The 144,179-nt window shown below is 35.3% G+C and overlaps 1 long non-coding RNA gene across 1 annotated transcript; it reads left to right on the plus strand.

Annotated features, from left to right (window-relative positions):
• Positions 1–44,426: 44,426 nt before the first annotated feature.
• On the plus strand, positions 44,427–118,132 carry LOC141563356 (uncharacterized). The gene is made up of 2 exons (XR_012488401.1): positions 44,427–44,685; positions 117,037–118,132. It is a non-coding gene; the product is annotated as an uncharacterized LOC141563356 (long non-coding RNA).
• Positions 118,133–144,179: the final 26,047 nt, after the last annotated feature.

Raw genomic sequence — 144,179 nt, forward strand, 5'->3', positions numbered from 1 at the left:
TATTTTCAAATAACTTGCATCCCATTATAAAAGGCCAGGTAAGGGTGGGATGTTGGCAATACCTATATCTATCTGTCAGGTGGCTCAGTGCATAGAGTGCTGGGCCTGGAAGCAGGAAGACAGATCCTCATAAATTCAAATACCAACTCAGCCCCTTATTAGTTGGGCAAGTCACTTAACCCTGTTTACCTCAGTTTCATCATCTGTAAAGTTAGCTGGAGAAGGAAATGGCAAACCACACTAGCATCTCAGCCAAGAAAATGCTAAATGGGGTCTTGCAGAATGGGGCATGAATGAAATGAGTGAACAGCAGTAAAGCACGCATATATGGATGTATGTGTAAGTATGCATATGCATATACCTATATCTGTGAATGTGTGTATGGATGCAAATTCATTGGTTTGAGAAAGTGGAAGAATAACAGTTATAGTTGTTCAAACATTAAAGGGTGGGTTCACATCAGCTGATACATTCTTGTTCCTAGCCTCTAACTATCTACAAGAGAGCCATCCTGATCTTAGTGACCTTCTCTGTCCTCTTGTCTTTGTTTTAATGGAACAGGTGATTACAAAGAAAAATATCATTGTGATCCATAGTTGCTTTTTTCACATGATTTGACCAAAGAAGTTCTTTTGTACAAAGGAACATTAGAATATGATTCCTTGTTTTCTAGTTGAAAGGGTTGGCTTATTATAGTTCAAGTCTGCCCATTTGAATTTGAGCCCAGGTATTTCTTGTGTGTTCTAGAGATAATTTCTTGAAAGGTAAAAGATTTGTTTCTATCTGTGGCCAATAAGAAATCTGACTTGAACTGAATGATTAGAAGTCACCACTAATGGGAGTGAAGGGAAGACCCTCACTATATCTTACATTTTGTTTGGTGCTTTATACTTCATTCACTGAAACCTTTAGATGTCAAGGTCTGACTAGTTCTTCTTACTGAATGTGTTCCATATCTGACACAGAATCTGACACTAGTGATTTCTACACTAGTGGATCAAAAAGTATTTAGCTTGCCATTGATTTCATGATACAGATTTAGCACTAGTAAAATCTTCGGTATTCTTTGTGCCCAAGATTTCAGGCAAAGCCATTTAGGAGCACTAAATTCCCAAAGCTATGTTTCTGCTTTTAAAAAAATGTCTCACTCTGACTTATATGTCTCCTTCTCAAGAAATAGCTTTTCAATAGCCAGTAAAATGAGACACCAGTGAGAAGTTTGGTTTCTCTCTACTTTCATCTGTTTACTATAGGGAACATTAGAGTAAGAAAGAGGCTGGTCCAATCCTTGGTGATACTGTTATAGCTACTCCTTACTACTCCCACAATACAGCTACCATGAAGTCTAATTTCCACTTAACTTCTAAGTATCTTATGTAATCTGCCACAAACTTGTCCACTCTCATCTCTTATAACCCCTCAGTTGAGTTAATAAAAGACGGATTGTAGCAATCTCCTTAGAATCTCACATTTGGAGTTGAATACACATCCAAAGAAAAATACACTCTGAAATATTCTCAACAAAGGGCCATCCATACTTTTCTTTGGTGAAATGGAACCCATAAATTCCTATGGTAGCACATTCCACTTTTCAACAGCCCTAATATTTAGGAAGATTTTTCTTGCCAACTGCCACTTATTATTCCTCATTCTGCCCCTATTGGGAAAAAAAAAAAAAAAAAAGCATTCTATTACCTCTCCACTTGACTATAGCACTCTGCTTGAGAACAGCTATCATGTGTTCCTCTAAGTCTTTTCTGGGCTATACATTCTCAAAGCCTTAAATTAAACTTACATATATATTTGAAATGCCTCATCTATGCCTTTCACAAAGTACAGCACTTTATCAGAACACAATATGCCACATGTAGTCTGACCTGAGAAGGGAAGAGTGGAACTAAATTGATAAGATCTTTCATTCTTGGTAACTTGCTAGGTGGACATTGACAGAGAAGATCTGAATTTCTGTAAACTATCTGGAAGTGAAGTTACTCCAGGCAGCAAGCAGGGAGGAGCATTGATATGATTATCTCTTTAAGTGGACCTTTTGATTTTGATCAGATCTTTTGTTATCCCAAATAGGCCTTTATTATATAGTAAGCTCTGGTTGAATTCCTTGTTCAATTCCTTGCATTGACAAACCCTGCAGTTTACTGTATCCAATCAGAAGTTATGATGTCAATCCCTGAGGTTTTATTCTCCTATAAAAGAACCTATCTGTATCTCAACTCCCTGGTAAACTCACTTTTTAGGAATTTAGTCTGCCTTATGGCACTGTGGATTCATTAGGACTTTGTCTGCAGAATGATGCCTTCCTCCTGATTAATGGCTAATTCCACTAGAAATTTATTCTGAATCTTTCTCCTTGTTAATGGCTAACACTCCCCCCCCCCCCCCTTTGAAACTTCTAACAGTGTAATAATAGAATCTTTGCCTCTTGATTTGGAAAATGTCCAAACCTACAAATTCTTTTGAGACATCTTGCAATATTGGCTCAAGATCCTAGTATACTTTTGGAGGTCAAACTTCCTCTCCTGAATACTATGCTGCTTTCACCACATATCTTATATTTAATTAGATAACTTCCAGTGTTGGCCCATAAATATATAAATTCAAAAATCATTTCTTAAGTGCCACTAGAGAGTGAATTCAAGATCCTTTGAAGGCAGGGACAGGTCTTCTGATTCTTTTGTTCCACAAGCTCCCTAACATCTAAAGGCTGAGTAATAATGATTTTTGAGGGGGAAAAAAAAAAAAAAAAGGTCTTGATTGCTCAATTGGCTTTAGAATGCCAGTAAAAAGAAAGCTATTTTCCTAATACTAATAAAGCTTCTCATGATTTTCTATAAGCATCCACTTCTTATTTAAGGCTGTGAGTCTTGGGGGATCTTGCCAGAGGCTTTTCCAAGGAGATACACCCTTACAGGGCAGCCCATTCCTGAGTTCCCTTTTGTTTGTCTTTATTTTTCATTTTCAAGTTTAATCCTTGTGCTCTTGGCAGCAGAGGACTCCTTAGGATGACTAACACATTATAGGCTCATCAGTATTCTAGGATTACGGGTAATGTTACTGGCAGCCCACACTGGGGAAAAGGTAACCTCTGGAATTCTTAGTTACCAGTTTGTTGTGTCAACATTCTTGGCTGGAGTTGGCACATATATAAGTCTGGATGGCCTCCTCCTTCTCTACTCTACCCCCACTTGCTGCCTGACATAGGACTTTTAAAATTTTTAGGTTATTTATTTTTAGGGAAGCCTAAGAGAGTAAATGAATAAAGGAGGAAGGAGAAAGTGAAATATTTTGCAGGATGACTACAGATGGCAAATTCTGCTCATTTCTCACTTTAATCAATCCACGGGGGGTAGCTCCCAATCAGACTTCCTGGTGTGCTGTTGGCAAGCAGGCATTGTATGTAGGCATGAACATGGTCCTTTTCCTCCTATAACAGTTTTTGTCATTCTTTATGAAGAACTGGGAATTAAAAAAAAAACAAAAAACTATTCTACCCAATCAAAAAAACAAAATCCTCTTTAAAGAAATACCCACTGCAATTGTCTTCATGTTTAAAAGGGCCACTTCTTGTAGGAGAACCAAAAGTCCATTACAACTCATAGATAATTGGTATCATTAGTATTTATACATAAGCAGAATCATATTTCTTATACTGCAATTTATAGTAAGTGCTTGAAATGATCCTGAGGAGCATACTTCTTCAAGTCTGATTTATCAAGCTACAACATTTCAATTACCATTTTAAGCAAGAAATGTATAGGAATTTCTGATGCCCTCTGCATATATACTCATGATCCTGAAATCAGTAAGAAAAAAATAATTAAAATCAGGCAAGCAAAATGAAGACTCCAGCAGTGGCATTTGTAGTTCAGTCAAACTAGCCTTCTTGCTATTCCTCACATTCACAAAAAATCCAACTAAAGTACTTAAATGCAAATAGGAAATTAAGATAGGATTTCATCTATTAAGCAGAATGACATAAAGAAAAAAATTGCTTCAGTAGAATCACATAAAATTCACCATCTTGGCTAGACTAATAGATCAAATTATCTAAATAATTATCGAACAATTGTTATTTACAGATCTGCCCTGTACCCAGAAAACACACACACACACACACACACACACACACACACACACACACACACATAGATGTTAAAAATGATGAAATATATTTAATCACATTGCTTGTATTAAGAAAAAAAACTAATAGTGAAAACAAAATATTTTGTACTGTTAATAAATAAAATTAAACATTTAAATAGAGGTTATTTCATTTTTACTGCATCCTTTTAAATTTCTTTTTGTGTAGGTTTTATAATATATAATTTATTAATACAGTAATTCACATATGCAATTTGTAGATAAAAATAAATATACGTATACTTAGAGTGAATAATAATTTTTTTTTTCCTATTAGAGATATGAGCAAAAATGTCTGGAAACGAATGCTCTAATCAATTGGAACTCCTCTTTCTACTGGGTTATAAAAAACAAAGTAATTCAGGGAGCTTGTATTCCAGGGAGCAAATAGTATTAGAATTTTGCCCTAATGAAAATGATTTAATGGTATGAAGGAAACTTCTGCTCCCCAGAAAAGATTTGTATCCTGGAAGATATTTCTTCTATGATAAGTATTATAGTCTGCCTTCAGAAAGTGAATTTCAAGAATCCAATTCAAATAAATTCAATTCAAAAATCTTTCTTAAGGTCAATAAGAACCAAGATTAAGAAAGAGAAAATTTTACCTAGAGCTTAACATGCAGAGGACTATATATATCTGGATGCATATAGATATATGCATGTATATGTATATGCATGTGTATTATATATAATTTGTATATACTCATATGTGTGTCTATGGATATTTTTAATACAACTTTTTTTTCCTGAGGCAGTTGCCCAGGGTCACACAGCTAGGAAGTGTTAAGTATCTAAGGTCAGATTTGAACTGAGATCCTCCTGAATTCAGGGCTAATGCTCTGTCCACTACACCACTTAGCTGCCCCTTTAATACAACTTTTTAAGGCATATATTTTAATGCCAGAAAATTCTTCTCTTCATGGCGTATAAAGTCTCCCACATTCGAGTCTTCCTGTTGTGGGCAATATATATTTTTAAAATAGGATGAAGATGGGACAGTAAATTTTAGGCATTATCTAGGATTCATAAATGACAAACTTGGCATCAAAATTCTAGTCTGGGTAAATCGTGGTGCAGAATGCTAGAAGCCTTATTTGAATAGAAATGGATATCTTTCTAGTGAGGCAGATTATTACTCATTTCTGGCTCTCTATCCTGTACAACTCTCCTTTGTACCCTCCCCTAAGTTAAACACTGAAGGTCCTACCTAACAGCTCAAGTGCCTTTTTTACCTTCTCTTGATAATGGGAATACAACTGTCCCTTCCACATCACAACTTTTTCCTTTATGGTTTCAATATCTCACAGGTTGGCATAAAATATTAAATGGGAATCTTTGGAGAATTTTATGGAAGCTGCAGATGACACCTGAAAGCCAGGAGACAACACAGAGCTTATGACTTAAATCCAAATTTTACAGTAAAGTACTATAAACATCCCGCAACAGAAAAAAAAAAATTAGATTTATTTTCAATACATTTTATGTGGGTTTTCTGGATCATGGGAGCATAATTCCCCTAACCATGATATGTAGAAGAAATAATTGTATATCACTCGAGAACATAGGATATCTATAAATGATCCCTCACTTGATATGCAATCAGCCCATCTTCTTTTTTACTCAAACATTTCTTTGGTTACATCCTTTATTCCATGTCTTGTTTATAATCTGTAATGCTTCCCACGCTCCCTTATAACAACTTTATATTCATTTTTATTGATTTTTTTCATATTTATGCTCTAGAGATTTGTGTGTGTGTGTGTGTTTATTGTCATTCTTATTAGAATGTAAGTAAGAAAGTAAGTTGAAGTAAGAAAAAAACCTTTCATTTTTTGTATGTCTACTCCAGAACCTAGCACAGTTTCTGGCATATAGTAGGTGTTCAAAAAAATACTTGTTGATTGGTTAATTAAAAAGTATCATGGTTTACTGATAGCTACCATGCATCTTTTGATTGTCTTCTGAGTAATACTAATTTCCAATTTTTGATGACTATAAAGATCCATGGTTTACATAATAAGACTTATGACAGGATTTTGGTTTTAAGGAGGAACTTGTAGTCATAAAAAAAAAAAAAAAATTACCAAATGCAACTTGCTTTCTTCCTCCTAGTCAAATCTGGGTCAATTAATTGTCCATTTAAGTGTCTGTTCAAGAATTGTCTATTATCTATGTATCTATCCTATATGAATATGTATATATACATATATTTTACAAAGTCTATAAGATAAGTACATATATATGCATATATAGACACACACATACACATATATATGCATATATATATGTATATATATATATATATATCTTGGATAGACACTCAAGAGTTACATGCATGAATAAATATCCATACATGTATTAATAGATGATTTCTACAGGTTACAGGTTGTATATCCAACTATATGTCATAATATAGACAAGGATTTTTCACCTACTTGGTTCTTTGAGTGGTTAGGAAATTTTTTTTAAATGGTAATAGATCTTATCCAGAATACTCTGCAATTGTATAAGGCTAAAGTATATGATTGTCTTCAAAAAGATCCAGTACAGATCACAAATTCCAAGATGAACAGGATGTCCTGATAAGTGGTAAGATCCTCTAGATGGCTCTTGATGATATATTTCATTGTACTATTTGCTAAGGATTATATGAAATAATAAGAAATAAGACATAGATCCTGCCCTCATGAAGCTTACAATCTAAGAGAGGAATATGACATGTGCTCTAATAAATAATATAAGACAGAATAGAACTAATGTTTAAGAAAAGTAGGTACAAGATCTTTTACAATACACTTTTTTTTCCTTTAAAAATTTTTTTTATTTCTTATTTTATTTTTTTATTATAGCTTTTTATTTATAAGATATATGCATAGATAATTTTTCAGCATGGACAATTGCAAAACCTTTTGTCCCAACTTTTCCCCTCCTTCCCCCCACCCCCTCTCCAAGATGGCAGGTTGACCAATACACATTAAATATGTTAAAGTATAAGTTAAATACAATATATGTATACCTGTCCAAACAGTTATTTTGCTGTACAAAAAGAATTGGATTTTGAAATAGTGTACAATTAGCCTGTGAAGGAAATAAAAAATGCAGACAGACAAAAATAGAGGGATTGGGAATTCTATGTAGTGGTTTATAATCATCTCCTAGAGTTCTTTCGCTGGGTGTAGCTGGTTCAGTTCATTAGTGCTCTGTTGGAACTGACTTGGTTGAAGAGAGACATGTCCATCAGAATTGATTATTATATAGTACTGTGGTTGAAGTATATAATGATCTCTCAGTCCTCCTCATTTCACTCAGCATCAGTTCATGTAAGTCTCTCCAGGCCTTTCTGAAATCATCTTGCTGGTCATTTCTTACAGAACAATAATATTCCATAATATTCATATACCACAATTTATTCAGCCATTCTCCAATTGATGGGCATCCACTCAGTGTCCAGTTTCTTCTACTACAAAAAGGGTTGCCACAAACATTTTTTGTATATATGGGTCTCTTTCCCTTCATTAATTTCTCTTTGGGATATAAGCCCAGTGGAAACACTTCTGGATCAAAGGGTATGTACAGTTTGATAACTTTTTGAGCATAGTTCCAAATTGCTCTCCAGAATGGCTAGATTGGTTCACAACTCCACCAACATTGCATCAGTGTCCCAGTTTTCCTGCATCCCCTCCAACATTCAGCATTATCTTTCCCTGTCATTCTAGCCAATCTCAGAGGTGTGTAGTGGTATCTCAGAGTTGTCTTAATTAGCATTTCTCTGATTAATAATGACTTGGAGCATCTTTTCATATTGTTAGAAATAGTTTCAGTTTCTTTGTCTGAAAATTGTTCATATCCTTTGACCATTTATCAATTGGAGAATGGATTGATTTCTTATAAATAAGAGTCAATTCTCTGTATATTTTGGAAATGAGGCCTTTATCAGAACCTTTGACTATAAAAATGTTTTCCCAGTTTATTGCTTTCCTTCTAATCTTGTCTGCATTAGTTTTGTTTGTACAAAAACTTTTCAATTTGATATAATCAAAATTTTCTATTTTGTGATTAATAATGATCTCTAGTTCTTCTTTGGTTAAACATTCCTTCCTCCTCCACAGGTCTGAGAGGTAAACGATCCTATGTTCTTCTAATTTATTTATAATCTCATTCTTTATGCTTAGGTCATGAACCCATTTTGACCTTATCTTGATGTACGGTGTTAAGTGTGGGTCAATGCCTAGTTTCTGTCATACTAATTTCCAATTTTCCCAGCAATTTTTGTCAAACAGTGAGTTCTTATCCCAGAAGCTGGGGTCTCTGGATTTGTCAAACACTAGATTATTAAAGTTATACAGTACACTTTTAGTGAGGAAAAATGTTTTCTAATTTGAGTATCAAATGTTTGCTGGAGGAGGTGGCCTTTACGAAAAATCTTGAATGATTCATTCATTCATTGATTCAAGAAATATTTATTAAGCCTCTAGAGAATTGCATGCAAAATACCTTAATACATACAGGTGGAAAACCCACACTAGATTGTGAGTCCCTTGAGGGCAGGGACTTCCTTTGACTTTCTTTGTATCTCCAGACTTGGCCCAATACCTTCATAAAAATTTATTAACTGACAGAGAAGCAAAAGTTAGATAAGAGGTCCTTGCTCTCCTAAAGTATATGGATAATATTATGCTGGTTAATTAAGGGTTTAATTAATTAAACAATGGGATGAGAGAGGCTTGATGATAGGCTGGCTGGGTCAGATAGCATGGGTGCTGATAATGAGAAGCTTTGTGACATCATGGATATCATGTTGAATATGGCATCAGAAGAGATGAGTTTAAATCTTTCTTTAGAAGGTAACTTAACTGTTTTCTCATCTGAGGAATGTACTGAAATCTGTAGTACTTTCCTTCCAGGATAGTGAGAAGATGCAATGAGCAGATACATGGCAAATTTTCATTCATATATGAATATTGGATTTTATTATTAATGATTCTGTTTAAAGAATATATAACTGAAAAATATGTCATATTAAGAGGCAAGAGGAAACAGGACAGACAGGAGGAATGGCGTTCTTGAATTCCTCAGAGTTAGATTCCAATAGGAGAAATATATTCACAAGAAGTCTGCACCAATACAGAAACAGTGGATTCTTGGTCAAGGTAGCCAGAGGATAACTTGACTCACCAATTTTTGTGAAGCAGCTAGGTAGTATAGTGGATAGCAGGTAGCTCCTGAAATCAAGGTAACCTGAATTCAAATACAACTTCAGACACTTATTGACTATGTGAATCAAGAAAATTCATTTCATGTCTCTTTGCCTTATTTTCTTTATCTGTAAAATGGGAATAATAACAGCACCTAAATTACAGAATTATCATGGGGATCCAATGAGATCATATTTGTAAAGTGCTTAGTATAATACCTGATGCATAGTTGGCACTTATTGATGCTTATTCTCTTCACTGATACCCCAGTGTAGCATGATTGTTACCAGAATAATTGAGGAACACTCTCCCCTCATACTCCCACCCTAGTTGATGAGGGTACTAAGAATTATGCAGAATTATGCTAAGGCATGTCAGTGATATCATTCTCCAATGATTTCCTAATTTACATGATCTCCTCCCCATTGAATTCTTCCTTCTAGACAAATAAAAATAGGTTAGCAAACCAATCAGAAAAATGGCTTCATCTTTTATCATATGCAATGTTCTCCATTCACATTCTTCCATTTAGCTATTGAGAAAAGGAAAGTTTCATCATCTATTCTCTGGAGCCAAGATTAGCCATTATTATTAAAATGAGTAGAGTTTCCTTTTCATGTGATTCTTATTTACCTGACAGTTACATTACAGTAAAAAACAGTTAACATTACTATTCACATATACAGTATATTTGTATATAATGTTATCCTGGGAGTTTCCTTCATCATCCTGCATCAGTTCATACAATTCTTCCTATGTTTCTCTGAATTCCTCTTATTCATTTGAATTATAATAATATTTAACTATGTTCATAAATCACAAGTAGTTTTACCATTCCCTAATTTATAATCATCCATTCTGCTTATAATTTTTTAAAACTTGCATCCTGCATGAGAAGTTATAAGGATGTCAGAGTAGTTAAATTTGTAAAGTTCCAGAATAAATACAAGTGATATCATTAACTTAGGGAATAAATGTTTTATAGATGTTGTCTTAAGAGAAGAGAAGAATTATAGACTACAAAAAATTCATTTAAAAGACAGATAGTATAGTGATACAGAAAGACAAGTAAATACTAATACCCTATAGGTGTAGCATGAATTTGTCTACCCATTCTGGAAAGCAATGTGAAATTAAGCATTTAAAAAAAAGTAGTTAAAATGTCCATACTCTTTGATCTTGAGATACCTTTGCTGGAGATATACTCTGAGCATAAATGAAGTCCCATGTACTCTAAATCCATCATTGCAGAAATTTATTGGAATACTGATTCCCTATGAAATAAATATGAAAAATTAAGAAATGCATGGAAAGGTTTATATGAACAATTATAGATTAAATTAAGCAGTGTTAGGGGAACAATATACATGTATGCAGTGGACAAAGAAAGAGAGAGAGAAAAAAAAAAAGAAGAGAAAGAGGCTGGAAGAGTTGGAAAAGAGTTTGTCCTCTCTGGAGAACACTTAAGAAAATGTCCTTTTTTTCTTTCTTTTCAGAGATGGGGGACATTGAATATGCGACATAATACAGTAGTTATATTGATTGGCTTTGTTGTCTTTCTGTGTCTTTCTCTGTCTCTGTCTCTGTGTCTGTGTCTGTGTCTGTCTCTGTCTGTCTGTCTGTTTCCCCACCCTTTCTCTTAAATTGTAACTTATTTAAGTCAGCTATATGTCTCAGGAAATAGAGTCCAAAATCTATAAAGAAATAGGGGGGGAAGAATATTTTATATATATATATATATATACATATATGTATATATATATATACACACATATGTATATATATATATATATATGTACACAAAAACACTACAGAGATTGGAAGTAGAATTCATTAGAGAAAAATCAAAGAGCTAGTCATCATTGATCTCAAAGTCAAAGGTAAAGATTCAATTGAGAGGGAAATCTATATTATATATCAGCCATTTTAATATTGTTTTAGATGCATGTCTACATATATATGTATCTGTATGCACACAGGTATATGTACATGTATCTATATATGTATGCATGTGTGGGGATGTAAATATATACATACATATTGTGTATACACACACACACACACACACACACCTGTGCTTAACTGTATACTGTTTGGCGGAGAAGGGGAGGGATGATAGGGAAAAAAAAAAGAACAAAATAAAAAATTCACAGCAAAGTACCAAAGAATAACTTCCAAGGAAGCAAAGTTGGACAGTCATGAATATATAATCTCTTCTATTATTATATATGCTTTCTTGAAATGAAATTTTATTGCTACATATTTTAAGTTGGGCACATGATAGTGTTTTTATTTTTATTTTCCTTTTATTTATTTTTCTATTTTGTTTTTTCTTATTTTATATTTCATTTTAAATAAATAAATAAAAAGAAAGGAACAAAAAGGAAATTCCTATCTTCCCTGATGTGTGTATATGTATATAGATGTATGTATATGCACAAATATAAAGTTCCTAGATCCTTTTCTTATCCTAACTATTCCTTAGCTACACCTCCTCCATACTTTATCGAGTACTTGGTTTAAAAAAAAAAAAACAACAACAACCTCATTTTCTTTACATTTATATCAATTATAGGTAATCTAGATGTACTCCACTGTTCTATCCTACAGTGGACTTTTGTATGCTGATTTTGTCATCTAATATATTAATTTTCCTTCTAGTTTTGCATGATCTACAAACCTCATCCAAGTCATTGATAAAATTTTGAACAAGTCATGGCCAAGAACAGAACCTTACTTCATTCACCCTGTTAGAGGGCTCTCTTCAGATTCACATCTCTTCATTAATCATTGTCCTTTTGGCATTGCTATTTAGCCACTTCCCAACTATTTAAATTTCATAGCTCATAGTCCCCTCCTTCTAGTCCAAAAGGATTTAGTGCAGTTTTGACACATGTCTTTATGAAATCAATGTAAACAATGTCTATGGCATTCCCTTCATTTGATATTTAATTACCCAGTCTGGAAAAGGAAATAAATTTAGTCTGCTATAATCTGTTTGGGCTGATCCCTTTTTGATTCAGTAATCCATTAACAGAGGTAGAGATTCCAGGAATAATGGAATTGAATATGACCCTTAGACACTCACTAGCTGTGTGACTCTGGACAAGCCACTTAGTGTCTCAGTTTCCTTATCTATAAAATGGGGATAATAATAAACTCTATTTCATAGGATTGTTGTGAGGATCAAATGAAATAGTATATATAAAGTGCTCCGCAAATCTTAAAGACTAATGATATGTTGGTTTATGTCCTGTTCTATCCAGACTCTATCTGGAATATTATTATGCTCAGTTCTAGACCCACCATTTTAGGAATGATATTTATATTATTCAATGTCCAGAGAAGTGTAAGCAGAATGGTAACAAGCATCAAGACTACACCATATGAAGATCTTTTCAATGAACTGGGGATATTTAATCTGAAGAATAGAAGATTCAAATATATCTTCAATGTCTATCTTCAAAAGCCTGAAAGATTGTTATATAGAAGAAAGCGTTAGATTTGTTGTCTTTAACCTTAAAAGGAAGAAGTTACAAAAGTTTTTAATAGGCAATTTTCTTAATAGATAGGGCTATCAAAAGGTAGAATGGAGTGCTCCAGGAGGAAATGATTTCCTTCTCAGTGGATATCTTTGAGCAAAGCCTAAATGGATCACTTGGGGATGTAAAAAGGGATTCCCATATGGATCAGACCATGAAGCTGCTGAGTCCTTTTCCATCTCTGCTATTTATATTAGGCCATCCAACCTTCAAATGCTCAGGTTCCAGACAAAAGTGATCAAGAATGTTAATAATTCAAAGATCTATGATATTTTTAACCACATGGGAAGTCCTATCATTGATGCAGATTGGAACTTCTCTATAGTTTATAGTAGCAGGTACTATAGATTATTGGCTGAGACATATAAATGAAATTTAGTGATTTTAGAATTGAATGAAAATACATTTAAAACATTTTGCTGGGAATCACAATCAATGAGCTCATTGGTCCATAGTTTAAAAAATACATCTTCTTCACTTTTGGACAATCTAGACAAGATATGCTCTTCTCTCCTACAGCATTTCTCTTGTTTCCTACAAGTAAGGGAGGAGGTTCATCTATATCCCATTTAATCACAGCTGGACCTGATGTCTTTATTGAAACAATAATTTTAAAAAGTTAACTAGGTGTTTATTATACTATGTTATATAAGTGCTTGTTTTATTTTGTTCTATAAATTAAAAAATAAGATAAATAAAAAAGTAAACTTGGCATGAAAAAACCATACTCAATTTGAAAGAATCATAAGGGAATTAGATCATTGCATACAATAGATGATGACATACAGGATATCTCATCATTAGTAGAAGAAAAAAAGTCACATCCTATGGATCTAGAGATACTACTTCAAAGTACTCTGGGAGTTTGACTATTTTAATCGTGGTCAATTGAACAGTGTTTGAATCTAGTGGCAAGAGACTTGAGAGAGAATTGCCTTTGAGGAAGAGGTCAGAGTTTTCTTTCAGTTTCCTTTTTCCCTTCCTGAAACCTGAGAAGATTGTTAAGTTCTAGAGATCCATCAGAACTGAGTTCTCCATCAGCTAGATGAATTTAGTGGCAGCAAAAGTTTTAGTGGCTATAGAGTGATAAAGTGCCTGTTGATAATTATAGAAAGACAGTCACTCAAAGATGGTGACAGTTTCTGAAAGTAAGATCTTTGAAAGTAGTGTAGCCTATGAACTCTAGAAAGTCACCAATTCTTGGAACCTAGAAAAGAACTACACTTCAAGAGAATTTTATGGGGACTCAACATGGAAAAAATGTATTCTCTACATTTGTGCCTACTACCTTTGTACTTTAAGGATGAGCCATTCCCCTCAGTGATCTTGTATGAGCAAGTGAAAAGTATGCCCTTGAATTAGGAACATTATTTTTCTCACAATTAAATTTACTATACCTTCTTAGGAAATATCCTTTCCTAAAAGTTAATTGGGACTACTGGCTGAAAATCTAAATTTTGTAGGTGGTGGCTTATGTGTGACAGCATTAGAAACTACAATCCCTCAGAGTTATCCTGAGACCTTTGAGAGAAGATGCTCTCTGGAGACCATGTCCAGCCATGGAAATGGGAACTGAGGTATTTTCCTAGAGAGGAAGACATATATTATTTTTCAAAGAACATTGTCAATCTCAGCAATTGCATACAACATTTTTTAAAAGTACACTGACATAATCTGGTGACTTAAATGCATTGTGAACAGCTAGGCTCACTCTTAGTAATAACTCAGTTTTCTTTAGTTTCATTCCCTATTAGTCATTTTTGTTTTGTCCTTTTCGATCTCAGGACTATTTTCCTTGGTAGCAAAAATAAAAATAAAATAGGAGTTGGGTAATTCTGTATTTTCCCAGTCAACTTTTATTGTTATTCCATCCTCCCTGAAGGTCGGTCTCATAGTTTCCTTGATCATTTCATAGATATATTTTAAAATTAAGATTTGTTTCGTTTATTTTTAACATTTATTATAAGCAGCTCAGGTAATTCTGGGTTTTCTGATTCCTGGCATTATTAATAGATGATCATAATACTTTTCATATTCTTCAATTTTATCTGTCTTTTCTTATATCTTTTATACATAGACAAGGGACCATCACTAGTTGTCTTGAACTTTGTCTTGCCAGTGGACTTTGATCATTCTGAAGGGGAGATTGTAGCTGATGACTTTGCACAGCTCTACCTCACTTAAATCCAATTCACATGTAAGTCAAGATATTGCCCTCCTGATGCCATTGGTCGTCTTTAAGAATGAAAGATGAACAATAGTAACACAGACACACACTCCCCCCCCACACACCTCATATATCTATATCTATATCTATTTATCTATCTGTCTATCTGTTGTGCATCTGTGTATATGCACAAAAAGACAACAGCATACATTTATGTATATGTAAGAACCAATGAGAGGGAGAAATAGAAACAGCATTATTATAGAACATATTATAGACATTCAAGAGCAGTCAGATACCACAGTGGATAGAGTGCTGGCCCTGGAATCCGAATGAACTGAGTCTAAATCCAGCCTCACATACTTACTAGCTATATGACGTGGGCAAGGCACTTAACTTGTTTGCCTTAGTTTCCTCATCTATAAAATGAGTTGGAAATGCATGAAGAATTCTAGAAGTTGTTCCTCATTATGGTGGTGTAAAGACCAGATTTAGCACTGATAAACAACCAATCATTTGCAAGGGTTTCTCTCTGATTAAGCCAGAACAATCTAGAATTTTTTGGCTTTCCCCCAAAGGAATAATGTGTATTCTTTCATCACATTTCAGGCTCTGGATTTTTTCTTTGTATTTCAAGCATCTAGCTCAGTGTTTGATACATAGTAGACAACTTCATGAATACCTGATGCCATTTTCTGATGAAGAAATCAAAACAATAGTCATATTAAAAATATCTGAATCATCACTGATGATTATGGTAAGGATTCTCATTCAGATGTAGATAGAACCAGAGGAGATAGTTTCCAACTCTAAAATTTGATTTAATGATTCTTTTCTATTATATACTGTCTATTAAACACATTCTATCCATTATGTGATGAATATTTGTCTAGAATCATCTGTTATTAGTCTTCTTTCTCTTTTTTATCTTGAGTATCATTTGATATCTCCACTGTTATATTTCTTGTGCAATAGTAATAATAATAATAGTAATTGTTATGTTGTTTCAGGTACAGCTGACTCTTTTTGACCCCTTTTGGGGGTTTTTCTTAGAAACACTCATCTTTCTGACTTTTGATTCTGCACTCTATCTACTGTGCTACCTAGCTACCTTTAATAATAACAATAACTATAATAATAATATTTAAAGTTTGTAAAGTGCTTTATATACATTTCTATATTTGATTCTTACCACAAGCCTCAGAAAGTTATTATAATCTCCATTTAACAGGTGAAGTGATTGAGGGGGTCATGTAGCTTGCAAAGGTAATATAGTTAGAAAATGTCTGAGGCAAGATTTGAATTCATGTCTTCCTGATTGCTGTGTAATTATCTAATAATTTTCCCACTTAGGTGTCCTTTTATTATAGTATGTGTTCTTTGGCTTAGCATTTGTATGGAGGGAATTTCTCTTTCCCCTCCTCATCTCCATTCGAATTAAAGCTCTTTTTATAAGACTCAAAAGTCTCCAGACAAACATTCTTTCTTGATTAAGTACTCAAGGCAGCATCAGTTCTGTACCCAAAGTCCTGGTTTCAGAAGTACAGATCCCTGTTATATCATCTTTTGAGCTATCCCAGAGGGTATCAGTTGCTATTATGTTAAGATATGACTGTTGCTTCAGGTAGCCATAAAGGGGCATAAATAAAAATTATCTACAACTTCATGTGTGGCAACTTTAAGTCTACTTATACAAATAGTTGAGATTGTTCCTTCCTCCTACTGCTACTGGAATATATGGTGTCTACATTTTCACATTTCAACTAGGATAAAGTGTTAAGTGTATTGTGGAAATTAAAAATGAGTTTAAATTTGACACCTGACTTTCTATCCTGGCTAATGGTCCCAGGATGGGATCCCTGAAGAATACTAAATAATTGCATCTTCATTGCCACTTATATAGCATGTCTGGGTCCACTTATGAAGACTTTACATTCATCTCCCTTTCAGAACTTCAACAGCTATTTCCTTTATATGATTTCTTTTTTATCTGAGTTCTTCTAGAATGTCTACCCCCCTTTTTTTTCTTTTAAATATTTCAAATTCTGTAGGTCTTTTAAAAGTCCTACTCAAGTCCCTTATGGAGTTTTCTCTGATTATACCCTAGTTCTGAAGATTGAAATTTATTGAATCCTGAAAGAGACCTTGTATGATAGACTCATTACTAGAGAAAATTTAGAAGTCATTTTGTCATCTCCTGTCATTTTATTTGTGAGGAAACTGAAAAGAAGGGGGGGACAAGTTATTGTCCAAAGTCACAGAACCAATTAATAGCACAACTGGAACTATAACTCTGAACTCCCAAATTCAAGTCTTGCTATTGATAAATCAATGAGCATTTATTAACTACTGATTGACTATATACTAGATATCAGACATACAAAGATAAAATGGAGTCCAATATTTATGAAGTTTATATTCTGCCAGAGAAAAAGTTTCATCTGGACTTCATTGCCTGATTGATTCTTTCATTTTCTGAAATCTTCCAGCATTTTTAGTTTGTGTGACACAAACCAGCATTTGGTCATTCGTTGTTTTGTGTTGTCTTCTAATTGTTCCATGTAGAACTTGTCACTAACTGTTTTGCAATCTTTAGGAACAATTCATTGGAGACCATGATGTTGATGGCTTGTCTTGAGGGTTTTTCCATTCCTTCTTTTTGGATTATGTCTTCTTTTCAACCTCACTCAGAAGCAGATGGTTCAAATTCACCTAACTGAATCAGAGTTCAAATTCAACATCAGATACTAGTTTTGTTGTGCTTTTTTTTTTTTTTTTTTTTTTTACTATTAAAAAGCATTTATTTAGTAGTGTTAAGAGAAAGCTTTTAGAGTCTCCTCCAATAGGATTTTTGAGACTATGGGTGAGTTGCTTAATGCGTATTGCCTCAGTTCCTTAATCTATAAAATTGGGATGATACTAGCAATTTACCCTGCAAGGATGTTAAGATCAAATAAGATTGAATTTGTAAAAAGTGCTTTGAAAACATTAAAGTAATGCATAAATGCTATTATCATTGTCCTTACTTTCCCATAAGTATTCCAGTACCTTATATCTGCTTCTTATTATTAGATCTTACCTTGACACCTTGGATCTTTCCTTTTTCTTTCACTTAATTAAAATGCTTTTGCCTTATGTTCCATTCTCTTAAAGTCTTCTGGGTGATTGGCTATCTTGCCTAATTAATTTAGAGTATTTGTAGAATCCTAGAATCTATATTAGAAGGGGTCTGAATATCCATTTAATTCAGTCCCCTGCCACATGATATATCCTTAATAAGAATACGGTCAATAAGCCTCTCCTTAAAAACAGTGTGTACAGAAACAATCCTCCTTCTGAAGGCAACTGGTTTATTTCAGTGTTACAGAGCACTATGCATTAGTTAAAATCTGTCTACTTTTAATTTCCAACCATAGATGCTAGTTTCTATTTAGCTGCACACAGAATAAGTGTAATCTCTTCCAGGTGACATATTTTAACTAAAAAAGGGTGAATAAAAAAGTAATTTGGAGAGGGTCCAACAGGGCCAATAGTGAAGATTTTTAATCATAACATATAAAATTCTAAAGTTGCAGGATACAAAATAAATCCACATAAATCCCCAGCATTTTTATACATCACTAACAAAATCTAACAGCAAGAGACACAAAGAGAAAATCCATTTAAAATAATTGTAGATAGTATAAAATATTTGGGAATCTATCTGCCAAGGGAAGTTCAGGAACTATATGAGCAAAATTACAAAACACTTTCCACACAAATAAAGTCAGATCTAAAAAACTGGAAAAATATTAAGTGCTCTTGGATAGGTTGAGCAAATATAATAAAGATGACATACTACCTAAACTAACCTATTTATTTAGTGATATACTAATCAGACTCCCAAGAAACTATTTTAATGACCTAGAAAAAATAAGAACAAAATTCATCTGGAAGTACAAAAGGTCAAAAATTTCAAGGGAACTAATGGGAAAAAATCAAATGAAGGTGGTCTAGCTGTACCAGATCTAAAACCATATTATAAATCAGCAGTCACCAAAAGCATTTGGTATTGGCTAAGAAGTAGTTAATCACTGGAATAGGTTAGGTTCACAGGACAAAATAGTCAATAACTACAGAAATCTAGTATTTGACAAACCCAAAGACCCCAAGCTTTTGGGATAAGAATTCACTATTTGACAAAAACTGCTGGGAAAATTGAAAATTAATATGGCAGAAACTAGGCAATGATCCACACTTAATACCATACACCAAGATGAGATCCAAATAAGTTCATGATTTAGGCCTCAAGAATGAGATTATAAATTAGAAAGGTATAGGATAGTTTACCTCTCAGACCTGGAGGAGCAAGGAATTCGCGACCAAAGGAGAACTAGAGATCAGCATTGATCACAAAATAGACAGTTTTGATTATATCAAGTTAAAAAGCTTTTTACAAACAAAACTAATGCAGACAAGTTTAGAAGGGAAGCAATAAACTGGGAAAACATTTTTACAGTTAAAGGTTCTGATAAAGGTCTAATTTCTAAAATATATAATTGACTCTAATCTATAAGAAATCAAGCCATTTTCCAATTGATAAATGGTCAAAGGATATGAACAGATAATTTTTGGATGATGAAATTGAAACTATTTCTACTCATATGAAAAGGTGCTCCAAATTATTATTGATCAGGGAAATTCAAATTAAGACAACGCTGAGATACCACTACACACCTGTTAGATTGTCTAAGATGAGAGGAAAAGATGATGAATGTTGGAGGGGATGTGGGAAAACTGGGACACTGATGCATTCTTGGTGGAGTTGTGAACTGATCCAACCATTCTGGAGAGCAATTTGGAACTATACTCAAAAATTTATCAAAATATCTTTTGATCCAGCAGTGCTACTAATAGGCTTTTATCCCAAAGAGATCTTAAAGGAGGGAAAGGGACCTGTATATACAAAAATGTTTGTGGCAGCCCTTTTATAGAGGCTAGAAACTGGAAATTGAGTGGCTGCCCATCAATTGGAGAATGGATGAGTAAATTGTGGTATATGAATGTTATGGAATATTATTGTTCTGTAAGAAATGACCAACAGGAGGAATACAGAGAGGTTTGGAGAGACTTACATGAACTGATGCTGAGTGAAATGAGCAGAACCAGGAGATCATGATACACTTCAACAACAATACTATATGATGATCAATTCTGATGGACATGGCTCTCTTCAACAATGAGAGGATCCAAATCAGTTCCAATAGAGCAATAATGAACTGAACCAGCTACACCCAGTGAAAGAACACTGGAAAATGAGTGTGGACCACAACATAGCATTTCCACTCTTTTTATTATTGTTTGCTTTCATTTTTGTTTTTCTCCTCAGGTTATTTTTACCTTCTTTCTAAATCTGATTTTTCTTATGCAACAAGATAACTATATAAATATGTATACATATATTGTATTTAACATATACCTTAACATATTTAACATGTATGGGCCTACCTGCCATCCAGGGGATGGGGTGGAGGGAAGGAAGGAAAAGTATAAAAATGTGTAAAAAAGCTATAGTAATAAAAAAAACCATATAAAATGCTAGTTTAACATTTTGTCTCCTCAGTTAAAAGCTATACTCCTTCAGGCAAATAATAATATCTAGAACCTCTTTGCCTCTGCCATCCTCCCATAGTGCCCCTATTATATCTTTCTCCTCCTCAGATCATGATAAGAAGTTGGAAGCAAACATAACAATTCTGTAAATGCTCCATAATAATTGCTAGAGGGGCTTCAAAAACAACCTTAGAGCATACATGATCTCTTGGAATTTCTGACTCCTGGCTACCTTTGAGAAAGAAGGGCCCAGCAATCCTGCCCTGCTTGTGCCTCCAAACAAATAGGTACAGCACACACCCCTTGGCTATTTCTTTTATGTTCCCATCTCTTGTGCCAGGGATTAACATTTTTCTATAAGATTACACTTTCTATTCTGGGATCCATCTAATGAAAAACCTCCACGTGCTGACATCTTTTCTATCTAAGTGCCAGAAATACCAGAAATCTTGCACACACTCAAAGGAAGCCCCAGAAAATCACACAAACAGCTTCAATATCCTTCTTTTGGAATGCTTGTAAAAAATGAATGGATTTTCTTTTTGCCTTTGCAGTAATCAGAAGAGACATTAGCCCAAGGCCAATATACAGTTACTCAAGACATTATCAAGCCCATCCCCTTGGAGCTGAGCACTGAGTTGCATAAGCTTTACAAGCCAGCATTCCAGTTCAAAAATGGTTCATGCTTTTTCTTTGCCCAAATTCAGACATGGGCAGAGACAGAGTTGCATCAGTTCAAAGAGTCACACTTTGTCTTTCTGGTATGGGCCATGAAGATGAGAGATGATAGGGTTTTCTGGGTAAATATTTATAATGCTGCATTCAGACAGCAATTTAGCACTTACTTCTGACCTCTGCCACTCCCACCCCTCTCCTTTACAGAAATAGTAACGACCTCAAAAAGTGCTGGGCTGATTCCATGAAGAACATATGTTTACTGATTAGGGAAAACAGAAGAGGCCTTCTAATGTGAAAATATGGGGTCCCTCATGGGCTTGGGGTTTAAAAACAAATTACTGGGTTCTATGCATATGTGGTTTTTATCCATGAAGTCAATCATTGTCTTTCTAGTCCAGTATCTCCCCAGGGAAGGATTGGTGAGGGCATCCACCCCTTCAAATATTACTTATTGTCTAATAGTAAAACCACAGATAGATCTCATATGGTGTTTATATGTTGGGCAAGGTTAAATCTGAAACAGACACTGAGGCACGCTGGAGTGATGAGGCAAGCTGATGACAGGCCAGGAATGTGGAGATTAAGACTGGACCGCCATTTGTGAAGGCAGAAAGAATGTTAACTCTCAATGTCCTGAACTTGTTCTGCTAGTAGTGGTATGTACTATGGGCTCTCTGTGTAATCCATGAGTATTCTGATGTGTATGTGCATGTGTATACACACACACACACACACACACACACACACACACACACACACACACTCACCAATAGGCTTTGAGGAGTGATTATAATCTATTCTTGAGCCATGTGGTTGGAATCCACAAACCCAAAGTAACAGAGGTGTGAAAAATGTATGGCCTCATCCCCAGAAAGTTTTAAAATGACTGTTTTAGGGTTTAACATGATGAAGGCTCTGATATGACTTCCCCATTTCTGAATTTAGGATATTTCTGAGTCATTGAATTTAAAGTTATGACACAAATGAACAAACCTCCAAACCATTCTCAGTTATTTTAGAAAATATTTTTTGCTTTATTCAGCCAGTCTAATTTAAAGTCCCTTTACCTATCCTACCTTTCCATTTCCATGTTACGCAGATGACATACAAACTCCTTGGGATTCAATTTAATTAAATTTATTTGTATTTAATAAGCATTTATTAAGTGCCTACTATATACTGGCCACTAGGAAATTGGGTTGCAAATTAAAAACCAAGCAATCCTAGACTTCAAGGAGCCTACATTCTATGAGGAGGGAGGAGGGGCAAAAGGGAGAGGAAAAGGGGGAACAATATATATGCAGATAAATAAAGACAAATCATACACTAAATATATATATGGACAAAGACTAGGATTTGCTTAGAGAAGGCAGAGGGAAATGTGGGAAGCCAATAGATTATGGTTAGATAAGGTGATTTCAGAATTCTTGAATATGCAGCCAATTTGGCTCCTGCTACTGTTGGACCTGGAGCCTGACATATACAAAGGCATGGAGATGGGAGATTGAATTCCCTATATGAAAAATAGCAAATAGGGCAGATTAGAATTATCAGCCTGGAAAGATAAATTGAAGCCAAATTATAAAGGGAGTTAAATGCCAAACTGAGGTGTTTGTGTCTTATCCAAGAGGCAATAGGGAAAGTGGCAGGATCAGATCTGTGCTTTAGCAATAAGGATTTGGCAGCTCTGTGGATGATGGATTGGAGAGGAGAGAAATAAAAGGCAGGAAAACTAATTAGGAGGTGATAAGGACATGAATGAGGTTGGTGGCAATGTGGGTGTAAGAAAGGGATGGAAGGAAGAGATGTGGAGAAAGTAGAATTAACAAAACTTGGAAACTGACTGGATGGGAGCAATTAGGGGGAGAAAGTGATCAACTGAGGATGAGGACTCAGATTGTGAATCTATGCTCAACAGTTTCAGGAAATTAGGAAGAATAGTTTATTGGGTACCAAGATAACAGACGGTTTAATTTTCAAATATCTATGGGACTTCCTAATGAAATTTTTAAAGGAGATAGTGATAAGGGCTTAGGGATTAGAAAGACAAGGGCAGACATGGACTTATGATTTCACTCTACCAGTACAAGCGAGCCCTTTTTCTGCAACTTCTAGGCTTAAAGAGATAGCTAGAGCATTGAGCATGTGACTTGCCTAGAATTACATAAGCCAGTATATGTCAGAGATGAGAACTGAATCTTGTCAGTCTTGGCTCCAAGGCTGGATCTTTTTCCACCACAATATGCTGACTCTCCATAGAGATAATAATAATATATTGATAATAATAAAAATAATTATGAAAGAATAATGAAAGAATGAGGGATGTGATATCCTCTCAATTTATACAGTCATAGAATGTCATTGTTTGTTAAGATGTTTTCATATTTTTTATGCTCTAACACCCTGTGATCTCTTTAGGATATGGGAGCACTCTTCTCTGACTTAATTAAGGGGAATAAACTCATTAGAGTAGCAGAGTTTAAAATAATTAAGCTTCAGGAACAGAATTCAGTTTGAGAGAGTATAGGCTTCAGAGAACTTTTTCAAAAGCCACTAGTGGTGGCTTTTAAAGGCAGTTGGGACAGGCAATAGCAGCTTTCAGAGATTTCAGTCCAGTTCAGATAGCTTGTCACAAAGTGGTACAAACAACAACAGAAAAAAACTTAACCATGAAAAGCCACTACTGTGTCAGGGAAGACCCAAGAAATAAATTCAGAAGAAACAATAACAAGAAAACAATTATAAGTAGTCTCAAAGGGATGAAAATGCTAATTGGATACAAGCTCATCAGGAATTCCTGGGAAAAAATAAAGAGATAAGAATAGTAGAGGAAAAATAGAGAAAAGCTATGAGAATGGTGCAAGAAAATTATGAAAATTAGCTGTAATGTTTGGGCTAGCTTTCTGGATGTCCTCTGGAAGGGCCTTGATCTCTGCAGGATAGACACAGAAAAATGGACAAGAATAGAGTCCAAAGTCTTTATTGTCTCCTTCACAGTCTGTATCTGTCATAGTCTGAGCCAGTCTCAGTCTGAGCCAGTCTCCTCCAGCAGTCTGACAGTCTACCAGTCTCAACCAGTTTCAGTCTGAGTCTGACTTTGTCCCCACTTTAAATACCCTATTACAATTACATCTTTATAGTATACTGAGTATAAGCCAATCTAGCGTGATTATATCATTATATCAAACTAAAGTGATTATATCATTACTAGATATATGTGAACTAGAGAACCATTATCTCATCAATTCCACTGAATTAACACCTTGTTTCAAGTATACGTCTCCAGAGTTTGTGCCCTCTATAATAAACAATTTGGTAGTAGTAGCACAAAAAATATTGGAAAAACCCACACTCACACCCCCACACACTCACATACACCAAACAAACCAGAATTGACTAAATTATAAAAGAGGAACAAAATTAACTGAAGAAAAGAATTCCTTAAAAAAGAAGAATTAGAAATGGAAACTGGAAAAAGCTCACTGAAGAAAATAATTCCTTAAAAATTAGAATTAGAGAACATGTTGTAAGGAGTAGGAAAGAAACTATTTAAATATTATGGTACCACAGTTGTGATTTTCTCTAGATTGTAATTGTTCTCTTGGGAGCAGATTTTCTTGGGGAGCTTCTGGAGGCAGCCTTGGCTTTAATTTCAGTTCAATAATCCCAAAATGCAGCCAGGAGTTAAAGTCCAGATCCTATATTGTGTCCTTCAAAATCTTGAATCTTTTCCTGTGGCCCGGTTAGCTTTAGTAGAGGCCTATCTCTCTTCTTCACTCCCGAGAGCTCTTGTCCGAATGTCTCCAAATCCAAAGGTTAGTCCTTTAGGTTCCACCCTCTAGTCTCCCTAATGTCTCCTCCTCCCCCCAGAGAGTGGGCTTGTGGGTACTCCCTGGGGTTGTGGGAGCTCCTTAAAAGTATGCTCTCTTAAAAGTATGAATCTCATGGAATTCTAGTAAATACATTACTGAACTATAGAATTGTTAAGTACCATGCTAAATTAGATAATTTTATCCATTCCAGTGACTTAGCATCTTATAAGAATCCTAACACACAGTCAGGATAACACAAGATTTAGCAGTGTCCACATTAAAAGAGCAGAGGGCTTTACAATATGGTATTCTGGAGGCTAAAGGAGCTTAGATTACAACCAAGAACAACATACTCTGCAAAATTGAGTATAATCTTTCAAGGGGGAAAATGGTCATTTAATGAAATAGAAGACTTTTAAGCATTCCTGATGAAAAGACCAGAATGGAATAGAAAAATTGACATATGGAAACCATTTGAAAGAGAAACATAAAAAAGTAAATATGAAAGAGAACTCATAAGGAGGTTAAAAATATTAAACTGTTTACATTCCTATACAGTAAGATGATACAAATAATTCCTAAGAACTTTATCATTATTAAGGCAGGTAGAAAGATAGATAGAAGGCATAAAAAGTGAGTCAATTATGTAGGAATATTCTCTCTAAAAAAAAAAAAAAGATGAAATGGTGAGAAAGAGGAATGCACAGGGAGAGGGGGGAAAGGACAGGAAGAATGGGGAAATTTTTCTCATTTAAAAGTGATGAGCAAGGTAAATCTTTTACAATGGAGTAGAAGGTGGCAGGGTGAGCAGCAATGCTTGAATTTCACTCTCATCAGAATTCATTCAAAGAAGGAAGGACATACACACACATACATATATAATACACATGTTCAATTGAGTATTGAAATTTATTTTATGCAATAGAGAAGTAGGAGAGGAAGGGGATAAGAGAAACAAAGGAGGTAGTGCTGGTGATTAAAGGTAGGATAGGTTAAGGGAGACAGTGGTTAAAAGTAATATACTTTTGAGAAGGACAGGGTAAAAAGAGAGAATGAAGAATAAACAGAAGAAAATGAAATGGAAACATAATTAGTAACCCTAACTATAAATGTGAATGGCATGAGTTCACCCAGAAAAGAGAAGCATATAGCAAAATTGTTTCCAAACTGGAATCTCATAATATGTTTAAAAAACAAACAAACAGAAAGATAAAGAGTTAAATAAGAGAGTTAAAATAAGGGCCTAGAGAAAAATTATTATGCTTCAGATTAAATTTTAAAAGCCAAGGGTTGCATGACTTCAGATAAAGCAGTAGCATAAATAGACTGAATTCAAAGATATAACAGGTAAACTGGTAAAAGGTATTATAGACAATGAAACATTATAAAATATTTTTACAGCAAATTTCTCTGATAAAGACCTTCTTTTTCAAATATATAGGAAATTAAGTCAAACTGATAAAGTAAGAACAATTTTCCAACTGATAAATGGCCAAAGCATATGAATATACAATTTTCAGAAGAAGAAATGTTATCTACAGTCAGAAAAATGTTTTAAATCACTATTGATTAGAGAAATGCAAATTAAAACAATGCTGAGTTTTCACCTCACAACATTCAGAATTGACAAATGGTGAAGTGGGTGAGGATGTGGGAAAATAGATGTACTAATGAATTCTTTGTAGAATTCTGAACTGGTCCAACTATTCTGGAGAACAATTTGGAACTATGCTCAAAGAGTCACAACACTGTGCATAGCCTTTGATGAAGTTTGTCAATTATATGGTATTATTTTGGTCTCCCCTCTACAATGTTAATACGAATCATGTTTGACCCAAAGAAGATAGGAATCTCTCTAAGAATCTCATTGCTCTTGATGGCATTATAGGTGGTATCCTTGCAAGGAACTCTCTCTATATATCCTTTAATCCAGAAATAACATTATTTAATCTGTATCACAAAGAAAAAGGAAAAGGACCTAAATGTACAAAAATATCTAAAGCAGCTCTTTCTGTATGGCAAAGAATTAGAAATTGAATTTATAACCATTATTCAGAGATTGACTGAACAAGTTGTGACATATGATCATGATGGCATACTATTGTGCTATAAGATATTATGAGGGGAATGGTTTCAGGAAAAACCTGGGAAGACCTATTGTGAACTAATACAAAGTGAAATGGACAGAAGAAGAAGATCATTGTAAATAATTTCTTCTTGTCTAGTCATTTTTTTAGTTATATCTGACCCCATTTGAGGTTTTCTTGGCAAAGATATATTGTAGTGATTTGCCATTTCCTTCTCCAGTTCATTCATAGATGAGGAACCTGAGGCAAACATGATTAAGTGACTTGCCCAGGGTCACAAAACTAGTAATATCTGAAGTCAGATTTGAACTAATGAAGATGAATCTTCCTAATTCCAGACCTGGCACTCATCTCCTATGCCCCAAAATAGTATTAAAAGTAATTAAAACAGTAAGGATCAACTGTGAAAGATTTAGCTACTCAAGCAGTACAAAGATCCAAGACAATTTCAAAGGACTCATGATGAAAAAGGCTATCCATCTCCAGAGAAAAAAATTGATGCATTCTGAGTGCCAATTGAAGTACAATTTTCTCACTTCATATTTCTTGGGTTTTTTGTGATATGGCTAATATGGAAACATGCTTTGTATGATTTCATATATATAATTAACATCATACTGCTTCCTTTCTCAGTAAGTGTGGGAGGGGTTGCAGAAAGGAAGAGCATTTGGAATTCATTTTTTAATTAAAAATTGCTAAAAATAAATAATAAAACATTAAAAGTGAAAAAGAAAGAAAGAAAGAAAACCCAGAGGGAAGACATTAGAATTAAAAAGGATTGCAATTCTTGTAGAAGGTGAAAATTTAGTTGTGACTTTCAAGAAAATAAAGAAGATAGGACATAAAGGTGAAGAGAGAGAATGTCCTAGGATAGAATTCCAGGCCACTGCAATTGCCTGAAGTTAGGATATGGAGAATATTATTTAGACACTATCAAGGAAATTAATGCCTCCTAGTGTTTCAGACTATTCAGCGGTTGAGATTCAAGAGTTGAAAAGATTGGAATGGTAGGGGGAATGGTGCAAATTGTGAAGGTCTTTGAATCCCAAACAAAGAATTTTGTATTTGATTTTGAATATGATAGAGAGCTATTGCAGTTTTTAGAGCAGGGTAGTAAAAAGGGCATACCTATAATTTAGGAAGATCACTTTGATAGAGGATGAACTGGAATAGGGAGAAGTGATAGACCAATCAGAAGGCTATGGGAGTACTCCAGTCATGAGGTGATGAATTTCTGAATCTGGGTCGATCCAGTGTCAGAGAAGAGCAGGCAACATGGACTTATTCCTTCCAAGCTAATTCATATTCACATAAAACAAAAGTTTTTTGCTCTTTAAGCAAAAAGAATTGCAGTAGCTCAAAAGAAGTGCTAAATGCACAAATTTAGAGACCTCACTATCCCATATTTAGCCAGACTATTTGTTCTCAACCTGTGGTAGAGCTTTCCAAGTTCATATTGGTATGATTGATCACAACCAGACATACTACAATGATCCCAACATTGTGATGTCATTTTGGTTCTCTTTGAGCAAAGGACAAACAACAATCTCAATACCAAACCTAAAGGCCTTTTTTCCACCCACATATTGATTGAAGTCTTTGCAGCCTGTGACACTGTCAATTACTTCCATTCTGCTCCAGATTTTCTTGATGTTGCTCTCTCCCAGTTTTCCTTCTATCTGTTCTTTCTCAGTATTCTTCGTTGGAGCATCGTTGGAGCATCACATAATGTCCCACAGGGCTGTGTCCTTGTTTTTTTTTTTTTTTTTTTCTTGTTTTCTCTCTTTCACTTGGTGAACTCATCAGTTCTCATAGATTCAATTATCTCTATGTTAATAATGAAATCATTAGCAAACCCTAGACAGTTAAGGACAGTGAGAAGAAAGGAAGTAGAGGTATCTATTGCACATGGCCCTTTCTAGCCACAAAAGGAGAATATGGAACAGTTGGTGGGGCATAATAATAATAATGATAACAATTAACATTTATATAATGCCTAGTTTGTATCAAGTGAAAAATTTTTTTGATAAATTTGTTGGCAATAGGGAAGCAGCTAGTAGAGATTGAAAATAAGTGAGAGTAGAGGATGAATCAAAGAAAAAGCACTCCGGAGAAGAAGAAGGACTAGAACAGGGATTACATGTTTTTTTTAAATTATAGTTTTTTATTTAGAAAACATATGCATGAATAATTTTTCAACATTGATCCTTGGAAAACCTATTATTCCAACTTTTCCCCTCCTTCTGCCCATCCCCTCCCCTAGATGGCAGGTAGTCCAATATATGTTAAATATGTTAAAATATATGTTAAATACAATGTATACATATTTATATAGTTATCTTGCTGCATGAGGAAGATCAGATCTAGAAAGAAGGTAAAAAAAACCTAAGAAGAAAAACAAAAATGCAAGCAAACAATAACAGAAAGAATGAGAATTCTATGTTGAAGTCCACACTCATTTTCCATAGTTCTCTCTGTGTGTGTAGCTGATTCTCTTCATCACTGAACAATTGGAACTGGTTTGGATCATCTCATTGTTGAAGAGATTCATGTCCATCAGAGTTGATCATCATATAGTATTATTGAAATGTATAATGATCTCTTGGTTCTGCTCATTTCACTTAGCATCAGTTCATGTAAGTCTCTCCAGGTCTCTATGAAATCATCCTGCTGGTCATTTCTTACCGAATAATAGCATTCCATAATATTCATATACCACAATTTATTCAGCCATTCTCCAATTAATGGGCATCCACTCAATTTCCAGTTTCTGGCCACTACAAAAAGGGCTGTCACAAACATTTTTGCACTTACAGGTCCCTTTCCCTTCTTTAACATCTCTTTGGGATATAAGCCCTGTAGTAACACTTCTAGGTCAAAGGGTATTCACAGTTTGATAACTTTTTGAGCATAGTTTCAAATTTTAAGACATGTCATGGTTAAATTTCAGAAATTTAATGATAACCAACTAATCTGATGAACCTGGAAGAAGGTTATTCCCACAATCTAATCTTAAATTGAAAGTAAAATTTTGGAGTGCTTGGAATAAAGGGTCAATATTACGAATATACTTAGTAAGCTACTAAAGGGTTTTTCCTTCTAATTTTCTCTCATTCCTGATTATTGTGATACCTGAAATTACACAACTAGAAATTCATTCCTTTGGATCAAAGCTTTGTCTTTTATTAGAATGCAACTCAGAAGGGCTATGGCAGGGCCTCAGACAAACTGAGACCTGGGAAAGATCTTAATGTTGAAAGACTAAGGTCACCCATTGCATTCAGAGCCATCACCAATGACCTTTGTCTTGCCACTGGACTCTGCTGACTCTGAAGGAAAGAGTGAGGTTGAAGACTTTGTGTGGCTCTGCTTCTCTTATGTTTCAGGTCATGTCATTGGAGCTCTTTGAGAAAAAAAGGAGAAACAACAATTAGGAAGGATCACATTAGTCATTTCTACCTAAGTGTGAATGAGTTTATTAGATTCTCTTCTAAGAACAAGTGTGAATAAGTTGAAGAGTGGAGAAAGCATGAGAGCATGAGGACATCAAGTATCTGAAAACATAGATCTATATTTGGAAAGGCCCTTGAAAATGACTTTCTTAGGGTTACATAAATCATAAATGACAAAAGGTAGTTTTGAATTCAGCTGCTGCCATTCAGGAGTTTTTATTTGTGAAATGGAATGGGGTAGTGGAATGAGGTGTTTAGGGGTAGAAACAAGAATATAAACTCTAGAGCGTTTTATATCCTGATTAAAAATAGAGTTATTGAGTCATTTACATATATAATGTTATCTCCTAGTGGTATATGTAATAGAATTTTGAAGAGATGCTATTGTATTTTTTTACCTTTGAAATATAATTATGACATTTGAGAGATTTAGGGAGTACAATTTCCTAAAATGCAACAGTCATATAAGCAGAAAGAGTACCATTGACAAGGAAAGAGCCTATAGAAGGATACATCATGAGTAAGGGTAGCTTAATTCACAATTTTGTTGAGAACTGCCTCAGTTACAAATGGGGGCAATACATTGGCCAAGCCACCGAGACCATAATTTGAAGTTAGAAATCACAGGACAAATATAAGGAGGCAAGTTCCTTACATTGTAGTTTCTTACCACTTTTTTTCCTCAAGCTCTTAAGTCAATTGGTGTACCTATATTTACATTGCTTCTTTTCTCTACTAGTAGCTCTTTCACACTGCAGTTAGCAAGGATCAAGAGGTAAAAGAAAATCCCCAGGGACTCTGGCCCAGTCTCAAAATATGTGAGACTACTCAAAAGAGGTAGGAGCAATAAGGTGGCTAAGTGGAAAGGCCAAGTCTTATTTAGAAGCACTTTCCTGCCCATCTCTGTCTCTCCCCTGCAAAGGGAGGGTGGGTTATAGTAATTACCCTATTAATGAGACAACATTGGCCTGCACTGCAGGATGCCTGGTATAGTTTTGTCACCTTGTCACAATGTTTTTCACCTTGGATAAACCTGACACTTGGATAATTGAGGCCCAGCTGAGCTCTGAATGTAAGCATACAGCCATTCACTGTAAATACAAAGCTAAAGTTAAAAATAGCAACCTCTTCCTGATTCAGAAGGGATACCATTGTCATGTTTACACACCTCCTCTCTTCTCTATAATATCTTCCCTCCTTTTGACAAGGAGTCGCTTGTTGATTGCCTGCCTTCTTGCCCCTCCACCAACCAGGCACAAAAATATCTCCCCTCCCAAGGGAGATTGTATTCTGTATGGCAGATCTAAAAAGAAAACACAAGAGACCCCAGTGGAAAGAGAAATCTCATCATGGACTTGGCATCTGAATACAGTTTGGACTTAGTGCAATATGCTTAGAGCCAATTGGAAAATAAACCAGCACCCAAACCTGTCATAATGTGGGCCATCGCACTCAGTTTAAATTGGGTGGAAATGTTCAGGGCTTAATGAAACAGAGCTGTTGATATGGATATGTATGGGTTTAGACAATAGGCTTTCCAAGGGCATTGTGATGTCAAACGCATTTGGCAAGATCTGTTCCCTTTGCTCAGATCTCTCTGCAGGCTCTTGAGACATTGAGTGATTTGAAGCATATGTGCTTGCAGGAATGAAACCCGACTGGGGGAATCTAGGAAAGGAGAGAGCTTAGGGAAGCAGTATAATGTGGGGGAAAGGATCTGGCACTTAGACCCCAATAGACATGGATTCAAGCTCTGTTGTTTTCTGTCATGTGTGACTCTTAGTGACCTCACTTGGGATTAGTGGCAGAGACACTGGAATGGTTTGCCATTTCCTTTTCCAGCTCATTTTATAGGTGAAAAACGGGGTAAATGACTTGCTTGGGGTCACACAACTAGTATGTGTCTAAGGCCAGATTTGAATCCAGGGAGATGAATCTTCCTGACTCAGACCTAATACTCTACCTACTATGCCAACTAGCTGCCCTCAAGGGTAGCCTTTGATATTTGCTGGCTATGTAACCTCAGCCAAGTTGTCTCTACGCCTTCTCTCTAAATGAGAATAATATTATAGATCAAAGGAGTTCTTGTATCATTGGGATTAGTCTATATGAAGCTCATCCTTTGTGACTTTGCCTATGTCTCCAAAGGGTATGAAAGCATATTCCTTGACATCTCATAAAGATGGATCTTGCTGATTAGGGGTAGGTGAATTACACTGGACTGTTGTGGAACAAAGATACCAGCCTAATTTTTAAGGGGATCAATTCATCTTCCTCTTTCTTCATTTTTTTTTCCTTTTTCTGAGCTTAGGTCAAATACCACAGCAAACTACTTTTGTCTATGGATAGGAGGGCCTATGGTAGGATGCTAGAATTTTGGCAAAGCCCTCAGGGATGGATGGGTCATTTCCCACTCCAACTCACTCACTCTTTGAAATGTCAGCAAGTCAGAGCTTTGATGAAGTATTGGTAGTGCCTCTTCTCTGAGTATCTAGGCCAGTGGTCCTCAAACTTTTTAAATAGGGGCCAGTTCACTGTCCCTTAGACTGTGGGATGGCTGGACTATAGTAAAAACAAAAGTTCACACTCTGTCTCTACCCCTCAGCCCATTTGCCATAACCCAGCGGGCCGCATAAACATCCTGAGCGGCCACATCTGGCTTGTGGACCGTAGTTTGAGAACCCCTGATCTAGACTCTAAGATCCTCCAGCCATACACGGTTCTCATAAAGAACTTTGGTTTAGGGTGCAGTGACAGTGATGAGGTGAATATGGGTAGAATATGAGACATGAAATTTGGGTTTATGGAAATAAAAAGAGAGTTTCTGGAATTGCCTTGCTAGCAAACCTGAATCTGATGAGGTTAGTGACAAGTTCGGGGTTCAGGGAACCAAATGAAGATGTTTAGCTCCCTAGATTCCCCTAGGATTCAATGCAGGGCAGGGAGTGGTGGGAACTCCCTTTCTGGCAGCGCAGAGGTCCTTTGTAAAGGAATTTATGAACCCGAAAAGCTAGACTGATAAAAGAAGTTTATTATTGGCATTGGGAAGTCAGCCTTTGCTATGCATGAATTGAAAGACTGAATTCTTTGGTGGCTAGGTCCTGACAGAGAAGTAAAGTTTCTAGCAGAGAAATTCCAACAGAGAGGCATAAGTTTTGTTAGGGAACTAGGTGAGGAAGAGATAAAGAGAGGGTATGCTGAAAGAGAATATCATTTCAGCAGGCAGAGGGTTGCTGCTATGCCAAGGAGAGAGAGGTTCCTTGGCATAGCATGGCATGGCATGTTAGGTCCTCTGTGAGGACTGAGCCCCAAGTTGGCTCATTTTATGGCTAGAAGCTGAGGGTTGCTCTTGATGGGGGCTGGGTGCAGTTTGAACTGGAATCTGAAGAGAGAATCTTGGAATTGAATGAGTGTCTCCTGGGCTAATCTCCTCCTCAATAGAGAGCTTAATCAGTAGTGAGTGTTATCAATGGGGTGGTGCCTGTCTCTCAGGATAACAGAATGAAACTGTTTATCCTGTCTCCCTTGGGCAGGATCTTTTACAGAGGCCAGGATTCAAGGAGACTTTCTCCTTGAAGGAGTTTCAGAGAGAGAGTTTTGGGGTTCCCCCTTTCAGTTTCAGACTCCCCTCATCAAGTCCAGGAGTTTCTGGGTAATACTAAAACATAAGGAAAGAGAAGACCCAAAAATTCATTCTTCTAGATGGAGGCGAGCTCCTAAGTCATGTTAGCTGGTTGGAGAGAGAAGCAAATTATTCATGAGTATCCCAAACTGGAGGTAGAGCAGAGGAATCTAAGCTGCAACAAGGGCTTGGATCTTTGCCTCCACCATCATCCTGAATTATTCAAACCATGAAATGCTAATGGGAAGAAAGTTGCCTGTCTAGCAGCTTCAAGTGTGTCCAAGGGTCCAAGTTTGTCTGGGTTCCTACACAGAGATCTCTGAAGCAAAATGGTTCTGACCTGAATATTGATATTTGTCCTGCTAGCAACCCCAAATTTGTTTCCTTCTGAGGAGAATCCAAATGACAGGGTGAGCCTGGAAAGGTACATAGACTCTGGGAGGAACATAGAACTCACTGGTAAGGGAAAAAGAAATGATCATGAATCTTTTATGTTGTTTATGCATTTCTGTGAGATGGAATCAAAATTGTTCTGTAGTGAATTTTTGCATTGTTGCCTTGACGGTTGTATGGTAGCTGGGGACCTGACCCACATAAGTGAGACCTAGATATGAAACACATTTAAGCAACATTCTGAAATTTTCCAAGGATAACTCTACAAAATGATAATGAGACTGATTTTGTCTGGCATTTTCAAGATTAGACTAAGTCCATCCTTGTAAGCACATAGCTGGAGGCTCAGGGCAACTGGTTGCAAATGTTTAAGGTATCACAGAATCAAAGCATTAGAATGGATCTTAGAATGGATCAATTAGCCAACACACTTTTTAAAAAAGAATTTTCTTTATAATATGCCCAGCAAAATGGTATCTAAAGAGAGGAAGGGAACACACATTTTTTAAGCATCTATTATATGTCAGGCTGTGATGTGTCTTTTAAAAATTACAATTATAATCTCATTCGATCCTCACAACAACCTTGCTGATGTAAATGCTATCATCTCATTTTACAATTGAGATTTGCTTATCCAAGGTCACATAGTATCTGAAACAGAATTTGAACTCTATTCTTCCTTTCTTCAGTCCCAGTCCACTATCCTCTCCTCTCACCTCAACCCTTAGATCCCTTGCTGCTGGTATAGAGTATTTATTACTACATAAGTACCCACAAGGGTGCTATAAAAAACAAATGATATGATATATCAACATATTTTGTACCATTAAAAACTAGAATTTGAAACATGTTAGAAATTAGAATATAATAAAGATATTAATTATATATTATATAATATTATATTATATTAAAATATTAGAAAAATAAAAAAATCAGACAATTAGAAACATAATATATGAATATTTTTCAAATCATTCCACTTAACAGACATTTATCCAGTGTTTACAATGGGCAGATAACTTTTCTTGACACTGGAGACAAAAATGAAATGATCTTTGCCCTCAAGGAGCCTGTGTTTTCTTAGGGTTTTTCGAACATACAAATAGGCAAATATTTAGTGCTATTTAATTGTGTCACACTCTTTGTAACGCCATTTAGGGTTTTCTTGACAAAGATATTGGAGTAACTTGGCATTTCCTTCTCTATTTTGTAGATGAAGAAACTGAGGTAAACAGGTATAAATGATTTGCCTAGGATCACATCTACAGTTAGATTTGAATTTAGGAAGACAAGTCTTTCTGTTTTTTGTCCCAATCCTCTATCCACCATGCTACCAAGCTGCCCATAAATATTAGGTGTATACAAAGCAGTTTTAAGAGGAAGAAAGTACAAACTGGGAGATCAGGAAAGGTTTCACAGAGGAAGGCACCTAAAGGGAGATAGGGATTTTTGTCATTGTTTCTAGGCTAATCGTTCTCTAATTTTCAGGAGAGCTGAAGCATTGGGGTAGGCAGGAAACCCTCTCCCATTAGAAGAGCATGCTAGTTTCAGCCCTTCCCTTTGGCTGATGTAAACCAACAACATGCCAACATCAATAAACGCTGGGGAGAGAACTTGAGTCCTATCTTCTGCTCTGACCAGCAGCCCAATAAAAACAAATGAGTGTGAGGGAAACAGAGTGACGTGCTGCTAGTGTCAGAAGAGGAATAACTTTCTTTTCAGATGAAAGGGACTCAGGGACACTAATGAACACATTAAAATTTGAGAATTGTAAACTCTGACTGCTGATGGAAGCGATGCAAAACTCTGAAAGCTAATGACACTGTGTGCTGGCATTTGTACTTCAGCAGCAGTTGTAATGCTTCCAGTAGGACAAAGACATGGAGAATGGATAGCATGGATCCTCCAAACAGCATGCACCCAAGATGGCTATAGCTGGGAGGCAGAAGCTGGAATGTCTTTTGAAGAGACAAAAGGGCAAGGAAGTCTAGAATTAAGTTAACTTGAGAACTGGTGAGAATATATTGATATTCTAATTTGCTTAGAAATCCCTACTTGTAATTTTGGTAATTGCACATCATTAAATTTTTTGTTTTTTGAGATCCATTCCCCAAAGGAGTGTCCCTAAACAGGGTCAGAGATAGTAATCCTTAGATGAAGAGATTGAATCCCTAGAGGAGGGTTCTGAAAAGAGACTGAGTCTCTATTAGTTTTTGAATGTGTCTGTTAGTTGGATTTAGTCAAGAAGGCCAATGATAGCAGGAAGGTGCTGTCTTGACTTGCAGCCTAACTGGATTTAACTGAGACAGGTCTATACAGTCATCAGTATTACTTTCCCCTCTAGAGTCATCAGAGTCCAATGACAACCCATAGCTCAGGGCAAATGATGATGGCCCCCTTAGCCAGAAGTAGAGAATTAGGAAGTGAGTCTCCTGGGAGTGCAGACCTACAACTAGAGAATCAATTAGTATATGGAAAGTTTCCATGTGGTGAAGAAGTACAGCCTCAAGAAGGCTTGGATAGGCTGGTGTCATAGATCCACTGATATATGTAATAACACCCTAATTTCTGTGTCTACTTTCCCCCTTTACATTTCTCTTTTTTCCTATGCCAAGAATAGGAAGAACTGAAAAATAGATGTATAGAATTATTTTATATGTTTATATTATATATGCACACACATACACATGTATGTGTAGGTATATGCATACATATTTGTGCCTAATGATAACCATCTCTAAGGGAAAAACAGGAAGAGGGAAGAAATAAAGAAAAAAATGTTAAATGATAACTTTAGTATCTATTTAAAAGGTATAACAAGTTGTACATAATGGATTGATAGTTTCATCTTCAATAATCTTATTTTCTATTCTACAATGTTATGGAAATGTTTATTTCTTAAATTCAGATAAATAAATTTTTTAATTTAAGAAAAATAATTATAGGCATTTCAGACACTTGCTATTGCTTAACATAAAGTTTGATTAGGAGGCACACAACATAGCACAGGAGAGAGAACATTGACTCTAGAATCAGTTCTGGAGGTAGGGTCAAATTTCACCTTTAATATCTATTACCTGTGAGACATTGGGCCAATCATTTAACTTGATCCTCAGTTTCCTCATTTGTAAAATGAGTGAGTTTGGACATGTTCTTTGGATTCATTTTAGCTCTAGATGAAGCTATAGTCCAATGTTTGGGCTTTCTCATCATCCCCAATAGTGGGGAGCTAGATGGCGCAGTGGATGGAGCACTGGACCTGGAGTCAGTAATACCTCAGTTCAAATCTAGTCTCAGACACTTACTAGCTGTGTGACCATAGGCAAGTTAATTCCTATCTGCCTCAGTTTCTTCAATTGTAAATTGAGAATGGTAATAGTACCTTATCTCACAGGGTTGATTTGTTGTGGTTTCAAATGAGATAATATTTGTAAAGTGCTTATTATAGTGCCTGGCTCATAATATGTGTTATTATATACATATTATATACACAATATACTATTAGTAATAATAATAGCATTATTGTATGATGGTGATTGGTAAAAATTAGTGCTGGAACTCTGTCTTCCCAGAAATCAGCCGAGTCAGGATAATCAAGAGTTTTTATTCTTGGTCTTTTGAGGTCATGGTTAGGGGATTAGATCTAGCAATCTCCACACTTCCTTCCTCTCTCTCCACCACCAGGAGAATGCCTCAATCTCCTCCTCCTCCTCCCCCCCCCCCCCCCGTCACTCCCCCCTCTTTGTCCCTCCAATCAAGTCAGCACAGAACAGCTGGGGAGGGTCAACCTTCAAACATGTTATTAGAGAATTGTCCAATTGGCAATTAGTCTCACGTGCTCCATTATCCAAGTGTATTTGCTCAGTTCTAGCCCTTTACAGATTACAGACCTAGGAATTAGAATTCAGTCCAGTACCTTCCTGCCCTGCATTCATCATTCTCATTTTTAGTCCCAAGGCTCTCAGACACTCTCATTCTCCATCTTGTAAACAAATGAATTCTCTTTACCTTTTGTCTACGAACAAACATTGGAGCTCCCAAATACTTGGCACATCCTGACAAAAGCTAATTGATTCTTATTCATAGTGTTTTCTTTTGCCCACTCATTTACATTATAATAATAACTACTTGTATTACCACCACCACCATCATTGTTAATACCAACATTATTACTATCATCACTGCCACCATCACTACTACTCCTATTACTCTTACTACTACAACTGCTACTGCTACTACTACTATTATTATTATTTTTCTTTATTAAAGCTTTCTTATTATTGAAACATATGCATGGATAATTTTCAACATTCACCCTTGCAAAACCTTATGTTCTAAATTTTTCCCCTCCCTTCCCCCTTCCCCCTCCTCCAGATGTCAAATAACCAAATATATGTTAAACACGTGCAATTTTTCTACACATATTTCCACAATTATCATGCTGCACAAGAAAAATCAGATCAAAAAGAAAAGCAAATGAGAAAGCAAAATGCAAGCAAACAACAACAAAGTGAAATACTATGTTGTGATCCGTACTCAGACCCCACAGCTTTCTCTCTGGATACAGCTGGCTTTCTTTCTCACAAGATCACTGGAACTGGTCTCAATCACTTCATTGTTGAAAAGAGCCCAATCCATCAGTACTATCTTCATAAATTTTGTTGATGTCATATACAATGATCTCCAGGTTCTGTTCACTTCATTTAACATCAGTTCATGTAAGTCTCTCCAGGCCTCTCTGAAATCATCCTACTGATGGTTTCTTACAGAACAATAATATTCCATAACATTCATATACAATAACTTCTTCAGCCATTCTCCAACTGATGATGGGCATCCACTCAGTTTGCCACAAACAGTTTTGTGCATGTGGGTCCCTTTCCTTTCTTTATAATTTTTTTGGGATATAAGACCAGTAGAAACACAGCTGGATCAAAGGGTATGATAACCCTTTGAATATAGTTCCAAATTGCTCTCTAGAATGATTGGATCAGTTCACAATTCCACCACCAACATATTAGTGTCCCAGTTTTCCCACATCCCTTCCAATATCCATCATTATCTTTTCCTATCATCTTAGCCAATCTGACATATGTGTAGTAATATCTCTGAGTTGTCTTAATTTGCATTTCTCTAATCAATAGTGATTCAGAGCACCTTTTCATATGACTAGAAAGTTTCAATTTCTTCATCTGAAAATTATATATATATATATGCACACACATATAAGTAGAAGAAATTATATTCATGAGTATCCATCTTTTCTTTATTTCCTTGTAAATTGTTCTTTTCTTCTCTGCTGTATACCATATTCACTTTATTCTTTTTCCCCCTCCTTTCATTCCCCTCCTCACCCCCAAGCAGATTATCATTAAAAAAGAATATATTTATATGTACAAATGTAGGTAGTTATATATACATACATACACATATAGACACATACATATCTCCTTTTTATCCTTCCCCTCTAAACAAGCTACAGTTAAGATATATATGTAGATATATACAGACATACCTATACTCACACACCACACATACCCCACAAACACACATACCTTTCCTATCTTTGCTAACTCTTTCATTAAATTCTGCTCCATAATTTGACTTACTATTTTTTCTTAACTTAACTTACTATTACTTAATCTCTCTCTACCCAGGGATCCCTCCCTTGTCTTCTTCCCTCATCCTGTGCTTCCCTACCTACCTATCCCTCCCCACTTATTTATTTTAGAGATACTATATCTTTCATGGTATATATGTAGTGTTGCCTATTGAACCCATTCTCAATGTGACTAGCTTGAGAACTACAAGCCTTCCTCCCCTTTTAATGCCTCTGTATCTATTATTCCTCTGCACCTCATTTGTATAACATAATAACTATTTTTACCTTTACTCTTCCAGTCTTTCTTTTGAGCTTACTCTTTTGTTGATGTAAATCTTAAACAAAGTATACATTTCCCATGTAGAAAAATATAAACAATTTGTCCATGTTTAAACAGTCTGTCCGTGTTGAGTTCCTTAAAACTGCTTTTTAATATTGGCTCTTATATGTTAAATTTTCTGTTCAGTTCAGGTTTGGTTGATAGAAAATCCTGAAAATCTGCAAATTCATCGAATGTCTATTATTTCTCATTGAAAATTATAATTGTATTGGATATGACATGTTGGGCCATTAGATATGATTCTGAGACCTGTGGTCTTTTATTGTAGCAGCTGATACGTCTTGTACAATTCTAATTATAGCTCCATTATGTTGGAATTTTTTTCTTGCTTTTTGCAAAATTTTCTTTTTGATATGGGGGATTCAAAATTTGGCAATAATATTCCTATGCATTTTCCACAAAGGATCTCTTTGAGGTGATGATCAGTGGATGTTTTATATTTCTACTTTCCCCTCATGTTCTATCACTCCAGGACAATTTTCTAAGATTATTTCCTGCATTATTGTGTCAAAGTTCTCTTTTTGGTCACAACTCTCTAGTATTCTCCAGATCTGTTGTTTTATTTTATGAGTTGTTTTACATTCTGATCTGTTTTCTCATTCTCTATAATCTGTTTTGTTATTTTTTACTTTCTCATAGTTTTACTGGCTTCCCCTTGCCTGACTCTAATTTTCAAAGAGTTATTTTCATCTTTGAGACTCTGTACCTCCTTTTCTAATTGGTTAATTTTTTCCTTCCATAACTTTTGGGTGGTTTTGATTTTTTTTCTTTAGTCTCTCATTTGATTTTTGAATTTTTTTCTTCTTCTATAAATTCTCTCTGGACAAGGGGCCATTTCATATTACTCTTTGGGTAGAATTTATTTATTTATTTATTTATTTTTTTACTAAAGTGTCCTCCTCTGAAAATGAATCCTGGTCTTCCCTGTTCCCATAATATGTTTCAATGATGGAGTTCTTTCTTCTTTGCCAATTCATTTTAAAAAAAAATAAGACTGCCCACAGCCAGCAATGCCCCTGCCTGGTTGTTTCTGCACTCAACGGGTGCTGGTTCCTTCTCCCTTAGGGCCGTGTCTCAGCAGCACAGCTGGGCCTGGCATTCTCAATCAGCCCAGATTCACTCAGTCTTCCCAGACACACACCCGGACTCAACAAACAGAGAGGTAAAAGTCTTTATGAGTCCTGCTAAGGCTCCAGCCACAACCAGCTAACCCCAGGAGTCTCCACTTGATGATTCAGTGGAGCTAGCACAGAGGTGTTTGTATTTCAAACACGTTAATCCTGGCCTGGTGTTTTTCTTTAGATCTTGTTGCTTCAGGAAGACCCCTGTTCTGCTCCAAGTTTTTTGGTTTTTCACCGGTCTATGTTTACCCTGAGGAGTAAATTTGTTCTATTTGTGGGGGAAATTTGGAGAGCTTGAAATTTATCAATCTACTCCACCATATTCCCAGAATTCTCCCCTATTTTATGCATTTAGTTATTCAGAAAAGGGGTCCATAATTTTCACCAGACCACCAAAGCATTTCATTCCATACCAAAAAGTATTACCCACAATTAATCAGCCTTTATTAATGATATCTTTTAAGTATTTATTAAGCATTTGAAGAGGTACTAGAAATATAAGGACAAAAATGAAATAATCCATGCCTTCATGGAACTCATTATCTGGGAACAGAGGAAGGGATGGCATAAAAGTAACCCTGTGAACTTCTGTAGAGAACCTGGCTTTGAGGGAAAATGATATGGAAGAAAGAGCAGGGTAATTCAAAGCTTAAAGGTGGCAGTGGTGAGCAAAGACATGATCCTGGGGATGGGCAGGAAATGTAGGTGTCATCTTGACCTTTGTAGTCCTATGGTTAAAAATGACAAGTAAAACTTATACCTAAATATTTAAAACCTGGCATACACATGCAGGCTTGCAAAACACAGACATACTCACACACAAGTACACATTAAATGTTATAAGAAAAGCACACGTAAAATGTTTTATGCAGAATTATCTCTCTTCTTGGCTTCTCAGTATAGGATTAGAATTTGACTTATCTGCTATCCTACAAATGTATAAATATAGAGCAAACTTTTAATGCAAATCTTCTCTCCCAATAAGAATAATAATAGTTCATATTTGTACAGTGTTAAGGTTTGCAAAATATTATACAGATATAATCTTATTTTATTCTAACAGAAACCCTGAGAGGAAGGCAATATCTCCATTTTATAGATAAAGACACTGAGGAAAACAGAGATGAATGACTTGCCAAGGATAACTCAATTAATGTGTTAGGCTACATTTGAATTCAGATCTGTCCAGAATTCTATACAATGTGGCCACCCAGCTGAATAATTTTATCCAAAAAAGTAACAGAAGTGCTGATTTAAATATTAGCTTATCCATTGTCTCTGCTCAAATTTCATTCTTTCAAAGTCAGTGACTGAGGTAACTAAGTGGTACAGTAGATAGAACATCAGTCCTGGAAGCGGGAGGACCTGAGTTCAAAGGCAGCTTCTAACTAGCTGTGCCAATGTGGGAAAGTCACTTAACCCTTATTGTCTCCTGAAAACAAAAACTGTGAATGCTTCCAAGAAGGGAAGATTACATGATAAATAGCCTTGTATGGTATGATCTAGCTCAGAGGCTCCCAGAATTATAGAATATTAGCATTTACCTTAGAGATTATCTATTCCTCCCAATCCCCTTTATGTATTATTGAAGAAATTGAGACCCCCCAAAATGATGTAATTTTTTTTTAAGGTCACACAGCTAATTAGTGGAGGAGCTGATCTTGATTCTCACTCCTCTACATTTCTCACTAAGCCTCTCCTGGAGAGTATCAGAAGGCCTCAGAAGGTCTTAACTTGTTCTCCAATATTTATTTAAATATTATAAAAATCCATGATTTCATTAATAAAATGTACCCTTGAAAGTATTCTCCCTGTGTCTAAATAGATTGCCTTCATGAGTTGCTGCTACTTAAAAAAAAAAAATTGTTATCTAGTAGCCATCCTTTTGGTAACATTAAAACTTACTAGATGGATACTCAGATTGCAGGTGTACAGCCAGCCATCAGGACTGTACTTGAAGGCTTTATAATTTACTAAAAATCACAAGAGCTAGTGTGTTGGCAAAAAGCTTAGGAGGCCAGGATCACCTCCATTTGACAGTAATAAATCACAGTAGTGGAGTTACTCCTCTGCAGAGGTGGAATTTCCCCCTGTAAACCTTGTGCTGGCATTTTCAAATTATATCTTTAAACAACCATCTTCCTCATTAATCCTAAACTATGTTTGATTCCTATTTGCCAGGCTTAAGTGCTGACTTTATTTGGATAAGTGTCTGGACATCTAGATTTTCATGCCTCTGCATATTATCTATTCTGTTTATCAGAATAGTACTTAGGATAACCAAATCAAGTCAACAGGTATTTGTTAAGACCTACTCTGTGCCAAACATTGTGCTAATGAGATATTAGCCCTGTTGAGCTTTTTAAACAGCCTGCATTTTTTTCAAAGGCTCAGAAGAGATCTGCTCAGTTAACAAGCATTATTAAGCATGTACAAAGAAAAGGTAAAAATCATGTTAGCTGACCTCAAAGAACTTGTATTCTAAGAGCATGTATATGAGTAAAGGTGCTTGTCCTGCATGGACCCAGATTGCATGGAGGTACCCTGCACTCTGATTTTTCCTACTAAGTGAGTAGAAATAGCTTCTTTTGATTGGTTGCCAAATAGAATAAGCTGAGTAATTGGAGGAGGCTGTGTCCTTAATACTAGCCAGGGTGGGTCAGTCTTTTCTCTTTCCTGTAACTTCCAGAGCGTGAAGATCACAGTTCACATTTAATGTGGAGGCCATGAACTAACTGGAAGGGAATGAGACTTTCCCCACTCCACCCTCTCTTTTTACCCTGGCGCTGACTCTGAGAAATGGACCTTGAATCTGTTCAGTGTTTGCCTTCTCAATTTCAAATGCTGGCAGATACTCCACTGAATGCAAGAATTCGAGCCATGGAAAACCTTGTATTGAAAGAAGGATGTTGCAATCAGCCAACCAGGTAAGGAAACCTTGAGGAGCTAAGAGGCCTGAAACTTAAGCCCAACAAGGGTTTTGCACTTGGAACTGAAACTGTGCTCTGTAGAAACTAAGTTAGCCTGTTTTTATATTTGTTATTATACTTTATGAAATTTTTTTTTAATAAAAGCTATTCTAACTTGATGGCTAAATGAAACTAGGGACCTCCCATAAACTTGGGGGGATATTATTGGTGGGAGGATAGAGCTATTTGAAGAGAGCATACATACCTCAAATCCCCTTAAGACTATAGAAGAACTTTGAGGAAGGAGTAAAATGGAAGCTACCTGGCCAGAGTTATTAATATTTCATATAACCAGATTGGTTGGTTGATTGGGGTCCTTTATTCTTAAAGAGGACCAAAATGATACTGTGTAGAGCCAAGTTACTGTCCAAACCAATATGAGCTTGGAATATTCTACCACGAGTTGGGCACAAATAGTCCATGTAAACATTTGGGGTGAATTTTTTAAACTTACACATCTTGCATTTCTTTTGAGCTATAGCAATTCTGCTTTGCTTGTAGAGCCCTCTTTGATACCATGTTGGACAGTCCTTTGCCAATAGCTTTCATGTCATGCAATACATTCCAAAGTTCTTCAGAGAGATCTTGAGAGTATCTTTGCATCATTTCTGACTTCCATGTGAAAGCTTGACTTGTGTATGTTCTCTGTAAAATAAGTCTTTTTGGCAAATGCCTTTTTGGCGTTCAAATAACATGGCCAACCCATTGGAGTTGTGCTCTCTATAATAGAATTGAATACTTGGGCAGTTCAGCTCAAGAAAGTTCCTCAGAATCTGGTACCTTACCTTGTCAAATGTTCTTCACTATCTTTCTAAGACAATTCAAGTGGACCAATTCACTTTTCTAGCATGGTGCTGGCATACAGAGTAGATGGAAAATAGCTATATTAGAATTGGCAGTAGAAGACAAGGGGGCTGAAAAAAGCTTCCTGCAGAAGATAATGTTGACCTGAGTCTTAAAGACAGGGATTCTGAGAAAGTAAGGAGAGGAATCATTCCAGACACAGAATAGAGCTAATATAAAGGCACCATGGTAAGAGAACACCATGTGAGCAAAATAGCAAACTCAGTATGACTGGAGAGTAGAATGTGGAGCAAAATGCTGGGGAAGAACTGTGGAAAGATAAGAAGCAGCCAGGTGGCAAACAGCTTTAAATAGCAAATAGAAAAGTCACGTTTGAGCCAAACGTTAATAAGAAACAACTAGAGTATGTTGAGTAAAAGGGTGGCAATGGTGGGTTTTTAGCATGGTAATAAATCTAGTGCTTTCCACCAGACCAGTTTTGTTAATGGAGATATGCCTTTGTTTCTGTTGTCTCTTTATATCTGTTTCTCTCTGACTCTATTTCTCTTTGTCACTGCCTCTGTCTCTTGCTCTCTCATATTCATTCTCTTTCACTATTTTGCTCTGTCTCTTTGTTTCTCTCTCTTACTCTCTCTTTCTCTTCCTCCTCTCTCTGTCTCTCTATATTTGTCTGTCTTGGTTGGTTTCCCTCCCTCCCTGCCTTCTCCCTCCCTCTTTTCTCCTTCCTTCCCGTCTCTCTCCCTCCCTCCTTTTCTGTCCTGTCTCTGTCTCTCTCTTTCTCTCTCTCCTTCCCTTCTTTCCTCTTTCCCTCTCCACTTTCTTTTTCTCTCTTTCTCATCTCTCTTATCTATGCCTCAGGAAGTGCTCTATCAGTGACAAATAGAAGCTCTGCAAGTTGAAAGCATATTCTTTCTTGACCTGCCAAGGACACTGACCTGAGAACAAGAATACCTGATTTGGAATAGGATGGAAATAGTAAGAGATTTGGAGTAAGAATTCCTGAGTTCACATTCCAGCTCTCCCACTTAGAACGTGTATGAACTTGGGTAAATCTCTCTCAAAGAGAAAGAGAGCGAAGGAGGGAGGGAGGGAGACAGAGAGACAGAGGCAGAAAGAGATAACCAAGAGAGACAGAGACAGAAATAGACAAGACAGGGAAAGAGAGTCAGAGGAGAAAGATAGAGAAAGAGAAGAAAGAAAGAGGCAGAGGAAGGAGGAAGGGAAAAAGGGAGAGGGAGAGAGAGAGAGAGAGAGAGAGAGAGAGAGAGAGAGAGAGAGAGAGAGAGAGAGAGAGAGAGAGAGAGAGAGATTGCTCATCTGTTGGGCATCCTCCCCCCTTTTTTAATAATAGTTTTTATTTAGCAGATATATACATGGCTAATTTTACATTGACAATTGCCAAACCTTTTGTTCTAATTTTTCCCCTTCTTCCCCCCCCCCACCTCCCACAGATGGCAGGTTGACCAATACATGTTTAATATGTTAAAGTACAAATTAAATACAATATATGTATACATGTCACTCCCCCCCTTTTTTTTTAATAAAATGATTGGTATGGGCTAGATGGCTTCTTAAAATCACTCCAGCTCTAGATCTATGACGTTAGGATCTTAGCGCCTCTGAGGTCCCTTGTAGTTTTAAATTCTACGGTGTGATATTCAATGGATAAAAAGTTATACATGGAATCAGGAAAACTTGAATTCAAACCCTGTTTCTGACTCTTTCTTTGGGACTACAGACTATTAGTTCATTTTTCTGAAACTCCATTTCATCATCCATAAAATGGAATAAGAATATCTGTAATATCAGCCTCCCGGGGTAATTGTGAAGTTTACCTACATAAGGTAAATAAAATGCTTGCAAGTTGCAAATTCTATATAAACATCAGTTGTATTGTGGTTCAATGATTTCTAATCCTGTCACTGACAAACCACTAGAACATAGCCATATGATACTATATCTGAGAGACCACATCCATAAAAGAAAAATTGGGTGAGATCAGGAATTCCTAGTCTTTTTTGTGCCATGGTCCCCTCTGTCAGTCTGGTTAAGTCTATGTAACTCTTCACAAAAAAAGTTTTTAAATGCTTAAAATAAAATATATATGTTTATAAAGTGAGCTAATTAAATTCAAATGCAATTACAGAAATACTTTTTAAAAAACCACTAGTTTATAGATCCCAGGCTAGAGACCTTCAATGTAATGTGTATATGTATACACACACACACACACACACACACATACATACACGTATACACACAAATATATATATGTGTATATATTTATACACACATATATAATGTCTTCTATCTCTTCGATTCTATGACTCAATAAAAGTCAGGGTAGGATTGAAAGTAATAATTCTGGTTTAGTTGTGTAGCTGGCATGAAGGAGGGGAACATACTTTGACTTGAGTTTTAGTGTCCTGCGTCATTATCTTAATCCTTGCTGACATTTCTGGCTTGGGACACTGTCCTCAGCTGAAATCAGTAACTCTGGTAATAGGAGCTCTCAAAGAAGACAGAGGAATATGGTAAACCCATTTCTATCTGGTTCTTCATTCTTTTTGACTTCACAAAGGATAGCTTTAGGATTTAATATTTAAACCAAATGTTTCACATATAGTAAATGTCTATTGATGTTAAACCAGGATTAACGTTGTCTGGAAACTAGTCAAAAACAATATCATTGTGAATTTCTCTGGCTCCCAGGTTCACAGGTGATAGTACCTCTTTAGAAACATAACAATCTCAAAGGAAAAGCATTAATGTAAGTTTAAAATGAATCTTAGTAGCCAGATTATCATATATCTTTTAAAAGATGGAGCTTGGTTTTACTTTATAGATTAAATAAATAAAGATAGATATGTTCACGTAAGTATTTATATAATAAAACATATAACAGATGTGTATTCTATATATGTATACCCTTAAAAGCCATTTTATATATATGTAAAGTTCTTTTTACAATAATTTTCATTTTCTCCCTGACTTCTCTTGTAATTTGTAATGTGTTTCTATGGAAATAATTTTGGCTGCAATATAAAATGACTCACATTGGTCAATAGAATATTTAATATCACATTCTCTTGTGACATACTCCCAACAATCCTATTTGGTAGGCGTTGCAGGTATTTATTATTAACCCCATTTTTTCAGATAAGGAAACTGAAGCTCAGGCAAGTTAGATTACCTAGATGGCACAGATAATAAATGGCAGAATTTTAGGAGGTAATGTGGTAGAAGATACTCATTAGAGTCAGAAAGACCTGGATTCAAGACCAGTCTAGTTTGACACATCATGGTTGTATGCACCTGTTGAAGTAACTTAACCTCTTTCAATATCCTAGACACTTCTAAAACTTGCATTGAGAGAGGGAGGCCCTTGGACCAGTGAGACCTCTAGTATGACTCTAGTTAGAGGATTTGGGTTCAAATTCTATGGTCATCTGGGATAAGTGACTTAAAACTCCCTGGGCCTCAATTTTCTCAACTGCAAAAGGAGGAAGAGGGGACTAATCAGCCTCTAGATTTGCTTTCAGCTTGATATCAATGAAAGCATGAAACCTACTCAGTTCTCTTTTCACTATCTCATTCCGTCTTTCACACTTAAGAATCTTCATTCACTCCAAGGGGCTATCTGCCTTCAACAAAGTGATCCATAAGCATTTAAATCTCCTATATAATACTTTAGAGGTTTGGATTTGAAGCCAGAGGGATTAGGGTCACTCTGCTACCTGCTACCCACCTGACTTTGAGCAATCACTAAAATTCTCTGTACCTCGGTTTCCTAATTTGTAATTGAGGGGTTAAACCTCTAAGGTCCTTCTTAGCTCTAATGTTGATTATTTTACAATCTATTTGAATGTACAACGAATCGCAAGACCATGTACATTTATGTGTAAGCACAGAACAGAGAACTATTATTTTTATCAGTTTTCACTAACTTTCTGATATTCAAATGGTTTGAAAGCCAAGTTGCCAGAGATATTGCTTCCATTCCACATATTTAGCAAAAAATTCTCATCAAAAAATACTTCAAGGTGATATATGGGATTTCTTTTGTTCCCCATTTGTTATCTCTAATTGCCAGGGTCTTATTATTCCTTTAAGTGAGGAGTTAGATCTCCTATCAATCATGAAAGGTCACTGATAGCAAAGAAACTTGTACACTACTCAGTACATTATTCAAAGAACAGCTTTGAAGATATTTTTGTTAGTTTGTTTCCATAGTTTGATGACAAAGATATCAGGGACCACTGTCAGAGTCTTTTCTCTTGGGCATTGGGAAATAACAGATATACAAATTGTGAAATAACACTTATGCAAAGTGTCTGGCTGCCTGGTCTTCTCAAAAGTATAGAGCAGTTTTCCCTGAGTGTACAGAAGGCAAGGTTGACATATAATCCTTGGTGAGCTGGAAAATGAATAAACCTGCAAATTAAATAGCAATTTAAATCTTTTTTTTCCTAATTGCGTGCAAAACAATTTTAATGTCCATTTAAAAAATTTTTTGAGTTCAAAATTTTTTCTCTTTCTCTCTAATTTTGCCCCTTCCCAGAGATGGTAAGCAATATAGGATATATATAAAAATCATGCAAAACATATTCTAATATTAGTCATATTGTAAAGGAAAAGAGATAAAAAAACATGAAAAAAAGAAATTAAGTGAAAAATACTGTGACTTGCTGTGTATTTAGATTCCATCAGTTATTTCTCTGGAGATGGATAGCATTTTTCTCATGAGTCCTTTGTAATTGAATTGCTGAGGATAGCTAAGTAATTCACACTAGATCATTGTACAATATTGTTATTACAGCGTATGATGTTCTCCTGTTTCTGCTCACTTCACTTTGTATCAGTTCATTTATGTTTTTTCAAATTTTTCTAAAAGCATCCTGCTTATCATTTTTTATAGCATAAAAGTATTCCATTACAATCATACTACATATGTTCAAGCATTTCCTCCAATTTCCTCTCAATTTCCGGTTAATTGCCACCACAAAAAGAGCTAATACAAATATTTTTTGTACAAATAGGTCTTTTTCTCTCTCTTAGAATAGAGATCTTGTAGCAAAATACCACTGAATCAAAAGATATGGACAATAACCTTTTGAGCATAGTTCCAAAACTGCTCTCTAGAATGGTTAGATCAATTCACAGCTCCACCAAAACTGTATTAGTGTACCAATTTTCCCACATTCCCTTCAGCATTTATCATTTGTCTTTTCTATTATATTAATCAATTTGATATCAACCTGTAAATATGAATCCAGTTATGGTATCTGCCTTCTGTGGATGATTAAACTGCTGATTCCTGGCTATCTAAATCTAGACCCTCATACAGTCTATTAGTATGAGGAATATTTTCATCATGAATTCTTTGATGTTTCTCCTTTCACAGAACTTTGTAGTGTAGTGTATAGTTCTCAGAACATGCTCTCTCTCGCATTCTCTTTTATTCTCTCTCTCATTCTCTTTTTTCTTTTTCTCTCATTCTCTTTCTTTCTTTCTCATTCTCTGTCTCTGTCTCTGTCTCTCTCTGTCTCTCTGTCTCTGTCTCTCTCTCTGTGTTTCTCTATCTCTGTCTCTGTCTCTGTATCTCTCTCTCTCTCTCACACACACACACACACACACACACACACACACACACACACACACACACACACTACATTTCTCACACATAGCAAGGAAAACCTGGGCAGTAAATATGCCTATGCCCAGCTTCTTCTAACTCTTTTCTTATAGCTCTTATAACCTTATCTTTGTTCAGACTCAGTATCAATGATACGTACTTTTAGACACCAGCTGACTAACTAAGCATCTGCTGTGTGTCTTGGATAAGATTCCAACACTTTTCTCTGTCCCAACACCTCACTACCACTTTGGTAGGATTAAATCTTTAAAAAATAAAGAACACATTGAAAAAAATGTTCCTTGTTTCTTAAGATACACAAAAGATGTGGGGTGATTCTGTTAAATCTTTTATCAAAAATGTTCATTCTATAGCTCTGTTATGGTTACATCTACCTACTTGAGTAGGCATTGTAGCAATGAAAATAAGTATCCATCTGGAGCATAAAGATCAATAGGCTCTGTGTAATAAGCTGCATAATTCATTGTTCTTCTTTTCTCAAAGATCTCTTTTTTATTTCTTTTCTTTTGGGGGGATGGAAGTGAAAGATATTTAAGGGAGCTTGTGAGTATTTCAATATGGGGTTACCAGATGAGCTGCTTTTTTTTTTTGAATTCTCTTAAATAGCTTTAAACTAGTAAAAAATGGAATAAATGATTCTTTTCCATAAAATTGGTGTGTGTGTGTGTGTGTGTGTGTGCGCGCTATTCATTAGCCAAATAAACCAGTTATTTTGATGTCTTGTGTGTCAACCAGATCCTTAGTGTATTACACAAAAGGAGTTTGTACACTTACAGAATTGTAGAGCTATAAGTGACTTGCAAGGATATAGCTAAAATTTCTGTTATTGGGATAACTATTTCTCCAGCTATCTCTATCTTTTAGTCTTTTGTGACTTGGCTATGTGGAGAATTGTGGAAACACCAACAAATCTCTAACAATGCATTGAAAGAAACAATTATAAAGAAATGAAATAATAAATAAAAATTAAGTGAGATAGTTATCAATTCTCCTATTCAATTCACCATTGCACAAGAAGACTAAGAGAATCTTGTAGAAATAGAAAGCTGCGATAGTGTAGGATAGATGGAAAATAAAGGACAAACAGGGCCAGAGCATTTATTAGTATAGGCAGTCCAGGTCCTCAAGATGTGGCAGGAAACAGCTATATCAGGTCTCAGGACCATTATGGAGTGAGTCACATATTCCCATCTGAAGAAGAAAATAGAACCAGACCATTATTCAGCATGGCACACTAAAATCCCTCATCTCTATTGCACAAGATTCATGATCAGATAAGCACCCAATGTTGGGAAATGGAGGGACCCAATCTGTGGCAAGAGATAGGCAGATCAGTATCATTAAAGGAACCAAGAATGAGAAATGTTCAAGTAATTCCTAAAGCTGAAAGGACCTAGTTTCAGTCATCAAATTAACAATCAGAGTTTACCTATATCATTAGGAAGAGAGTTTGACCCAAATACAACACTCCCAGAAACCGAGATGGAAGATATGAACAAACAAAAAAAAATGTTGAATGCCTAAAAGAATTCAGACAGGTAGATATGAATGAATAAAGTAATTCTACAATTCTAAAAAGCATTTAATAAAAATAGCAACAACAACAACAATAACAAAAAAGAACAAGACCAAAACATCTTGACCACAAGGAAGAATGCTTGGAAGAAATGAAATAAGAGAAACAAAATAGAATAGAAAAAATGAAAGCAATTGCAAAGAGAATTAGTCCTTAGAACAAAATGATGGTAAACCTTATTGAAAACCGAACAGAAAACAATGATTGCATGAAAAAACAAGAAATGCTAAAAAAAATTTAAAAGAAGAAAATGTATATATCTTCAAAAATAATTGAACTGGAAAACAGGCCAAGAAGAAATCAGATTGATGTAAAAGGCTCTCAGATAGTTGTTTACCTCCAGATTCACCCCTATTTTATTTTGCTCATTGTTGCCAAAATCTCCCTCTGATGGACAAATCCGGTCATGCCTTTTTATTTTCTTTCCTTTTTATTTCTTTTTAAAAATTTTTGCCATTTGCTTTTATAAAATTTTGATTACTTTTTTTGTCTTTTCTGTTTGTTATTTTTTTGTTTTCTTTTTACTTCCACTCTCCCTTTTCTTATCCCTCCTACACAATGCAATCTTATATAAGCTATGCACCTACAATAATAGTGTACATATTTCCACATTAGTCATATTGTGAAAGAAGAATCAGAGCAAAAGGAAGAAACCATGAGAAAGAAAAAATAACAAAAAAGTGAAAAGAGAAGGCTTCAATCTGCATTTAGACTTCATAGTTCTTTCTCTGGATGTGGATCGTATTTTCCAACATGAATCTTTTGGAATTGTCTTAGACCATCATATTGCTGAAAAGAGCAAAGTCTATCAAAGCTGATCATCCGCATAATGTTGCTGCTACTGTGCAAAATTTTCTTCTGTTCTGTTCACTTCACTCAGCATTAGTTCATGTAAGTCTTTCTAGGTTTTTCTGAAATCTGCTTGCTTATCATTTCTAACAACAACAGTATTCTCTTATCTTTCCTAACATAGTTGCTTTATGGACTTTTTCACACTATTACTATTAGAAGTCCTTTCCCTTCAACCTTATTATCCTAATACTGCCATTCTGAATAATTGCAACGAAGTCATTAACATGTTCAGAGACATGAGATGGGAACCAAAAGCTAATATAAGCCTCTGATTTCAATATAGTCAAATGGAAAGGACACAGAATTAAGAATCAGATAATTCAAGAGTTTTGGTTCCTTTCTCATGCTATTTTTTGCTCTTCATAGTCTGAGGGAAGTCATTTTACTCTGGATTCTGCAAAAAGAAATGATTGGATTAGATATTCTTTCATGTCCTTCCCAGATCTAAATTCCAGAAAATTATGAAACATACATTGTGGCAAGGGAATATTTGAGTTCTTCTGGTTTCAGATGTCAAGGAACAGAAAAGAATTTCCATAGTTTATTGATAACTACAAGATTATTGGATAATATAAAAATTGATATAAAATTATTAATGACAACTCTTCAATTGTAGTCATTCAACCAGGGTCAAATTCATATAAGTCTCTCTAGAATAGATTTCTCCAGCTCTTCCACAGGGATAATGTGAGACACTTTGTCTAACACTTTATTAAAATCTAGATAACAGAATTTCCTCAATATAAAAAGGAAACAAGATTAGTCTAGCATGCCATTCTTGATGAAATTATATTGCTTTTTTGTGATTTCTGCTTCTTTCCCTATATACTCCTTAATGATCTATTTAATGGCATGTGCTAGAATTTTCAAAAGTAGAATCTTTGAGAATATTTCATCACAATATTTGACTGACTATAGACCAGGGGTTCTTTTTTGGGGGGGAATTTATTTAATATTCCCCCCCAGTTACACTTAATTTTTTTTACATTTGTTTTTAAAGTTTCTCTCACACTCACAATTAAGAAACCACATGTGAAGTTATACAAAACATTTTCATAAAAGTCATGTTGTGAAGAAAACATAGATTTCCCACCCTAATGAAAATAAAAGCTCTCAAAAAATAAAGTTAAAAAAGAGAGAAAGAATGCTTCAGTTTGTATTCAGACACAATCAGTTCCTTCTCTGCATATGGATAGGATTTTTCATCATAAGTCTTTCAGAGTAGTCATGGGTCATTGTACTGCTGAGAATAGGAAAGACCAGAGCTTCTTAAATTTTCTTGTGTCATGCATCCCTTTATCATTCAGGGAAAATCTGTAGCCCTCTTCTCAGAATTTTGATGTAGTAATTGAAAGAAATAGCAAATTTATGTTAGAAGTTAGTGAAAATTAAGATGTAATTTCATTCTCATTCAATTTCACAGACCCTTTGAAATCTAGTTATTCCTTGGACTCCTGCATAAGAAGTTTTGATTGAGAGGGTAACCCAGTTTTGTGTGGTCTCTGGATATAATCTATTTGGTCCTGAAATAAATCTCCAAAAAGTTACCCAAACCTAATTTTAAAAGAATTTGCCCAATTTAGGACATAGATTTTGGTGCTACAACTCTTCCCTTATTTGTCTTGGTACAGAGGAAAATATCACAAATGGTAACAATGACAAATTGCTTCAAAAAGTCAATGAGAACATCATTAATTGCATGCTGAAATGTTGCTGGGTCACTGACCAATCCAAAATCTATGGCATCTCTTATGACTTTATGTATTTGAGATTTATGGTATCCCAAATGATTTCAATTGATTTAAAGCCCTCCACAATCTGACTTCTAGCTATATTCCTAGGTTTATTTCATATTTATGCCTTTCCCACTCTCTGTGTTCAAGGAAAGCTGTTACTTATACAGAGCATTCCATCTCCCATCCATTCTTTTGCACAAGTGTTTGCTTTGAATGAATTATCTTTTCTTAACTTTTAACATTCCTCCTTTCTGTCACTACATAGCTAAAGTATTATCTCCTACATGAAATCTTTCTGAATTCCCCATTTTCTTCTGGTTGAATTTTAATCTTTTTGAAATTACTTTGGATTCCTTATTGTGTTTATTTATTTGTATACATGATGCATTCCCCAGCAGAATATAAGTTCCTTGAAGGCAGGAATTATTTCACTGTTGTCTTCATATTTCCATTATGTAATACAGAGCTTTGCTCAAAGTAAATGTTTCATAATGCTCTTACGAAACTTCTGTTTCAGTTGAAGTCCTGTAGTTAATACAGGACCATATTTGACCTTGCTTTCTTAAGGCCACAGCATGAAAGCACCCTTGTCAGCAATTGAGATGGTTTAATAAATCGCTTATTCACATTTCAAACATACACACACACACTCTCTTTCTCTCTCTCTTTCTCTCTCTCTCTCTCTCTCTCTCTCTCTCTCTCTCTCTCTCTCTCTCTTCTCTCTCTCTCTCTCTCTCTCTCTCTCTCTCTCTCTCTCTCTCTCTTTCTCACACACACACAGGAAATCAGAGACAGAGAGATACAAAGGGATGTATATACATGTATATATGTAAAATATACACAGAGTAAGTTCACTTTTATTGTGCTTTTAATCTATAAAGCTACTCATGGGGCAGTAATATTCCTAGAAGCATCTTAAACTGGGCAATTAAAATCCCTGTGGGATGACTACTGAGCTGGTCTCTTTTTGGAAAACATATTGTGAAAATCCTGGTAATCCAAAAATTTTGGATCTCCTGGCCCCTAATTACTTTTGGCAGCTCTATTGTGCCTGACTCTGACTGACATTGTTATTGCATGGGAAAACTATGTCCACTGAATACGGTGGCTATGTCACAATAACCAAGAGTTGAAATGTCACCTAGCCATCTTTATATTAGTTATCCTCTTTCAAACTCTTTATTCTTCTACAATCCCCTGCCTTGATAGTTGAGCAGAAGGGTTTCATACTACATCAACTCACCTCCACCCATGTACCCACCTGCCCTAATCTCCATATGGGTAGGTGTCCATGTTTTCTTATGAAGTCCTAGAATTATGGCTCTCTGATATGCCAGAATCTATCTCAACCTACTTTGCCTACAATTGTTTGCCCTCTACTAAAAGGTAAGAGTAGAAAGGAAGCTCTTCTTTTCCTTTAAATTCTTTTCCAATTTCTTTGGGTTCTGTGCCCAAGAAATCCTTGCCAAAAATACATGCTTCATTCATAAACAGTTTTGATTCTGTGTTCTTGTACCAATTCAATCTACTTTTGGAGATGTCCTATAGTACTGTTGAGGGACTGCCTTGAACACATCTAAAAATGAAGTCTTTACCTGAATTGATTTTTTACAGCCCAAGTGACTGGGGAAGCCTCTGATTGCCCATTTTCATTAGATCCACATTCTCTTACTCATCTTCTAAATTCCATCAGGTATCTCTAGTAAAACTCTAATACCTCTTCCATTCTTCCAACTTGTCCCTAAGCTATACCATCAACTCCATAATGTTTGCTACTGCCATGGGCAAATCATGGCATCCTATGAGCCCTACTTTTTGATCCTTAAAATCACTGTTTTATCTTCTCTTGAAAATCTTAATCAATTTGGCTTCCTTACAGTACAAATGGACCAATGGACAATGAAACTCACTAACATAGCCCACTAATGGCCTAGAATCTGTTGATAAGTTCTCAGTAGCTCAACCTTAATATAGTAATAGTTTACCATCAAGGCATATCTCTCTTCCATTAGTGGTACGCTCATGTAGTTTCCCAGTTTCAAAGGGATGTCATGCCCAATTAATTCCAAAGATGTTGGGCTAGGTTTCTAAGACTGGCCAAAAAAAGGATGCTTTTTCACTCCATTGGTTGAAAATTGACAAAAAATTAGGGTAAGAGTGGATCACTGCTATAGGTAGAAAAAGTAAGATTCTCATGATCATGTACATAGGCTGAGACACAATATTTTCAGTGAATGTTTTCAACCTTTCTAATTTTCCCCAAAATTTATTTGTATGTATCTTATTTGTACATATTTGTTTTTAGGTTTTTTCCCACATTAGATTATGAGTTCTTTAAAATTAAAGGTTTTTTTTTGTTTTTTGTTTTTGTTTTTGTTTTTTGAGGGGTGGGTTGCCTTCTTTGTAATGTTAGCATTTAACACTCTGGCTTTCTCATAATAGGAACTTGATAAATATTTGGTCACTCAAATTGACTTCTTCTTAGCTATTCAACCCCTATGCTACTCCTTCTAAGATAAGCTTTACAAGGAGAAGAGTACATGAGCTTTGGTATATTTGTCACATTAAAATGCCCACAAAAGTGGGCACTTTTGGAGAGAAATAGGCCTAAAGTCAGTTGTGGGTGATTGGACTCTAGCCCAAATCTATAGGACATGACCCCATTATTCAGATCTTCTCATTGATGTCCTCTGTGTGTGGGCTAACAGACAGCACAGAATCTGCCCCTAGGCCACACACAGGCACCCAAATACAGACATGCTACATGAGCTCTTTACTTTTTTTTTTCCCAGAGGTCACAGAGAATAAACACTGCAGAAAGTTAAAAAAAATGTGAAACTTCTCTAGTAGGACCATCCTAAGAAGTTGAAGTCTTACCTGGACAATCACTGTCCACTCTCCCACTCAGCATTGTAAAATTTACAGAAAATCGACTGGCTTAACAATTGTATTCCAGCACTAATTTTAGGATTGAACTTTGACTTAACATTTTTCTTCTTCTCAGGTACTGGTGGAATCTCTAAAGTTCATACCTGGGTATAGCTCCTGTTGTGTCTCTCAGTCCCAATCCTCAATGATAAGGTTAATAGAGAAAGAGTCTGAGTCTCTAGAAAATCTGCCTAGTAAATGGGCATAGGGGTGGTCTGGGTCTGCGTTACAGAAAATATGAGAGCCAAAAGAAAGTCATGGGGTGTTAATTTGTGTGATAGCCCCAGCGCTTCTTTCCCCAGCCATCAGACATCTGCAATTGCTTAGATGTGAGGCGCACATGGACTAAAGCATTTCTCCATAGGAACGCCTCACTCCTGCCCATTTGGCACCATGTTGTTATGTGTGGCTTGTTTTGACAAATCTTGGCAGTGATTCCCTAACAAAAAGCAGAATCTGCTGTCCTGACTCTCTTTGTAGCAGGGAATTTCACTGCCAGCTGTCAAACCAAATTTCCAGAGACAAGCCCTCTTTTTTTCACTGACCTCCTTCTTCTTCCTGGTTGCTCCACTTCCTCTGATGTCCTCATTCCTTTGGCGAGAACCAATCAAAATCCCTTCTGAATAGTTCCAATGTAATCCATTCCAAATAGAAAGAAAACTAATATGGCTCAGGTCAGTTAGGAGGATGAGGGATTAAATCTGTCATTTTGTCCATAACCAAGTGGGCCACCAATAAACCCCTTCATAGAGACAATTGTGTATCCCATTAAAAACAAAACAAAACAAAAACCCAAGTGAAAAAAAAAAAAACAGGAGAATACACAAAGTGACTATGTAAATGATAATGTAAATGAAAATAAGTTTAAAATAAAGCCCAGTAGCGAGTAATTATGATGACCAGGAGAGTAAGCACTTCTTTGCTTCAGTAGGTAAGTACTTTGGAAGGGGGTGCTGCACACCCACTACAATACTGATGTCATTATAACAATCTCTTTGATAAAAGGAGGACCCTGTAAAGGGAAGGAATTGGTTGTGAGGCAATCTGTAAATAATCGATTCAAAAACAAAAGGCATCAGCTTTCAAAAAATATCCGAAGGAGATTTCTTTATCCAGTCACTATAATTTCCCAGAATCCCCACAGGTATATTTGCTGACTTGAAAGTTATTTTTCTAAACAAATACTTTGGTTTACTTCAATGAGAAAAATTACTACTTCCCTATGTAAGTGGAATAATTGAAACTGTAAAAGGAAATGACTTTTATCATTGGATTTTGTTGAATTATGTAAGCCAAGAGTGGTAAGAGTCATGCAATATTCTAATAAGAAAAATAATGGGAGACTCTGAAGTGATTCTCAACCACATTAGATGAACTAAACTTTTTCTTTAGAATGACTCTTTTTATAGATAGCCCTATTTGAACCCCAGTCCACTCATAATTTCTTAATATTATTTGAGTAAATGGGAAACATTTTTTTCAATGCATTAAATACTTAAAGAAAATCAATCAAATATGAGTAGTTCAATATTTTCCTTGGTTCTGGAATCTCTTCAATAAAAGTATCCCCTCCAATGGAACAAATTGTTCAATCTATACCTTTTTCTTTTAAAAAAATTTTAAAAATTATTTCTATCTTTGGTTTCAAATTCTCTTCCTCTTTTTACTCTTCCCCCAACTATTGTAAAGGCAAGAAATATGATATTTATTCTACAAATGAAATATGTAGGATATGCAGAAACATTTCCACATTAGCTATTTATTCCAAAACTTTTTCATCCTGTGTAATTCTTGTCTATGTCTTTTCATAAAACTGGCAAAGGAGATCTGCCCAATAGGCTGAGAATCTTTCCCTAGATCTCTTGACATTTCATTCCTACCAGTGGATCACAGAAGTTATTTATAGTAATAATAATGATGATAATAACATAATCTTAAAGCTTACAGAACATATTATCTCTTTGATACTAATTGATGATATCAATCCCATAAGAGCAGTACTATTATTATCTTAAAATTTTACAGATCAAGAAATTGCAATTGAAAGGGGTTGAGAGATTAGTCCAGTCCCATTCTAAGCCTCATTTGGTCATTGTTTAGTCCCTGATCAACTCAGAGTGAATGTAAATAGCAATTGCTTCCATTTGACTGGAACCCTTAAGGGTCCTCCCTTTCCAGATTGATTTTTGTCTCTCTCTGTGTGTGTCTCTTTCCTGACTAGGTAAAAGAGGCCATTCTTTGCCTCATTTGTACCTTACCAGTGATTACACTGATTGGTTATTGCCTCAATCCAAATGTTAAAGACCTTAGCTTAAAAAGTCCAAGGTCTCCCACAGCATCCAGGGCTATCTCTAGTCATCCTGATTTTTATCTGGCCACTGAGTCCAAATGGACTTTGAGGAAAAAAGTGAAGGCTGTGCAGCCCTCCCTCACTCAAATTCAATTCATTTTCATGTCATAGTATTACCTCCTTGATGTTATAATCCTCTTCCAGGAGAAAGGACAAACAGTGTAGATACTAAGTACTTGAGACTTTAAAAACAATAATAGCTAACATTTATGTAGTGTTTTAAAGTTTGCAAAACATTATACCAATATTATTTTGTTTGATTGTCACAAAATCCCTGGGAGATAGGTACTATTATCATCTTTATTTTATTGATAAGGAAACCAAGGCATGAAGTGTTTAAATAATTTTCCCAGGGACATAATTCTACCAAGTGCTTGAGACAGGATTCAGATTCAAGTTCCTCTAATTCCAATCCATTGTACTTCTGGGGTTAATACCTGAAGTTACAAGAGAACTTGAGTTTTCCTGACCTCAGGTTTAGCATTTTATCTACTGCACCACTTAATTACACCTAGAATTTAAGAGACTTGAAGTGATTCATCCCTAGAAATGATAAAATCATGAATGTCCAATGTGACCCTCACAATTCCATTCAATTTTTAAACATTTATACCAGAATACCTATCATCATGTTTATTTATAGCTTATATTATAAAACCAATTCATTTTTTTCTAATCAAATCTATATTTCACACAAACTATTCTGTGAAATCCTATAGAGATAATAAGCAACAACCTATTCATGCTATTCTGTGTGTCTCTGTTGAGGTTATGGAGTGTAGTCAGACTCTTCTCATGGCCATGAACATGATGGGGTTATCTACCAAAAATATGGAGTACAGATTGAGATCCCCAAAATATATTGGGGTTATGAGATGGTGTTGTGAGTCATCTCAAAAGATGACTCCTCCAAATCCAAGGACAAAGGTTTTATTGTGCTGCTAAGAGTGAGCTAAATCCATGAGTAGCTAGGCTTCCAGATTGTTTATAGTAATTCAAGCTCTCTCCTGATGCTGCTATTTGCTACTAAAGATCTGGGGGTCTTAGCTCCCATCATGGTACATACATAAATATATAATATGCCTACATACTCAATACCCTTGTCATGAAGATTTTTCTATCCATAATCATTTATAAATTAGTGTATTTATGTTCTAATGGTTTAATGCTGATGACAATTTGTAGAAAAAAATTGGATTTTTCAAATTTGAATTGAATGTTTTTCAAATGACTTTACTTTTCCCTATTTAACCTTAGGGATCTGTAGCACAGACAGACTAGAGCAATGATTTCCTTTTTCTTCCTGAAGGCAGTGAGCAATCATGCTTCCAGCTGGATTTGCATGTTCAATGTGAAGCCAATTTTCCGATGGCTGATTGGGAAATCTTGGCAGATGTCTCACAATGAGAATTGAAGTTGACATTGGAGAGACTTGATGAGGCAAGACATTCTTTTATTTGTTTGTCTGAACCATTGCATCCCAACAGTGGCAAGCGGGATGCCAGTGGCTGGGTAAGAGTCAGATTGGGTGAATAAGGATAAGTTCCAGATTCCATCCATCTCAGTATTACCTTGTCATCCACAGGAAACTGAAGCCCAGAGAAATTATTCAATTCATTCATGCTGCTATATATGTAGTAGATGTCTGAATCAGTGAATCCTAATCTTTTGAGCCCAAGTATAGCATTCTATTTGATCATGAGGATCAAATTTTATACACACACATATATATTACATACATATACAGACACAACACACAGATATATGGCATTTTCCCAACTTTAAGGTATCAACTGTTATCATTAGCTAAATTCACTCAAATTAGGTCTAAGATTTATGCACCTTACATCAAATTCTGCTCTATGGAAAATAGATTTGCTAAGGTCTAAAGAAGAACTGTGCCAATTTTTGTCCCAGGATTATTCTTAGATATATCATAAGCTTGTTTGTTCATATCTCTAAGTTCTCAGGAGATAAGTAAATATGCTCTGAAATTCTCTGTTTTCTAAGCAGAACGGAGGAATATGATCAAAGAATATATAAGATGACCGGATGGATACTTTAATGAATGGATGGATGGTTGAATCTCAGTTTCCTCCTCTATAAAATATGAGAGTTAGTCTAATATGTTCTTTAAGTTCCCTTCCAGTCTTATGAGCATGCTGTTTTTTCCTATGTTTTTTTCCTGTGGTCCTATGTCTTTTTCTCTATTATGATCCAGTAACCAATGCATTGCTTTGATCACAACAGTGCTGCCGTTTTTATCCAATCATGCCCGATGCTTTATGACCCTATTTTGGGTTTTCTTGGCAAAAATAATGCCATAATTTGCCATTTAATTTTATAGATTGGGAAATGGAGGCAAATAGGGTTAAATGATTTGCCTAGAGTCACACAGTTGGGAGAGCGTCTAAGAATGAATTTGAACTCAAATCTTCCTGATTCAAAACCTGGTACTATATCCATTGTTCCACCTAGCTGCCATAGAAAGTTCTTAATGATTATTATTCTCCTAAATTAACAGAGCTTTAATGGGGTAGAGGAATCTTTGTCCTAGGGTACTAACTTAGGGAGGGGTATGGTGGGAATAATATTTTAGTCTTCCTTCTCGCTCCCATGAAAATTAGATTAAGCTTTCCTTTAAAAGTATTGAAACTGTTCTCACTGTTTAATTAGTTTAGGAGATAAAGACTTGAGTCCTTCCCTACAACAAGTACTCCCTCCCTTTGCTAAAGCTGAATAAATTTCCTTTTTGTTAACTATTAGATTAATTAGCAATGTCTCACTTTATTCCATTTTCATACCAAAGCTACCATAAAACTAAACCCTGAGATGGCCCAGCCCACCATAGGGTATTCATTTTCTCTCTCAGGTGGTTACTACTGGAATGCCTTGCTTTGTGTGATCCTGGAGATGGAATGCTCTACCTCCTCTGTGAGATTGTCCTTTAGTCTACTATGCCACTTATTCTGTGAACCATGCTCTCTGCTTTTCTCTCCCTGGTCACACCTCCTTTTCTCCCATGTCAAATTATTTATCCACCACTGAACTGAATTTGACCTCAGCAAAATTTAGATTATTTAGGGTTCTGTGATTGAGTATCATTAAGTGCCAGAGTGACATGTCTGACCAATACTTAGAAATGTGCTAAAACCAAGTTATGTTGATTTAGGTGCAATCTTGCTTGAAGTCAGTAAGGAGGCAGGAAAGAGGCAAATAGTGATTCCATATAAGGAAAAATGTAACATTTGGGCTGTCATTTACAAAATACTTTAACACTTGCAAAATTGATTACATAAATTTTATCTAAGAATGGTTGCCTCTAGCAGTACTGAACTTCTCATCACTGGAGGTATTCAAGTATAGAGTGGGTAACTATTTTCCAGGGATGCTATGGAGAAAAGTCATGCTTCAGGAAAAAGCTGGACTGTATGACCTCTAAAATACTTTTTGCTTTAATACTAGGATTCTGTGAAAGCTTTTTGTAGTTATTAGAAATCACAGAAACATCACAAGTTGTGAAGAGACTTCATGGACAAAATATTTAGACAATTGGCAAAAGTCTTTCCCTGTCTCTATATGTTATTTGCAAATCTCCTGTCCCAGCCTCCATCCAAAGCTTTTCCTGACTTGGAAAAAAATGTCAAAAATATTGGGAAAATTCACTCCACCCATTCCTTTGAGGAAGGATAGTTTCTTAGTTCCTCTGGGGTTGTGCTATATTTGATGTTTAAAATTTTTCTTAAAAATGAGGTATGGTCAAGACATTCATCCAATGTAATTCTGTAGGGGAAAGTGGGGGGGCTAGCGTCTAGAATTACATGGAATTTTAATATGACCCATAATTTCTGAGAGGTGAAGATTTTCCATATACAGGAACAATCGTGGTATCAGGAGAAACGGATTGTATCAGTTAGCTTTTGTCTGGCCAGATTACATAAGAATCCCATCCAAGTTATATGCCTATCCTTGTCAGGTAATTATTTACTGGTATGTTGAGTCAGCTAAATAGTATAGAGAAAATCCATATATCTTTATGTAAGGTAAGAAATCTACCTTATAACACATATTTTTGCCACTTCCTTTTCATGGCCCCAAAGAAATACAATCTTGAGAAAATAATATTGGGATCAACTTGTATCCCAATGTAAATGCTAATATAATCCAAGGAATAGATTGGATTATAAAAAATGAAGAGCTAGATTTACCAGGAGATTAATATCACAGGTTGGCCAGATGGTTAGTGGATCATCTTTATATCGTATAATTTATACTTCTCTTCCTCACTTTGTCCTTTTTCTCCAGTTCTGAAGGTCCTATTTGACCAGAGAGCTCTGGCTCTGGGCTGAGAGGAGATCAATTAATCAATCAGCAAGATTTTATTGAGCACCTACTAGGTGCTTATACAAGTACAGTTGCCCTCTGGGACATGATATATTTGGAGTAGCCAAATTACTTATGTCCCACTTTGTAGTTTCTAAGGTGTTGTGGAAGATGGATCATTCTTATTTACATTTACTTCCAAGATCTTTCTGAGTGATTTAACCCCCTCTGTGAACTGGATATTTAAGTCTAAATCTAGCCAAAGAACAGATTACTTTTGGCACCTGTAGGTCACAGCATATCCCTTGGTCTATTCTCAAACACACACCTCATCATCTCTTGGAGTCTTCTTAATGTATGGGGCTTAGAGGATATCAACAGATGAGTGCTTCACCAGTCGTCACAAACATTTATTGAGTACTTACTATATTCCAGGTTATAAGTGTAGGGAATACAAATAAAATCACCTGCCCTCAAAGCATTTACATTCTAATGGGGGAAGAGAATCCATAAAAGGAAACTGAAGAGAGGGGATATAAGTCTAAATCTGAGTCATTCGTTATAGAATAACTCAGTTGTTTTTTGCTTTCTTAGAAATTACATCTGTCAATGTCACCTTTTTGGATTCATCTCTATTATATGAAAGAAGCATGAGATATTTCCATAGGATTATAGGTATATAGAATTATAGAAGAGGCCTTAGAAGATCTCTAGTCCAACTCTCATTTTACACACGAGGAAGGTAAAACCCAGAGAAATGAAGTGACCTGTTCAAGCTATAGAAGCAACAACTGGCAAAACTTAAATTTGAACCCAAGACCTCTGACTCTAAATTTAGTATTTTGTCTCTGCTTGCATGTATTCATGTGGATTAACATACATGAACATAGGATATAGAAATATTCAGGTAATCTTCCGATTGCATTTAGAAGCTGTTATCCTTTTTTGTAATGTTCAGGCTATATAGCTAAATTAGAACTTGAGAATAGTAATAGGACCCTGGCCCTGTGATTCCATTGCCACTGGAAATTCCCAAGGGAATAAATCACCTCTTAGAAGGCAATTTGATACCTTTGCAACTTAGAAAGTTGCCTAGACTTTGTAATGATTCAGATTCAAATAGAAATGGGGATCACTAAACTGTATATAAGGTTACTTGCAGGCTATTGACATATTTAAAATGTAATATCTACATTTCACTGTATTGCTATTTATTTTGTTAAATATTTCCCAACTATATTTTAAGTTACTCGAGCCATATTTGGGAGTGCTGTGTTATGAAGCCCAAGTTTTGACACCTCTGGTCTAGTACATTGAGAGGTTTATGTGACTTGGAGGATTTCACAGACAACATGCATCAGAGATAACATTTGAACCTTGATTTTTCTGGCTTCACAGTCAATTCTCTACTATCCGCTATAACACACTACTTCTTTCAGAGATGGAATGGACTGGGGAGGAGAATAGGATTATTCAGAGGAAAATTAAATGGAAACAAATCTGCCACAGAATCACAGAACTTTTGAATTGAAAGGAACCTTAGAATCAATCTGGGTCAACCCATTTCCAGTTAAGAAACTAATCTAAAACAATGCTAACAAGGGGTTGTTCATCCTCTGAAAATCTCCACAGAGGAGTAACCCATTATTTCTTAGCTCATTTCGAACAGTTTTATAAGTTAGCAACTGGACATCAAGTTTAAATCTGTCTCCTTTTAATTTCTAACTATTATTCATAAATTAGCCCTCTATGGGAATAGGAAAAAAACCCAGCCCTTTCATTTCACAACCTTTCAAATGTTTGGGGACAACTATTATGTCTGGTCTCGGTGGTGTACTAGATAAAGTTCTGAGCAGGAAAATCAGGAAAACTCATTTTTCTAAATTCAAATCTGGTCTCAAGACACTTACTAGCTATGTCATCTTGGGCAAAGTCACTTCACCCTACCTCAGTTTCCTTATCTTTAAAATGAGCTGGAGAAGGAAATGGCAAACCACTCCAGTATCTTTGCCAAGAAAATCCGAAATGAGGTCACAAAGAGTTGGGCATAATTGAAATGACCAAACAATAATAAGACTGTCTTGATTCATGATCAAAGCTGATCATCTTTTATCCAGTCTAAACGTACCCAGTTATTTGAATTTGTCATAGTATGACATGATTTTAAGAATTTCTGCCACCTCAGTCATTTTCTAGGGATATTCTAGCTTGCAATACTCAATATGAAAAGGATTTCAGGGATTGTTCTTTTTTGTCTTTCTATCCCCAAGATCCAGTACCTAAAAACATAATAGGTGTTTAACACATGCTTCTTGATTAAGGGATGACTATCAGCATATGGGGATTCTCTCCACCAACTCAGATGTCTACTTGTGGCTGGGTGATGTTATCTGAGAGGCTGAAACTTTTCCATTATTAGAAAGTATCAGAAGTGGGATTAAACCAAAATCTATCTCACTTCAGGTTCAGTACTTTGTCTTTCATACCATTTTGACTCTTCATAGTATATCAGTTAAGATAAAGATAAGGACTGGACTTATGATCTCATTCACAGAGGAACTCTCAATTGAGAAATCTCCCTCTTACAATGCTGATAAGCACTTTCTCAATAATGAAAATTATTAGAAAGTCTTAGAGAGCAGCCTAGACTACTTGCCCAATGTTGTGGTTGAGTCATTTTAGTCACATCCAAATCTTCGTATCCCATTTTGGGATTTTCTTGGCAAAGATGGTGGAGTAGTTTGACATTTCTCTCTTTAGCTTATTTTACAGATAAAGAAACTGAGGAAAACATGGTTAAGTGATTTTCCAGAGTCACACAATTAGACATCCTAACTTTGAAATTTGAAATCCTAAAGATGACAACTCCAGGCCTGGTGCTCTATCCATTGTACCACATAACCATTATGTATCAGATTGGCTTGATTCTCTGTCCATTACTTGATTCTTACCTCTCAACTCGTTAATATTATTCCTAAAATATCTCTTCAACTGAGCACAGTACTTAAGATGTGGGCTGACTAAACCAGGATATATCAACTTCCTAGTCTTGGACATTATCTACTTCTCAATGCATTCTTCTATCACATCCCCTGCTGTTATGTCACCATAGATATTGCACCTTTGAGTCATGTTAAGTTTGCATTCCACTAAAATCCCTGGGGCTTTTTCAGATGAAAAAGTCACATTTTCTCCATGCATTTTCTGACGGAAAAAGGGAAACATAACTATATATACTATTTATCCCCAAAAGGAAAAAGCTTAATGAGCAATTTGAAGTCAGTCTTTAGGTTTTTAGCTTAGACATGAAGGACATGTTTCTTGAGAATAAGGATTGTAATTTCTTAGGAGTTAATGAGGGTGATTATAGAATCTTTTTCTGTAAGGTTCTTCAGAAACAAGTATGACTTGTATTTGTCTGGGAAGGTTTAGCATTTTTCCAAAGCTCAGAAGAATAGACAAATTGGCCCCTGGGGGGTTGTTTTATCCCTAAGATTTAGTAGATGCCATTATCTTTCTGGTTATATTTCCAGTGTCATTTCAAAGACCTATTTGATTTTGAATCATTGATATGTTTATATTCTCAGTTATATGAAACTTAAAACTAGAATTCAAGAGCCAAATTTTAGTTTAATGTCAAGGAGAAAAAACTTTTTTATCAAATAGAACTGTGAAAAATGGGATGAACTATGTACACTAATGCTAGGTTTCACCTTCTTGGAGATCTTCATACAGAGTCAGGATAATCATTGTTGGCTAAGATAAGGAGAAGAATTTCTTTAAAGTATAAGGAAAACTGGATGTCCCCTGATGCTCCTTCCAAACTTGAAGTTCTACTATTCTAGTAATTTCTTGTTTAGCCTTGGTGGTAATGGTGCCCTATAATTTCCAAAAGGTTCATCATCTATCCTGAAATTCATAAAGAAGACTCCCAGTGAACTAGCCTTTTTAGTTTTGTAACAAAGGACTGAGTTATATTTTAGGGGAAATATTGGTGACCTACTTTTAAACTAGGCACTTCCTGCTGCAACTTCAGTTTAACCCTTTTGCTCAGTTGGCATGAACAAAATGTATTCAAGACACAGGTTCTTTAGCAATGAATAGTCTTTTGGAAATACTTTGGTTTCTAACATTTGGCATCAGGGAGCTTTTGGTGCCTATACAAAGAACACACACATTTACAGACAATCCATGGATTGTTGTGAACAAGAAGTCCGGTTCTTTGCCTTGGAGAGGAAGGGCACATAGAATTTCTACACAAGTAAAGCTATTTCTAAATTTGAGATCTCGATTTGTCCATTCAGACAGGCACAAGCCAAGCTCTGTGGCCTTCTCACAATGAAGGGGTATCCAAAAATGGCTTCTTCAATGGCCCTGGACTTCCAGACCTTCCCACTCTTCCATTCCTTCAATAGTCACCAATCATTTAGTATCATGTTTTATTTTTTAACCTTGGCCCTTCTGGTTACCATGGAGATATACCACAATCAAGAAAACTTCCTGTAGGCTTCTAATTTGGCTCTAAAACTTCCTTAGCTCACAAGGAAAGACCAACCCCCATACTCTGATTCACTCTTCCTCTCAGCTTCATTCTAGGACCAAATGTCATCTTACAAATACACTATTTAAAATTACATTACACTCCATTAAATTGATAGCGTTAGGATAGGCTCATGATTAGAGAGAAAGAGATGTGACCTCTTAGACTTATCTTATTTGAGGCTTCCCTCTTATATTTTACTGGTTGTATCAGAGGAAGCAGGTTGTGATTTGACATGAGAGGATGAATGGTATAGTGGAAAGAGAGCTGGCCATAGAGTTAAGAAGATCTGAGTTCAAATTTTGTCTTCAATTCATAGTAACTGTAATTATGGTCAAGTCACTTCTTAGCATCCCCACACAACTCTCTCACATTTTAAGTTATAGAAGAGTTATTGATCTGTACTGATAGAAAGAATTTCCACCTTAGAAGTTCTCAATGGATTAGATGTAAAAATTCCACAGGCTCTCCTCCCCGCAAATTTGTGTATGTCCAAGGTTTTATTTTTGGGTTGCAAAGCACCTACCAAATTCAGTACTCTTCAGTGCTGACCTCTATTAACATATTAGACCCCAGAATCTCACAGAGACAAAGATTTCCAATTTGGGGGTGTCCTGTGCTGAATACTGATGAACAAAGGATCTCAACATCTTAGAAATGAAGGGAACTTAGATATTCTCTGTTCCAGAGAGGTCAAATATCCAACCCACAAAGTGCATATGACCCACAACACACCTGGCCAGAACCAGATTAAAAAGAAAATATTTAATAAAATAAATAAAAATACAGCTAAATGTAGATAATATTACATTTAAAAAACCAAGACAATGAAGCCTACAGGGATCCTTTTAGACAGATCAAGAGACTCCATTTTTATTTGAATTTGATGCGATTTAAGTCAAATTCTTTTCTTTTACATATAAGGTAAGTGAAGCCCCATAAAATAAAGTGATTTAGGGGCAGCTAGGTAGCACAGTGGATAAGAGCACCAGCCCTGAAGTCAGGAGAACCTGAGTTCAAATGTGACTTCAGACACTTCACACTTCCTGACTGTGTGACCCTGGGCATCACTTAACCCCAATTTCCTCAGCAAAAAATAAAATAAAGTGATTTAGCTGTGGTCACACATTTATTATTTCTATCTTGACATATGGATCAGGATTTATAAATAAAGAAACCATGATCTGATCAGTATGGAAATTCCCTCCACGAGACAAGACCTATTTGTTATAGAATTGTGTAGAATCTTAATCCCCTGAGCTTTAAAAAAACATAAGTGATTTACCCACAAAGTCAGGAAATGTCAAAGGCAGGATTTGAGCCTCAGTGTTCCAGACTCTAAATCTGGCACTCTATTTGGGATGCCATATTGCCTCTCTTAGCATGGTAGCAAACTCTGGTATTAAAACAAAGCAAACATTAAATACGGGTGAGGAAAGTACAAAAATAGTGTGCTGAATAGTGCTCCCGAAGTTTTAAGAGTATATTCCTGGGACTTCCTCATTCTCAATATGCAATTTATCTATCAGTATGCAAATGATTTCAGTCTTAAAGCTTTTGAGTCCCAAAGTCAATCCGTTCTGGCACTTTCTCTGCAGGCAAGCAATCGTGACGACATATACATGTTTACAAGCTCCTCTGAGCTGGTTACCTTAGAGACTGCTGTTCCACCCTCCTTCCCTCTTTTCTTCAGGAACTGAGATCAGTCAACTACAGCTAATAGCTTCCAGATCTGCAGAGATGAGAGGCAGGATGTTCTGCATGGAGATTTTAGGAACTATCCTTTAGGATTTAACACAGTCTCATTTGGTCATCCTTTAAGATAGGAGTTCTTAACCTGGGGTCCAAAAACATATAAACTAATGAAATAAAAATACAACTAAACATAGACAATATTATATTTTAAAACAGAGACAATATGGTGGTTTAGAGGCGTATATATATATATATATATATATATATATATATATAACATATAAGTTCATAGACCCTGGGTTAAAACCCCTGTTCTGAAATGCAAACATATGTGTTCATGGGCCTCAGGTTAAGAATCCCTGTGCTACAGGATAATTATATGACATTGGATCAAATCTGAAAGATTTGAGAGGATGTAGAATATCCTGCCTCTATTAGCTCTTGTAATATATATATATATATATATATATATTATGCCTATTACACACAGATATTATACACACATATGTGTACATAAGTATTAAAAGGAATAATCATTTATAATGTACCTATTATGTGCCAGGTACTGTACTAAATGCTTTACAATTATTAACTAATTTAATCTTTAAAACAACACTGGGAAGTAGGTGCTATTTATTGTTCCCATTCTACAGTTGAGGAAAGATAAAGTTAATAAGTTTTAGGGATAAGATTTGAACACAAATCTTCCTAACTTGACTTTGTGTTCCTTTGCTCTTTGTGTGACCTAATTGATGCATACACACACACACACACACACACACACACACACACACATACACACACACATATGTGTATATATATGTATAGAGAGATGGAGGCAGAAAGAGAGACAGAAGAGAGACAGAGACAAAGAAGGAAACCAAAAGGGAGACAGAGACACAGAGAGATAACTGCACTTCATTACAATTTATTTCTTTTGTAGTCTTTGTATTTCATTTTATGAATTTAATAACATAATTCTGAGAAAAAGTCTATGGTACAAGGAACCCCTTCTACAGGATGAGGTCAAAACATTTTAACTTGGTCCATTCTTCACAGTGAACCGCGTTGGATATTGAACTACTATAATGTTTTTTATTGTGATGTTCAATTCCATTAAATGCCACTTGTTCTAAACATAGCATAATCTGGACACATAAAGAAAAATAGAATGGAACCTGATATCTACTCTTTTGTGATCTACCAACTTGTATTGTTTAGAATCTGGTATTAAAATATTAAAACAAATATTAAAACAATTGCACTGGCCAGACTGAGCAGAGGAGAAGAGGAAGTTCGGTATAGTGAAAAGAGAAGAATTGAAAAGGCTAGTCAGGAGACCTATGTCCTGGCCTGTTTACAAATACCCTACATTATTTTTGGCAGGTCACTTCATTTCTTCTGGGCCTTCATTAATGATTCTTTGGGTAAAATGAGGACCTATATTTTTGGAGAAGCAATCAATAGCATGTATTGAAATGTATTATACACAAGGTCCTATGCTAAGTGAAAGAGATAGAAAGAAAATACAAAAGCTAGCCTTGCCATGATGGAGCTTACCTTCTAATAGGAGAAACAACTTGTTTATGAATAAAAACATAAAAGGCAAATAGAAATTCTTTATTCAGGAGAGGGACATAGCACAGCTCAAACCCTCTGCATCAACATGTTCTCATTTCTTGAATCTTTGCAGAGTTGGGGAATTCACTACCCACCGATACATTCCAGGTCTCTAAAAATCATTTCTAGTTAAAAAATCATCCTATTCTTCCAAGAGTGCTGTTTGAATTTTTTTCTTCTTCTTTCCTAGGACTTGAAGACTATAAATATTCATTGTTGAATGTGCTTGTTAAATTGACTTTTTATTACTATCATAAGGTTAGTAAGAATGTCTTAGTCAACTAGTATATTAGTTCTGATTCACTATCCAGAGTATGAAAGAATTTTGACTTCATGAGTCTCTGGATGATAACACCTTTAGCAGCTATAAAAAATGTAACCAATACATTTCAGTGAGAAAATCAACTATTGGTTTTTTACCTCTCCTTCACTTTTTCTTACAAAACCCTACTCTTTATCCATACCATAATTGCTAATCACTTAAACCCTTATTTTTTTCCCCCAGGCCATCTTCACTGCTCTAGCTATTCTCTTCCCTTCTCCCCATCTTAACTCCTTAGTGAATCAATTCAACTCTACATTCCCTCATTTCTTGAATCCATAACCTCTTTACTGTATCATCAAGCTATTCATCACTTTTTTTTCTTATATATATGCTGCTGAACAAAGGTGAAGAAAATCAAATAACTGTTCTGTCTGGACCCACTACAAATTTGTAATATGACTTCAACTGGGACCTCACTGCTGCTAGGCAATCCTCATATGCCTCCATTATCAACTCAGTACTCTACTTTCCATAAGGCTCTTTCAAACTTTTTCATCTGTTCTCAAAACCCCCCTGCCCCAGAGAGTCTTGCCTTATCATTTACATAAAAAAACTGAAGTCATTTGACATGAATTCCTTCTCCCTTTTTCCTCATTTCCTATTACCTTCTGAGTTATTAGGGGCCTTCAGATACTTTTTTCTCTTTCACTCCTGTCTCACATAATGAGGTGGTCATGCTCCTCACAAAGGTCAACTCCTTTACCTGCTCAAGCAATATCATTCCATTTTATGTCTCCCAACCAATTGCTCCTTTGGTCACCCCACTTTATTATTTATTTTCACTCTCCTCTCTTACTGGTTCATTTCCTATTGCCTACAAGTATGCCTACAAATTTCTTTCCTATCCTGAAAAAATCTTGATCTTTCCATCTCTGTTGATAGTTGTTCTATAACTTTCTGCCCTTTGTAGCTAAAGTACTTGAAAAAGCCATTAGTTATAAGTGCCTCTACTTTTTCTCCTTTCATTCTTTTCTCACCTTCTTACAATATGACTTCTAACTTTATTTTTCCAGTGAAACTTCTCTCTCCAAAGTTACTAATGGTCTCAGTTGCCAAATCCAATAGTCTTTTTTCATTTCTCATTCTTCTCAACCTCTCTACTGTCTTTAACACTGCATCTTAATTTCCCCAATTTAATTCCCTTTTCTCTAGGTTTATGGGACACTCTATCTTAGTTTTCCTATGGTTCTGACTGTTACTTTCCCTGGATTCCCCTCTACATGATAATCTCTAATTATGTGTCCCTTAGAGTTCTGTCCTGATTCCTCTTCAGTTCTCCCTCTATATTATTTCTCTTGGTGATCTCATCAGTTCATATAGATTTAATTATCATTTCTATGCTAATGATTCTCGAATCTACCCATCCTACCTCAAACCCTTTAATCTTGTATCCACAACTGCCTTTCAGCTATCTCAAACTGTGTGTCCAGCAGACATCTTAAACTAAATATTTCCAAAGTAAAACTCATTATCTTCCCCCTAAACTCTGCCCCCTCTTCCCTATTACTATAGAAGGCAACACCATCCTTCCAATTGCTCAGGATCACAACCTAGAACTCCATCTTAGACTCCTCACTAAATCTCAACCTCTTCCCTTATATCTAAGTTCTTGACAAGCTCTATCAATGGTCCTCCTTGCAAGATCTCTTGAATATGCTCCTTCTCTCCTTTGACTTTGCCACTGTGGTGCAGGCTTTCAGCACCTCACTGCTGAACTATTACAATAGTTTAATGGTAGGTCTCTCTGCCTTAAGTCTTTCCCCCACTCCAATCCATCTTCTGTCCAGTCGTTTTCCTGAAAAATAGATCCAATATCATGCACTACTTAATAAACTCCAGTGGCTCCCTATTATCTCCAGGAGCAAATACAAAATGCCCTTTTTGGCATTTGCCCTTGATAATCTAGTCCCCTTTACCTTTCTAATTTTCTAACACCTTGCTTTCTGACACATATTCTTTGATCTAGTGGCATTGGCCTCCTGGCTATTTCATGAAAAGGCCTTCCAACTCTTGGCTCTGGGCATTCTCTCTGATGTTTCCCCATGTTTGGAATGCTCTCTCTCCTCCACTCTGCCTACTGACTCCTCTAGTATCCTTTAAGTCCCTACTAAATCCCACAGAAAGCCTTCCCCAGTCCCTCTTAATTTCAGTGCTTTCCCTGTCAATTATCTCCCATTTATCCTCTATGTAGCTTACTTTGTGTATATTTGTTTGATAGTAGTCTTTCAATTACATTGAAAGTTCCTTGAGGATAAGCGTTGTCTTTTGCTTCTTTTTTGTAGCTCTAGCATCTAGCACAGTGCCTGGCATATAGTAGCTGTTTTATAAATGTTTATACATTGACACATGTACAGCCATAACTAGAATAAGGCAAATAGTAATTTGTTCCAGACAACTGAAATTTGGAACATATTGACTCCAATTTTATGCCATTAGCTGGTTGAAATACCCAAATTTGGTGCCTAGCAAGCAAAATTAATCAAAATAGGTAGCTATTCAGATAAAGTTCCTCTTCTGGCTCTCATATCCCATATGAAGTTCCCATGGTTTCATACATCCATGAGAGTAGCCTTACTATATCCTGGGATTTCTCCTTCCTCTTTCAATTAAATTCATCTTTAAAAGTTGATATGAAAGAGATTTACATTTTACCCCACATGTTTTGTGAATCTTGCCACAGGAACTAAAAGTAGTAGTTATTGTTCTGAATTCAAAGCAATGTGACATTGTGGAGAACACTGGCTTGACTCAAAAACCTGGGTTTTGCTACTTCTTCCTTTGTCATTTTTCTTTTTTTAACCTCAGTTTCTTCACTTGTAACATGGAGGCAGATGATCTTTAAGGTTCATCCCTTGCCCCAGTGGTGATATACTCTGGTTCTAATTCAGTCATACAACTTCCAAATACTTTAATTAGAACACAAGCTTTGGGAGCTTAGGGACAGCTAAGGTGCCTCCACAGGGCACAGAGGAGTGGACCTGGAGTTAGGAGGGCTCATCTTTCTGATTTCAAATGTTGTCTCAGACACATACTAGCTGTGTGACTATGGGCAAGTCACTTAACCCAATTTGGCTCACTTTCTTCATCTGTAAAATGAACTAGAGAAGGAAGTGAAAAGCCAATTCAATATCTTTGCCAAGAAAACTCCAGATGGAGTCACTAAGAGTTGGACATGACCAAAATTAGCTGAACAACAGCACAGCTTTGTGAAGATAGGAACTTTTTTTTCCTTTCTCAATACCTAGCACAGCACCCTGAAAGAAGTAGGTAGAATTCTTAAGATTGATTGAATGTGAATTTGAAAAGACTTTAAAATGGGACAGATTTGTTTTATAGAACTAAAAATTAAAAGAGATGATCTGATGGATATAAATCAAATCAGTGATGTGGAGAACTAGAAGGGAAGGCTTAGAGAACAAAAGGAAGTTGTTGGCATTTCTCATCTTATCCCTTGAAGACTTAGCTTGGTAATGGGTCAATTGTATTTTACATCTACATAAACACATGTAACCCCAGGCATAATGTTGAAAAAGGGCCCCGGAAACTCTAAAACTCCTTGAAGGAGAAAATCTCCTTCAACTCTGCCTCAGTGAGAAGACCACCCCAAGGAATCAGAAAAAGTGGTTTATCTAGGTGGAGTTGGTTCAGTACAGAGCAAAAGAATTCCAACCCTATTGAATTAAAAAAAAAAAACAACTCATTCAATTCTATAAATTCAGCTCAAGTTGAAACCCAGCTTGTAGCCAAAAATCCTATTATAAAAGATCCAGTCTAAAATTCTCACTTTGCAGAAGTGAAGGAAGTTATAGGAAGGAAGTAAAGTGTTGGGATTACTAGGTGAGAACTCGGGTTGTCTGGATAGTGACAAGGTGAGAATTCAGGTTGGACAATTACAAGGTGAGAACTCAGGTTGACTTGATGGAAGGAGCAGGCTCATTGGCTGAGGTGGTTCTTCAGAAGCCCTTGCATTATCCCACGCCCATTCTCTGGGAGGATAAAAGAGACTCGTTACAGTAAAGGAAATCTCTGCCCACTGGATAATATTCTCTTCCAGTGCTACACTCTCTTTATCCTCACCTATTTCCCTAATGAGATTTTATTGCCTCTGTCAGGATTTCTAACCTTACTTCCCAATCCCTATAATGAACCTCTTTTATCAATCTAAGTTTTAGGTTGTAAATTCCTTTATAAAGAATCTCTGTGCCACCAGAAGGGACTTCCCTAAAACTCCCTATCTTTGCACCAAATCCCAAGGGGGTGCAGGGAAGCCAAACCTCACCACTGGGTTCCCTGAACCCCAAACCTGCCACTAGACCTTATCATTTAACTCCCTGACCACCAGAAACCCTAATCTCATTTTGCTTCTCTAAATTTAGACCTCATTTGATTCCCTGAAAAAGGAACCCCCAAACCTGAACCTCATCAATATCATAAATGTAGAAATCTTTATTGAATCATGTCTCTTTAGAATCATGGAATCAAAGGATCAAAGAAGCAGAGCCAGACAGATTTTAGAGGCTAACTAGTCCAACTCCATATTTTATATATGAAGAAATAAAAACTTAGAGATCTAAAGAGTTGTTTGCACAAGGACATAGAGATAGCAAAGTAATAAAGTGGGAATTTGTCCTATAATTTTAAATCCAGTGATTTTTATATTACATTTATTGTGATCTTTTCTCATCTTTATTTTTTGTCTTTTCATTTGAAAGATCTCTTTGGTAAGTGTGGTGGCCTAACTATCATAATAATCACCTCATTATATATAATATACCCTTATAATATAATATGCTAATTATATAACAATATATAATAAATGCCCTTAAGGTAAAAATTCAGTTTAAAAAGGCTTCCAAGACTTGGATGATAGGCTATTTATTTCTAGTCATATTTCATACAAGAAGATTCTAGTACAACAAAAGAATCCAGATAGTTCCTACTATATGTTATTCATGTTCATCATGAAGGTCTAATTGAGCTAATTCGTGACCTCAATTTATTTTTAATCCAATAAAAGTAATTCTTTAAAATTTCTATGTCCATTTCCATGTTTATGTATCTCCACTTAAATTTCCTTCATTAAAATAGAATGTGTTCTTGATCTCTAGACTAGAAAAATGGAAATTAACCTAATTGTTCAGTAGATTTGAATAAAAGTCCTCTTAAGCAGCATCATGTTATTTAACCCCAAGCATGCTGGGAATGAAGGGAACCCACTCCTCCTTGAAAGAAGTTCAGCATGGAGAGACTGCTCAATGTTCATTTGTAACACCTTGTTTAAAATACTTTAACTGTCAGGCAATTTATCCTCCAAATGAAGAGGAACAGGCAGAAGAACACAAGTACATTGTTTAAATGAAATGTGCTTTACCTATTTCCATTACACCAGTAGTAAGGAATTCATCCCTACTCCCTAGTAACTGTATTCTGTCTCAGCAAATGTTGTTCGTATGACCAGGGTCAAAACCCCAAGGAACGACATTATTACTTTATCCAGAGTCAAATACTTTGGATTGTGTCAGGGTAATTGAGTATATTCTGGGTTATTTGGGAGGTAATCCACATTTTTAAAAAAATTGATAACTTTTGTACTAGCTTCATTTCCAAATATATTCTTCTCTTTTCCCTTCCCCAGAGAGCCATCTCTTGTAACAAAGAATAAAAAAAGGGAGAAAAGCAGTAAATTATGACTAACTTATAAATCAACCAAGTCTAACAATATATATATATATATATATATATATATATATATATATATATATATATATATATATATATGTAATGTTCCATAACCATAATTTCCCATGTTTACAAAGAAGGAATAGAGTTGAATTTTCTTCTCTCTTCTTGGAAAGGATTACTACAATTACAAAGAATTCAATTTAGCTTCTGTTGCTGTTTTTTTATTTTTATTTTTTCCATTTTGGGATCTTAGTCTTTAAGAGCTTTGTCATTGTTCAGTTCAATTCTTTGAACTTAATTCAATTCAATTCCCCTTCCTAGAAGGCAAAAAAGAGGTCTGGGAAGGACTGGGAAAGGCATTAAATGAAAGGTGGTACCTGAACTGTACTTTAAAAGAAACTAAAGATTTACTGCAAGAGGTGAAAGTAAAAAATAATAATAATGGAAGACGCAGTAATATCTACCACAGCTGCCTGGTGTTCGGTTCAACAAATGTTTATTAAGCAACTAACATGTGCCTGATAGGCCTATAGATGATGGGGCAAAAGGGGAGAAGTGGGAATAAATATTTATGTGGCATCTACTATAGATCAGGTGTTGTGCTTATCACTTTTAACAAATATCCCATTTGATCCTCACAATAAACCTGAGAGGAGAGTGCCATTATTATTCTCATTTTACATTTGAGGAAACTGAGGCAGACAGAAGTTAAGTGACTTGTTCAAGATCACAAAGCTAATAAGTATCTGAGGCCAGGCTTGAATTTACATACACATACACATACATACTCATATATAGGTTATATATGAGTCATATCACATGTCATATCACAACACAGTATGCATCACATATATGATATGCACATCTATTTGATATATATATATATATATAATATATATGTCTACATGTTAAGCAATACAATGTAATTTCAAAAGGGACAGTAAATAATTGAAAGAAACTGAAAAAGCCACGGTACCTAAACTCTAGTTTGAAAGAAGCCAGAGATTCATTGTAAGAAATGAATATGAGAAGGAGATGATAGAAAGGAACAGTAGCATCTACAATATCTGCTTGGTATTTGGTTTGCTGGTTTGATACTTGTTTAATTCACATGGATATTTATTAAATACTCACTATACTTCTGGCAACCACTATGAACCTAATATTAGGTGTGGCATATGATACAAAGGAAGTACTTCAACAAATCAAATCCAACAAGTATTTTTTTTTGAGGGTATACTATGTATCAGGTACAATTCTAGGCTTTCTAGACATGCAAAGAAGCCTATAACGCAAGAGGCAATGTTATCCAGTAGGAATAGCATGGAATTTTGAGTCAAAAAGCCTGGGTTCTCATCTCAACTGTGATACTTATTATTCCTATGGTTTCAGGCAAAATTTTTCATCTTTTTAGGTCTGTTTCTTTATTTGCAAAATGAAAGAGTTAGAATATATATTCTCCAAGGTCACTTCCAACCTTGTACATGACATAGTCTTTTGATCTTAAGCAGTGTGTAATCTCTTTATAATTGAATGTTAATATTAATTCAATACATATGCACAAAAAAATTACCACATGGAATGTATTCTGACCAATACATATAGAACCATAAAAGTATAAAGAAGTATATTAAATGCTACATTACATAATTTAGACTAGAATTTGGAATGTAAGTTCCTTGAGGGTACAGGGTTTTTGTATTATTATTTCCTTAGCACCTAGTAGAAATAATAGGTGTTTCATAATAGCTATAAAGAGCAATGTGGATAAGGATAGTTTGGGAAAAGAAGGACTGGGCTGAGTCATGAAGAATGAGTAGAAGAAAGAAGCATCATGAAAAAACAATGCTAGGACTCTGAACCTGTAAACCTGGGGTTGAATTTTAGTCTATCAACAAACCTGATCAATCCTGGGTGAGGATCCTTTCCCTCTCTAGGTCTCCATTTCCAGTTTTCAGTAAAATTAAGATGCTAGACAAAATGACCTCCTAAATTTCCCTTCCAATTCTCATTTCCTGAACTCCTATGATTTAGAGAGGTAAGGAGCAAGAAGGTCTTGGCCTTGGAAGTTGGACAATGTTTCCAAAAGAAATTTCAAAGAAAGCATAATTTATTAAAAGTTCTCAAAAATCACAGTCCACCGCCTAAACCTCTGAATGGTGGGAGTTGGACAACAGGGTGGGAGAGGGAGAAAAAAAAAAGGAAAAACAGATGCCCACATGTTAGGCCTGTGGAAGATGTGTCAGGGTTGAAATAGTTATTAGATTAAAAACTGAGGAAGGAATGTTTATCAAAAATAAACCCCTGATGCGCCACCAGTCTTTATCCTTAGAAACAAGGTCCTTCTTTCTTCATCAGAATTGTTTACAGGCACCTGGACTTGTTTTGGTTAAAGTACTATCTGTCTTAAATTCAGAAACACTTTCCCCTGTCTATAGGTAAAGGAGACTCTATAGGACTTTTTTGTGGTTTTACTAGCATGGGGAAGACATTCCATTCCACTCCTGCAAAGTAATATTACCTTTCAAAAATTGTCGGTATAGTTGTTGGACTCCTAAAGAATCTCAATTAAAAGGAGCACTTAGTTATGTAAGGTGGAGAGAGAGAAGAGTATATTAAAAACTGGTGAACTCACCATCCTTCATTCCTAAAGGAAGTATCAGAAAAGGAAATGGGTTTCAGTCTGGAGATTTCCATCTAAAACTTTCACTTGATAATAATAGCAAACATAATAATAAGAAGAAGAACAAGAAGAAAGGGAAGTTATGTTTATGTATGTTTACTATGGATAAGGTACTGTGCTAAATGTTTACACTTATCTCATTTGAACTTTACAACAACTCTGGGAGATAGTTGCTGTTATTATCCCCAGTTTACGGTGAGGAAACTGAGGCAAAAATGGGTTAAGAGACTTGGCTAAGGTCACAAAACTAATAAGTGTCTGAAACCAAATGAATGCAGGTCTTCCTGACTCCAGACCTCTCTATCCATAGTGATATCTGGAGTCTCTCATTGTGTTTTATGTTTTGAGAATAACATTACCATGAGAATGTTTAATCTGAGTTCTCATTTACATAATTGCTCATTTATTCAGTAGATATTTCTCTACCATATACAAAGCAAAATATTTATTAACTGTGAAAATTGCAAGGACATAATGCCTGCCCCCAAGGAGCAATATTAGAAAAGTACTCCTAAAGGTCTTAGACAACTTGAGGAGTCCAAGCAAAGGGCTCAAAGCAAGGAGACATCGATCTTACCCAATTAGAAGTGGGACAAAGGGTAGGAGCAGGGAAGAGGTAGCTTTTGAATTAGGCCTTGACAGGACTCCAACAGCCATAGGTGTGTCTGTGCTACAAAGAGACTGTGGTAAGGGTATTCTATAAACAATAGTTTGAGTCAACACATGATTATATTTGTATAATGCTTTTATATTTTTCAAATGATTGCTATATACTTTAATATGTAATAATAATAAATTTTATATATTTATATAATGTTTACATTTATATAAATGCTTACTATGTTGCATTTGACCCTCACAATAACATTTCTGTTCCTTTTTATTATATTATGCTATGATTATCCTCTTTTTATATTTGAGAAAATTAATACAAACATAATTTTAACTTGCTCAGGATCATCCAGTTAATATCTATGGCCAGGTCTTCCTGACTTCAAGCCTAGTATTCTAGCCACTGAACCATCTAGCTGCCTCACCGTTAAAAATTATGTGAGAAAGTACAAGGTTTATTTAGGAGACATTAAACAATGTGTGTGGGAATAATGATAAATAAACATGGGAGAAAAAAGATGGAGTTATATTGTGCAGAATGACTTCTAAGTGGGTCATTTTTCTGTATAATACTTATTCCTCATTGTGTATTATAAAATAATATGAAGTGAACAATGATTGACACAGATGATAAACATATAATGTGAGTTAAAGGGAAAGGTTGCCAGGAGAGTTGCCTGTGATGTATGTAGGACTTGAGCTTATCCTTAAAGACATGATGGGATTTGGATAGGAAAACTGGGACAAGTAGGTAGTGTATAGAATGCCAGGCTTGGAACCATAAAGACTTGAGTTCAAATGTGACTTTAGATGCTTATTAATTTTATAACTCTAAGCAAGTCATTTAATTCCTATTTGCCTCAGTTTCTTCAATTGTAAAATAGACATAGTTTTAGAATCCATAATAAAATAATTATAAAGTACTTCTCAGGAGCAGACACAGTATAAGAACTCTCCAAATGCTTAATGGAATCATTGAACAGATGTGAATGAATTCTTGTGATGGAGTGTATTTGATTGTCTTGTCCCTCCTTAAAAGAGCTTGAAGGGCTTATGTTTAATGATGAAAGAGGGCAAAATGTTTTTTGTACTTCATGCTGTATCCTTGGAAATCTTGTGAGGGCAATGTTCTAGAAACTGCAAATGGCTATGTACTAGGGAGTGGTGATTATATTCCCATAGATATTAAATTCATTTTTTTTTTCTGTAAACAGACTTGTGATTTAATCCATTAAAGGAACTTCAAGTGAGGAACTCCCCCTGCCAATTTAGATCAGCACTTTTCTATAAGATTCAGAGAGGTGATGAGGGAAGTTTACCCAAAATAATACAAAGACTATCCTTGAAACCAAGCCTTCTTGACAAATAACTTCACAACTGCGATGCTAATCCCAGAGATCCTTCATTTGACTTATCTCCAGAGTTCCTCAGTTATTCATGATTTTTAGCATTTCTTCTAACCCATTTTATCATATACACTCCAGTTTTTCATGTAGTATTGAAACAAAGAACATTCTAACTAGGTCAGTTTTTTTTTTTTTTGGGGGGGGGAGATGGAGGGTTATATAAGTGAAGACTCTATAAAAACATAATGGACTAGGGAGGTACAAACTCCAACAAGCCAAAAGAAACTTTTAAAAGTCCCAGAAACCCTAGATGCTTTAAAGGGACAAGAAGAATCAACCATCTATAGAGATTCACTGCTTTCACATTGCAGTGACATCATTAAGTCAAAATTACCCCACTGTCTGAACTGAAGAAATAAATGATGCCATCCCAGCCCTAATAGCAACAACCCTTTATTTTAATGGAAAACCCATAACCTCGCTCATTCCCTTTTTGGTTTTCTTAGAGATAGGCCATTAAATCAGAAGTTTTAGCAATTGCTTGAAAAGAATTCAGAAATGTGACCTTGGAATTTTGATGGATGAATAATATTAGACAGACCCAGGGTGGAGGAGGTGATATCATCTATTTGGCCACCAGTCTCTCCCCTGTGCTACATAGAGAGAGGGGAACTGGGAAACCAGCATCATAACTAACTTGACTGAAATACCAAGCATAAAATATTGATAGGAAAGGATTTCTCACACTGTGAGAAACACAGATGTACAACAAACCCTATGGTTGGGCAGCTATGAAAACAACAGCCACACACTGGAATTTCTAGACCTGAATGGCAAGTAGATTGTATTTATGCCTCATGTCTTACTGACTCAACACTTTTGCCCCAGAGATTCTTGTGCATTTAGATGATAAATGTACCAATTCTGGACCTCCTACAAGGAAGACACCAACACTGCCTCTGAAAAGTGAATAAACAATTGTTCACATATCTAGAGTAAGCCAGACAATGAACATGTTAGGCACCTACTATGTGCTAAGTGGTACAGTAGATAGAGTATTGGGCTTGGCATCAGAAAGATTAATCTTCAGTAACTCAAATCCAGTTTTATATATGGCCTAGCTGTTTGACTCTGGGAAAATCATTTAACTGTGTTTGCCTCAGTTTGCTGATCTGTAAGGTGAGCCAAAGAAGGAAATGGCAAACCACTCCAGTATCTTTGCTAAGAACTGTCCTCTCACATGGGGTCACAAAAAGTGACTGGAAATGACTCAATAGCCACAGCAGTGAAATGTGTCAAGTATTGTGTTAAACACTGAGAATAAAGTCCCTGTCCTCAAGGATCTTCCAATCTAATGGGAATAATGCCATGCAAACAAACCATGTACAAGTAAGATATATACAAGGTAAATTAGAGATGATCAACAGGAAGAAGGCTCTATAGAGTCATTAAAGATTGGGAAGTGTTTCCTCTAGAATGTGGGGTTTTTGTTGGGGTTTGAAGCCAAAGAAGGTAGGACTTGAGATGAGGAGAGAGTATCCCAAGTGTTGTTAATGTAAGAAAGAGTCTAGAGTCTAATGGTAGAACTTCTTACATGAAGAATTGCAAAGAATTTACAGTCATTCACTCACAAAGTACAGATATGAGAAGATTGAAAAAGTTGTGGGGGTGGGGTGGGGTGGGGATAGCAGTTTTTGAAGGACTTTAAAAGCCAAACAGATGATTTGAGCCTAGAGGTAAAAGAGAGCCATTAGAATTTATCTAGTGAATGCAGGGATAGCACGATCATACTCAACTGTTAGGAAGATCACATTGATAGTTGAGTGGAGGATGGACTGGAATGGGGAGAGATTGGTTTGCAAGGAGAGTAGCAGGTTATTGTATTAAATGAGCTGTGAGGTGATGAGAGATTGCATCAGAGACAATGTCAGAAGAGAGAAGGGAACATACACAAGAGATGTTACTAAAATGAAAACAATAGGCTTTGGCAAGAAATTAGATACAGGGGGTGAGAAAAAGTGAAGGTCCAATTTGAGATGCCCAAGAGGCAGTTAGAGAGCAAAAGATATCAGCAGAGAAGTTAGGGCTCAAATGTAAGATTTGGGAATCAACAAAGAAATGATAATTGAATTCATGGAAGCTGACACAACATCCCCAAGAGCTCAAAAAGCACCATTACACAGAACTACCCTGGAACATATAGTGCATATTTTTATTCCCTTTTGACAAAAGAGGAAACTGAGACTCAGAGTGGTCATTTGTTAAAGGTCAGGCAACTAGTAAGTATCAGAGTCTTGATTTGACCCTAGGTCTTCACTCATGAGAGTCAGCATTCTTTTCATTAATTCGGGCAATTTGTCTAAGATGGCACTAATTGGTATTTCTAAAAGTTTTTTTTTAATCATTCTTCCCCTTGGTGCCCTTGATCACAACCTTGGTTGTTTCTGTTTCAAAGTAGAAGCAGAAGCAAAACCTACTCCCAATATAGTAGATACAACTTATCTCATTGAAAAACACGAATGCAGCATCTGCTTTGGTTAGAAACAAAATGTCTAACATCTTAGTGTAAACACCAAATGGAAACTATTTCTATTTTACTTCTCTATGAGGTACATTTCTATAGTATCTCCTACAAGATAGACACTTAACTTTTTTTTTTTTTTTTTTTAGTGATGGTGGCATTTTTTTTCATTTAAAATCTTTAATAAATGTGTTTTATTTTTACATTAGACACATTTATATATTACCCCTCACTTCATGAAAGAGCCCTTTAAAAACTATGTAATTTTTTTCAGTTCCAAATTCTCTTCCTTCCTCAACTCCACCCATGGAGAAAGAAAGAAATATGATACCCATTATACATATGAAGTCATGCAAAGCATTTTCCCATTAGCCATGTTTTTTTTTAAAGGCAAGAAAAATAAAGAAAGTGAAAAAAATGCTTCAATCTGCACTCAGAGTTCATCAGTTCTCTCTCTAGAGGTGGATAGTATTTTTCATCATGAGACCTTTGGAATGTGATGATTCATTTGGCATTATTCTGGAGCAATTTGTTGGCGCTCCATTTTTACAAAGTACCTCACCCTGTCAGCTGCAAAGACTTATAGCCTCAGTCCTACAGAGTTAAGCCAACATGATTGAAGGAGAAGATCCATTGTTTTTCCTGATGTCAAACTAGAAAGCTACCTTCAATGTTGGATGTATATTGAGCAGGACTAAATGTTCTGGATTTGGAGACAGAGGACAGAAATTCAGATAACAGCTTCATTACATCCTATCTTTATGTGCTAGGAAAGTCACTTTATTTCTTTAGGCTTCCATTTCCCCAACTGTTTAAAGAGTCAATTGTACTATATAGCATCTAAGGTCTTTTCTAGTTCTAAGTCTGTGATTCTCAAATTGAGTAGATCCTATGTTAGTACCTAATATTGATGATGGAGAGGTAAGAGGATATCTCAGATTTTTCCTTTATTTTTGTTATTGCCCTTTTCTCTCATTTACAATACAAACAGTGAAATGTTCAGGGGTCATTTGCAAAACTTTTCAGGAGTAGATGGCATCTCTCATGGGAACTTATTCTGTGTAAAGGTCATCAACTAAGCATTTATTAATAATGCTTCCTATGTGCTGAGTGCTGGGGATGCAAAGAAAAGCCAATACCATCTCTTTGTTCAGATTCATTGGACATATAATCACACAACTATCATTTCTTTTCTTTGTTCTTGCTTTATGAGATGACTTTTTTTGTGCTAAGACAATTGGGGTTAAATGACTTCTTTAGTGTCACACAGCTAGGAAGTGTTGTGTCTAAGGTCAGATTTGAACTCAAGTTCTCCTGACTTCAGGGCTGGTGCTCTGTCCGTTGCACATACTAGCTGCCTCTATGAGATGATTTTTTAAAAGAGAAAGTAAAGAGTGTCAGAAATAATATAGTCAATCAATCAGTGCTTATTAAGTTCTTACCATGTGCCAGGTAGTATGCTAAGAGTTGAGGATACAAAGAAAGGCTATTTTAGTCTAATGGGAAAGATGACATCCAGACAATTATATAGAAACAAGAAAATACAGAATAAATTGGAAGTATTTAACAGATGAAAGGTACTATCATTAAAAGGGATCAGAAAAATTATAGAATGTGGGAAGAAGACAGAAAAGCCAGGAGATGGGAATAAAACAGGAAAGGATTTCAGGCATGGGAGACAACCAGTGAAAATGCCCACGCAGTATACAGAGTGTCTTCTGACAAGAAGAGAGTGTTAATGGAGCATTAGAACAATATATAGTTAGAGGTATCCAGGGAATGGGGAACTGTCCCCATCCATCTAATCCAAACTTTGTGAAGAACTGTGTAAGCAGCTGTTGTGGGTGGCAATGAGAAACCGATGACCAGCTTTGTGATGGCCATGGGCTTCTGTGGCTACTGTGGGCCCTTGGTACTGCACAAGGGCAAGATGTGGCCTACACCCCAGGGCTGGGGCTAGAGCTGGAGCTGGAAAAAGCCAAGCTAGGCCTGATAGTGGATGAGCTCACTCAGTGTTGCCTACCAGTCAGAGCAAGAATCTTTAACAAAATGGACAAGAGGAAGAACTCTTTAGATGAAAACACTACTAGTATGAAAAAAAAAGAAAAGAAAGGAAGAAAAAAAGAAAAGAAAAGATGAGTTAAAATAAGAAGTTTTTTTTTTTTTTTTAACATCAAAACAATGTAATGTAACTGAATGGCATGAACATGATAGTAACTCTAAAGTAAGAATTGTTATGATTTCATATCATTTCACATAAATGTTGGAATAACCAATGCGTGATTTGGAATATTATGAAACATGTAAGAGAAATCAAAGAGAAAAATGATATCTCATCTGTCAGATGCACTTCACCAATAACCACTAGGAGAAGACACATTGTAGTTATAGCTATGGACATCTTAGCTATGGTGGCACAAGACTGCCATCACATATGCAGCCTTTCAGACAAAAGCTGCAGTTTACTTCAGGCTCCAGGAAAGGAACTTCCTGAAAGCACATTGTTTCTGTCACTTTAGAAACCAAATTGATTGGAGGAATAGAGAGGCCGTGACTACATAGAAGCATGTTTTACCACTCTGAGCTTGTCTAATTTGGCAGGTTTTCCTTCTCAAGAGCAGGTAGTGATAGGAGAAATAACAAAACTGGGAAGAAAGCTTGGTTTGAAATGACTAGAAAATGACAATGTCTGGGAATGATTTGCGCTCGAGGGAATTTATTGAGGATCTCCTTCATCTAAATCAACAAGGAATTTGGAGGAGTCAACTGTGCAAATGTAAGTGTTCACTCCCTAGGAACAATCTGAGGCAAGTTGTATAATAATAGGAGTTGTGAGCCAAAACATTATAAATGCTGACCCTAATATCAATGGGAGCATGCGAGTTCTCCAGGAGTTAATCAACTTCTATTCACTTATCAGTGTATGCATGAAGATTTAAAGAAAGGGAAGACAATTCAGTCTATCCTTCTAAGATACAACAAGGTTTCATTGTACAGTGTAAGCTTGTTTTGGGGTACAATGTTCATCAATCTAAAAAAAAAACTTTAAAAATTTTGGTTTTCATAACTGCTTCATTAATTTGTAATAAATTTGAACAGAAATACATTTTCTTATTTTTTGCTATTATATTACACTGATAAACAGATAAAACTTAAAAAATTTTATATACAAAACATATGCATATATGTATATATGCAAGAGATCAGAAGGAAGTTCAGGGAAGGATCTAAAGAAGCAAGTTTATTTTGAAGACACCATGTTAAAATATATACACACATAGTTATATATATGTATATATACATATATATGTATATATATACACATTTACATATATACAAATAATATATTATATTTACAAAGTATTATGAAAGAGATTCATGCTATCACATATTATTCTCTTTCACTGTTCATTTTATAAGGAAAAATTCATGTTTGTTAAATTCATAAAAAATAAACCTGAATAAATTTTTCAAAAGAAAAAAATAAAGGTGATGTAAAAGTAGAATATCAAATACATTTTTAAAAGAATCAAAATAAAGTAATAAAAGGTTTTGCTTCCAGCAAAAAGTTGTCTTTCGCCAAAATTCCTCACAAAAGTGGCTTGGCACAGGGCATATATTCAGGAATTCTTAGATATGGACACAAAAATAAGCATTCAGAATATCCCTTGTGACTTCACTTAAATCTGTGAGATCTTGTTATTTGAAGGGTTAAAGCACAGAATATCAGAAAATGTCTTAGGAGGAAGGACAGGATGAATTCTAAAGTTCCTTCCCATTCTGAGATTCAATGACTCTGTGGCTCAAAAGCCCTAGTGACAGATGAATTGAGTGGTTATATAAACATTTTGAAAGACAGTTGTATTGAAATTCTGTAATGACTCACAAGAATCTCACTTTTGAAAGGGCCCTCTGTGACCATCAAATTCAAACCTTACCAGTTCAGTGATAGAGAATGCTTTCTTTTGAAGTATCCCATTCTAGTTTTAGACATACTTAACTGTTAGAAAATTTTGCTTTATATTGAGACAAAAACTACTTCTCTGCAATTTGTATCTTCTAGTTTTTCTCCCTCAAGGCGAAGTAAAATAAATCTTAAAACTTTTTTCTCATAATAATCCTTTAAATATCTGAAACTGGTTATCATCCCTTTTACATCTTTTATCTACTAGATGGTACATTGAGAAGTCAGTAAGATTGACTTCAACTCTGATTCAGATATTGTTCACTGTGTGACACTTAACTTCTATTTGCCTCAGTTTCCTCAAATATAAAATAGGGATAATAATAGCACTTACTTCCCAGTTGTTACTGTGAGGATCAAATTAGAAAGTATTTGCAGTGCTTACCACAGTTTCTAGCATATGTTGCTGTTTTTTAGCCATTCAGTCATGTTTTACTTTTTGTGAGCCCATGTACTACATTGTCCATGGGGTTTTCTTGGCAAAGATCTTGGAATAGTTTCTTTCTAGTGGATTAAGGAATATAATAGGTAATTAATTCAGACAGCTAGGTGACAGAGTAAATAGAGCTCTGGGCTTGGATTGAAGAAGACTTATCTTTTGAGTTCAAATCTGGTCCCAGACAATTACTTGTATAAGTCACTACCCAATTTGCCTCAATTTCCTCATTTGTAAAAGGAGTCTGAGAAGTAAATGACAAACCACTCCAGTATCTTTGCCAGGAAAACCTCAAATGGGGTTTAAAACAGTCAAACACAATTGGAGAGCAATGTTTCCTTCCATCCTTCCTCTCTCTCTAAAGGTGTACCTATTTATTTTAGTTGATCCTCTGATGACAAGATCTCTTATCTTTTCATATCCCTTACTGCCATACTCTAGATGTGAATGTCCTCCCAAAAAATGACATGCACAATTTAACCCATGACTCCAGCTATGATATTAGTAGGGAAAAGTGACATTAGTTTCCCCTTTTAAAATTTATGACATTGCTTATATTGCTTGCCATGTCCCAATATTCATTCTTTTTATATTAATTTTTTGTCTAACAATAGCTCTTCCATCCTATGTTTATATAGCTCATTTTTTGAACCCACATAAAACTTTGAATTTATCTCTAATAAAATCATTTTATCTGCTATCTTAATCTAGAGAAGGAACCAATAAATAAAAGTATGCATAGAATTATATGTATATGTGTGTGTATATATGTACATATATACTATACACATAATTACATACACACATATTTGTCTCTAATGGTAACCATTTTTAGGGCAGGGAGAGAGAGGAAAGGAAAAAGAGTAAAAAGAACATTTACATGGTAACTCATATATTTAAAAGGAATAGCAAGTTGTACATAATAGATTTTCAGTTTCATGTACACTTTTTCCTATTCTACTGTTATAGAAATACTTGTTATATTTCTCAAGTTCAGAATAAAATAAATAAATTTAAAAAATCATACTTTTTTTTGCTCATTAATTATAGTTTGTTGAGATCTTTTTTATATTTTAGATCTCAACTATTTCATCCAGCATGTTGGCCTATCTTTCTCTTTACATGGTTTAAAAATAAAATGAGCATGCTATTTTGCATATATTTATATATCTGTGATTTCACCAGTGATAGTTGATATAAGAATATTCTCCAATGGTGTAAATCAGCAACTTATATATAACTGATAGTTTTAGAGATTTGCTTGGGGGTACTGAAAAGTTTAATTTGCATACTGTGGTCTCATAGGTATTGTGTGTAAGATGTATGGTTATGTTCTCCTTTCTTATTCCCTTTTTTTTTTTTTTTTTGCCTTATTGCTTCTTAATTCTAAGCTTTAATAAAAATTATTTTGATTCCTATATGCAAGATATATTGAAATGAGAAGACTTGAGTAAGTCAGATTAATTATATAACTAATAATACATATATATGTATTAGTATATTATATGTAAATCTATAATTATATTTGCATATATATGTATATACCATTTACAAGGTGAGTTAAAAAGATTTATTAAGAACTTAAAAAAAAAAACAGATAATTTAAAGGCACCTCCAAAGCTTGAAGGTAACAGTAGATAATCACTAGAGATATATAGATGGATACGCACACACACACATGCACTCCTGGTCTTTATCTATCTGTCTATCTATCTATCTATCTATCTATCTATCTATTTATATATATATTTTTATATATATGAGTTCTCTTTATTTGCATAGTTGTATGTACATATATACAGATATACATATGCACACATCACCTAGTCTTTTGAGCTCTGTTTTAAGTATACAAAACACATACATGTTATACATGTGTGTGTGTGTATATATATATATATATATATATATATACATATGTATATATATATATACACATATTTAAATATGTGTGTGTACATCATCTACACAAAAATTATGATTGGATTTTTGGGAGCTTCTGAGGAAATAAAAGAGAGCCCAGATCAAAGACTTGAAGAATTTGCACATTTTGGGAGGAAGCAGGTAAGAGTATGAAATGTATAATAATCCAGCAAAGGTTATCATGAAAGAGACAGAAGGGAATATTTCTGGGAGCCAAAATGATAAACTAAGCAATGAATCGCTGTAACTCTACCATGTTCAACTCTGGGCAACCATAAAAAAGCACTCTAAGACATGTTCTGCAATAGCAGAGCAAAGAGATAGGGTGAAACACAAGAAACTTGGAAGATTGGCAGGAGAGTCCTAATTCACTCAGGCTCAGGTGGTATGCAATCTGGGACAGAAAGACTCCCAGTGAACCAGCAGCAAGCACTAGCAGGGTATCTTGAGCCCCAATATAGTAGAGCAGTTGAATACCAACACCAGGAAAGCTCACTGGTCTTACATTACCTCTTACCAGAGGAAACTGGTAAACTCCAGCTCTGGCAACCACTACTTGCTTTGGTGTAGCCTCAGGCAAACAGGCAACTTCTAGTGGCCGGATCTCCACATTATTTTGGCATGGCTTTGAGCAAATAGGCATCCTCCAGCAGCCACATACTTCAGTGTAGGCTTGGGAAAATGAAGAAACACTTCAGTGGGCCTCTAATCAACAGTGATTTAGGGCATTTTTTTTTCATATAACTATAAATGGCTTTAATTTCTACATCTGAAAATTGTCTGCTCATATCCTTTGACCATTTATCAATTTATATCATTTATCATTTATGTATTCTTATAAATTTGACACAGTTCTTTATATATTTTAGAAATGAGACATTTATCAGAAATACTGACGATAAAGATTTCCTCCTCAGCTTTCTACTTCCCTTTTAGTCTTGTTTCTGTTGCTTCTGTTTGTGCACATTAAATGTAATCAAAGTTGTCCATTTTGTCTTTTATAATGTTCTCTAAAATTCCTCCCTTCTCCAAAAATCTGATAAAGTATTCCTTGTTCTTCTAATTTGTTTATGGTATTATCCTTTATGCAAAATTATGTATCTATTTTGACCTTACTTTGGTATGGGGTGTGAGATGTAGGTCTATACTGAGTTTCTGACATATTATTTTCCAGTTTTTCCCAGCAATTTTTGTCAAATAGTGAGTTCTTATTCTAGAAGCTGGAGTTTGGGTTTTTATCAAATACTAGACTGCTATAGGCCTTGATTATTGTGTCCTGAGTATCTAGTCTATTCCACTGCTCTACCACTCTCTTTGTTAGCCAATACCAAATCGTTTTGATGACTGCTGCTTTATAATATAGTTTTAGGTTTGATACTGCTAAGCCACCATCTTTTGTATTTTTTTTTTCATTAATTCCCTTGATATCCTTGACCTTTTTTTCTTTCAGATGAATTTTGTTATTTTTTCTAGATTTGGAAAATAATTTCTTGAAAGTTTGGTTTGGCACTGAATAAGTAGATCAATTTAGGGAGAATTGTCGTTTTTATTATATTAGCTTGGCCTTGTCATGAACAATTGATATTTTCCCAATTTTTTAGATCTCATTTTATTTGTGTGAGAAATGTTTTGTAATTGTGTTCATATAGTTCTTGGGTTTGTTTTGGCAGGTAGACCTCCAAATATTTTTTCTCTACAGAAATTTTAAATGGAATTTTTATCTCTTGCTGATGAGCTTTGTCAGTAATATCTAGAAATGTCATTGACATGTGGGGGTTTATTATGTATCCTGCAACTTTGCTAAAGTTGTAAATTGTTTCCAGTAGATTTTTTGGATGATTTTCTAGGATTCTCTAAATATATCATCATATCATCTGCAAAGGGTGATTGTTTTATTTCCTCCTTGCTTATTCTAATTCATTTATGGTAATAATTTTTCTGATATTGAACCAGCCCTGCATTCCTGATATAAATCCTACTTGGTCATAGTATATTATCCTGCTGATAAATTGCTATAATCTCTTTGCTAATATTTTATTTTAAAATTTTGCATCAATATTCATTAGGGAAATTGATCTGTCATTTTCTTTCTCTATTTGGGCCCTTCCTGGATTAGGTATCAGTGTCATATTTGTGTCATAGAAGGAATTTGGCAGTATTCCTTTACTTATTTTCCCAAATAGTTTACATAATTTTGGAATTGTTCTTTAATTGTTTGGTAGAATTTATTTGTGAATCCATTTGATTTTGGAGACTTTTTCTTAGGGACTTCATTAATGACTTCTTTATCTTTTTTTCTAAAATGGGAATATTTAAGTATTTTATTTCCTCTTGTGTTAACCTGGCCAATTTATAATAAATTCTGTTTCAGCCCTTTACCTTTACTCTGTATGTGACTCTCTGTGTCAAATATGTTTCTTGTAAACATATTGTAGGATTCTGTTTTTTATGCACTCTGCTTTTCCCTTCAGTTTTATGGGAGCGTTCATCCTATTCACATTAAAAGTTATCATTATCCACTCTGCATTTCCCTCCATTCTATTTTCTCTCCTGTATATACTTTTATTCTCTCTTTCCACACTGTCCTTAGTCCTGTGTTTTTTGTTAACCACTCTATCCATTATCTTATCTCCTATCACCCCTCCCTCCTCTTAGTAGTTTTTTTTAATCCATTCTACCCAGTACCTTGTATTCTATTAACCCTTTTCCCCCATTCTCTTATCTTTCCCCCTAATATTTCTACCCTCCCTTCTACCCTGTCCCTTCCTTTTCTTTTCCTCTTTCTTCTCCTACTTCTTTATAAGATCATATAAATTTCAATACCCAATTAAATGATTAAGTTGTCCCTTCTTAGAGCACAAACTAATGAGATCAAGCTTCAGATAATGTTCTTCCCCCTCCTTTTTTCCTCTGGATTGTAATGTCTTTAGTACATCTTCATGTGAAAGAATTGTCCCATTATACTTCCCTTTTTCTCTTTTTTTCCAATCCAGACCTTTTCCCATCCCTTAATGTCTTTTTCTTTGATGTCATCACATTACCCTACTACCACACCCTCACTCCATATGATTCCCCCTTTGTCTGCCCCAGTGACAATACAGTTCTCAAGATTTACAGATACTATTTTCCCATCTAGGAATGTAAGCACTTTAACCTTTAAATATATAGTTTCCCCCATTACCTTTATATGCTTTTCTTGAATCTTGTATTTGTATTTAAATTTTGTTTAGTTCTGTTTTTTTCAATAGAAATGATTGAAAGTCTCTTATTTCAACAAAGCTCCATATCCTTCCCTGAAAGATGGTATTGAATTTTGCTGGATAGTTAATTCTTGGTTTTAACCTCAGATCCTTTGCTTTATGGAATATGGTATTCCAGGGCCTCCAATCCTTTATTGTAGAAGTTGCCAGATTCTGGATAATCCTGACTATTGCTCCTCGATATTTGAATTGTATTTGTCTGGTAGCTTGTAGTATTTTTATCTTGAGATTATAGTTCTGGAATTTTTCGACAATGTTCCTTGGGGTTTTCCTTGTGGGATCATTTTTCCAAGGTGATCCATGGATTCTTTCAATGAATATTTCCCCCTGTATTTCCAGAATATTGGGGCAATTTTCCTTAATGACCTCTTTTAGAATGCTATCTGGGTTTTGTTTTTGTTTTTTTTTTTTTTTGTTTTTTGGCCAAGGCCTTCAATAGGCCAATAATTTTTAAATTGTCTCTTCTGCATAGTTTCCAAGTCAGCTGTTTTGTTAATGAGGTATTTCACATTTTTTTTTATATTTTTAATTTGTTTGACTGATTCTTCCTGTCTCACAAAATCATTAGCTTCCATTTCTCTGTTTTAGTTTTTAATGTGTGATTTTCTTCAGTTATCTTTTGTACCTATTTTTCCAATTGGTTTATTCTACTTTTTAAATAGTTGTTTTCTTCAGACATTTTTTTCTTTCTTTTCCAAACTATTGACTTTTTCATGCATATCTCTCATTTCTTTTCTTATTTTTTCTACTACCTCTCATATTTGCCTTTTGAAGTTTTCTATGAGCATTTCCAAGAAATCTCTTTGGTCTTAGAACTAATTTATCTCACTCTTTAAGATTTCTTCTGTGGATATTCTGTCCTCCTCTGAGTTTGTGTTTTGGTCTGCCCTGTCACTATAGTATCTTTCTATGGTCAAGGTTCTTTTCTCTTCTTGCTCATTTTCTTTCCTTTTCTTTTGGTATTTCCCCTTTTTTACTTTTAAAGTGGAACTCTGCTTCTGGGCTAAAGGTGGAGCTATCCCAAGCTTCCTGTGTATCTCTGAGTCTTAGCTTTGAACACAGGAGGCCCTTGTGTTTGTAGAGAGGTAACTTTGTCTGCTCTGCTCAAGAAACAGTCTTGTTTCCCAGAGTTTGCCTTCTGAACTGGAGCTGGAAACTGCCCCACTGATTTGCTCCTCTACTGAGCCAGGACTGAGGATCTTAGTTGCTGATTTGCTGTGAGTTAAGACCCTCTCACTACATTTCCTAGAGCCTATTTGAACTGGGCTGAACACCCTTTTTACTCCAGTGAGACTGACCTTTTTAAAAGTTTTTTCAATCTACCTAATCTGGAGATTGGTTTTATTCCATCAGACTCTGCTCAGAGGCTTGGTTTCATGTGATTTTCAACAGAAACTGGGAGAGCTTTAGCAGCTTCCTGCCTTTACTCTGGACGTTTTGGCTCCACTTCTGGAACTCTTCCTGGATAGTGTCTTTCAAAAAATTATCAATTAAAAACTGCCCTGATGCCCTGGAAGTATTGAGCAAATTAGGCATTGAAGGAATCTAATTCTTCTCAAGAAAAAGATCCCCAAATAAAAACTCCAAGGAACATTATAGACAAATTTCAAAATTATCAGGTCAAGGAAAAAATATTACAAGTGGCCACAAAGAAACAAATTAAATATCAGGGAATCACAATCAGGATTACAAAAGACGTGGCAGCTACAACATTAAAGGATCAGAGGTAATGGAATATGATACTCAGAAGGCAAAGGAGATAAGCCTGAAACCAAGAATCATTTATCCAGAAAAATTAAGAGTAATATCAAGGGGGAAAATCATTATTCATATTTTCATAAGGAGAACAGCAGAACTAAACCAAAAATTTGAACTCTGGAGAAATATACTTGAAACAAGATGTTAACTCAGTAGAACTGATGAGATAATGGTTCTCAAGTTCACATATATACTTAGGTCTTAGTATGTAATGGTCCTTTAAGTTCACACATAATCAGTATGCTATAATGATGTAATTACAATAAGGTATATAAGGGCTAAGAAGGACTGGAAAATAGGCATATCTTTGACCAGCCTCCTGGTAGCTTTCATGCTTCCTGAATAAAGAATCTATTCTTGACCATTCTTGTGGTATCTGTCTTGCTGAGACCAAGGCCCATTCAAAGGAACTCCAGAAAGCTAACCCAAACATTACAGAACTCCAGTATAAAGATCCAAGAAATGTATAAACAGGTAAAAAGGGAAAAGAAAACATAAGGTATTCAATAGAGCTAAACTGATATAAACAGTTTACATAGAAAGATAATATAATTCTTAAAAATTGTATCATTAATAGTTCACTTAGAAGGAAGATCCATAGACAAAGGATATAGACATAAGGTGAATATGAGAGAATGACACAAGAAAAATTAAGGAAAAAATTAAGAAGAGGAAGGAAGAAATAGAATACTGTAAATTATTTTATATGATGAGGAAGGAATGATCCAGTATAGTAGAGGGAAAGATGGGAGGGTTGGTGATGAGCATAGCTTGAACCTTGCTCTCATCAGTATTGATTCAAAGAGGGAATAATACATACAATTAATTGAATATAAAAATCTATCTTACTTGACAGGGAAGTAGAGGGAAAGGAAATTAAGTAAAGAGGGATATGAAGTGGGGACTGATAGAAGGGAAGGCAGATAAGGGAAGGTGGTAAAGACAAAACGCTGGTGAGAAGGGAAAATGGTGAAAGAGAGAAAACAAACAGAAGGAAGAGTAGGATGGAGGGAAATACACAAGTAGTAATTATAACTATGAATATGAAAGGAATAAACTCTCCCATAAAACAGAAGGGACATCAAAATGGATCAAGAACCAGAATTCTACAATATGTAGTTTACAAGAAACACATTTGAAACAAAGACGCGCACACCCAAAAAGGTAAGGGATTGGAGAAAAATCTATTATGCTACAGCTGAAGTAAAAATAGTAGGGGTAGCAATCCTGATCTCAGAAAAAGCAAACGCAAAAAACAGGACCAATTAAGAGGTAAGGAAAGAAACTACATCTTATTAAAAAGGTATTGTAGAAAATATACACTAACTAGTATAGCATCTAAATTCTTAAAGGAGAAGTCAAATGAGTTACAGGAAGAAGAGAGCAAAACTATACTAGTTGGAGACTACAACAGTCCTCTCTTAGAACTCAATAAATTTAACCAAAAATAAACAAGAAAGAAACTAAGCAGGTAAAGAAAGTATTTTAAAAGTTAGATATGACAGATCTTTGGGTAAAAAAATGAATGGAAAGAGAAATGAATATAACTTTTTTCTCAGCAGTAATATAGCACTTACCAAAGAAATAGACCATGTAATATGCACAAACTCTCAAAATCAAATGTAAAAAGGCAAGAATATTACACCTATTATTTTCAGATCATAATGCAAAGAAATTACATTCAACAAGGGGCAATGGAAAACTCACAACTCAATAACATTTTAAAAGGGAATTGAATTTGGGACACATAGTTTAACTGTCATCTTTGAGAAGTTTGAGAGGATTGACAGTTTAACGGTGATTCTGTAGTTTGTGATGGCTTTAAAGAGACTGGGTGAGGTACAAACATACATAACTAAAAAGAACTGCTTTCCTGAAAGGCTGAGCTGTCAAAAAAGAGAGTATGAATAAATATTGCTTGAGAGAATGAATTTAACTCTTGAGAGGAAAACATCATAGAATTTATGAGAAGCTTTGGCTGCAATTTTTCCTAATAAATCTCAATCAATCAATGAAAATTAAGTGTCTAGTGCATGTCAGGTACTAAACTAGGTGCTTCTGAAGTATAAGAAATGAAATAATCTCTATTCTCAAGTTTATAACCTAATAGGATATAACAATTATATATATATATATATATATGTATATATAATATAAATAATTCTTCATTTCTTTGTTTTATTGTTTGTACACAATTAATAAATTGTATAATTCTTATTTTTTTAATTCATTTATTTATTTAACATTTTCCTCCAGTTATGTTCTCTCTCTTATCCTTACCCACAATTAAGATACCACGTGAAGTTATACAATACATTTCAAAAAAAGTCAAGTTGTGAAAGAAAACATATATCTTTCACCCTAATGAAAATAAAACCCTCAAAAAAATTAAGTTAAAAAGAGAGAGATGAGAAAGAGAGAGTGTTTGTATCCAAACACAATCAATTCCTTCTCTGTGTATATATAGGATTTTTTAAGTCCTTAAGAGTAGTCATGGATGATTGTATTACTGAGAATAACAAAGTCATTTACAGTTGGTTACCCAAAACACTGCTATTATTCTGACTACAGTATATTTCACTTTGTTATGGAGGACTTTTTTTCCTGAGAGCATCCTGCTCATCATTTCCCAGAGAATGATAACATTCTATCACAAACTCATACTATGGTTTATTGAGCCATTCCCCAATTTATGGGCATTCCCTCGATTTCTCATTTTTTTTTGTCCTGAGAAGAGAACTGCTATAAAGGTTTTTTGTGCATATGGGTCATTTTCCTTTTTTTCTGAATCTCTTTTGGTATTCATGCTTAGTATTGGTGTTGTTAGTCAAAGAATATACATGAATTTACAGCTCTTTGGGCACAGATCCCATTTTTAAAATCATTTCTCAATTGGGGTATGGTTCTTATTTTTTTTTCCATAAATTTGACTCAGTTCCTCCGTTTGAAAAATTAGGCCTTAAAAGAGAAACTTACTTCAAATGTTTTTACAATTATTATTGCTAATTATTCTCTCTCTTCTTTCACTCTGTCCCTCCTCAAAATTGTTTTGCTATTGACCACTCCCCCCCTCAATATAACCACTCTTTTATTACCTTCTCTCCTTCCCCTAATCAACTCCGCTCCTATTTTCTTGCAGAATAAGATAGATTCCTACATCCTTATTGATTTATATATGTTATTTCCTATATAAGCAAATTCTGACCAGAGTAATGTTTACTCACTCATCCTCTCCTCTCCTTTTTTCCCTCCACTGTAAAAGTTTTTTCTCACCTCCTTTTTTTATGGCAGATAATTTCTGCCATTCCACTTTTCCCTTTCCCTTTGTTCCAATATATTCTTCTCTCATCCCTTAATTTTATCATTTAAAAAAAGATATCATCATTTCATATACAACTCATATCTATGCCTTCTGTCTATATATGCCCCTTCCAATTGCTATAATACTGAGAACATTCTAATAAGCTACAAGTATCACCATCCCATGTAGGAATGTAAACAAATAAAAACTTAAGTTACCTTTGATATCATTTTCCTGATTACTTCCTTATGCTTCTCCAGAGTCCTGCATTTGAAAATCAAATTTTCCATTCAGCTCTGATCTTTTCATCATGAATGCTTGAAAATTCTGTTTTATTGAATGACTACCTTTTCCTGTGAAGATTTATATTCAGTTTTGTGGGATAGGTGATTCTTGGTTACAATCCTGGCTTCACTGCTCTCTGGAATATCATATTCTAAGTTCTATGATTCTCTAATGTAGAAGCTGTTTTGTGGAGGAAAAGGGACCCACGTGTGCAAAACCATTTGTGGCAGCTTTTTTTGTAATGGCTAGTAACTGGAAACTGAATGGAATTGAATGGCCATCAATTGGAGAATGGCTAAATAAATTATGGCATGTGAATGTTATGGAATATTATTATTCCATAAGAAACAACTGGAAGGATGATTTCAGAGAGGCCTGGAGAGACTTATATGAACTGATGCTAAGTGAAATGAGCAGAACCAGGAGAATACGGCAACAATAAGAGTATATAATAATCAATTCTGATGGATGTGGCTCTTTTTAACAATGAGATGATTCAAACCAGTTCCATTTGTTCAGTAATGAAGAACTACACCCAAAGAGAGGTCCATGGGAACTGAGTATGGACTACAACATAGTATTCTCATTCTCGTTGTTTGATTGCATTTTGTTTTCTTTTGCAGGTTTTTTTCCTTGATCTGATTTTTCTTGTGCCACAAGATAACTATAAATATGTATACATATATTGGATTTAACATATATTTTAACATATTTAATGTATTGGACTACCTGCCATCTAAGGGAGGGGGTGGGAGTAAGGAGAGGAAAATTTGGAACAGAAAGGGTCAATGTTGAAAAATTACCCATGCATATGTTTTGTAAATAAAAAGCTTTAATTAAAAAAAAAAAAAAAAAAAGGAAGAAGCAGCTGCTTTGTGTTATTCTGACTGTGACTCCACTATACTTGAATTGTTTCTTTCTGGATGCTTGTAATATTTTCTCCTTGAACTGGGAATTCCAAAATTTGGCTATAATATTCCTGGAAGTTTTCATCTCTTTCAGGAGGTGATCAGAGGAATCTTTGAATTTCTATTTTACCCTTTGGTCCTAGAATATCAGGATAATTTTCCTTGATAATTTCTTGAAAGACAGTAACCAGGCTATTTTTTTTTTTTTTTTGATCATGATATTCAGCTAGACCAATATTTTTAAACTTATCTCTCTGGGATCTATTTTCCAGGTTAGTTTTTTTTCCCCCAATGAGTTATTTCACATGGATAGTCTCCATTGACTTCCTGAAACCTTCCTGGTGTCCCCAGGCTGAGAAGACCAGAAGTCTCCAGCCCTGCTGGTGATTCAGAGATCCCTCCTTGCTGACACTGGGGTCTGGGTGGGGGCAAGGCTGGGGCTGCACTGGGATGATTGTACTGGGATCCCACCTTGGTTCTACAGAGCTTTTCTGCTGACCTTTCAGGTCTTCTTTGGTAAATCTGAGCTGAGAGGTCTGGAAGTCACAAGTATTGTTGCAGATTCAGAGGTCAGGCCTGGGCCAGGGTTGGAGCTGAGTCTGGGGTCATGCAAAGGTGTTCTGCAATTAGGATTGTCCACTGGACTCAAACTCTGGTGTCATAGACCTTTTTTACTGAGCTTCTAACTTGCCTTTGGCCAGAAAATGTTCTATTCCATCTTTTGGGGTATTCTAATGATCTAAAATTTGTTTAAAATAATTATTTAAATGAATTTGGAGCAGTCTTGGAGAGGGGTTGGCAAATTTTTGCCTTTATTATATCATTTTGGCTCTTCCCCATATACTTCTTATTTAAAAAAAAATGAACAGACAAAGGAGAAAGGGCTCAACTATAGAAAATTACTGTGGAAAGAGGTAATAACAGATTTCATTTTCAGTGGAGTATAACTGAATTTTAAAAAGCCTCCCACCCCTAAACAGTAATGTTAAATAGCTACTTGTCCAAAAATAATTTATGGAACTCAAAAAAAGATTTTAAAAATTAAATGAGAGAGGCAGGAATTTTTTAAAAAAAGAATGATCTAAGAAAAACAAGAAGATTATGAAAAGAAAGTCAACCAAACTAGAAAAGGAAATCCAGAGTCTTAAGGAAGAAAATGATCTGAAACTTAAAATTGGACAAGGAGAAGCCAGTGAAGCCATAAGAAATCAAAAATTAATAAAACAAAATATAAAGAATGAAAAAGGAAGAGAACCTGAAACATATGAAAAATAACAAATCTGAAGAACAGATCAAGAAGCAGAAACATAAGAATAATTAGGCTATCGGAAACATATGACAAAAAAAGAATCTTTATACCATAGTACAAAAATTTTTTAAATGTACTGAAATGATAGAACACGAGATGAAAGTAGAAACAGAAAAAATCCACTGATCACCAACTCAAAGAGATCCTACAAGAAAAATATGTAGAAATATCCTTACTAAATTTTGAAACCTCCTGATCAAAGAAAAAAATTTTATAAATAATAGTAAAAACAACAAAGAGACAATTAAAAGAGTCTGGAGTTAGTATAAGAATTGCACAGGATTTATTAGCACTGCAATAAAAGATCACAGGTCCTAGAATACTATATATATATATATGTGTGTGTGTGTGTGTGTGTGAGTGTGTGTATATATATATATATATATATATATATATATATATATATATATATATATATAAAATGACATTCAAATGAACTATTGTTATGACCAAAAATATTATGTCCAGCAAAATGAAATATAATATCAAATGAAAAAAAGTGGACACTCAAGAAACTGATTTTCAGGGTTTTGTCTCAAAAAATCCTGAGATAATTAGAAAAATTAATTTATAAGACTAAACTATCAAAGACTAACTTCAAGGGACTCAATAAGGAAAATTGTTTGTTTTAGATGTAGAAATGTAAATTATATATCTAAGATTGACATTAGTAATTGGATAATCCAAAAGAAAGTTTGGTAGAGCTGAATATGATCTGACTCTAAATGAAACCCAGAGGAATTAAGTGGGGAGGAGAGCTGATATTTCTGAAAACCTATTAGCATAAGGAATGGGTTAAAGGGAATAATACACACACACACTCACACACACACTATATATCTATATCTAGATATAGATATCTATCTATAATCTATCTATATATAGATCTAGATCTCTATATATACTAGATCTATATATACTAAGAAGGGTATAGCAGCCTCCAAAATTTATAAAAAAATAAAGGCGATTGGAATAAGATAAGGGGGAGTATAGAAGTAAGTAAAGGGGAGTATAGAGTAAATCAGTAATAGTGGGATAAGGTGTGTAGAGTAATGGGAAAGAGTTAAAGAGTGAAATGATGGAGGGAAAAGATGGATAACATGGGGGTATAGAAAGGGGTTTAAATTAACAAGAGTTGGAATAGGTAGGTAGATTAATAGAAATGAGATAAGGAAGGAGGGAAAATGGGGGGGGGGGAGAAGATAAGCGATGGATCCATGATGGGGGAGGGCAGCATGGAGATTAAGTAAAACAAGGCAAGTCAGCAGGTAGAAGTAAAGTAGAAGAGTTAACCCCAGATAGGTAATAAGAGATATACACAACATAGTAACAATAATCAGGAGCAGAATTTATTAGGGAAAAAAGGGAGGAGAGTAATCATTGATTTCATACAAAGTCAAATTTTTGAAAAACAATTTAATCAAAAGAGAAATCTACATTATCAGCCATATTATTATTGTTTTTCATGTATATATATGCATGTATATGTATATACATATAGGTTTATGTATGTGCATATATTTGTACATATGTACATATGTATGTATGTCTATCTATGCTTAACTGCAGTCTGCTTGAAGGAGGTGAGGGGAAGAAAAGGGGAAAAGAACAATAAAATAAGTGCACAGCAGAGAACAAAAGAAAATTTACAAGAAAACAAAAATGGACAGTTAAAAATACAATGTCTTTTATTATTATGTATGCTTTCTTGAAATGGAAATTTATTATTACATATTTTAAATCCTCCCCAATGTTCTGGTGGACACATGATAATGACTTTTTTTCTTTTTTCTTTTCTTTTCCTTTTTCTGTATTTTTCTATTTTGTTTTATTCTTATTTTGCATTTGTTTTAAATAAAGAAATAAAAAAATTGGAAATTAATCAATTTCTAAAGAATAGGGTCAAAGAACAAATCATAGAAACAATAATTTCATTTAAGAAAATTACAACAATGAGACAATGTACAAAAATTCATGGAATGCAACCAAAGCAGTACTTAGGGGAAATTTTATAATTTTATTTCTCTAAATTCTTACATCAAAAAAAAAAAAAAAATCAATGAATTGGGCAAGCAACTAAAAAAAAAAAAAAAAACTTGGAAAAAAAAAACAAATTAAAAATCCCTAATTGAGCACCAAATTGTAAATCCTGAAAACCAAAGTTGAGATCGATAAGATTGAAAGTAAAAAAAGAAAACAACTATTCAGGTAATCAATAAATCTAGGAGCTGGTTTTATGAAAAACAAATAAGAAAGACAAGCCATTAGCTAATTTGATTCAAAAAGAAGAAAATAAAATATCCAGTATTACAAATGAAAAAGGTGAAATAATTATCAATGAAGAATAAACTGAAACAATCATTAGGAAATGTTTTACCCAATTATATGCCAATAAATCTGAAAAATTGATGGATATTTAGGAAACCATAAATTATCTAGATTAACAAATTAGGAAATACAAAACCTAAATAACTTCATCTTAGACAAAATAAAATGAATGAGCCATTAATGAACTTTACAAGAAAAAATCCTCAGGGCCAGATAGACTCATCAGAGACTTTTACCAAACATTTAAATAACAATTCTAATGTTATATAAATTGTTTGGGAAAATATGCCAAGGAGTTCTACCAAACTCCTTTTGTGACATAAATATGATGCTGAAATCTAAACCAGGAAAAGCTAAAACAGAAAAAAGAAAAATAATAGATCAATTTCCCTGATGAATATTGATGTAAAAATTTTAAACTAAATACTAGCAAGACAATTGCAGCAATATTTCACAAGAATTATATACAATGACTCTTTTTTTGTTTCTTCTTTTACAACTGTGACTAGTATGGAAATATGTTTTATATGAGAGTACATGTATAAACTATGTCAAATTGCCTATCATCTTTAGAAGGGGAGAGGAGGGAGGGAGAGAGAAAAAAAAAAACTTGGAACTTAAAATCTTATTAAAAAGAATGCTAAAAATTTTATTGACATGTAACTGGGGAAGAAATAAAATACTAAAAAAGAAGAGTGAGAAGAAGCAATCAAACGCATAGGAGAATAAATTATAAGCAAGTGTTTGAAAACCCACAGAGGAGAGAGTACTCCAGAAGAAAAGGATGTGGGAAGTTCCTGCAATGCTGCAGTGCTTTCAAGAAGGATGAAGATTAAGAGTTATTAGATTTGGGAATTAAGAAATCATTAATAACTTTAGAAAGAGTAATCAGAGGTTCAGTAAAACTGGAAGGAGGAATGGGAGTTTCCTAAACATATGGCCAATGATTCCAGGCAGAATACAAGTTGATGGGGGGACTTCTGATGTTGAAGTGATTAGAAGATTCAAGATCTTGGCCTTCACAGACCTCTCAGCCTCCCTGAACTCCCAGATTGCCTGAGATGGTACGAAGCTGTGCAAGAAGTCTACTATTCTACACTCCAATTTCAGGTTGGCCTGGAAGAGTTGTATACTGAGGGCTATTCAAGGTACCTTATAAGAAAGGCAAATAAATACAACTTGTCAAGGAAAGAATAAGCAATAAAAATCAATTACCCAAAGTTTAGTAGATATTTAACAGACAAGAAAGACCTATTTATGCTTGGGGGCAGGAAATGGCTAAATGACTTGCCCAGAATCATACTGCCAATATATGTGAGAGAAGATTTTAAATGTATATCTTCCTGATTTTAAGGCTATCTCTTTATCCACTATCCCACATTTCCATTCTACATTAGTATGCCATGATTTAGTCAGTCATTTTACAAATGTTTGGTGCACAGATGGTTTCCAATTATGTGCTATTACAAATAGAGAAATTCTGAATATTTTTGATCCATAAAGGTCTTTTTTTTCCTTTTTTTCTGAAACTTTTGAGATAAATGGGATCACTTGACAAGAAAGAATAATTTGTTTTAAGATTCTTTTGCATATTATTATATTGCTTTTCAAAATGTTTGCCAGTCTACTGCAGTCTCACTAAAAATGCATACTATACAATCACCTTTCCATCTGAGCCATTTTGTCATCTGCTTTACCATCCTACTTCTCCCTACCTGGACTAGCATACTAAGATAGGACTTCCAGAATCTATGTCCCTAGTCCATGGGGAAGTTTATGTGATAATAGCTAGAATCCGGGGATCTCAAATCAGATGCGGCTCACTGAGGACATTTATGCGGTCCTCTGGGTTATGGCAAATGGGCTGAGGGGCGGAGACAGAGTGTGAGTTTTTGTTTTTATTATAGTTCAGCCCTCCAACAGTCTGAGAGACAGTGAACTGGTCCCCTATTTAAAAAGTTTGAGGACCACTGATAGATGGTAAATAATCTATTGTCTGTATGGGGGCTGGCTACAGCCCCAACCATCAGACCGTATTTCATAGCTCATCTAATCATACACCTAGTCCATTTTACTGCTTACCGTTTTGAGTAATTTTAGCAGCCCCATTATCCATTTCTTGTTTTTAAGAACAATGTATTGAATGTATTGAGCCATTTCAATCATGTCTAATTCTTCATGACTTCATATGAGGTTTTCTAGGCAAACATACTGGAATGGTGTGCTTTTTTCTTTTCCAGCTCATTTTATAGATGAAGAAACTGAAGTAAACAGGATTAAATGACTTGCACAGAGTCACATACTTAGTAAGGGGCTGAAGCTGGATTTGAACTCAAATCATCCTGACTCAAGGTCTGGTGCTCTATCCAATATACATCTAGCTACTCCAATTAATAATAAAATCAGCAGTATCGCTATTTTTGGAAAGGGCATGTTAGTTGGCTGCCTTATGGTTCACCATTCCTATAACTTCTCAGATAATAAACATGTTCTCTAATTGTTAAATCTCTATATGGGTCATTTCCCTCAATTAGCATATGAACTTCTTGAAGTCAAGAACTTGCTTACTTTATAAATATGCTATACATATGTGTATATGTACACATATATATATATATACATTCAGATATAAACATATCCATACATATATGTTCCTGGTACTTAGCACAGTACCTATAATAATAATAATAATAATATATATATATATATATATATATATAACCTATATATTAATTTTTTTCATTTATCCAAATTATTATTTTTTACAAAGACAGATCCCTGAGACACTGTACTGAAGAATTTCACCAAGGTTAACTTCAATTCATTCATTTCTTATCATTAAATCAGTTCTGCACCCATATAGTCATACTCTAATATGATTCACACTTCATTCTTGATAATGGACAACTGAAATACTTTGAAAGTTTTTAGCTTAACTTAGACTAACTACCAATCTCCTACTTTCATTGTAACTGTCAAGAGTTCAGAATAACAAAGTTGAGTGAAGGCTTCAATATTCACATTTCTCATGACAGGAGATCAACCATCTGGATAGAAATTTAACATACAAAAGTAAGGGGAATATTATGCAGGGTCTGGAATCAGTTGTGTTTAATATAATCTTGACATAGAGATTATAATTGAATTCACAGGAGATCCTAAGGTGACCAAATGAGATGCTCAAGATACTGATCCAATGAATCAGATAAAAGATGGGAAAATTTTACTGACATTGATAAGTTTTTAGAGAGCACCCATTAATGGAATACTGGGAGATTAAAAGAAAAAGACTCAAAATTATGCCTTATGAAGATAAATTCAGGGAAATGGGAATATTTAGTCTTGAGAAGAAAAATATTGGAATGGGAAGAGAGAGGAGAAAAGAGAGAGAACTACATGTTAGTGTTTTCAGTTACTTGAAAGGCTATGAAATCACAAAGGATTTGGACTTGTTCTGTTTTGTCCCAAAAGACAGACCTAGAAGTAACAGAAGATGCTAAAAGGCAAATTTAGGCTTGATATAAATGAAAGTTTCCTAACAATTTGAGCTGTTCTTGGAAGGGAACAGGTTCTTCTTAAAGGTTTTCAAAAAAAAAAAAAAGTGGGATAATCACTCAAGTACATTGGAGAAATGATTCTAAGACTCTCTGTGTCTAATTTTTGGATCTACTCTCTCAATTGACCAGTTCTCCACATGCCAGTGACAATTCTTCGGGACAAATAAATGTCTTACATGACTTGATATCATTAAATCTTGGGGCTGCTAAAAGCTTACCACTGGTAATTTTTAAAGTAGCTTGAGCTACTTTTTTCAATCTTAGGTACTCCAAAATCAGAGCATCTTGTAGACTGTAAGTTAGTTTAGATATTGGCCTTTCTCAGGAAGCTCTGAACCAAAATGCCTTAAGAGTCTGGGACTCTTGAAATCTTATTTTCTCTTTAAACAGTCTCTAAGGTAGTGAGTGCAAGGCTAATTATATTGCCCAAGCATGATCCAGGTCCTTTACTATCTTCTAGAGATTAATTGAAGGACTGGTAACCAAAGGAAATCTTGCTTGCCTTCTTACTGACAGTTTCGAAAAATAGGATGAGAGACACTGAAATTATTCATGATATGATCATTTCACCTCATTAGGATATCAGCTGCCCACATTTGACTTATTTCCCAAAGTTGACTATACTACATCCCACTTCTCCCTCCTCTCTTCACTTAGTGAGATTTCTTCCACATGTGTTGCTGTTAAAATTGCCTTACTTGACTATCCCAACTTTTGGAACTTATAGTTCATTTCTTTGCCACGTTCGTGTCCCTATTTGGGCTCGTTGCTGTTTCCAGGTGTGGTGTTGAGGATTTTTTGTATTGTTTTGTTTTTGTTTTTGGTGTGTGGTTTTTTTCCATCACCCACTGTGCATACCATAATTCCCTCTTTATTTCCACATGAAATTCTAATTGTTTTCCAGCTCACATTTCAAACCCCTTTAGGAATATCTGGATTGTGTCTCTCTCTGTGCAGAGCAGTTTGCAATCTCTCTCCGCAGTAAGTAATGAGTATATGTAGTTTGCAACTTCAGAATCAGCCTGTAGCCAATCTTTCCCTACTTTTATCCTATTATCATTTAACTATTACACAGGATAGGATTCAATACCAGCCCTGGGGAATCTCATTGTGCACTCAATTTTGGTCTCTTTTGGCAGCTTCTCAATCCATGTGCCTGCTTTCTTATCCTGGGTAATTTGAAACAATATTGTGAGAGTCAGATTTCATGAGACAGTATATCAAATGCTTCACTTGCATCCAAGTATTTAGTGTTTACTGCCTTTCCCTGATCCTTTATCCCATATATTTGTGATTTTGTTTAAAAACACACAAACAAACTCTATCAATCATGTTTGGCTGCCATGATTCATTGCCATTAAAGGAAAACATTTTAGCACTCTGCATCATATGATTTTTCAGATGTTTACAATTTTTATTTCCCTTAGCAAGTTAACATCCTTTACTAATATCAAACTGCATTGTTTTATAGTGATTGGAGGTTCTAGAGAGCTGTGTCAGTGGAGTTCTTGGTCTTACCAGATTAGAAAAGTTCAACACACTCAAGGGTATAATAGTAAATATTTAATAACTGGCTTTTTGAAAAATGGTATGCACAATACTTTTAAATCAAATCTGCATTATTAACCTCTTATCTGTCACCTTCTTAGATCTAGACAATCAGCAAATAATCAAGCCCTGATTTGTAGCATTTGCCATTGGAGATATAAATAACTCATATTTATAAAACTTCTTATATATAAGGCTTTTAATGGCCTATTAAATCAAGTAGAGACTGAATAGTGAATAGAGAACTTGATTTGAAGTAAGTAAAATTTGGGTTCAAATCACACTGACATTTACTAGCTATGTGATCCTGGACAAATCACTTCTCTCTGCTTCTATTTTCTCATCTACAAAATGAGAAGATTGGCCCTTAGGATCCTTTCTATGTCTAAATCTATAGATCTGTTCTTGATGTGTCCAACATATCTGCCAATCATATGTTATACTATGTTCTTTCATATACAGAATCCTCCTTACTCCTTTCTCATTCTTTTCTCTCTGATATCAATAAAATTTTTAACTGTTTCTTCATACCTGGAATGAACAACGCCTACTTCATCACCAATTTCTCTCTTAGAAGTCTTTCCCTGAAGGAAGAAATTCGTGACCAAAGAAGAACTAGAGTACATTATAGAATGCAAAATGGATAATTTTGATTATATTAAAAAGGGTTTGTACAAACAAAACCAATGCAAGCAAGATTAGAAGGGAAGCAGTAAACTGGGAAAATTTTTTGCATCCAAGGGTTCCAATAAAGACTTTATTTCTAAAATACATAAAGATAAAATACATAAAATACAAATTTATAAGAATACAAGATCATTCTATATATGTACTTGTTCCCATTCCAGTCTATTTTTTGAACAGATTACGTCTTCCTATTTTTTCTTATGAAAATCATGAATCTTTTAAAGTATCAAAATAAAGTAAAAATGAAAGGGCATACTAATAGATTCCCTTTGTTTCCAGAGTCAAAAATCAGTTCAATAGTTTCTAACTTAGGCTGTAAGAACTATTAAACATGCAATGAGTTTTGACATCATTATGTCCAAAATTAAAGTTACAAAATATTCACTTATTTATGGAGGCAAATAAGCCCAAAACATACAAAGTCTAGTTTGTAAAAATGTTTATGGTATAAAAGAACTTATTTTGTTGAACTCATTGATTTTCATGAACTATTTATCATATAAATCAATAGTTGAAAAACCCCTCACTAATACATGTTTGTAGATAAGTCATTCATATGTGGAACTATCGGTTGCTGCAAATGGAGTTTTGAATCTGTGGATAAGTTCATTTACCTTGGCAGTATACTTTCCAGAGATATACACATTGATAATGAGGTTGACACATTGATAATGAGGTTGACACACATATAGTCAGAGCTAATTCAGTGTGTGGGAGGCTCTGAAGGAAAATGTGGGAGAGGAAGGATTTTAGACCAAGCTGAAGGTCTACAGAGCCATTGTGCTGACCTCATTATCCTATGCCTTTGAAACTTGGAGAGTTTACCAATGCCAAGCCAGGAAACTGAATTGCTTCCATTTGAATTGTCTCAGGAAGATTTTGAAGATCACCTACCAGGATAAGATAACAGACACTGAGGTTCCTTTCTCAAGCTAACATGAAAGCATTCAAATCCTTCTGCAGAGAGCACAACTCCATTGGACTGGCCACCCTGTTAGAATGCTAAATGTATGCTAGCCAAAAAGATGATTTAATCAAAAACTCACACAGGGCAAGAGCTCATCAAGTGATCATCAGAAAAAATGGTACAAGGACACTTTCAAGGTCTCTCTTAAGAATTTTAGAATTGGTTATATGATATAGGAGAAAGTAGTGCAGGACCTGCCAGCATGGTATGCTCTCATCATAGAAGGTGTTGTGATCTATGAGCAAAGCAGAATTGAATTAGCTTAGAAGAAATGCTAAATGCACAAAACACATAGCTTAGAAGAAATGCTAGATGACGAAGTTAGTGAATCCACCCCAAATTTTCACATGAACTATTTGTGCCTGTCTTGTGGCAGAGCATTCTAAGCTTGCATTGCTCTGATCGGCCATAGTCAGGCATATTAACTTAATTCTAACACAGTGATGTCATTTTGGTCCTTTTCAAGAAAGGACAACAACAGTACGTTGATGAAATTACAAGTCTGAAGCCTCACACCCCCAAAAAAATGTACAAAAAAGTACTATTCTTTATGTTGTGATACATCAATCAAAACACTTATTAAGTACCTACTATGTGCCAGGTACTATGCTAAGCATTGGGATACAAAAAAAGAAGCAAAAGAGAGCCCTGCCTTCAAGGAGCTTACAATCTAATGAAGGAGACAAGCAAATAAATGTATAAAAAGCAAGCAACATACAGAATAAATAGGACCTTCTCAACAGAGGAAAGGCACAGAAATTAAGAAGGATTGAGGAAGGCTTCCTGTGGAAGTCAGGATTTCAAACAAGACTTAAAGGACATAAATAAAATTAAGGATCATTTCTGCCTTTACAGAGCTTACAATTTACAGGGAAGATAGGTTCCATACACAAATATGCAACACCAAATACAAATAGGAAGATCATTCTTTTCTAGGGGATGAGGGAAGGAAGGAAAAGGTGGAGATGAAGGAAATAGTGTTTGTCCTGTTGGAAGGACTTTTTTTCTAGCCAAAGAAAACACTTCAACTTTAAAGAAGTTTAGTGATGTGCCCCTATCTAAACTAGGTGGAAATGAGCAAGAGGCCAACTAGAATTTAAGGAAATCAGTTCTTAACACCTCAGAAATTAGTCACTCTTCAAAGGAAATAAACGAAGTAAAAGTCTTGCAATCTTAAATGAAACATTCTTCTGGAGAAAAATAGTGGGATGTTGGTTTTTTGAAAACTGGGAATAATGAGACATTGGTTGGGAAAAGTGGTGAGAGGCATTGTTTCTCATTGCTACCCCTTGCCACCTCAACAGCCATGATTTCTTGTCTGCAAAACCAAATACTTCTCTGTATATGTGTAATAACCTCCCAGCCTCCTACCTCCATCCTTCATGGAACATAAGCATTTAAAGATAGATTGTACTATTTTTTACCTTTAATTTCCCAACTTAAATCACATTATTTTGAGCGCAATAGATACAATAAATAATTGAATATAACCTATTTGAGGATAGGAACATTTTCATGTTTGTCTTTGTGTCCCCAGAGCTTGGCATGGTATCTGAAACATAGTAATTTCTTAATAAATGCTTCTTTTTTGTGTGCAAAGCAATTAGGTTCAAGAGTCCAGAGTCATACAACTGTAAATTTTAAGTGTCTGAGGCTGCCTTTGAACTCAGGCCCTCCTGACTTCAGGGCCAGTGGTTCATCCACTGTGCCATCTAGATGCCCCATAAATGCTTCTTAATTGATAAATATTTTAAATTTAATTATTGATCAAAGAGAAAACTTAGGTCCAGAAAGTAACTAATGATAAGCTCAAGTTCACATAGGTAATGAATGGCAAAAGAATGGACTAGGTCTCAGTTTCCTAATTCCTAATTCAATTTCCTTATGTAACTCAGGACAGCATCAAGCTCTCAATTAATGCAAGTCATATTTATCTTTTGGATACTTCCATCTGTGCCTGCTATGAAACATCCATAAAATGGTTTTCTGGGGATAAAAACAATATCTCGTTCTACCTTGAAAAATAGAGTTGACATCCTCCATTGGTGGATAGGGAGGACTGAAACTGAATCATCTATCTGGTTTCCTGCCCTAGAGATAAAAGCAACAAAGATCTTTAGCTATTTCTTCTTCTATCTAATGTTGTGTATGAGAGAGAAAAATACCTGAAGGAAGGGACGATTGCAACATAACAAAATGGAGAGCTTAGAGCTCTCCTACAGCAGGAAAGAAAAGATTTGTATAGATGAAGGAAAAATCTCCCTTCCTCACTCAATTCTGCTTCTGGAAAGGAGTCAGTCCTCAGGAGACTACTAGGTCTCAAACACTACATCTTAAGCTACTGAAATTACCCTAAGTGACTTATGAGAGAACATGTGAGAGAGAGGAGAGAAAGAGAAGGAAAGAAAGAGAGATAGACAGACAGACAGAGACAGAGACAGAGAGAAAGAGAGGGAGGAGAGAGAAAGAGAGAGAGGAGAAAGAGAAGAAGGAGGAGGAAAAAGGGGAGGGAGGGAGAGACAGAAAGAGTAAGAGAGAAGGAAAAAGGGCAGAAAGGAGGGAGAGACAGAAAGAGTAAGAGAGAAGGAAAAAGAGCGGAAAGGAGGGAGAGAGGGACACAGAGAGAGAAAGAGACAGAGAGAGAGAAGGAGAGGGAGAAAAGAAAAAGCAGGAAGGGAGAGACAGAGAGAGGGAAGAAGAGAAGATGGGAGGGAGGGAGGAAGGTAAGAGAGGGAAGAAAGAAAGATAGGGAGGAAGAGAGGGAGAGAGAGAGGAAGAGAAAAGATGGAAGGAGGGAAGGAGAAAAGATATGGGGAAAGGAGGGAAGGAGAAAAGATATAGGGAAAAGAGGGAAGGAGAAAAGATATGGGGAAAGGAGGGAAAGAGGTAGGAAGGAAGGGAAGGAGAGAAAAAGAGCGCGAAGGAGGGAGGGAGTGAGCAATAGAGTGACAGAGACAGAGACGGACCAAGAGACAGAGACAGGCAGAGACAGAGAGACAGAAATAGAGAGAGAGGTAAAGAGAGACAGAGACAAAAACAGAAAGAGAAACATGGCACCTGCAGATCCCAATAAAGGCAACCAAGATAGATTTCTCTTTATCTTAATTATATACATTTTTTTAACGGTAGTTTCAAATTCTATAGGAGAGAGATCCACAATTTCACTGGTACAAGGAACTAACCCCGACAAGAGAAGCTACTAATGTGGATCAACATCTTTTCTATAACCTATAATCCTAGAGAGGTGCCAGAGCACAGAGGTTAAGCCACTTGCCCCAAATCACATAGCCAGTACATATCAGAGGCAACTTTGTGGCCATTTGCTGAGCTGCCTTTCTTGAGCTTCTAATGGCCATAAAACAAACCCTATTACCTTTCCCCTCCTCTATTCTCTACTTGAGAACGGAGTAACTGAAAAAAGGATAATTAAGAGACCTAACAAGCTGGAGCTGGTTACTAGATAATGGTAATCAGTAGAGTCAAGTTAAATCAAGCAAGTGCTTACTGTGGGACTAAGGTGTTTGTCCTTTGTTCTTTAAGAGGACCAATGACATTTTGACTAGTGGCTAAATTGGATTTGAGCGAGGCAGAGTTGCACAAAGGCCTGTCTCCTTGTCTATTCCTGATTCATTGAAATCCAGAGGCAGGACAAAAGTCGAGACAATGGCAATGACATGGGATGCAGTGGGATGACCTTGGCAGCTGTGATGTCTGACTAAACTCTAGGCACTTCACAGTGTCTGCCTCAGCCTTCTTCATGGCTGTTAGAAGAAATTTTTCTCATCTGTCCATTCAAATAGGGAAAGTTTTGGGCTAGATATTTCTCTAGGGTTTGAGGTCTGTTAGTTATCCTTACTCTGGTTTAGCCCATCTGTCCAGACATCTGACCACCATGCATGCTTCTTGGAGTCACAGGAGAGGGGTGCATGACAGATAGATACTAAAGGTGCCTAACATAAATATTAACTATCACTAGCATTATTATTAATAAATTAAAAAGTGCTTGTGAAAGTGCAGAAGTGCAGAAACGTATATTGGGTGTTCAGAGAGAAAAATTACTCCTCTGTTATGTGCCTAAGTGATGAGGATTCAAAGAAGGGTTGGGAAAAAAAATCCCTGCTTTCAAGGAACTTATAGTATAATAAGAGAGATGACATGTAAAAAAGACTATGAGAGGTAATTCAGAGGGACAGCACTAGTATGAAGGGCTCAGAAACAATACTTTAAATGGGCAAAAGGGAGACATGGTTTTATTTTTGGGACCAAATCAGATTTAGTGCGACATTGAATTTCTGCAGTGGAATAGAGCTTCCTAAAGCCTCTCAAAGCCTTCCTGGAAGGGTCTTCTCTGTACCCTAGTGAGGATGAGCATGATCAATTAACTACTTTGTCACTCTACTAAGTGCTGAAAATATATTAAACCCCCCCCCCAAAAAAAAAACCAGTCCCTGCCCTCAAGGAGAGTACATTCTAATGACAAAGATGAGAATAAATAACTAGATACATATTATACATATAGAGTAGAAGAAATTGGTAAAATTCCCCTGAAGAAGGAGAGATTTGATTGTGGTTTTAAAGAAACTAAAAGAGAGAAGTGAGAGGGTATGGAGGACAGTCAGTGCAAAGATAAGAGACTGCAGATGGGGTATTGTGTTGGAATTGTTAGTATAATTGGATTACAGATTTACAAGTAGGGGAGGAAGATATAGGAAGGATAGAAAGATAGGTGGGGATCAGGTGCAAAAGGCTTTATTTTTAGCGGCTGCAACAAATTAGGTCACAGCATCCCTTCCTCATCCTGATTAGATTTTGGCTATATTCTTTTTCAGGGAAGTTGGGAGCATTGTGGATGGAGCATTCGGTCTGGAGTCAGAAAGGCCAGAGTCCATATCCAGCCTCAGACACTTATTAGCTGTCCGACTCTGGGCAAATCACTTAACCCTGTTTGCCTCAGTTTCCTCATCTGTAAAGTGAACTGGAGAAGATAATGACAAACAACTGGGTGTCTTTGCCAAGAAAACCTCAATAGGTCCATGAAGAATCTGACATGACTAAACAATAATACTCTTTTCCATTTCAGCTCAGAGATTAAAAAAAAAATGAGGGCAATTTCTCCCCCAAATTCTGTGGCTTGGTATTTACCTGCTCTCCCTGGCTTCTCCAGAGGCAGCCTTTCTCTTACCTAAGATGCTGTGATCCAGCACACAAGAATGATTAGGGAAGACAACTGATCTTTCCTATAGTGTGAGAGAATTTGAATTATTTCTCAGTTTGTGTCATTTAATTTGTTTCTCTCAGGATTAAATAAAATGCTCAAGATGTTCCTGTTTGTGCATAGACCTTTCCTCTAAGCTTTTACCCTGAGAGTTGTACTTAACACTCTATCCCTATATGTATTCTCTAAGATCACTTTAGCTACCTTGGGCATGTCCCTGACAGCCTCTAGAGCAATGAATTCCATCCCCTTTAGAATTCTGAGATATCTGTATTTTTATCTATATGTGTTTATCTATATTTGTCTATTCCATATTGCTATATCTGTATCTGTATATTCCTTTGGTGTCTCATTTAAGCTGTACTGATGCCATGATAACCTTCCCCACCAGCTCAACATTTCATTGTCCAACAGGAGTATACACATTGTAGATGCTCATAAATACTTGCTTAGTAATGGCTATTTTTTAACTTTCCTTTTCCTCTTGTTTAAATAAGATTTTTCTTATATAAAATGACTAATATGGAAATGTGTTTTATATGATTGTATATGTATAACTTATATCTGATTGTTTACCATCTTAGGAAGGGGGAAAGCAAGGGAGGGAGTAGAATAAAGAACTCAAACTTTTAAAATGTTAAAAAATTGTTTTAACATGAAATTGGGGAAAAATAAAATATTGCATTAAAAAATAAATGCTTGCTTAGAAATCCAGATTTCTGTCTGTGTCTTGGCTCTCAAAAAACATAAGCTGCCCCTTGAGAAAACCTTGTGTTTGCAATGGAAAAGATATTGACTTTGCAGTAAGTCAGAAGACCTAGGTTAGAATCCTAATCAGGGTCCTCCTGGACAAATTGCCAAATTTCTCTAGGACTCGGTTTCCTAATCCATAAAATGAAAAGATTGTACTAAGTCTGTGATTTATAGAGTTGAAGTCTATGATCCCATAACAAGCCTCATTCAATGCAAAGCCAGCAGTTAAGAAGTTGTGTAATCATGGCAACTCCACTAGCACAACTGGTAGGAAAGCACACAGGGATAAAATCATGAATAGTTTTTAGGGGGTAGAGGAAATGGTCTAGAGATGTCATTTAATTGGAGTTGGGAATTCCCAGCTGGGGAAAAGGTGCGATCCCTCTAATGGTGAAGATGAACAAATAGTAGGCAATATAATCTGAGAGCTGCCTGGGGTGTTGAGAGCCAGTTTTCATTAGAATTAGTAGTTATGGTAGTAGTAGTAGTAATAGTAGGAGTACTTTTTGTGGTAGTAATAGTGGTAGTGGTGGGAGAGAGAGTAGTAGTGGCTAGCATTAATTATACTTTTAAGATGGTGGTCAGTTACAACTTCTTTACATTCATCCCTAAATTAAAGTTTGCAGAGTGCATTATAAATATCATCTCCTTTTATCCTCACAACAAATCCTCTGTAAAATATAAACTTGTTCTTTTGTCCCTGGTGCTTAGCTTTGTCCCAGGGCACACAGCAGCTATTAAATAAATAATGATTAATTGGTTACACCTAGATTTCTAATCCAGACATTTTATTCCAGGTTAAGATTCTGTCACAGTATTTCAAAATCATCATTATGGAAAGGACCTTAAAGCTCATCCTGCCTGAGCAAAGAATTCTCCCCAGTTAATCCCCAATTATTATTTCCACTTTGCAGATAAGGGAACTAAGATATAAGAGTTTAAGTAATTTGTCCAGGGTCACACAGCTGGTAAATATCTTGGTCAAGATCTGAACTTAAATTTTTCTAACTCCAGGTCCACTAGAATATATATATTGTGCTATTTGGCTACTTTGAAACTTCAACTCAAGCTTTCCTAATTCTCAGGCCAATTCTGTTCATTATATCACACTATTTCTCTAAATTTTTCAAAGTACTTAAATATTTTCATCTCAGTTTCCAAAGCTGTTACTGATACCATGCTACCCACTCCTTCCACATACAAAGACATGGAATGGAAGGTAGGTGCAACTTCTTTACAGTCATCCCTTATCTAAACCTAGTTCAGAGCATAGACTCTTTTAGTCTTTCCTCCATTCCCTCATGACCACTGCTTGAATTTTCTCCATTACCTGGAATGCAGATCAGTCAGAAGACCTTGATGACAGGAAGAGGTCATTGTAGAGCCAATAGTAGTTATCAATCCTTCTTTGTTGTGCAACTCTGATCAGTACACTACTGACCAGTAAAGAGTCACCACCATGGGGAACATCTTGGACAAAAGATAGGTCCTTGTCCAGACCAAACTATAAAGAAAAGACAAGACCTTGATCTGAAGGCCAGAAGCACTACCAAACTTATAACTTGGTTCACAATTCCGTGTCATCTTGAGCTTCTCTCTATCTCTTTATCTCATTTTTTCCTTCTCTCTCTCTCTCTCTCTCTCTCTCTCTCTCTCTCTCTCTCTCTCTCTCTCTCTCTCTCTCTCTCTCTCTCTCTCTCTGCCTGTCCCTATTTCTTTCTCTCTATCTTTATCTCTGATCATCTGTCTTTGTCTGTCTCTGTCTCTGCTTTTTTGTCTCTCTCTGTCTTTCTCTATCTCTCTGTATCTGTGTCTTTCTGTCTCTGTCTCTCTGTCTCTGTCTCTCTCTCACACACACACACACACACACAACTTTTGAAATGATTTCCTTAAATTGTAGATCTGTCCCTATCCCGTTTAATAAACTTCAGTTACTTCCTTTTAACTGGAGAACCAAATATAAACAGCTCCATTTGGTCTTTAAAACTGTACACAACCTAATCTCTTCCTAACTCTCTGGCCTTTGTATACATTATTCTTTTCCCTTTGCACTAGGTTACAGCCATACTGTTTAACTTACTGTTCCACACTCATGACTCTCCATGTTCCTTCTGTGTCTTTGCACTGACTGGCCACTATTCTTGCATTGCTTTCTATTTTTATCTCTACTTCTTGGAATCCCTGCTTTCCTTCAAATTTTACCTAAGCACCTTCTATTTAAAGCCTTTCCTGATCCCTTCTTGCTGTTCATGATCTCACTTCCAAAGTTACCATCTAGCTAGTTATGTATACACATATATATGTCTTTGTGTACATATATATGTGTATGTGTCTCTCTCTATATATATATATTCTATATATACATATAGAATATTTATATATATATATATATATATATATATACATATATATATATATATATATATAATAGTCTCCTTCCTTCCCTATAAACTTCTTAAGGGCAGGAATTGTTTTCATCTTGTCCTTCTGTCTCCAGTGCTTAGCTTTGTCCCAGACACATAATAGCTGTTAAAAAATATTGATTACTTGAATACACCCAGACTACTAAACCAGCTGTTTCATTATAGGTAAGATTCTGTCACAGTATTTCAAAGTCATGACTGTAGAAGGGACCTCAAAGCCATTCAGCCTAAATCATACCTGAACGAAGAGTCCTACTACAATATTCTCCCTATTTAGTCATTCAAAATGTAATTATCATCCTTCAGTGGGAAGTCCAGTCCACTCTCCTACTTGATAAAATTCTTGGATTCAGAATAAGAAAGACCTGGTTTTGAATCTCATATCAGATAGTTAAGTCATCTCACATTAATTTCTTAACCTCTCAGTTTCCTCCTAAAAATGAATATATATATTTGTGTGTGTGTGTGTGTGTGTAATGTTCATTTCACAGGGTTATTCTGAAGATCAAATCAGACTTTATGTAACATATAATATACACAATATATAAGCATATGTATTGTGTATGTGTATATATATATGTTATATATGTGTATGTATGCTATTCACACATATAGACACACACACACAGAGTGAGGTGGTATAGTGAAAAGAATGCTGAGCCTGGAGTCAGGAAGATTCCTTTTCTTGAGTTCAAATCTGACCTCAGACAATGTGCTAGCTGTGAGACCCTGGTCAAGTAACTTAACTTTATTGACCTCAATTTCCTTATCTGTAAAACAAGCTGGAGAAGGAAATAGTAAACTATTCCAGTATCTTTGCCAAGAAAACTCCAAATGGGGTTGCAAAGTATCAGGTATGATTGAAACATAAAATATATGTATATATATTTGTATCATGTTCCCATGCAGTACTAGTATAGTTTTAAACTGTAACAGATTAAAACTTTAACAGCTTCAAAGCTATTAAAATTTTTAAAATGTAATAAGAATTTTGAGACACATTATAATACACATAGACACACAAACATGCATGCATGAATATGTGTGTATAGTTATATTTATATATATATATATGTATATATACATATATATATATATGATATATAGATAGATATGATATATCTGTATCACCATAGAAATGTCAGGGGGGTTTTTTTGGCCCACATGCATAATTTCACCAATATAGAAAATTCCAAATATAGAAGCTCCCTTCATGGATAGAGAGCAGTAATTCATTTGTAACTTTTAGAGAATTCCTTGGGACACTGAAAGGTTAAGTAACTTTGACAGTGATGATTTTTTTGTCAGAGACAGTACTTGAATTTGGGTCATCTTCCTAAGTCTAAGATGCTTTTTAAACAGTTCTAATTGTTGGAATATTTTTGCCTCTTGCCAATTTCAAAGTTCCCACTTCTGTCCCCTTGGACCAAGCACAACAAATCTAATCCATTCACTTAGAAGCAAATCCAATTCCTCCTCCATGTGAGAATCCTCCAAATATGTGGAAGCAGCTATTGTATCCTTCATAACTCATCTGTTCCCAGCACAACCCTCCAATTTCTTCATCTTCATATGGCTCCTTCATATGATCCCCAAGCCCCCCAGATCCTGGTTTCTCTTCACCAAACCCCTTCCAACAAAGATGGAAAGGGTGTCTGAAGGATTTAGGGAACAATATAAACCAGCAGCAAGGCAGTTATATGTCAGTACAAATCAGTAGATCATCCCTGAAATATTTCTGTAATTTTATTTTATTTCCTCCATTTCAGACAGAGTTAATTCTGACCTGACAAACCTGACTGGTCAGAGTTCTCAGCTAAAATCTCCTCCTTGTGCTGACCCAGGCCTTCTACTCCATTTTGATGGCTTCTTCAACCACAGTGATGGCTGGGCTCTCGGCCCATAACTGGGAAAATGTTCATGTAGAAACGAAGCCTCCACATTCGAGCCAGATTTGTGGTGAGATTGTGCAAACTTTACAAGGTTAGAAAGTTCAATTGGTTTCCACAGCCCTAAAGGAGAGAGATTTCTCTCAACTATTCCAAGCCCCAGAGATGCAGATAACTTGTGAGAACAGAGCAGTCTTGCACAGGAAATGGGAGAGGTCTTTTGTTTCACAAAGAACAGTGCTAGAAGGAGCTACATTCCCTGAGTATATATGTATGTTATACATATGTTCACATATATACACATACATACACACCAGGATAAGCTACCAGACGCCAAGGTCCTTTCTGTTGGGTTGGACACATTGAACATCTCACATATGCTTGCCTAAAAGACTGTTTTATGGAGAAACTCACACAGTAAGCTCTCACAAGTTGGTCAAAAAAAGCAATAAAAGGAGCTTCTCAAGGCTTCTCTAAAGAGAGAACTTTAGACTTGATTGTACGACATGGGAGACACTGGGACAGGACCTCCCAGCATGGCGTGCCCTCATCAGAGAAGGTGCTGGGCTCCATGAGCAAAGCAGAAGTGAAATAGCCCAGAAGAAACATGAGATGTGTAAAATTAGAGAATCCACCTCAAATGTTCATAGAAACTATTTGTGTCTGGCCTGTGGCAGAGCATATATGTTATATATGTATACATATATATGAATTTATAAAAAGGAGAAACTTATTTAATGGTTTTCCTTAAATCTCAAACCAATGAGTGACAGAATCATAAATCTAAAATTAGAAGGTCAATTAATTTATAAATAAGGAAATTGAAGTACAAGTTGATTATAGGTCTTAAGCAGGATCAAGCAGTCAATGAAGGTCACAGATAGAATCCAAATTCAGGTCTTCTAAACTCCAAGATCTTGGCTTCTTTAAAAGTCTTTCTTATTTCAGCACTTCAAGAGTATCAATCTTTAAGCCAAATATCACTTAGCAGGAACACAGAAGTTTTAAATGATTACATGCATTTATAATGTTTCATGATTTGTAATCTATCAATTAGTATGCATGTGCTGTTACAAATGCCAAAAATTTCTATCACTTATTGACCAGAATTTTGAATGTCCCAATATATCATAGCTATTACAGTGTAAATAAACCCAGGTGCTTGTGACTTTGCTAATCTTCACTTTTTAAATAATATTTTTTCCCAAATTACACATACAAAAACAATTTTTAACATCTAAAAAAAAAAGGTTTGTGTTCTACATTCTATCCTTCCCTCCTTTTCTATCCCTGTCTTTGAGACAGTAAGCAATTTGATGTAGGTTATTCATGTGCATTCATGTAAAACATTTCCACATTTGTCATTTTGTGAAAGAAAACAAAAGCTAAGAGAGAAAGAGAGAAAAAAAGGGAGGGATGAGGGAAGAGAGGGAAATGAGGGAAGGAGGGAGTCAATTCTTTAGTCTGTATTCAAATGCCATCAGTTCTTTAGAGGCTTTTTCATTTTTCATTTCATTGTGAGTTCTTTGGGATTGTCTTGCAACTTTGTATTGCTGAGGATAACTGTCATTCACAGTTATTCATTGTACAATTATTGCTGTTTCTATGCACAATGTTTTGCTTACTTTGCTCTATATTAGTTCATGTAAGTCTTTCCAAGATTTTTTGTTTTTCTGAAATCATCCTGCTCATCATTTCTTATAGCACAATAATATTCCATCACAATCATAAACCACAAGTTGTTCAGCCATCCCCCAATTGATGGGCATCCCTGCAATTTCCAATTCTTTGCTTCCCCCCAAAAAAGAATTGCTAATAAATATTTTTGTAAAAATAGATCCTCCTCCTTCCCCTCTCTTTGGATCTCTTTAGAATTCAGACTTAGTAGTAGTATTGCTGGATCAAAATGTATGCACAGTTTTATATCCCTTTGGGCGTTGCTCCAAATTGATCTCAAGAACAATTGAATCACTTGAATTCGTTCAAAACCCCACCTGTTAACAATGCAGCTAATTTTCATTTTGCATTGTAGAATAGGGAAAAAGGAACAGAATTGGCCAATAAAACCATAATCCTTTGAGCATGATATGTATGCTGGTAACCTGAGTGGAGGCTTAAGAAAGCCTGTCTCCTGAAAATTGTGACGGTGCATAATAGAGAGATCTTGCTCCCAATTTAAAGCAAAAACAAGTATTATTTAACTGTTTTCTATCCATTTATTTGTGGTGATGAAAAGAATTCAATTGGTTTTTGAGCTAGAAACAAGTATGCATACAAAATGTATGATGCAGTGAAAGCACTCTGGCAATCTGGCAACCTGTGAGTAAGAAGGAAAAAGGGAAAACAATTATCATTGTTGGCTAATCAACTCTCCACTCTCTGGGTCACCGTCTGGCTGTCAGCACTTCTTGTTTATTCTGTTTTTTTTTTTTTTTTTTCCTTTTTTCCATAATCTTAAAAGGAAACACAGAGGTGGAATGGACCAGATTGTAACCTTGTAAATGCAGAGATCCAGCAACTAGCAGAGTTTGGTAGTAGCCAGAGCAACCATGTCAGCCTGCAGAGTGACCTGTTTGACCCAATCAGATGAATCCATTTGGCAGCTAAGGTACCAAGTCCTGTAAGCAAGAAAGTAACTCACCCATTGGCCAGAAGAGAACCTGGTGGGGAAAATGTTTAGTAGTAACCCCTCTAAATTTGAATCAACTAGAGAAGAGTGTCCTTCCAATCACAGAAGTTTTTGTATTTTGGTTCTTTTTTTCCATTAGTAAAAGCTAATTGCTATTAATTGGTTATCCATTAAATCAAAGTTATGGTTATATTGGTGCAGTAAATCACAGGTGTTCAATATTAAGGGAAACATACTGGATGAGAGATTATGAAGTAGAAAGCTACTCCTCAGTTCTTTAAGGTTATCCTCTAGAACTCTGAGGAGAGTACTAGTCTTGTTATAGGGTTCTGACCTACAAGTGGGAATGGAAAGTTGAGGGAGTAACTCCAGAACTTATGGAGGCTGCAGTAAGCTGTATTGCTGGATGGTATTCTCCAGCTACTAATCATCCTAAAATTCAATGGAAAATGAGTTAGGTGCTGAACTGTACTTAGAATCTGTCACAGCAAGATTCACAATTTGAGACTTTCCATGTTAATTACAAAAAAAGGATTTAGTGGAGGATTTGTTAAAATAACTCAAAAAAATATACAGATGAGTTTAAACAAAGTTTAAAGTAAAAAGGATGGAAGGAGAAAACTTTTATATGTTTGCCAAGCTAGATATTATGGAAACAAAATTCAGAAAGAAAAACTGTGACCTTTATTTAAATGATAACCAATTAACAGCAATTATCTTTTGTAAATGGGAAGGAAAAAAAGAACCTAAATACAAAAATTTATAATATCGAAAGCCCATAGGAGACTAAATCCAAGAAAAGAGCAGTAGCAAAGCCCCAATATTTCATGCCTATACACAGATGCACAGAAGTCAGACTATGAGCAAAATGAACTAGAAGGCCTAATCCAAGAAGGCAAATTTAACATCCTCACAGATATCACAAAGATTTGATAACCATGATAAAAATGTGGCTCGAACTGAGGCTTCTTCATTCAAAGAAATAGATTGTGGGGATGAGGAAAGGAGAAGTGAGAGAAACTTTGTGTTAGGTAGACATATATGCATGTGAGGAAGTCTAAGAACCAGAGGAGAAAAATATAACATTTTATCAGTTGGGAAGAATGGATTCATTTCAATTCATTTCATATAATGTGTACAAAGTTTTATTACTATATAATATAAATCCCCAGGGAGATAAAATATTTTAATAATAATAATAATAATATCTAGCACTTATATTACACTTTAACGCTTACAAAACATCTTATAAATATCATTTCATTTTCTCTTCACAACAACCATGGAAGGGAGACACTATTAATATCTCCATTTTACAAATGAGGAAACTGAGGCTGACAAAAATTAAATGCTTTCCCCAGGATCACATGTACCAGAAAGGGGCAAATATAAAAGAAGGGGTAAATTCTGCAATCAACCTAGGCAATTTGACCTTGTCAATTCCTGTCAAAATTTAAGGATCTAATTGGTAAAAGGATAATTTCTGAGCATTTAGAACAGAAAGCTATAAACCAACATGACTGCATCAAGGATAGGTCAGCCCAGATAAAGCTTATTGCCTTTTTTTGGTTAGGAGGCTAGACAGACTGGCTGACAAAATGTCTTACATAAGATATTGGTAACATTAGATGGAATTAGAGCAGATTGAATCACTGGAGTAAATCACAAGTAGTTACTAATAAATCCATGTCCACTTGAAGGGGAAAGGATGGCTTCAATGTAGTACCCTGCAGACCCATCCTTTGGCTCTTTGTCATTCATAGTGTAATCAATGATTTAGATAAAAGTTTAGATGGATTAGTAGACAATAAAAAAATTAGAAGGAATATTTAAGGCTTTGAATGATTGAATCAAAACGCCAAGATGAGCTAGATATGCCAAAATAAAATGAGATAAAATTTCATGGGGATAACATAAAGTTCTATAGATTCAACTATAAAATGACAAGATAGAAGTAGCCTGCTGAAACAAAAATACATTTGAAAAAGATTTTGGTGGTATAGTGAATTGTAAGCTCATTATCAATCAACAATGTGTTTTGGAACTCAAGTTGATTAATGGGATCTTGGTCTCCAATAAGAGAGATGATGTTCAAAAAAAGGGGGGGGATGAGTTGTCCTGCTGTACCTGGTCAGATCCCATCTGGAGCATATTGCTGAATTTTCAGTGCCACATTTTATTTTGAACTATAGCACATCCAGAGGAAGGTGATGATAGAGGGAATGACTTAAGAACAAGCCATACAAGGAAGTAACATGATTGCCAGATAGAATGTTGGACGTGGAGTCAGGAAGATGAGTTCAGATGTTGACTTAGGTAGTTACTGAGATGTTAGGTAAATCATTTAACCTCTCTCTCTCTCTCTCTCTCTCTCTCTCTCTCTCTCTCTCTCTCTCTCTCTCTCTCGTATCATTTATCTATTATCCATTTATCATCTATTTATCTACCTATCTTTCATCTATCTACCTACCTATCATCCATCCATCTATCTATTTACCTATCTATCTATCTATCTATCTATCTATCTACATATCTAGATATCAATATCACCTACCCCATAAGGTTGTTGTGAGGATCAAATGAGACAACTAGTAGAGCAATTTGTAAACCTCAAAGTGATACATAAAAATTTATTATTGTTGTTGTTGTTATGCAGAATGAGATTTCTCAGCTGTGAAATAAGGAGGTTAGATTCAGGGATTTCTAAACTCCCTCCGGGCTTTAGTCTTTTGGTCTAGTGACCCTAACAATCCAGTGAAGGAGCTGGGGATGTTTAGCCTAGAGAATAGAGATACTTTAACTGTTTGAAAGGCTTTAGCTTTGGAAGGAGGAGTCTTTAGCTTTGTCTGTTTAGCTCCACAGGGCAGAATTAGAAACAGCATAGAAGTTGCCGAGGGAGAGAGATTATTTAAGGAAAAATTTCCTAACAATTAGGGTTGTCCACAAGTAGGATGAACTGTACCAGGAGGATCTCAGTTTGTCTATTGCTGAGAGGCTCCAGGAGGAGATGGAAGGATGGCTTGTCAGCAAAGTCACGGAAGAGGTTCTTTCTAAGGTACAGGTTATATCAAGGCCCTCTAAGGTTCCCCTCTTTTTCTGCGATTCTGTGATCCTGGTCGTCTTCTCCAGCTCCCCCTCACAGAGCTTACTGTCAACACCCTTCCTCCAACACCCTCTGTGAATCCAGAAAGACTGTACATGAGGCAGCAAGCGACTTGTCATCACAGAGTGTTGGGGAGCTGGGCCGTGGGGAAGAACTGTGGGAAATGTTCCCAGCTGCACCGAGTCAAGATGTCTCCCGGAGCCCTCACAGCATCTTTATTACAATCTCATTACATACCGTTCTCTCTCATCTCATTTAGCCCAGCAGGAATGGATAAGGCTAAAAGCAGGCAGAGGCTTGCTTCTGTGGTCTGTCCATTTCCTACATGTAGGACAGGACTTTTTAATTTAATTTTTTTTTTTAATTTCCCTTTTATCAGCTACAGCACCTGTGTGTATGAGGCGGGGCTTTAACATGTATTAGCTATGTGATCTGGGGAAAAGCACTTGACCTACTGTTAAATAAAGAGCCATTCCTCATGGGGAAAAAAATGGAGATCAAAATATTTGCAACAACAAATTTATAGAATTTTGTGAGGAAGGAGCTTTACAAACTTTTTATAAACGTGAATTGTTGTTATTGTTATAGGTAGATGGTTAAGTTGATAAATTACTAGCCTGGAGTCAAGAAAAATGGCATTTGGATCCAACTTCAGACACTTCCTAGTCATGTGACCCTTAATTCACTTAACTTCTATTCACTTAACCTCTATTTACCTTCATTTCCTCATTTGGAAAATAGGGATAATAACAGCACCACCTGTCAGAGTTGTTGTGATGTTCAAATAAAATAATAATTGTAAATCAGTTGGCATAGTCCCTACCACATATATAAATAGAATATTAAGCTCTATGTAAATGTTAGCTAAATATTTATTATTATTATTGTAAAAAGATTCTTCCTTCCCACCAGATACAAACCCTTTTAAAGTCCATTGACTTGTCAGAAATGAGTCACAAGTCAGGAGTCTGTATTTGTAATCTTCTCACTAATAATCCATTATTATTAATTAAAGAATAATTGTTTTAATAGAATAATATTATAATATATAAAGAATAATTAATTAAAGAACTTACCAATGCCTGCCTAAAGTGAACTTCTACCCTGCCCTTTCTTGCCACCAAAGAACCGGTGGCCTTTTTAGTATTAGCCATTTTACTATTATCCCTACTATCTATTCCCAATGAAAGTTGTTTGAATTGCTTCATGTGTGATTTATAGCATTTACCCCAAGTGGAAAAATTCTCATTTTGAGCTTAGCTCACACATAACAAGAAGCTGGACCACCTCACCCTCAGCTCACCATGACTCTGCTATTGGCTTTCAAAGTATTCTTGAAGAAGTAATTTAAATGTTAAATGTTAAAATGTTAAATGTTAAATGTTCCTATTTTCAATTTCATTTGTAAACTGAAAGTAACCGCACTGACTTACTTTGAGGAAAGGTCTATGAGATCAAATTATAGTCATCCTGTGATATCTCCCAAGCAACAAAGCAAGTTAATTAAAAGAAATATTCTAAGAACTAGCTTATTCCCACAAAAAAATGACCCTTAGTTGGCATGATATTATTAAGAAGAAAATTGTAATATTTGCAACTGTATTGTCAAAAATATATCAGGACACCACCAGCCATTTTATAATTAATTGGAAATATCCTTCTCATGACTGTGTTCTTATAAATGTAGTGAATTCCCCATAAAGCTACCCCCGCAAAGAGTAGGTGGAACTAAGTGATTGGTAGTAAATTATGGATATGAATGAGATTCACTATAAAATAATTTTTATAGAGATACTAACTAGCTCAGCCAAACATATTTGTTTCCTCCTTCCATGTAAGTCCTGTTGAATGAATAAGTGAACAAATGAATGAATGATTGAGCAAGCATTTATTAAACCAAACACTGCTAAATGCTGGAAACACAAATTGAAAAACCTAGGCAGTTCTTTTCCTCAAGTAGGTCATATTTTAGTAGGGGAAAAAACAACTTAAATATAGTATTTGTATGTATGGAATAGGATTTTGGTCAGAGTAGTCTCAAGCGTAGTGAGTATAATCAATGTAATGATAGAACATATGATAAAATGATAAACCATTTCCAGAAATGCTACTGTTGGCTTAATTATTGTTCCTGGACCTTGAAGTAGAAAGGAGAGGAGAATTGTATCAGTTTTATGATAAGTTGTGAGAATGATAAGGCACAAAATTGATGGGAGATTAGGTCAGACTAGAAATAGTGAATGGTCACTGGTCAGAAACTAAGGGACCTTGGTGATTAAGTAGAGTATTGAGCTTTGCAAACAATATTTGAACAGCTTAGATTTCTGGTTATAAAATTTTTCTCCCTGCTCTCCAATCCTATCTCTGCTTTCATCTTACATGGTAGAAATTAGGCAGTGAATGTTATTGACACATAGCACAGATCAATGAGCCACCAAATGCCTGGCTCTCAAACTTGTTTGCATTCTGGTCCCATTGCTAGTCACTACATTACTTCTTGTGCAATTCTAACCCTTTTCCAAGTAGGATCTCCTTAGGCTAAACTGAAAACTGTGCTGTCGTCTACCTTCCAGCCTAATCTTACATTACTCATCTTTGACTGTTTTATATTCCAGTAAATTCAGCTTGCTAGCTGTATCAAGAACTCAATATTCCATCTCCCACCTCCTTGTAATTGCACAAGCTGTTCTTATACCTGGAATATGTTTCTTCACTACTTAGAATCATTATTTTCTCATTCAGAGTTCACTTCCTCTTTGAAGTTCTTCCTAATCTCCCTAGCTGCTAATAAATTTTCCCTCCAAAAATGTCATTACATTTACCTATCTGTTCATATCCTATCTATCTTCAGTGATGTAAGTTCCTTGAGATTAAGCACTGTCTCACTTTTGTCTTTGCATTTTCTGTATGTAGTACTAGATTGCCTTTGAGAAATTGTATGGTATTTTTTAATGACTTCAAGCTTCTCTCTGAGACAGTCTCATCTTTTTGCAATCAATATTCCTCCAGAGATGTTGTATGACTGTGAGTCATGGAAGAGTCTTCAAAGATATCACAAATCACCCAGAGGACAATGGAAAAGGGCACAGCTAATTCGAGTAGCACTACCAAGCCAAGTGAGATGAAGGAACACTTAGTAATCACTATGGTCTAGCACCGTGCTTAGTGCTGGGGATTCAAAAAATGTCCCATCCAGATGTCCCTACTTTCAAACAGCTCACAATCTAATGGAGGAGACAAGATGGAAACTATTACAAGCCAACAAATTATATGTAGGATAAATTAGTGATTAATAATCCACAGAGAGAAGGCTTTATTAGCATTAAGGGGGATCAGGAAAGGATCCTTTTAGAAGGTGAGGTTTAAAATAATACTTAAAGAAAGTCAGGGAGACCAGGAGATAGAGATGAGGAGGGAGAGAATCTGAGGCTTCATGGAGAGTCGATGAAAATGCCTGAAGTTGGGAAATGGAGTATCTTATGAAAGGAATGGTAAGTAGTCTGAGGTCACTAGATCACAGAATACATGAAAGAGAATAGGTATAAATAGATTGGAAAGGTGACCAGACTATGAAAGGTTTTAAAAACAAAAAGATTTTTATATTTAATACTGGAGATAAATAGGGAGCCACTGACGCTTAATGAAAAGGGACATGAGAAACCCTAACAATAGGAGAAGAAAACATTGGAAGGAAATCAGTATAGGGAATGAGGTAATAAAGCTCTATCTCTTTTTGCAGATATGACAATATACTTGGGAAATCCCAAAGATTCAACTAAAAAGTAAATTGAAGCAATCAATTTTAGCAATGTAGCAGGGTAAAAAGTAAGTCCACATAAGTCATCAATTTCTTTTATATCATAACCTTGCAAGAAGAGATAGTAAGAAAAACCCCATTTAAAATAACTCTAGATAGTATGAAATACCTAGGAATATACCTGCAAAAACAAACCTAAGAACTATATAAGCAAAATTAATTTTTTTAAATTTTTTATTATTTTTTTATTTTTACAAAAATTTTATGCATTAGGTAATTTTCCAGCATTGACAATTGCAAAACCTTTTGTTTCAACTTTTCCCCTCTGTCCCCCCACCCCTTCCCCCAGATGGCAGGTTAACCCATACATGTTAAATATATGAAAGTATAAGTTAAATACAATATATGTATACATGTCAAAACAGTTATTTTACTGTACAAAAAGAATCGAACTTTGAAACAGTGTACAATTAGCTTGTGAAGGAAATAAAAAATGTAGGCAGACAAAAATAGAGGGATTGGGAATTCTATGTAGTGGTTTATAGTCAACTCCCAGAGTTCAGTTCATTACTGCTCTATTGGAACTAATTTGGTTCATCTCATTGTTGAAGAGGGCCACGTCCATCAGAATTGATCATCATATAGTATTGTTGTTGAAGTATATAATGATCTCCTGGTCCTGCTCACTTCACTCAGCATCAGTTCATGTAAGTCTCTCCAGGCTTTTCTGAAATCATCCTGTTGGTCATTTCTTACAGAACAATAATATTCCATAATATTCATATACCACAGTTTATTCAGCCATTCTCCAATTGATGGGTATCCACTCAGTTTCCAGTTTCTGGCCACTACAAAGAGGGCTGCCACAAACATTCTTGCACATACAGGTCCCTTTCCCTTCTTTAAGATCTCTTTGGGATATAAGCTCAGTAGTAACACTGCAGGTCAAAGGGTATGCACAGTTTGATAACTTTTTGAGCATAGTTCCAAATTGTTCTCCAGAATGACTGGATGTATTCACAATTTCACCAACAATGTATCAGTCCCAATTTTCCCACATCCCCTCCAACATTGCACATTATCTTTCCCTGTCATTCTAGCCAATCTGACAGGTGTATAGTGGTATCTCAGAGTTATCTTAATTTGAATTTCTCTGATTAATAATGACTTGGAGCATCTTTTCATATGGCTAGAAATAGTTTCAATTTCTTAGTCTGAGAATTGTCTGTTCATATCCTTTGACCATTTATCAAATGGAGAATGGCTTGATTTCTTATAAATTAGAGTCAATTCTCTATATATTTTGGAAATGAGGCCTTTATCAGAACCTTTGACTGTAAAAATGTTTTCCCGGTTTATTACTTCCCTTCTAATCTTGTCTGCATTAGTTTTGTTTGTACAAAAACTTTTTAATTTGATATAATCAATTTTTTCTATTTTGTGATCAATAATGACCTCTAGTTCTTCTTTGGTCATGAATTCCTTCCTTTTCCACAGGTCTGAGAGATAAACTATCCTATGTTCCTCTAATTTATTTATGATCTCATTCTTTATTCCTTGGTCATGATGAACCCATTTTGATGTGAGCTTGGTGTATGATGTTAAGTATGGGTCAATGCTTAGTTTCTGCCATACTAATTTCTAATTTTCCCAGCAATTTTTGTCAAACAGTGAGTTCTTATCCCAAAAGCTAGAGTCTTTGGGTTTGTCAAACACTAGACTATTGAAGTTATTGGTTGCTTTTTCCTTTGAACCTAACCTATTCCACTGATCAACTAGTCTATTTTTTAGCCAATACCAAATGGTTTTGGTGACTTCTGCTTTATAATATAATTTGATATCTGGTACATTTAGGTCACCTTCATTTGATTTTTTTTTCATTAATTCCCTTGAAATTCTTGACCATTTGTTTTTCCATATGAACTTTGTTGTTATTTTTTTCTAGGTCATTAAAATAGTTTTTTAGGAGTCTGACTGGTATAGTGACAAGTAAAATTATTTAAAAAACCACCACAACAACAAACTTTTTATATACTTGTCAGACCTGCACTTTAGGAAGATTACTTTGAAGTTGATGGACTGAGCCTGAGGCAGGAACACCAACTATCAGACTCTTCCAATAATTCAGGTGTAAAATGATGGTGATCTGGACCAGGATGGTGGTAGGGCCAAAGGAGAGAAGTGAATAATTTCACAAACATAAAATAAAAAAATGTCATTCTAGAGATGTATAACCTAAAATCAATGGGCTTAGTGGTCATGGAGCAAGAGAGGGGGATAATTAATGTTCCATTGGTTTCCATACAATATTGAGAGGTAGGAAAAGGCTATCAGCATGTTGGATAGATTTAAAGGAGAATGTGGACAAGAGAGTCACAGGACATAAAGGCATGGATAGCTTGTGTTCTGTGATGAAAACAATACAATTAGTTAAGTATCAAAAACAGGTTCCAATCCAAGTTGCTCTTGATGCTATTTCTCAACTTGTAGAATAAATGGAAAAAAATCTGGAGGTAGAGAGGCCAGTAGTTCATGAAACTTATACTTCAAAAAACCATGATTTAATCATCCTTCCACTGCTGTAGATCGCAGCTCCACCAGGACCATGTCCATGGTCATGAGTTGTCATGGTCAAACAAAATTAATCACCTGGAGGCCAACCTTTGGGTGATGAATGAGCCTGTCTGAACTTAGCTAAATCAGTCTTCAGACAGTCATCCATCATCAGGCCCATATTAGAAGACTTTCCAGGTTGGTGGTACCTGCCAAAACTTGTATTTCTCTGGCATAGACTTCAAGAGCCGAGGTTAACCTCTCTCCCATAATAGGCGTCAGGGAAGAACTGTAGTGGAGAGTTGGATGGAGTGAAAAGTGGGGAAGTGAATAAATCTGCTGCAGTGATTAATTACTTGAAAAGAGAGTGACAAAAAGTTGGAAATGTATTAGAAGTTAAAAGTGTAATTAAGACTGGGAGGGATGAAGAAGCATAATTTGTGAAAGTTATTTGTTTTCACAGATTATGAAAAGGGTTGAGTATTTTACTGTATCTTAAAGTTTTTGTGATGGGCAAAGAACACCTTTGAGCAAATTTGAGTTACAGGACTAACTTTCATAAAAATTCTTAAGCTTTTTCTTTCACCTCTCACTTCTCAACATCCCAGTACCTTCACCTTCCTAACTCATACTCCTCAATTTTTTCCAAGACAAAAAAAAATATATAATTCTTACAAGCCTCAGAACAAAATTTATTGTCTTTTGCTCTGTCAGCCCTTCATTCATTATTGACTCACTAAATATTTACCTTAACTTTTTCAAGGCAAGAATGATATGAGTTGAGATCTATTGGATCATATCACTAGCATAGAAAAGTGTGTTATATTCTGCTTCTATTCACTGACTTAAAAGCAAACAAACAACAAAACTTCAACTTCCACTGCCTCTCTTTTAAAAGCCAGATCCTTTTCCCTTTCCTTTTTCTTTTTTATTTTGTACTTCAGTATTCTCACACTTAAATATATATATATATATATATATATATATATATATATATATATATATATATATATATATATATATATATATATATATATATATATATCATCTCACATATATATTGATGATTTCTGACTGGAAGAAGAAGTTTCAACCTGGAATAGAGAATTATAGATAGGATCCACCAAGAATAAATAAAACCCCTCCAAGTGCTTTGTGAAGTGTCAGTTATCAGACCTAGGCAAGACTCACCTGTATTTACATTGGATCTTTGAGATTCTCTTGCCTTGATATTTCTGAATAATAATAGATTTATTTTTTTACTCTAATTAGTTGATTGAGAGCAGAGATATGATTATGGGAGAGTTAGTGGAGCCAACCAATGGTCCCATGATTCATGTTGAAAATCTCTTCCCCTCAGCCAGATTTATTGAATTTATTAGTAGAAAAAGTGACTGGGGACAATATAAGAAACTTTCTGTTTGACATAATCCCAGGAACTCACCTTCTAAATGTTTACCTTCCTTCTTCATCTTCTTCTCTTTCTACCACTATATATTTGAATTCTCAGCACCCGACAGTCATGAATAACCTTTAACCTTTTTATGATTTGCCATTATCTGCCTGTCTATTCATTTCAGAATAAATCTTGTGATGAGGGAATCATAATATATATATATATATATATATATATCTGGTAAGCTACTTTTCTTTTTAGGATATGAGCCCTTCTGCTCATTTTAATTTTGGAGAAATCTAAAATCTAAAATGTTAATGGAAACAAATGTTTTTTCTTAAGACCAACCTGGGACAGGGACAGTGACAATCAATACCACATCACTGAGAGCCATGAGGTAGTAAATGATAATGAAGGGCATGTAACTCTAACTTGAAGTCTTCTGAGAGAAAAAGTTCCATTCCATTTAAGAAGGGACAATTGTGGCTGACATTAAAAGAGAATTCTAGAAATGTGTTCAATAGTTCTTAGAAAAACCTTGAGTAGAGACAAAGTGAGTGTGCATGAGGAGGTAAATTATAAGAGGGGTTCATAGAGGGCCAAGGTCAGCACAAGGACACCGAGTGTTTAGGAGAACTTGGCTCCGGGAGATGGGCAATAACAGAATAAAATGAGCAGACGAGAACGAGAAGTGATAAGAAGTCCAAGTCTGAGACAACCAGGAATGCTAAAGATTAGGACCTTCACCAGGTCCCAAAGTGAGGCAAAGGTCTAGAAATCAAGGTAGCGGCATGTGTGTCAGAGGCCTCTCATCCTGCAATAAAGTTATTTATTCACTTTAAAGAGATGATTTAGTATATATGATATAGTATATATAGTGAGGGTGAATAAGGATCATGGAATAAATGAACTGGAAGGTTGAAGAAAAGATCAAAATGTTCATAGTTTCCTTTCTAAAAGTAGAATAAGGTGCATGAACTAGAACACCAAGGTAGAAATGAGAAAGATCAAGGTATCTTGAGAGAAAATCAAAGATCTGAGACCCAAATCAAAGTGAAGAAGGGAAGCGGTACATGGATGGACTAGGTCAAAGAAGGCAAGTGACTAGATCTGGGAAATCAGTCCTGATCCTCAAGAACCAGTCATCAGAATCCAGGCATGATGCAAATTATTTTTTTTCCACTTTATTCACTTCACTTTAGATATTCACTTCTTTTTTTCACTTAGATATCTTCTGTTGAATATGGTTATCATATATGAGAAGTCAAAGCCTCACTGAAGTATGATTAATTATAATGGTCCAGTTAAGTCCTGGAAGACAGATGATGAAATATGCATTCCTCCTCTTGTTAAAAGGTGACAGTCTACAGGATTTTGCTTTAGGACATAATCATTTTGTCCCTTTTTATTTTTTGCAAGGGAAATTTCGCTGAGACAGTAGAATATCAGAATATGACTGTGACAAAAACAACAACAACAACAACAACAAATAAACCAGGTATCTCTCTTCAACAATGAATTAATTCAAGGAAATTCTAATAGACTTCAGATAGAAAGTGACATCTGTGTCCAAAGAGAGAATTATGGATACTTATTATGGATCAAAGCATAGTATTTTCACCTTTTATTGTTGTTTGCTTGGTTTTTTTTTTCTTTTTCATGAATTTTTCCTTTTTGATCTGTTTTTTTTTTTTTGTGTAGTATGACAAATATGGAAATATGTTTAGAAGAACTGCTCATGTTTAACCTATATCAGATTGTTTGCTGTCTTGAGTAGGGGTAGGGAATAAAGAAAAACTTGGAACAGAAATTTGTTGTTTTTTTGCAGAGATAAATGTTGATAACTATCTTTGCATGCATTTGAAAAAATAAAATAGTATTAAAAACAGCCATCAATACAATTTGAAAAAAAAAGAAATTATTGTAATAACTGGGAGAGTAGAAGCACTATGTTTGTATATTTCTGTTGTTTTCTAAGAAGACCAATGACATCATAGGATGATGTCTTGACTCATGTGTCAATTGGATTTAAGTGAAGCAGAATCGCATATATTTATCAGCCCACTCTCTTCCAGAATCATCAAAATCCAGTGGCAAAACAAAAGTCATGACTGGCAAGAAATGGATGACCTTGAAGTCTTGATTTCTGACCAAGCTCTAAGCATTCCACAATTCCTTCTTCAGCTAAATAGCTTATTAGAATAAATTGTTCTCATTTGCCTCTTTTGCCAATGGCAAACTTCATTTGCTTGGATTTGAGGCATATGGTTGTTGTAAACCTAGTTTAGTCCCTCTGCTCAGACATTTTACCAGATTGTGGCTACTATGTATGCTGTTGTTTCTTGGAGCCACAAGTGAGAGTTGAGTGCTAGGTAGGTACCAAGGTATATGAGTTATGGATAGCTTATCTCTATCAGAATATAAGTAAAGGGGGAAAAATCACAGGATGATAAAAGGTGGAGCTGGAGAAGCCTTAGACATCATCAAGGAGCACATTATTGTCTGTACAGTATAAAGTCAGAAGGGACATTTCATCATCCAGTCTAGATGAGGAATCTGAGGCTCAATGAGAAGTGACTTGATGATCACCTGGCTAATATAGAATCCATTTTAACTTCAGGCATATTTTTCCATAACATGGCATCTCCCCCTCTACAAGTGAAAGAATGTGTGAGGTAAAAAAAAAAACACTGAGAGTCTTAATTTATTAATCTTTTAAAACCAGCCCAGTTCCCAGGGTGAAAAAAAAACATAAAAATGGCAATTAAACAGTACTATGATGGAGGTTTTAATAAGGGAGCTATCCTGAGTCTCGTCATATTCTGGTGCATACATTGTGTTCTTAACAACTGTGTCTCCCCGCTTTGGATTCTTAAGAGTCAACCCTTTTAATTATATATTCTTTGGAGTTTAGGAAAAGCCCAACAGAATCATCTTTCCTTTGATTGGCCTCTTGAAACACACCCTGAAAGTTTAAAAATACTCCAATGGCTTAGGATGGGTCAAAGAGCATGGTTGAAGCCTGTAGTTTAATAGTCTTGACAATAATCTATGTCCTTTTTCAGTGTTCCAGAGAGACATGATGATATTAACAGTGACAGCATCAGGCAGTGCAACTATTGCTGAATTATTGCATATTTCCCATCAGAATAGTCTGGTTCAATGAGAAAACCAGAGTCTGCAAAATGAGTCCAGACATCAATTCCTGAGGCCATTGGGGATGGCCGAGAGAGGCTTAAGGGGGCACTGTTTTTTTAATTGCTTCATCTGCCATCAAGAAGTTTATTAAAATCATACATATTAGAACTAGATGACTACAAGATACTTTCGGAGACCATTAGATGATATTCTCTTCCAAGGAGAATGACCTCCCTAACCTTTCCCAAAAGGGATACAGAAAAGTAGATTCTATAGTTTGAGTTTTTTTTTTCTTCCTGTTTAGCCTGATTACCCCCTGCTGTCACATAAGTCCATTTGGGATGTTTCCAAAATCAATGAATCATCTGGTCATCATATTTTACATAAAACATTTCATGTACTCATAGGATCCTTTTGCAAAAAGTCTTTCTCTTGCCTCCCTTCTTCCTTCTCCACCTCTAGCATTCTTGTCTAAAGACAAAAAAAGTCCTAGTTTCTTTATTTTGCCCCAGGTAAGTTAAAATCTTTAAAACTTATATTTTATAGGAATAAAAACATGAATTAGAAAGTAAACTTATTCATCTAAGAAAATACATATAGGTCTCCTCATTTCCTGCCCAGTGCTCACTCTACTATGGCTCATTATTTTAATTGCTTTGCAGTGTAATTAATATGTTTATGTCCTCATGGCTTAGGTCTCCAGACAATCCCTATCATTGTGGCTTGCATATAGTAGCACTATTTGTTATTTGAATGATAAAAAAAATTACCATATCATGGAAAGAATTTAAGCCCCAGATGATGGTCACTTTATTTCTAACAATATTTGATATGATTAAATTCTGATTGAACAAAACAATTCAGGTCTAGATTCAGAAACCCTTAAATAAAAGTCTCGTACTTCAAGTCAGCATTTATCCATTTTGTTAAAAAGAAATGCTTTATCTTTTAAGTGAAAGTGATCAGTATCTTATCTCTGGAGTACAGTCATGGGAACTCATTTTGTGCATTATTAGATAATGAAAATTTTTCTGAAGAAAGACAAAGCCTAAGAAATAAATGTACAAAAAAAAGGTAATTTAACACTCAAAAAGTCAGAAATTCAGTCTACCTGGTGACTTTACGATTTAAGAGAACCCATTATGGAGTGTGAGATGCATTAGGAGGTAGGTAGTGGATAAGAGAACTGGCTTCAGTTTCCAGAAAAACTGAGTTCAAGACCTGCCTCTGACTCCATATGACTCTGAGCAGTTTTAGTGACCTAGGCAACTCTCTAAAATTATAAATAACAAGGTATAAGCTCCTCTACATTAATAGAAAGTTTTCTCCCCACACAAATGGAATATCGAGGGGAGGCAGAAAGGAGTGAAAAATTATAGAGTGTCTTCTATATACAAGTAGTTGTGCTATGTCATTTAATTTACAAATATTATCTCATTTGATCTTAATGACAATCCTGGGAAGTAGAAGCTATTATTAATCCCCATTTTACATATTTAAAAAATGAGGCAAACAGAGGTTAAATGGCTTGTTTTGGGTAACACAGTTTGTTTCTGAGGTTAGATTAAATTCCTTTCTTCCTGACTTGGCCCCATGCTGTAGCCACCATGCCACCAGCTGACTTTAACAACTTCAGACTAAACAAAGACTATGGTGAATATTCTTCCAATTATAATATTAAAATCACCCTGTTATAATGAAGTCTGAAATGGAGTAGGAGATAGGAAACTTGGATTTCTGGTTCTATTATTTCCTAGCTGGGTGAATTTTGATGATATATCTTTTTTTAGAGAACTGATTTTATCATCTGTAAAATGTGCCTCACCATAGGTGCACTACTATATCACAGTGTTGTTAATAAGATAAGCATATACTTATACAAGATCATAAAAAGATGAACTGTTCATTTTAGTTTGGCGCTCAGATGTTCTATTATATTATTTTGGATGTTCATATCAGTCAAAGAGATTCCAACCAATTCCTCCCTCTCTGACCAAAGTTTGCCAAATTGTTCTACCCACTGTGCTAGAACCAGGTTGGGTAACTTTCCCCAATGACATCACAAGAATATCTTGTGACCCTTGAACTGTCCATGAGTTACTTTCCATTCTTGCTATACGGCCAACCCATCTCCTTTTAAAATCATATATTTCTCTAATGGCATTCAAAGTTTCTTATTTCCTAAATGTTGCCCTCTACTCATATCCACCTTGTTCCTTTCCATTTGTCCCTAGAATCCTATAAACTATGGGCAGTTAGGTAACAGCGTGGATACAGTGCTGGCCTATTGTCAGGAAGACTAATCTTCTTGAGTTTCAAATCTGGTCTCAGACATGTACTAGCTGTGTGACCCTGGCAAATAACTTAATCCTGTTTGCCTCAGTTTCCTCATCTATAAAATGAGGGGGAAAAGGAAATAGCAAACTACTCCAATATTTTTATCAAGATAACTCTAACTGGGATTATAAAAATAAACATAAATTCTAAAGCTTACTTTCAAAAACAGACATTTAAGCTATAAAATAATAGGCTATGGGAGATACTATTAGATGATGGTTTATATGTGAAACAAGAGGAAATTTCAAGCTCAATATAAGTCGAGTGTAAAATAGCAGCCAAAAGATCTAATGTGATCTTGTATTTCATTAATGAAACTATTGGATTCAGAATAAGGAATGTGATACTTCTGCTGCAATCTACCCTGGTCAGAATGGGTGATTTAACTTAATAAAGCTTAAGCTTGCACTAAGACTTTGAAGATACCCTGTGTATACTCATTTGGGGGCACCACATTTTAGAGGAAAACTTTGACTGATGAAAGTGACTAGAGGATGAAGGAAAAGAAAACTATGATATATTTTACATTAATAATATGAACTATTATTGATCCTATGATTTTGAGAGAACTATACCAGCCAAGTGGTAAGGCTCAAAGCCAATTTCTAAGGATTTCTTTCAAGAAGTTAGTGAGTGATAAAGAACTGTTGGTAGCAATCATAGATAGCTCTTGGTAACTATTTGACATGAAAAAAATAGAAATAAATGTAACCACAAATCCAAAGAATGACAGGGGAAGGGCAAGCTCCAGTTGGACTCCAAACATGGCAGGTTGCATACAGTTAACTTCCCTACTACAATGGAGAATTATTTTCTAGCTGATTTAAGATAATTTATATTCTACTCATAACAGAAGAAAGAAATCATTGTAGTGATGTTTAAAACAATATTTTAGAGTGATAATTCAATGAAGTCTGAAGAGTAGCATTTCTTGAGAAATTAATTTGAGGGGTACAAACCTTTGCTGGCAGAGTTCAGCAGGTTTCAAATTTTAAAGACCAGAACTGTGATTAACCCTGCCAAAGATGAAATGGCTGACGTCAAATAGTACCAAATTATACCCATGCTTGACCTGCTATTCTCCTGAAGACTTCCATTACTATAGAAACCCATAATCGTTCGGTAGGCACAAATTGAGAGCATTTAATAAATCTGTGATTATAATGTGCTACATAATTAAACCTTTGATTAGAGTTTAAAAGAATGGGACTCATACCAAGATGGAGCCTGGGCTACTACAAAGGCAGAAAGCACAATTAAGAAAGTGCTTTGTGTTAAGTCTGTGGTTGGTGGTGCTGAATGAAGTTTCTGGCTCTTTCTAGAGTGTTATTACAAAGGTCTCTCAATAGATTCAACTCATACATATGACATTAAAGAATAATCCCACTAGATGTCAAAGATACCTCAGAACGACCAAAGTGCTCATGTTCCCGGGGGGCACATGATAAAGACTTTTAATTAACTAAAGGAATGAATTTGACATTTTATATATATATATATATATATATATATATATATATATATATATATATATATATATATATATATATATATATATATATTCAGCTCTATAATAATATAAATTCCTTACAATATAAATCTAGAAATTAAAGTAGGATATTTGCTAGAATTAGAGAATATTTTTTAGGATACTTTTCCCTTGAAGGGCAAAATAATATACATAAACCAACTGGGTAAATTAATTATTTAGTGGCTATACTTGTTTATCACTTTATCTATATTGTTATATTTATTAATATCTGGATCATTATTACTTTTATCACTTTATCTATATTGTTTATCACTTTATCTATATTGTTATATTTATTAATATCTGGATCAATATCTGGATCAATATTAATATCTGAATCATTTTTTCCTCTCAATCCCAGAACCAGAAAACAAACAAACATAACACTTGGTTTTTCTGGGGCTCATTTTTCTCATTTATAAGATGAGAGATTAGACTAGATTACTTAGTATAAAGCTCCTATCAACTCTAACATTCTAGTTTTAAAGTCTTCTCTCTTATGACATTCCTGAAAATTGCCTTATCTGAAAGGATGTCGTGGAATATCATTTTAAAATATAATCAAAACTGTTATTTGGATAATCTTTGAATATTTCTGTAGTTGAGAGTTTTGTAATTGCAGAGAGGTGTATTCTAGTCAATGAATTTAAGGAAAAGGAGATTCTGCTAAAGGCTAGTCCTTAAGCACACTTAAGTCAGAAGTATACAGTGACAGCAAGAAAATTAGCCTTATTATCCTTATGGAGTTGTCACAATTGTTGGTACTGCAAAGGTCAGTAGAAAGACTTATAAGGAATGTAAAGAAGCTGTAATAAGTCTTCCATGGCAATTTAGATGAAAAATGTGGTGCAAAATATAAGTCAGAAAATGGTAGATTAGAAAAGGTGAAAACCCGAATGAGAATGACAACATATGGACAGCTTGCATGGTGCACTGGTACCTATGTGATGATAAAAGACAAACATGTTTTATCATATTGGATGGAGCTCCTCTTATAAATTAGCAAGGACAAGAAAGTGCAGCCTTATAAGAAGAGGATAGGTTCTGTGATCTTGAGAATGGGGGTGGGATTCCAGAATCGAATAAGATTGTGAGATTCTTTAAAGTACGAAAGTTCAGGTACACAACCTATAGACATGAGCTGCTTTACAATGACTTTGATGGTATAGTGGACAGAGTAATGGAGTCAGGCATACCTGAGTTAAAATCCTGCCTCAGGACTTTATAGCTGTGTGACAATCATCTAAA

This window comes from Sminthopsis crassicaudata, chromosome 3 (assembly GCF_048593235.1).
Source record: "Sminthopsis crassicaudata isolate SCR6 chromosome 3, ASM4859323v1, whole genome shotgun sequence".
Lineage (NCBI taxonomy): Eukaryota > Metazoa > Chordata > Mammalia > Dasyuromorphia > Dasyuridae > Sminthopsis > Sminthopsis crassicaudata.